This window comes from Haemaphysalis longicornis, unplaced genomic scaffold (assembly GCF_048455015.1).
Source record: "Haemaphysalis longicornis isolate Haplotype H1 unplaced genomic scaffold, Haemaphysalis longicornis Haplotype H1 scaffold_1, whole genome shotgun sequence".
Lineage (NCBI taxonomy): Eukaryota > Metazoa > Arthropoda > Arachnida > Ixodida > Ixodidae > Haemaphysalis > Haemaphysalis longicornis.
This window is the reverse complement of record NW_027526203.1, coordinates 38,067,560-38,201,796: the sequence shown is the minus strand read 5'-3', so window position 1 is coordinate 38,201,796 and position 134,237 is coordinate 38,067,560. Positions and strand designations below refer to the sequence as shown.

Genomic DNA, 134,237 nt, shown 5'->3' with positions numbered 1-134,237 from the left:
CATCAGTGATCATGTAAGGATTAGTCACTGGAAGGAAAATGACTTACTATTCGATATCGCTGTTGTGACTCCGGCCCCTGAATATACACTGCTCTGGGCAGCCGCCGTCCTGGGAAAAAGCGATTGTGGACGCAACGGAGGTGCTTTAGTTGTGATAGAGGTCGAATATGGCCATCTGATCGTTGTTACTGTCGCGACGCCGTCTGCCTGTGGCAGGGCTGGTGACCGTCGTGCCTTCACATTTAGGATAAAGGTCTGGAACTGGCTCGGGGAGCCGCAGCAGCCCTTTTTGTCGACCCGCTGTTTTGCAGTTTCCTAGGTTAGGGGAGAATACCGCCCAACAAATCTGCCTAATCGCGGGGGTGAAATTGACTGTCGCAACATCGCCATCGGAAGGGGACAACACTCAGTGCGCGCAATCTGAGCCCACTCCAACAAAACCCTCCGGGCCTCGACAGAAACGTGAAAAAGGAAGAATGAAGGGCTGACGCGAGGAAGAGGGGCGTACCTTGCGGTGTGTCTCAATCGCAAAGGCCCTCTGCCCGCGCACGGCATTCATTCAGCTAAACTGCACGTTTCACCATTACGTAGCCCATCGCATTCTTCAGTTACCTTGCACGAGTCTTGAATGTGTGCCCACGGCCACTTGATCTCCCCCTTTCTAGGAGAGGGAGCGGCCGTGATCAGCCACTGCGCTTGCACATTGTTCTGCTTAACATACAAGATCGTCTGTTCCCTTTCGGGCCTGCATTGTACCAGTCCTTCAACCATCAATGGCTGGCGGTCCCTCTTTTTTTCCGCCGCGAGTTAGTGCGGGACCGTGGTGCAGACCACTCATGCTTCCCCGGACGAGTCAATCTCCTCTGCTGAGAACAACTCAGTCTTGCCGCATGTCTCGCACAAAGGGATTACAACTCATGCCTTTGGCGTCTTGTGCGCTGAGCTTACCGAAGGCGCCGTCGCTTTTGGGGCTGCACCCCTCCGAAATCATCCCTCAGCGGTTCGCACCCCTCAGGCGCTTCGTTTTGTCACGGCCGGACTTGGCTCCCTTCCATGCGAAGGGTAGACATGCACTTTCGTGGCATTTTCGTAGCATTTCGTGGAAAGTGCCATTAGTGGCACTTTCGAAAAATATGCCGCTTTGTTCGCAGGCGACGTACCAGCATACAGGATACAGCAGCATGGCGATGGCCAGAAAAATTTGGGGGGGGGGGGGGGGCTGAAGCCCGGTCAGCCCCCCCCCCCCCCCCCCCCCCCCCACCCTGGCTATGCCACTGCATCAAGTAGCACGAGGGCTGCCACCTGCCTGTAGTCTGGGTGTGCTCTAGCTCTGTCATTACGTTGGCAATGGAGTTCATCGCAGCCTGGTGCTGCCGGAAGCCTGTGAGCTGCTCTGAGATGTACATGTACTCCTCCTTTGGTTCTGCAATTTCGTGTGCCTGCTGCCAAAAACTTTTGCCCTTGCAACAGCACTACGATTGGACTCTGCTTATCCACATCAAGTTGGTTTTTATCATTCTGAGTGCTTACCGGAGTAACTTCTTGCACAAGAAGTTATTTGCAGTAAATCCCACCTTGAAAGCTTTTTTATCGTATGGCTTTACGAGTGGTTGCTCATATTTTACTAGCTGTAGCATAGCCAACCGTAACATATCCAGAGGGGTGAGCTGGCGAGTTGGTATGTGTCATCTTAACAACAGCACGAAAAAGACTGGGACGAACGAAGCAGGACAAGTCGAGTGATGATTCGCACTAGTTTTTTTGTGGAATGTGCACTAAACATAAACATTGGCATCAACAGAAGAAAAGAGATGGAACACATTCCACTTGAACGTACATCCTTGCCCTTCTCCCCCCGCCCCCTCATATGACAAACACTGTAAAGCCTTTTACTTGACACACATGATACTTCAGCTATGGACCACTGCCGAACTGATAACAGAGTTTCATAAAGGAGGAACATCAAGTTCAATGCCGCACTTGTGTTTGGCGGCATGTTACTGGTTAAGAAGGCGACTCTGTCACAAAGTACTGGCGATGTAACACAATCGCCTCCCCAGTTTCAAATGTTACACGCTTCGATTATCTCTCGGCCTGTCTGCCTGGCACGTCTGGAAAGAAGTACACAAATGGATCCCACCGTTGGTGTGCATCGTATACACGACTACCGAGCTCTCTTACAGAAGGTGCTCTATGGGTCCACAATAGTACTGCATGAAACCTGCCCTGTTTCAGTGCCTTTTGTAGCAAAATGCCTTAGCAACCCATGCTGTTTCCTTGTCAGTGAATGATAAGCTTGTCATTACAGAACACTTGTGGGTACCCTGTATTTTGTTTCCTTTCAACATTACAGGTTTGCAGCATGACGGGAAGGAGTGCAGAGACGCCTATGCTGCGATTGCTGGCGTTGTGCAAACAAGGGTACAATGAACTGCCTGCAAGACTGCAAGAGGATGGCACTGCCTAAAGTTATTCTTTGTTAGAGTATAAATAAATTTCAAGGTCTGAACCCAATACTTATGTACCCTCAATAATAAAGTGTACCTCAATAATAAAGTGTGTCCACATCTTTTGACAGCTGTGTCTGTTTACTTTTCATGCAAACCTGCAACCACTGAATATGTAGCCATGCTGCAAGCAAAAAAGAAAACTACACTGAAAATGACTGTGACTGAAAGACGCATCCTGTTCCCATCAAGTGCAATTTTCAGTGCACTACCACTTCTAAACGTGCTGACTTCTGTTAATCATTTCAGTTTGCACCATGCTATAAATGGCTGGTGATACATGTGTTTAAGCGAAGTCCTGGGAACAAATAGAATTCTTTTATTCAATTTCCTGTTGGCCTGAGTGGGAAAAAAAATACAAACCAACTGATTGGTTGGCAAAAAACCTGCGGTGTCCTTGGACGTATCCAACTGAAGAATGGTGTGCCACAAATGGGAAACTTCAAACAGAATTTTTTGCTTTTGAACACTGTATAGCATTATTGACAAATGGATTAAGTGAAAGTAACTTAAAACCTTGGCAGCAAAAATACGAACCTATTTTAGGAAAGATCATCAACACATGGTCAGAAGTAGAGTTCATCGAAGAGTGCAATTTCCCAGCATCCACTATGGCATTCCCTGTAGCCATTTCTAGTTTCAGCGTGTAAAACTACCTTGGCTTTTTTATCCGAAGACGGCAATCACATTTTTGCAAACAATGGAAGATCAGTGCAGTTCATACTTGCATATGAAATGAGTGAGTATATATACTGTTCTCTTCATGCCTGACCAGAAGAAAAGTGCAATTTGCTTCACTTCAAAGTAGGGGCTTTAGTCTGAAATATCCTGATGAGTGGAAGCTGAATTGTCACACAATTATAGTTTTACTGCAGCATCACAGGAGAGTTTAGGTTGTCGAGAAAAATTGGAAGCTCATCACGGCTGACTGAGGGCCATCTTTCAGGGAAACTTACACAAATATTATGAGCTTCGTATCGTCTAAAGTCGCACTAGTGTTTTCCTATTTTCGCTATGCTTCTACATTCTTCAGAAATAACACTTCCCTGCAGAAACGTCTTACTGTCATTGAGAATACCCCCATGATGGTGGTTATGGCCATCCTAAAAGATTGTAAGAATTTTTAAAGGAAACTCTGCGGCATACCATTTTCTTAGGGACTTTACAAGGCAAATTATAAATTCTGCCTTCTATATCAAGCAAATGCATACTCGGAATATGTACAGATGCTGTGAGTAGCCGTACTATGAAATGTATGCAAATAAAATATAAGGCATATTTTATGACTGCAGTTTCATAGCACATTCACCATGACTGGCTTCATAGATCATGATCTCAATGTATATTTTACATCTGTGCAAAAGGAACGTAGTGCACTGATCAAAAATACTGTGTGAAGTAACACACTTAAAATCAATTCTAACTCAGTTAAAGTAACTCACTTAAAATCAACTCTACAGTTTACTTATAGGTTCAAGGCAGTCAACCCCTGAGTTTATGTTCGGTTGATTGATCAGTTAATGGACTAACTGAAAGAAACTGAAAGTAACTCAGCAAAAAAGTGCGAACCTATTTCAGCAAAAGCATAATGCATCATGGTCAACAGTACAGTTGTCATCCAATACTGCGATATCTCTAGCACTTTACTGTGGCATGCCTCATAGCCTGTACCTGGCTTCATCGCATAAAACTCCCTTAGTTTGATCCCAAGACTGCGGTCACATTTTCATACGCGTTACCTGATAGTGCATGTCATCATACGTGAACATGTATTCATGTATTACGTACCTCAAATAAATGGTGTCTAAATAAGTAAACCTCTAAATAAAAGCAAAATATTGCAATAACTGTAGCATTGTTTAAATGTAATCTGGTAGCTTTCGTGGCACAGAGCACCTGTATCAGTTCCCTGTGAAGAGGGAAGCAATTTATGTTATTACATGTCTTTTTTTTTTGTAACACAGGGGGTTTGGTGCCTCTCGGTTTGCCTCCCCCCTCTACACTTTTTTTACTCACATCCATAGGTGACAGTGATCGATTTGCTGTGGTGAGAGACCCAGGTGGTTCCCTCCATAGAGCAGCAGCATTTGCACATAGCTGTCCTTGTCTGTAAATTAGCAAATTGAATCGTGGTGCTTTTAATCAAACTTATCTTACAAGGATTATAATATAGTCCTCCTTGCTATAAATTGTTTGCATAGTTTTTCGTATGTATAGAGAATCGCATTTTGCTGACATCAGTGGGATAAACAGGATGAGGTAACAACCAAGTACACATCCACAAAGCACACAGATTGTGCCTTAAACTGAATTAGCTTATAAAATAGCTAGCGAGAAGCATATATAGCACACTTTTTAAGTTGAAACTTCCTAATTAATCCACTCATGTTCAAACATAACGCCGAATGCAAGTTATGCATCTTTAAGCTAGCTCTTACCGTTTAGCATTTACACTTTATTTTTATCTGAGTAGAAGATTTTGGAGCTTTCTTTTTGCTGCAATTGTATTTGGTGCACTTGAGCCCCACGATGTGCATCATGGGACGAACTCTCGTATCATGATTTCAAGGAATATATACGCAACCATGCATGTACGTTGGTAACTGAGGTGTTTTGAAATGCTGATGTTTTGCCATCTGGCCCTTTTATCACGTTTTAATAGCGGCCGGTAGTACGGCTCATCTTTCGCCCCAAAAATAGAAGAATTATGCAGAACTGGGGCTTATTTTGCGGAGGCAATCGAATAAAATACAAAGCAAACACGTGCGCGCTCCGTGCTTGTTAACGAAAAGTCGGAAATGCTGATGAAAAGTGTCGTGTCAGCTCATAGAAACCTCAAAACTTGGAAAGCGATGTGCAGAGCACGCTTGACGCTCATTTGGGGTGGGATGTATGCAGAAACGGAAATGTTATTACTCATTTTTTTGCGTTAGGCTTAAAACACGTGTGTTTACTCAGCGCCCCCAGTACCAGAGGCGATAGTTTATTTCTTCACCTAATAGCTAGGAATGAAGGCGGTATTCTGTACACTGTTTATATCTCTCGAAATTACGATGCACGGCGACCAATGAAGGTCATCAGCTTCAAAATGAGTCAAGGAAGTTTAAACTGAACAAAGCAAACTCGATCATCCTGTCCAGACGCTTTTTGAATTTATAAAAAGCTTGCATTGCACACCGCTAAGACGAGGGAGGACGGGGGGAGGCTAGGTTGGTGAGTTACAGTGTCATTATTAATACATTATAAGCGTCGCGAGCGATGAGCGAGCGATAGCTTCCGATCGATGCATTCGTGCACGAAGCGAAGCCGACTTTCTGGAAATCGGTGGGAGCGGTGGTTGTTGTATGCTACCAACTGTCCCTGTTCTCGGTTCATTCGATGTCCAAACTATTTAGGAGTCACCGGCTCTCCTTTCATCTAAAAATGGCTCCGTCTGGGAGTCCAGGCACCAGGTCAAACAAGCATCTGAACGACGTGGGTCCAAATTGGAACTAGTTTTGTTTTAAATGGTCCCAGCAGATAGATTTTGCTGGGGGATAACACCTGGCCCATTAATTTTACACATATTAGCTTTAGGAATTGTCATGCTCAGACAAAGCAGCCTAACTTTTTTACCAGCATTGTTAGCATATTTACATTTTTTATTTCCCATATTCATTAGAATTTCCAAACACTGATGTTACAATTAAGTTCCAGCCAGTTTGAGTTCAAACAGAAGGCACCGTTGCAGCACTTACACAATAGGCAATTAAACAGCATTTGCGCACCTTCATTGTACTGTTAAACTTGCTCCACTTTCGTCAGTTTTTTTTTTTTTATTGTGAATGATGCGGTTCCACAGCTGCAACCACTTGTGAAGGACCATGTCTTGGGCCATAACAATTGTATGATGAACTAGGTAGTAAAGATAAGAAATTGTAATATACAAAGGATAAAAAAAGGCAGGAAGTTAAGAAACATCTTTAGTCGGTCTGAGGTATACTACTACTACTCATTAACTTGGGGATCATAATTGAAGAGCAGGATCATGATGCTACCCTCATTTGGTGAACAGTGGTGTTTAACAATGATTTATCGTGTGATGAGTGGGATTCCCTTCTCAGCATCAAATAGGAAGAATCTGAGCCAGTTGTTACATGTTGAATTCTACGACAGTCAGCCTGAAGACTCAGACAAAAGGAGAAAAAACAGAGCCGTGCACAGTGTTGCATGGTGCATATCATCCCTTCATTTCCTTGCCTTGTGCTTGTTATTCGAGGCTGACCATTGAAGAGTTGAACTGCTCCTCATGATGGACTTTGCATTTTACCCAACTCCTTGCTAGTATGATCAAGGAAGGAATTGAGGAGCAGGATCTTGCTTTTTGTGGTAGACAATGGTGCTTCGTCTTGTTCCTCACTTATGTGAAGAGTGGAATTCTCTTGATATTGCTCATCGGTAGTGTGATGAACAGAATGAGCAGAGAGATCATGACCCTTCTCTTATGAGGCACAGAGATCATTCGGTGTGGAGTGCAATACTCATGTAAAGAATGGGATGATCCCCCTTCTGATTTGGTACCAAGAGATACATGCGGATGCAGAGGCATAAATTTAACCTTTTGATAAGTACGATACCCAGAAATGCTTCAGCATCACAAGAGAAAAGAAAAAAACAGCCTGAAGTTGTGCATGCTGCATTGAGACTAGGCATTTCAGCCTCTTCGACTGTTTCAGCTGTCGATAGCTGTGTGAGAAGACGTTGTTTTTTTAACCGGCAAACGATTCCACGGGGGAAGTTCCAGAATCAGCTTTATTGACTTGAAAGGATGTGAAAAACAGATGGGAAGATTCCTGTCTACGTGGCCAAAACTGGATTTCCTTTCACTTCTGTACTTGTTCATCCCTATACGGTGAAAGGGAGCCAAGCAAGAAAGCCATTCATTGATGGCTTAAGGGGTGCGTGACCCTTCTCGTAGACAGCAGTCATGGACAAAGTCTCCTCACAGTTCAAGATTCAGAAAGAAAAGAAATGCACATAAAATGCATGTTCAATGACTTGAGGAAGAAAGCATCACATACTTGTGACATGAACAAAAATTAGAAGTCAATGTGCCTTCTCGTAATTCCTGTTCCCTCACTTTCACTCCTATAAAATAAAGTTTTGATTTGATAATTGAACTCAAGAAGCTCTAGTCAAAGAGCGTATATAGGTGTTTTACAACGCATATGTTGTATGTTTTATTGTCTGAGCACACCTAGAAGCAAACATCCAGCTTCAGTACTGCTTTCATGCTTGAAGGCACAGTTGACTCCCAATAATACGAAGTCCACAGGGACCACAATTCAATTGAACAAAATGCACCTGAACAGCATTGTCATTAGTCCGCAACTCGTTCTCTTTTTCATTTCGTTCAGAATCTTGACTTTTGTTGTGAAGTCGAGCTTATATGTCATGGGTTGTCGTGATAGTGCAGACTTATCGCTAAAATCAAAGCCTCAAATGTTCACCTAACTGCTCACACAGTGCTGTGAGAAACAAAGAAGGTTGAGGGCCTCACAAGAGATGTGAACATTGGCGCGAGTCTGAACTAGCCTGCTGCTTTATCAACAGTGCACTACCTTAGTTGTGATGGCACCGACATCAGTAGAGAACAATTAGGGCGCTGTTTCGACACTTGAAAATGGTTTTTTATCGAGAAATGACAGTCACCTTGATGTTTCTATTCAATATAACTTCCAATTAACTAATATAATGGGTTCTAGCTTCAAATTATCAAGCAATTTCTTCCGTTGAATTGCATGTAAAATTGCCGGAACCAGCACATTACTTCCAATTAAGTGACTTCAAGTTATTGAGGGCCTACTGTACTGTCAGTGACAAGATATGTCAGCCTGGGCGTTCTGTATCACCCAAAACTCCTTTTACTTGTTCAATAATTACAGCAGAACTGGAGCATTGTGTTTCAGTATGCATCAACATTATCTTTGTTAAAAGTACCATCCAACAGCAGGCAGTGCTCAATCGTGAATGTTCAAGAAATCCAATTTGTGATACCGCAAAAAATTTTCATTGATTTGATTGATTGAAGGGTTTAATGCGCCGACGCAACACAGGCGATGAGGCATGCCGTAGTGAAGGGCTCCGGATTAATTTTGACCACCTGGGGATTTTGAACGTGCGCCGAAATATCGTGCACACGGGCATTTTTGCTTTTTGCCTCCATCAGAAAAGCGGCGGCGGCGGCCGGGAATCGAACCCATGACCTCGTGCTCAGCTGCGCAACGCCTTAGCCACTGCGGCGGGTAAATTTCCATTGATGCTTAGCATTCACTTCTTATCGCATTTGGACAGTGGAGCCAGTAAATGTGCCAGGTTGGCCTTTTTGGAGTGTGCAAGATAACATTAATCTGCCCTTGTTGGGGCACGGTGCCTGGCAATGTGCCAGCAGGAATGAAAACACAACCCATGAAGGAGGGTGTCTACTGCTCAGTGTTAAAAACTAATGACAACAAAAAAAGAGGTGTGAGGGTATAGGGGCAGATGCAAGCATTTTGGCTAGAAATGCTCCTTTGCAGTTATTAGCATATTCAGTCATGCATCTTTGTATCTGATGGCAGGCCATTTAATGGCAAGCTTCCCAAAGACTCGTTATAACACGAAGCTTGCAAATTCTATGTCAGTGCTATGAAACATTGCCAATTCTGCATTCATCACAGATGGCTAAATTAACTCCAACAATTTGTGTTTAAGTCGTCAATGTAACAACCACATGCTATGAGCTTGTGTGGCATGCGCTTTGCACGATCAGGTACGTGTTGCGACTGAAGTACCGCTAGGCTGTGCACCAAGATGATGTTTTAGGTTCGACATGTTCAATGAAAACCTCTTATTAAACAAGAAAAGAATTTAAATAAAGGGGGGGGGGCTTGCCAGCTACGTTTTCGTGCTCTGTTCGGGACACCACAGTGGTGAAGTTGCAAGCCACCAACTGATTGCATTATTGCAGTGGGGCATCTGGTTTCATTTGATAGCTCTGCCATAATGCTAGCATGAAGTTCACACAATAACAGCATGCCTGCCGCCACCCTTCTGTGCCAGAATAAAGTGCAGCTGGTATTATTTTTCCGACATGCTGGCCGGGGGCCATGGGATAGAAACGGAAGCGCAATAGCTCGTTTGTTGATAAAATTAAATTAGTAAAAAAAAAAAAAAGCATTGCAGCAGCCCACAAGTCCTTGCGGGGGTGAACTGCCTCTTGACGGTCATAATTATATGTGGAACATATAAACGCCCAGTGGGGCTCATCATACCACAAAGGAAAGACCACAGATAAGCACTTGACAGATTTATTGTTCTCAAGTACACCGAACAAGCAAACACAAAAATTCATTCCGACTGTTATTATGCTAATTCTCGTGATACGCAATTATTTTTACTTGACGGACAAAAACAAAGCAGATTTTTGCTCTGTGAACGCGTCAAAAGGAGATGCCACTTTACGTAAATCACCGGCTTTTAGCTGCCTGCTACCTAGCTTGAAATTGTTGCAGATTTTCTTCAGGTCCAAATTTTGCCACGCTGGACGACGACACGGCAGAATTTTCTGTGGCCACGCCAAACAAGAGTGCCACTTTGCCTAAATCGCCAGTTTTCAGCCTGCTTTCCAGAATTTTGCTGCGCGTAATACCAGTTGCTGGGGTGATAGCCGTACTCCAGGTGGCACCTTGAAAGGGAAGGAAAGCAATAAAACAAAAACAATATTGTGTACACACAGGACAGTTTCCAGCAGCGCGGGCTGCTGTGTGGCTTAACTTGGTTTGAGGTCCTTTGCTGGGGCTGCTCAGGGAACGCCACGTGCTATACCTTGAAAAGAAGAATTATCACCGCCACCAACTCCACGCAAAAAAAAAAAAAAAAAAAAAACTTCGTTCACAATGCCATGGTCAGTTTGCAGCAGCAGAGCGTGCCTTACCTTCGTTTTTAGATTCTTGCGGTCCCCTGCGGCCGCCGATGGAACGCCACGTGCTACATTTTGCAAAGAACAAGAGATCACCGCCACCAGGTCCACGCACAACGTCCATTTCTAAGCAGATCGTTGCTGCGCAGGCTTTACTTTACCTCCGCACTTGGTTTTTAGATTCTTGCGGTCCCCTGCGGCCGCCGATGGAACGCCACGTGCTACACCTTGCAAAGAAGAGATCACCGCCACCAGGTCCACGCACAACGTCCATTTTTAAGCAGATCGTTGCTGCGCAGGCTTTACTTTACCTCCGTCCTAGGTTTTTGGATTCTTGCGGTCCCCTGCGGCCGCCGATGGATCGCCACGTGCTGCACCTTGAAAAGAACAAAAGAAAACGGCCACCAGCTTCACGCGCAACGTCCATTTTTTAGCAGATCGCTGCGGCGCAGGCTTTACTTTACCTCCGTCCTTGCGGCTCAGGCTCAGCGCGCGAAAACCATCACGGCGTGCCATGGGGTGGCACGTTTTGCTGCAGCTGAAAAAAAAAAAAAAAAGGCAAAACACATGAAAGAAAAACCTTTCGACGGGAATATGTACTGCTTACCTTGAGATTGTTGTGCGTTTCCGGCAGAACCATAATTTCGTTCCGATGGGCTTTCGCGCCAAAAAAGGGGCACTGGCGAGCAGCACGTCGTGCACTTGGTGCAGCTGGAAAAAAAAAAAAAAATAAGAAAGGGGGCAAAACCCTTTTGCCGGGAATATGTACTGCTACCTTGAAATTGTAGCGCGTTTCCTGCAGAACCAGGATTTCGTTCCGACGGGCGATGACAAAGCAATTTTCGCGCCAAAAAAGTGGGCACCGGCGAGCAGCACGTCGTGCAACCGCCCGCCGCAAGCACCGGAGCCGAATGAATGAACCGGCAGGCTCGGCCGGTCGGCCGCGGCCGCGGCCGCAGCGCGGTGGCGCCGCCGTACGGCCAGGGACCTTTCTGGGGACCTTTTTTGGTTCCCTAGGCACCCTGCAACGTTTTTAGATTAGGTCAGTTGGCAAAGAGCGCTGCCTTCCAAGCACCGCGGCGCGGGCCGGTGCTGTCGCCGACCAGGCGGTGGAGCTGCGGTAGCGTTGAGATCGGTCTCGGCGCGTCGTCTGCTACTCCTTGCTTGGAAAGGCGCCGGCGGCGCCGGTGAACGACCACATGCGAAATAAAAATTCGCTCTACTCTAACGCTTAAGTGACTGAGGGTTTGCAATTTTACCGACATTATAACGAGAAACAAGCTGTACTTAAGGGAAAAAAAAAAAAAGACAAGGCAAACACTGCACAGTCCGCTTGTCTTCGGCTGCTTCCCGTTCCATTTATTTATTTTTTCATTTATTTTTCCCCAGTACGGGATCCCTTATAGCTCAATAATGTTTAAAGCATACCCGAACACGTCTTAGACTTCTGAAACTGCGGGAAAGCCTACAATAGTCAGCCGTCTACTTGGAATCAAGAAAAGACGCCTCGACATTTTTATTTATGCTGTGGAAGCAAATGCAGTAGGTACGTTTTCACAAGAACATATTTACAACCCCAACAAAACTGATCAAGTGAGCCGATTCAAGAACATATTTACAACCCCAACAAAACTGATCAAGTGAGCCGATTGGAAACCAAGTGCTGACGTGCGTGCTCACGTGCACGCGCTCAGCAAATTCTTGGTATTTTAACTGCGGACATGAAAAATTATGATTTGTTAAACAGCTTCGCTGTTAACAAAGAAAACTGAACCAATTATTAAACCAATGTTTTTTTTTTATTTCCCTGACAGGTATAAATGTGGTTTCTTAAAAGAAATAAACGTTTTTTCTCGGATGAGAATGTTTGTCGTACTGCTATTCTTTTTTGTTGGTTCGTAAATCTGATGGACTATCTGTTAGGGTCACAGACACTTTCATTTATCTTCTTGTAGTCCTGATATGCCGATATTTTAAAGCGTTAGCTTTCACTTATCTTCTTGTGGCCCTGCTTATGCCGATTTTTTAAAGCGTTTAGCCTGGTAGTTTTTCCGCTGAGCCATCGCTTATGCTGTCTTCTGCGTTGATTTTTCCTGCTCGTTTCTTTTTGCAATCTACAGATAGGCAACACTTCTCAGTTTTGACTAGTCAGATTAATTTATTTATAAGAGGTTTAACGCGCCGACGCTTCACAGGTGATGAGGCGTGCCGTAGTGGAAGGTTCCGGATTAATTTTGACCACGTAGGGGATCTTTAACATGCGCTGAAATCTCGAACGCACGGGTGTTTTCGCTTTCCGCCTCTATCAGAATAGCGGCCGCCGTGGCCGGGAATCGAACCCGAGTCCTTGCGCCCAGCAGCACGGCGCCTTAGCCACCGCGCCGGGTAGGGATCTGATCTGACAGCACCGTGAATATGTTGTGCCACACACACTGCATGCCCTTTCACGGCAGTTGTTGCGGATGAAACGTCTGGAAACAGGTAACATTTGTTCCAAGGGCTGATCTTTAAGGCAACAATGTAGCGAATAAATGTTGCTACATTCTCCTGCCTTGACAGCTGAGGGTGAATATTCCCATTTTTATCGCTGTAGCTACACGGCGGTACAAGTAAACCTCTTTAATTAACTTCATCCGACAAGTTTTGCCCGACTACTGCACCCTTCTCAATCAGCACAATTGCACCCAGAATGTTCGAGCTTGTAGAAGATAACCTGGCTAGACGAAGCCTTCACATTCTACGATTGAAATGTCGGACATTTGCTGAATTCCTGCATAACTGCGAACCACAACTCATGCAGTTCCCAACGTACGTGCTGACATCGGCGCTTTCTACACCACTCGCGCCACTTACGCCAGTTTCCTCGCGCAAAAGCCATCATTTTGGCAGGACGCAACATAGGTGGGAACAACTGTCATCCATTTGGATGGTTTTCGGCATGACTTTGACGTCTTTGGTGGCGAAAGATGCTCAGGTATGTCAGGGAAAATACGGGGCGCCGCGCGGTCTCTCAGAGTCCACCTGCCTTACGGTATCGATCCTTACAGTTTGACCGTTCACGACGTGTTCGTAACAGTTGACGACGTCTGAAGGCTCACAATGAATGTCACAAACGTATGTTTATGGCGTAACCTTGAAGTTTTTCCGCGGAATCGCGATTTCCCACGCCTTCAATCCGTCAGGACCCTTGGGCGCTTTGAAGAAATGCCGCTGCACGGACTTGGCCGCTTCCGAAGCATACCCCGAACGGCAGCCTGGCGCGCAGGACGTCAACAAACCGCACCGACACTTCAGAGATCCACTAAAATATGTATGCACGATGACAGCACAGAGCTAATACGTTAATACAGACGTGACGAGCAGGCGAGCGCCAACAGCACAGCGAAAACACATGGCCGGGGCGAGCCTCGCTCCTCAAACTAGATCTCAACGCAACGCCAGCGCCACCTGTCGGAATGGCGACAAAATGGTACCGCCTCTCGAGGCGCAGTTTGCAAACTGACCTAATCTAAAAACGTTGGCACCCTGGGTCGCATGGAGGAAAAAAAAGCTTAGGAGAGGCCCCCAGCTATCCCCGCGCATTGGCAAAAGTGTGGAGGAAGTCACGTGTTTTCGGCGGCCATTGTAAGTAGCGTTAGCAACGGCGTCCTAGCAACAGCCCGCCCGCCGTTCGCCAGTCATGGAGGAAAGGCAGCGCCTGCCTTGTCGTCCGATTGCGAAGATTGCTGCTTCGCTTTGCTGCGCTGTGGTCTTGCGGAACTCGAAAAGGATGCTGCGAGTTGCGACAGCTGCGCCGATGGGAATATGTCATTTAATTTCTACTTGCAAGTGCACCTTGTACCGCGTCAAGCTATTGCTCCGGTCGCGATCACGACGCGCCTATTGAAGTGCAGATATCGTGAACGCGCCGTCCCGTCGTACGCGCGGACACCCGTCTGGTAGATTTTCGGGAAGTGATACACGTGTGCAGTACGTAGGCGACTTGCAACCGAACGATTCGCAACTCAATTTTTTGGTTATCGCCGCCGCAATATATAGTTTGCTAGGCCGGCAATGCGCGGCAGTGCTTTTGCAACTGTTACAAGGTAGATTCCCAGTTGATATAATTCCATCGTCCTATTACCTTAGTAGGTGTCCGTCTGTTGACTGGAAGAGTGCTGGATCTGGAATCTGGATCTTTTTGTGGTCTCGCTCTGGATTTCGATTTTCAACGCTTCATACTGCGAGGTTAGTGTATGAACGTTTTCAACTGATATCACCTTGAATTTATTGACACAGAGACAAGTTGAAACTTGGCGAAAAAAAGTTTATTGACGCCACCCACCCTCTCATTTTTTTTTTACTCAATAAAATGTTTTGCCTCCTCCTCCTGCTCCTCCTCCTCCTCCTTCGCAAAAAATTCTATCGAAGGCACGCGAACAACGGTAAAAACATTCCACAATTTTTTAGCGTCAAATCTGCATGAAGTACTGCTTACCTATATATATAGAACGGCCGTTTAATTGACTAGTCATCTCTGGGATTGCCAGTGAAACTGCAACGCAAACTTGGGCACTTTCCAGTCCGGTAGCCGCACGGCGTTCGCCCACTGTTTGCGGCGTTCTCCATCGCTTGGGCACCTATAAACGGCGGCGATTGCAAACAAAGGATGAATGCACACCAATGTACAGCAATACTTGTCAGCGGAATGATGCACTAACCGGTGGAAAGTGACGCCCAATTCCTTGGGTACCGATCGCCACTTGCAGCCTGGCACCGAGCATTGCGGCATTGTTAGAGCGAGCCGCTTCGCAAACCTGCTGCGACCACACTGAAGACGTGTAACAGTGTAACCGCGCGTTTAGGTTCACGGTCACGCGCTGCAAAACGGCCTTCTACCTGCCTATCAGCTGATTTCCGCCGGCTCGGCGCTGGCAGATGCAGACGACAAGAGAGGCGATACAGGACGGAGGAGGCGGAGAAGGTGCACCGAGAGAGAGAGAGGCAAAAAGAGTCCGCCAATGGCATGGAGGGCCAATGGTCCGCCATTCGACTTACAGAAATGGCGTTTCCGGCTGCGCTGGGTGTGACGTCAGGGCCTCTCCTAAGCTTTTCTTTCCTCCATGCTGGGTCGCCTAGGGAGACGGATCGCCTTCTTGAGCGTTGATTTCTGTTAACCAATCAGCGTTTCCAGCCGTTCCTCCCCTTATACGCTACTCGACGGAGTGGGGGGGCTAGCGCCGCCCGGATTCTGAAGCGGAGTTTCGCAACTGTCTATATCCAGTAACTCTGTCCCGTAGAGCATAGAGTTAATACTACTGTGTTTAGACACATTTTTGAGCCAGCTTTACCCGCCTGCGCTCCGCACACTAGCCAGTATATTCTAGGCACTGTAACTCTATGCTCGAAGGCGTTTTGTTGGCACGCGGCGTGCGAACTAAAAGCAAAAATTGTTCCCACGTGACGTGCGAATAGGGACACATACTGTTCTAGCGGTTCTAGCTCCCTGTTTAGTGGTTCTAGGTCACTCTACCAGAACTCCAGCCAGCGAAGGAGACTGTGGTTTTGTGTTGGTTAGATAGAAGTTTTTCGCTTTGCTCGTGGACAGCGCATGTAACCTGGCGTAATGCGATGCGTCGCCGTAGGCTGCAAAACCGGGCGCAAGAGTGGCATACGAATCCATTCATTTCCTCGAGATGCCAAGCGCAGGTTGGAATGGGCCGTCAAAGTGAACATTGCAGAAAACGGCAAACTTTGGGTGCCTCCGAAAGACAGCAGCTACGGCATATGCGAGGTACGTTTCTCGGGGTATTTTTTTCTTTTACCAATGTTTGGCACACTGTGCTTGTTCGCATGAATAGAACGCGGACGGAATGATTTATCACCCGTCATTTATTCTAAGGACGTCGTGTATTGCTCGCTGTTCGGGGCCATCGTGTTTCCCGGTCGGGATCAAGTTGTCGAAACGCGATCAGATGTCAGAAGCAACAGATAAGACGCGCGGATCACAGCGGCGTGCGATACGGCGGTGAATGTTGCCGATACTACTACTCGAGCGGGCGTTTTCACGCCGTTCATAAAATAATGTAGGGCAACTGCGATTTTTGGTGTTTGGCTCACGCGTCTCCTCTTAAGCTTCGAAAGGAACTAGTGCTACTTTTTTTTTTTTTTTTTCAGTGGAAGCCAGTCATTTCGCGTGTAGGTCGCCTTTTGGAGAGTTTCCTTTGGGAAAGTTTCGGAGTCTCCTTTGGGAAAGCGGCGTTCCAAAACAGACGCTGAGGTGGTGTGTTTTGGAACGCCGCGCGCTGACGTCGCGGGAACGCCGCGCACTGAGGACCTGCTTCAGCTGTGTGTCGTTTTACATTGACCGCTTATACACGGCATATTTAGCGTTGCGAAACTTGTTCCTTTTACACGGGTCGAGGTGGATTGGATGTTACGGAACGCAGTACTGTCTTTTTGCCAGTGTTGCGTCGATGGGTGCAATCGTTGCTTCTCAGCGGCTAGTCGTTTAGCTGATTTGAGGGACACATCACGTGTGGGGGGTTTTGGGGGACGCCAGTGTCACAACAAGCACACTTGCTGATGTCAGGAGTCGTTTCTGTCACACGGCCACGCCCTTTTCCATTCCAAGCTGACTTTGTATCTCATGGTTCGGGTATAATGCCCCGATCTGGGACGCGAGGTTCCAACTTTTCTCGTATCCTGTTTCACGCAGCGCAAAGGCGTCGGGGTTGCTAGTAGTCTCTTCCTGCGGCAGTGGTTCCTCTGGGAATGGGCCTGTGGGTTTTGTGTATTCTTGAAGCGTGCCAGTGTACCGTGATGTTTGTTTACGGGCATTGTACAGTAAGCATCTGGGAACGAAATTGTTCAGGAAAGTGAGGAGAGGGTGGAGGCAAGAAGCGAAGACGCCCGCGTGTCGAGATTACGGCGCACGTTAAAGATCCCCAGGTGGTCAAAACTAACCCGGAGCACTCCACAACGGCATGCCTCATAAGCCAAGTCTGTAGCTTCGGCGCGTGAAGCCCCATAATCTGAGAGTGAGGAGAGGCTGATTCAGGTAGCATTGAAGGAGCTATTGGCAGCCTCACCAGGGGCGGTATTCTCGAGTTCTGTCCCTTTTGCGTCCCTTTCAAAAGTTTCCCTTTTGGCGAGCCCTGATTGGCTAAAACCAAACAACCGGAAGTGACGTAACGCAAGCGCAACAAACCTAGTGCCAACGCCCATTGCTTAACCAGAAGTACGTCACGATGAAAGGGACTCAAAAGGGACGTTTTCAAAAGGGACAGTTACGAGAATACCGCCCCAGTCCTGTTCTCCATGGTGCGCTGAATGGTCTGATGAGAACGTAGGCAAGCTTAGGGGCTATGGCACAAGGGCTTCATTCATCCGCCGCTCTCCTGCCACTGCTTGTGTTGGGGTTGCCCCCGGAACACAACCACCTTGGAAGGAGGTGCTAGCTTGGGAGGAGGAGCTTGTTAACGAAGCTGTGTCCTCTTGCACGTGAGGTGGCATTTGGTCTTGATTTTTGGAGGGCTGTGCGTATATGTGCACACGTATGTGACGGGGTTCCTAGAGAACACCACTGTTTAGCCATATTATTAGGGAGGATATTCGTTTGCACTGATCGGTCCACAATCTCAGAAAGAGTGTTAGAATCACGCAGTCTTGTCTAGAGTGGGTGGGGGCTGTTGCTGACTGAATTAGCCTGTGCACGTGGCTTTACCCCTTGGTGGCTGCTACCTAATAAAGCCTATTTCGATTGGCATTCTAACTAAGCTTTGCCCTCTCATGATTCTGTAGGCACGGTATACCACGTTTGATAATGTTTGCCTATGGAAACTGCGTGGAAGTATGCAGTTTTAGGAATTAGAAATAATTTCTGTGATTGCACACAGCTCCAAGGATCGAAGGAAAAACTCAAGGCCTTAACTGCTCCGTGTCCTTCCTTTCGCTCCTGTTCTTTGCACTGTGCAGTTGCAGTGCATCGTACCTTTACCCAAGCTCCCACCTTCTAATGTTTGCTGGTTTGTTTGCGGCACGCCGTTTTAAATGCTCAATTTTTTTATTTTTATTTTATTTTATTTTATTTTTATTTTATATTTTTAGGAATTGTCGCAGCTTTGCTGAAAGGCAAGCACCATTTTCTGGGTGCCTTTTTTTTCTTTTTTTTGTGGCATTTTGTGCTGTGTAGGAGCACCGCAAACAGGCCAAACATGAGTAAAATTCAAATGAAGCAACTGTTAGGAAAGGTAGATCAAATTCAGAATGTCTTTTGGGCGAATTCAAGCATCACCGAAGCAAATCAAGCCCAGGAGTTTGTGGAAACTCAACTGGTCCTGACTTCATTGTTTTGCCTGGCATACTTTTCTGATAGGTGGCACAACAGGTGTCAGGCAGAAAGGCATTGATGGGCATTCCCATTAGTGTTGTCCTTCCTTAAAGGGAGAGTGGGTGCTGTGCTTGCATTGAGGTACCTGGTCATCCTGGCAAAGCAGGAACCTTTTTTTGATTCCTTGAAAAATGGCAGCTCCATTGAGCACGGATGTGCAACAATGGTGTGGGAAGGATCCTCCTCTCAAGAATTTCTTTCTGTCGCTACATTCGCTGAGAAACGGAATTTGTCATGTGGGCACACTAAATGGAAAGTGTTCTTATTTTATGCGGCTTCCAGTCTGTCGTTGTATTTGTTGTAACGACATGGGCAGCGTGCGCAAAACATTTGACAAGGGCGGGCTCACAAAAAGCTGGCCCTTGTTGGCCCTTCTCGAAGGCCAACAGACATACGCTCCTCTAGCCCATGATCCAACAAGCAGGCTACAGTACAAGCTTCAAGAACTGCTAGCCAGGCTTTTCAAGCTAGTCCCTCCGCACCACGAGAGCCTCTCCTACAGATTGCTGTGTACCAGCGGTTCATCTCTGGCAATCTATGGCCTGCCTAAGCTGGCGTTCCTCTTCGGCCTATCATCTCGAGGTCACCGCTGTACCAACTATTATCAGGCTACCTTCTCCAGGTGTTGAGCCACCTAGCCAGTAAGACCCCCACACACGTAAAGGGACACTGAAGTGAACTTGTCAAGCTCCCGTTTTTGCTTGCACTGCGTAGACTGGCTCAAATTAGCACACTTTTCATTGTTTATCTGCTTGACAAGTCGGTAATTATTTTACAAAGTGTGAAACAAGAAAAACTACCATGCGCGGTTTGCGGCGGCCGCACCAACTAAAGGCTGTGACGACGGGTGGAGATGCACCGTGATTGGACGATGTCCAAGGTTAGCATTCAAACAAGTTTCAGTTTCAGTTCTGTAAAACAACATGCTTGACATCCGACGGCATCGTTGGATGGGCATTCTCGATATCTCAGTAATCGTCGTACCGCGCTTCTGCCATGTTGTCGGCTGTAAAATACATAAGATAAGCCTCCCAGGACGGCTTGGAATCGTAGCAATCACTAGCCGAGGCCTACGCAGTGGATGAACGCCCTCCACGTCCCCGCAGACGCTCAAATGCCATGCGCTTGTCCCCCATATTTGGAGCTTGCGTAACTCATGCCTGTATCGTAAAAAGCGTGTTCTCACCAGGCCAAGGGTCTGTTGATTCTGGCCTGTGCCCACTGTCCGCAAGCAGTCGGTGCTTATGGCAACAGCACCGGTGTCAGCCTGCGCGCGCTCTGTGAACTAGTTCGTGGAGCAGTGAATGTTGCGGCCCAAAAAAAGGTGAACTGAGTATAGAAAACATCGGCCAAAAACGAAAAAGTCAACTTATACTCGTGACTTGCAAAACACTTGCAATAACAAACGTAGCGCTCCAGACCACTCGGCCACGGGAAAGCGCTTCTGACTTTGGATATATAAGGTATGTAATGTATAACCAGTTTACACTTTTATTTAGTTTTAGCATTTCAAGCAGCTTAGGTGACTATTTGTTGTATTGCGCTCGTGCAGTAAGCGTCCCCCAAGTTTCCACAATATCTCGCGTCTAGCAATTGCAGTTCTTAGACGGAAAAGCGTTCGCAGATGCGTAGTCATACTGCTGACCGCTGTGCTTGTTTGCCTAGCGCAAAAAAAGTGCTTCCTGCACCCTAGTTTTATGCTGTACGGTAAAAGTATCAGTTCATTTTATTTCCTTAGCACCTGTATTGACTTCGCTGACTCTTCTCCGGCCTTCAAGTGGCCTTATATTTTCCTACTGGCGTATCAGTCAGCGAAGCGTCGCGTGTGCGCTTGTGCAGCGCTTGTGTAAAGCGACCTTGATTTGGAGCTAGATACCGTGTAAAAACTAACAAAGTAAAGAAAGGCACATTCTTCCATTCACAAACGTGTCCTGGCTTCATTTCAACTGAGCGAGCGAATTGCGACGACCAGTCGGCGGCCGGCGGACGAAACGCTGGGCCAACTGACTCTGTCTGAAGGCCGGCGAGCCCTGCAGTAGCACAGCCAATTGCCAGCTCATCTCCTTGTGACGTCACACGAAAACGCCACAGAAAATGGGTGAGGGTGCAGAGAGAAGGACAGCATTTCCGAATTGATTTTTCTACTAAATAAATTCGCGTAAACGCACTCAGAGTGGTTGAAACAGGGCCTAGGGACTCCGGATTACAATTTGCGTTCGTAATCCCGCAATGTTTACATATCACTTCAGTGTTCCTTTAAACAACTCATCTGCGTTTGTTGCGTAGCTAAAGAACATAACTCTAACTGAAGATGAAGTCATGGTTTTGTTCAACGTTGTCTCTTTTCACTAGTGTCCCAGTGGAGTTGGCAGTAGCCACCTGTGAAGAAGCCCTAATAGCTGACAGTGGTCTTCCCAACAAGCGCACTCACTTCGACGTCCCTGAGCTCTGCGAGTTGCTGATGTTTCGCCTAAGCAACACCTATTTTTCTTAGGGGGGCAGCCTCTATCAGCAGATGCATGGCACGGTGATGGAAGCATCGATATCAGTTGCTACGGCCAATCCAGTAATGGAAGCTTTAAAGGGAAAGGTATTGGCCACCTTCATAACGGCACCAAGGTTTTTCTACCACTATGTGGATGACTGTTTTTGTATTTTAAAAAAGCAAGATGTCCCATGCCTTCTGGACAGCCTCAATGCCCCGAATGCGCATATACAGTTCACCATGCAATTAGAGCATGACAACACGCTTCCTTTCTTGAATTTTCTGGTTCGCCAAAATGAGGGTGTTCTCACCTTCTCAGCATACAGAAAGTCCACACACACACGGGTCATATATTACCTCAATTTTGCATCTTGCCACCCACTCGGCCACAAAACATCTGTTTGTCGTCTTTGATAACGCACACCCCACGCGTCTGTTGAGATGGCAGCGCACTGAAACATGAATTGGGAACGATCCTCCGTGATCTTGTTGCCTATGGCTATCCTAAATGATTTATCAGCAAAACAGAATAATATACTGCAGCCAAGCATGCACAACAACAGGATATTCGGGGCACACGCTGCTATCTCCTATGTCCCAGGAAGGAGCGAAGCACTGTCACGCGTATTTTCAAAATACAACATATGCATTGCCCATGCACTGGCCAGCAATCTCCAGAACTGGCTTATGAATGTAAAATACCAACTGCCAAGGGATTCATTCCCAGGAGTTTCCCAAGAGTTTCCCATAGCTGGGGGGAAACTCTTTTCATTTGGTCAATGCCAGCCACAATGACACAATGAACCGGATGGAAGGGACTATGCCAGGCGACTAGGCATGCTCGTGCTGGCTGCATAACTGACGACGACTTCTTGTCTTACTCGGTGAACAAGGAACCCGTAGCGGTTCTTAAATGTCAAATATATTTTTGTTGTATGTGGTCAGTGTTCGCTTTTCTTTTGTTCATTCCCATGCCTGACCAGATGACATCTCGTCGAGCCCTCGATTAGTTTTGTGCAGTCGATTCGGGTCATCACAAATTGCGAATAGTGAAAAGAGATTGGGGGAGCTTGCCAAAGAATTTCTGTGAATAATGAGCAAGGTAGGGGCATCTAAATGTCCTTTTGAAAAAGCAACTTTTTCTCAGCACATGTTCTTTAACAGTCGCAAATCTCCACTAGTAAACGTCATGAAATGGATGGCCTTATTACACTTGGGATGTTTGTTTCGATTTTAGGGAAAGGTTTCGCCGTGGGGGGGGGGGGGGGGGGGGGGGGGGGGGGTGAGCATAGTCAAAAGGTGTATGCAGGTGAACCTACCTAACCTTACCCACTAGCAGTGTGTACATGCACAACAGCCAGCAGCAAAAGTTGGGTTATCAGCAATATCGGCGACACGGCCGATTCTGGCCGTCAGTTTTATTGATGGCCAACTATATGCAGGTGTTTTCTGCACCTTCTGCCAGTGCCGGCACCACACGTGATATCTGACCAGCCCAGGGGTCTTATTCTTCATTTTATCGAAGTGTTCTTATTCGCATTGACTGGCATCATGAAGGAGACTGAAAGAGAGGCAAAAAGGGCCTTTTGACACCGCCTTGGTATGGCAGCTTGCAGGCAAAGTTGAGGGCTTTGTGAAGAAGACGAGGCATCGTTGGCCATGGTGTGATCTTTCAGTTACAGCAAAGCTCTAACAGCTGGTGTGTTTTGTGGTCTTTCTGACGAGCGTCGCACACTTCCTCCCAGAGTATCTGTGGGGTCCTGGCAGTAAGTGCAAGACTCGCTTGCCCCTGCGTTCGGTGGACCAAGTGATTGAGGCCGCTTGTTCACAGGGGGAGGGGGTGGCGCGCAGGCTCACTTCGATGAAGACCAGTACGAGCCCCGACGGACGGACCGCAAGCTGAAGCCGTTTGCGGTGCCCACCCTGTTCAGCCACCGCAAGGCACCCAAGCGGCGGCGGAAGCTGGTGCGCGACGGCCCCCAGGCTGCGGCGGCTGGGGACCGGCCGGAGGGGCCCACCACGCCCACCGTGGCCGGCAGCGACACACCTGCCACCACCAGTCAGCAGCAGCAAGGTGACCTGCACCCCCCCCCCCCCTCCAGGGTGGCATGTGGGAATGCAAAAAAATTTGCCCTCTTGGTCAGTCTCTGGCTCAAATCAGCTGCGAAAAAACAGCTGGAGGAATGCTTGAACACCAAAGAACTGCCAAAACTGCTGCTATGGCTCATAGATGTGCCGATTATGCAGTGCAAAGGAAACCACAGGCATATATGAGGCAGGATATAAGTACATAACCAAGAGTACTTTACATTAGGAATGTACGTTAGACTGGTGTTTAAGGTAGCAAATAGGGGAGGGGTGGGGGCGTTGAGAGGTAAGATAAGTGCTGGCTCAAGCTGCTCCAAGCACTACAGAAACCAAAGGTCGCAGCAGGTGCATGGTAGTGCAGAGCAGAACTGAAGCAGATTTGAACAAGCTTCCATTGCATTCATCGAGGGATTAAGTGGCAGAAGTAGCAGAAAACTGTCATGCTTTGGTGGTGTTTGTAGCAAAGCAGGCGAGATGTAATGTGCACAGCATTTGTGTGAAAAAGAGGCAAGAAAAAACACCTCTTGCTTTAGCGATCACAGCAAAAACTGGCACGCATCTTCTCAAGCTTCGTTTGCAAGTTTTCTGACACCTTGCGTTCACTCGGGCATAAAGGCGGTCTTTGCCAGGTGTCTGTTCCAACACAAAGGTGGCATGGATTGTTTGGACTCCACACTGTTGCAGCTATCAGCCACTCTTGCGTACAGTGGGCAGGTTCTGGCCATCTGACCACGTTACGTGAGAAAGGGTCTTGTGCTTGTGACCAGGAACAGATTTCAAGGCACGTCAAAGATCCCCAGGGGGTCAAGATTAGTCTAGTCCTCCATTACGGCGCACGGCGTAGCCAAGGGGTAGCTTCAGCGCCTAGAACCTCCGAAGTTCGTAACCAGGAACAACTTTGTCCTATGTAAAGTTTTTTTTTTTCCTTTTTAGGCAAGAGAAGGTAAACAATGTATGCATAGGGTTGTTCATTTTTAGGTAAAACCCGATTTTACGTGGTTTTTGCACCCCGAACATGTTTCCGCTGAATCGGGCCAGACTTCTCTCCAAATGGACATTTTCAAAGTAGCGATTTATGCTGACGGTCTGCCATTCTTAGTACTTGCTGCAGGCATGCCCCACGAACACAGCTTTCGAATTCATAGAGTATCGGCATGGCTGTACCGCTCGTTACTGCAGGCTGGCAAATGTGGCACTAATGTTGTTGTGCCTACTAATGGAAGCTGCGATGTCGAGAGAACTTTCTGCCGGCTGAGATACGTTCGAGGATCGGACAGGTCTCGAGTGGAGACCGACATGTGGCGCATGGAGATGATAATGTATGTAAACAATGATGTGTAAAAAATCCATGACCGGCGTTTCGTGAATAAAATGTTTAATTTCTTGAAGGTTATCAATCCTCTTTACTGCCATCATTACTGATTCATTTCAAACAAACGTGAAATTTCAGAGAGTATTTGCTAGAAAACCCTGAGGTGCCCCGAGTATCAGTAGGAAGCAAACACCAATTTTAATGCCTTAAACTTGGGAAGCTCATGATACCTTCTGATGAAATAAACTGAATGTATTGCTTACTTAGTACCAGAGGTCGGCGGACTCACTCATGAGTCCACTCACTCGCACTCATTTGGACTCAAACTCACGCGTGAGTTTGAGTTTGAGTGAGCATGAGGCTACAGCATGGTGAGTTTGAGCTTGAGTGAGTTTGAGCCTGACTGAGTTTGGTACACCTGAGACCGAGTGAGTTCTGAGTCCATTTTGAGTTTTGAGTACATTTTGAGTTTGAGTACATTTTGAGTACTGAGTACATTTTGAGTATGGAGTATATTTTGAGTTTGAGTACATTTTGAGTACTGAGTACATTTGGAGTTTGAGTACATTTTGGGTACTGAGTACATTTTCAGTTTGAGTACTTTTTCAGTTTGAGTACTTTTTGAGTTTTCAGTACATTTTGAGTTTGAGTACATTTTGAGTATGGAGTACATTTTGAGTACTGAGTGCATTTTGAGTTTGAGTACATTTTGAGTTCTGAGTACGTATGAGTAGCCTAAGAGGCAGATATGGTTGGCGGTTAAGTTTCATGTGCCACTTTGGGCTCGCAATTGAGGTTAGCTGCGGGTACGGCAGCATCCGCGGTGCGCATGTTCGGTTGGGGGGGTGTCTGATTTAGCGGCTGGGCGTGTGAATAATAATCGTCTGGTGAGGTATCACACCTTTTCCTCTTGATGGATCCTCTAAGAAGGTGGGAGAGGGTGGTGGGAAAGCACACGGCAGCGCTTTCTTGCTGGTTGTTCGCCTGCTTCTGTTAACGATTTGATTTGCTAGGGTCAAAAAGGAAGAGGTGAGCGCCAGGCGTAAGGGGCGGCGGCTGTCCCCCCCGCTGTTTCAAATGAGTTGCCAACTGAACTGACTGGGCGACGCCCGTTTAGATAGAATAATGGTCGCATTATGAGATAGATTGTGTAAAAATTCAAACAGATGGCGCTAACGCGTGTAAGGTATTAAGTTAAAGGGACCCTGCAACAGTTATCATCAACTGCTAGGAATGTATTTGGGGGTAAAGTCTATTGTCTCAGCAATCTCCTTCCGCAAGAATTATGAAAATCCGTTCACTATCACCAAAACTACACGCGATGACAAATCGCGCATAATAATTTCCTCTCAACTCGACCGCGTGCAACGCGACGAAAGCTGCGCGCTCTCTCCCGGAGAGGGGGGCGGCTCGCGGCGTTCTCTTCGGCGGCCTTCGATATGTCGCAGGCCGGGAAGTTTTCTTCTTTTCTCCGCAACGTGTAGGCGGGTCTGGTGCCACAAAAAAAGCAGGCATGGGTGCCCGCTCGCAAGTGCGCGCTCGGGCTGGTAGGGCGTTTTTGAAGCAATAAACGTTTGTAGTCGAGTGGTCCCGTTGAAAGGGAAGTATTGAGCTCATCACTCAAACTCCGCGCGCACTCAAAACACAAAAGAAACGGCAAAACTGTGCCTAGAAGTTCAGGCATAGAAGAGGTTCGTACATAGCGATGACGACGGCAGAAATGGGAGAATCTAGCCGCGAAGTTGACCAGTGACAGCCGATCGGGCAGCCATGGCCTATGTGACGTCGCTTAGGCCATGCCAGGGGTGCATAATGAGGAGAACTGAAGAGAGCGTGGTTGGTTTTTCTGCGTCTTTCACAGCGATTTGCGCGCTCACCGCTTCACGTGCACGTGTAATATTTGGCTCAGGTATTCCTGGCAGTGTAATCTAAACGTTGCGCAGGTTTACTTGCACTGCTCAAAGAGTGTTGCAGGGTCCCTTTAAAGGTCCCGATTAACGGAATAACGCGAGGTAAATTAAAAATTCCCGCGCCTTCCCGCGAGGGGAACACGAGTAAATGCAGAGCATTGGGGCCTCAGTACTGGTTGAAGGCAGTGTTGCTTCCATCGCTTCTTCCGTGATGCTGGAGTAGCAGACACGAGTAAACGTGGGAGTGAGCGTCAACCAAGGAAGGAAGGGGCAACGCAGTGACTGAAGCACGAGCGACCGCTAGCCGCTTTATATTTGCAGCGCGCGCAGTAGAGGGAGAGCAGTACGGGGGGGAGAGCGCGCATGCGCAAGCAGCGCGCGCCCTTCCACGCCCCACCGCGCTGCTATCACGCACCTGTTACGCCGAGACCGCGACGGAGCAAACGGGCTGACTACGACGCATGCGCGCGCCAGCTGCTGTTGAGAGAGAGGAGGGAAGGAGGAGAGGCGCACCTGCTGCGGACGCGGAGCTGTTGACACCGTCCGACGCAGGAAGAGGCGAGGCTAAGAAATGCTCTGCATTTAAAAAAACGCTTCCTGTGTATAGTCATCAGACAGTCATAATAAGTCATAGTTGGGTTAAAATTCAAAATGATCCCACGAGGGCGTGTGGGGAATCATATTCGAGGTCTAGATGCGGAGAATCACGCAGGACAAAAATGCGTTATGGTTATATTATGGCCTGGTCGTGGCTAGTCATAGATTTGGTTAAAATTCAAATTCATAGCGCTAGGGCGTGTGGCGTATGGAATTAAAGGTCTCGATGAGGGGAATTACGTCGGACAAATGCAGAAATGCTTCCTGATTATTATCATATGACATAGTCATAATAGGTCATAAATTGGGTTAAAATTCAAAATGATGCCACTAGGGTGTCCAGGGCATCAAATTGAAGGTTGCGATGAGGGAAATCACATGGGAAAAAATGTGGTATGGCTATATCATGAGATAGTCGTGGTTAGTCACTGTTTGGGTTAACATTAAAATTGATGCCACTAGGATGTGTTGGGTATCAAATTAATGGTCTCAATGAGAAGAATCACGGAGGACAAATACAAAAATGCTTCCTGGTTATAGTCATGACACAGTCATGGCGAATCTTATATTGGGTTACAATTTGAAGTGACCCCGCTCGGCCGTGTAGGGTATCAAATTTGTGATCTTGATGAGGGGGATTACGTGGGGCAAATAAAAAAAGGCTTCGTGGTTCTAATCATGAGGTGGTCATGGTGAGTCATAGATTGGGTTAAAATTCAAGGTGAGGCCACTAAAGCAAATGAGGTATCAAATTAAAGGTTTCAATTAGGGGAATCATGTGGGGCATATAAATAATGCATCCTGCTTAGTCATGAGGGTCATGGTTAGTCAGATTTGATTAAAATTCCGAATGATCCTGCTAGGGTGTGTGGGGTATCAAATTAAATGTCTCGTTGAGGGAATCACATGGGACTCACATAAAATCACATAAAAATGCTTTCTGGTTATAGTTATGAGATAGTCATGGTGAGTCATAGATTGAGTGAAAATTTAGAGTGACGCCAATCAAGTTGTTGGGTACCAAGTTAAAGGTCTCGATGAGGGGAATCGCGTGTAATAAATAAATAAATGCGTCCTCTATATCATCATGATATATTCATGGCTAGTCAATGATTGGGTTAAAATTCAAATATTGTCTTGGTGAAGGAAGGTAGATCGGATGCAACCATCGGAAATCATGGCACTGAATAATGAACAGTTAAGTAAAAAAGTATTATTCAGTGCTGAATAGATATAATTGTACTCGTTAATTGTTGGAACGCCATCTTGAAAGCGCGGTTGGTTCGACACATAGCATCACTCAACATACGTCAACAAGCCTGCGTTCCCATGAAACAGCTTAGGAACTATTGGGCTAATATGCCTCCTACGTATACATTAAGAAGTAAGTGGGTTGGCGCAATCAACGAATGCCTTCGACCGCGCCCGTGATAGTGCAAATTTCCAAGCATGGCTTGTTGCTGTCGGTGCGCGAATGTGTTGACATTTAATACGCACTCCCATACCTCATACTGAGTTGGTTGTTAAACAAGGCCATGAAATACTTCTTTAACTGTGCAGGTCGTAGGCGTACATGCTCATAAAAGTAAAATATTTGCCGCCTCATAACACTATTTCCTGCTGCCAAACAGGGGCAACTTTTCTGATACACCAAGATTTCACGGCCGTTTGCTTGCTTAGAAGCACTTTAGCGTTTAAGCTGCGGGTGGGAACCACGAGCAAATATTTCCTGACTCGACCGGGCATTCTCCGCCACCGCGGTGCTGTTATTTCGCTTTCGGCTCAACTTTTTCGCATACCCGAGCTGCAACATAGGTGTCCGGATGATTTTTGTCGGCTTCTTGTTGATCAGATGAACAGAACATACCTCCAGAAAACAAAAACGTGCGATAGGGATTGAACATGAGGGTGAATAAACAGTGCTTCCGGAAGAGCGTACGACCGTACGTATTCTGGCAAATTTGCTTGGTTCGAAGTCTTTCCGATTCAGCACGGCGACCAATTCGCGGCAGCACTCAAGGGACACAGGAAATTTGTGCAGCGAATAGATTCCGCACAGGCAGACACTTCTTTTGTCGTGGTGCACTTCACACGTTTGTTGCTCGAGCCCTTTGCCCTAACGCTGATTGTTGGTGCAGCCAGCAATGGCGTAATCACGCCCGGATGAGTAGCTCCTGCACATCGCCAAGTATAGGCAATGACGGCAACCTGCCCCCAATTAAGAAAATAAACATCAATTTGGGATGAAAAGTCGGGCGTCCTGCTTGCACGGTTAAACGTAGCCTCACAGGCAACCCCTGTCAGGACAAAGTGCTTGTGAGGTGGCCCGCCGCCTTAGCGGGTTGGGGACAGAATTTCTGGGCAAATCTGACAGCCCTTGGACGCTTTGAACGTTCTCTTTAAAGCCCTGTTGAACTTGCTGCTGCTGACATACTGAATAAATGGCACTTACCGATTTTCGATGCCATCTGGACGTCTGATATCCACGCGCGGCACGGAGCAACAGCGTGGGACTGCGACATCATCTGCTCGCCCCACAGTCCCCAAGAAATGCCTGCCAGGTGGTGCCTCGATCGTTAGAAAATGGCCGACCCGGCAAAATTCTGGTCTATACCAGTTATAGAAGCAGGGTACAGTGAGCAGTGGTTGGCTGCGGATGTTGACCCATCTCGGCATTTAAAAAAGTTTCCCCGATTTCCATTTCCATCTTGCCCCTGTGGCTGTTCACCAGCGTTGTTTTGGTGGCTACACGGGCTTTTTTCCAGACATTGCGAGCCGGAGGGTGTCGACCAAGCCACGTTTTAAAGATGGCCTGGTCAAATGCCGCAAGCACGATTGATCCCTCTGAAGCACCAGATGAGGGTTTTTGAATATTGTAAGGGCCTTGGGTGCTTGGTGAAGTAGGGCATTTATTCTACGACACAGCCGTCTCTGAACACCGGTCCAGGAACCAACGATGATGATGATCAGACCAGAAGAAGACGAAGTGTTCCTCGAAGTGTTTGATGATGGGGATAATGTGGAAGTGAAATAAATGAATTTTCACGCTTCGGAGCTTCGCACTTACATTATTGCCGTCCTTCAAAACTGAAATTGCCATTACTAAGTAGCATGTGTTCGCTTTAGCTACACGCGAATCCCGACACGAAAACCAATAATTGTACAGTCCCGATGAGCTTACGACATAACTCCAAATTTTTACTTGTGAAGTGAGTGCACATAATGATGCGGTCATTGCCTGGTTTAAATTTTGTCCCTCAAACCCTTCCCTTTGACACCACAATTCCTTTTGCGCTACCGTTCTAGCTTCTGCGATGAATTTGCGCAGTTTACTCCTAACTAGTACTGATCAGCGGGATGCCCTTTTTATGTGCCCCACATGATTTTATTCACCGAAACCTTTATTTTGATACCCCACACACTCTGCCGGAATTTCTTTGAATTTTAACCTAATTTATGACTTACCATGACAATCGCATGAGGATAATGAGGAAGCATAAGCATCTCTTATTTGTCCCAAGTGATCCCCCTCATCAAGACTTTCAATTTGATACCCCATACCTCGCGGCGGCATCACCTTGATTTTTAAACCAATCGATGACTCACCATGACTATGTCATGATTATGACCAGGAGGAATTTTTATTTGTCTCACGTGATTTCCCTCATTGAGACCTTCAATTTGACACCCCACACACCCTAGCGCACATCACTTTGAATGTTAACCATATCTATGACTCACCATGACTGTGTCACGATTATAACCAAGAAGCATTTTTTTGTCCCACGCAAATCCCCTCACCGAGATCCTCAATTCGATACTCCACACACCCTAGCGACATCCCAATAAATTTTGAACCATTGTATGACTCACCGTGACTATGTCATTATTACTACCAGGTTGTATTTCTTATTTGTCCAATGTTATTTCCCTAATCGAAACATTTAATTTGAGACCCCATACGCCTACGGGTCATCATTACGAAGTCCAAACTTTTTATGACTCACGATAACTAAGTCATGATTATAACCAAGAAGCATTTTTTGTGTGTCCCACGTGAGTTCCCTCCTCGAGACCTTCAATTTGATACCCCACATGCCCTAGCGGCACATCACTTTGACTTCTAACCCAATCTGTGGTTATCCATGACTCCCGTGTTACACGGTTCGTCATTTTTTATATCTTTTCTTATTATTATTTTTTTACTTTTTTAAATTTCGCTTGATGAATTATCTACATTTACGTTTTTATGCTGATTACAGGTCGAACTTCCATGATATTTGCATTTTTGTGGAAATGCAGGGCGTTACACGATCCTGGTCGGGGGAGGGGGGTACTCGGCAAAGAATGCTACGCATTAAAAAAGCAAAGGCATATCCACGAACGCCTCGCGCTTCAGAGATTCGCGGGGACAGTTCACTTTGACACAAGGCGGTTTTTTTTTAGGATGCAGAGCAAGAATGCACGCGCCCGTAACCCCAAACAGCTTTGACGTAAATGAACTGAGCAGTGAGCGCACGTCCCCTCGCCCAATCTTGTTTGTTTCGCCCCAGGGCCCCGGCACACCATTGAGTCTGGACCGCCTCTGTCATGAACGCAAACACGCAGCCTACATCAAGAGTTTGGTATCCAATATATACGTACAATTGCTTGCAACCAGCGCTAATCATCATGGCCAGCAGGTATAGCTGTATTAAATCTGCAACGAAAATTGTTTCCGACCTCACAGGAGTTACGGTATCATGTCATACCGAGTGCAAGGGTTTGAGCTCACGAATTTGCACCCGTAATATTTTTATCACGCGTGAATATTAAAACTCTTAATGCTAATGCAATCAAAGTCCATCTTAGCCCGAGTGAATTCCTAGCACGAGAGTTGTGAGTCCATTTGAGTTCTAAATTCATTTTGAGTTTTCAGTCCATTTTGAGTTCTGAGTTCATTGTGAGTTTTGAGTACATTTTGAGTTTTGAGTCCATTTTGAGTTTGAGTACATTTTGAGTATGAGTACATTTTGAGTTCTGAGTTCATTTTGAATTTGAGTACATTTTGAGTTTTGAGTCCGAGTGAGTTCTGATTTTTGCACTTACTGTGAGTTTGAGTTTTTTGCTTAGCATTGAGTCTGAGTTTGACTGAGTGGTGATTCGAAAAAAAAATTGAGTGAGTTTGAGTGAGCCGCGCCAACTTTGCCGAGGTCTGCTTAATACATCCCTAGATTTAACCCCAAAAAATCAGAATTTTGGAATGTTTTTACCGAAACACTTGATTTCTCCCCGATTATCAGTTTAAAAAATAGCACCCGATTTTTATCCCGCGATTTTGAAAAAAAAAATTGGCTGCCATCCATGCTGTGAAGGTGATTTGAAGGCAAAGCTTTAACTCTTTCATTACGGCAGAAAAACGGCCGATTTTGAGTGCTTCCACAAAATGTTTTTTTCTCTTGAGCTACTGGACGCACTTAGCCTTGCTATGCATGAAATTGTAGCTCATAGATTGCTCTTCCAAACACAAAGCAGCAGTTTTGTTAGAGGTACGATTACTTACAGTTTATTCGTCAAGTAATCAGAAAAAAGGCCCCAAGAAAAGTACACGAAAAACACAAATCCGAAATTTTACCGAGACTAAAAATTATTTCAGGAATTTTAAGATATACAAATTGTTCCTGCGTTCCTTGGCTATGATTCCATATATAAATCAACAGTGTACACCAAGTTTTGGAGTTTTGAGGGCCCGTCAACCTAGCGGAACTGACGGCTGTGCCACACCGCGAAGGCACTGAAGGGTGAGTGAGTCTCTGTAAAATGTGCATCCAAGCATACTCTTTTGTATTCTCGCACAAAGTCCTTATCAGTTCAATGGTAAAAAAACAAGAAAAAAAAAAAATCCAGCGCTCTCGAGAAGCGTCGCGCATCGCCCTGCAGTGCAAATTTGGAACAAGCGCCAGGTTATCTTGAAGGTGATAGCGCGATACGGCGCGGTGCATTTGGCAAAATATTTTGGCCGTACATTGTCGAGACCCTAAACACAAAAGTAAAACCGCAGTCATCAGATAAGAAGCACGTTTTGTTTATAAATTCAGCGCGGAGTCACAACGAAATTACCTCCCAGCGCTTGTTGAAGTGCAAGGCACCTGAACCGGAGCATCGTTGTCCAAACTGAAATCTGAATGTATCCCACATCGTTGCTTGACCCATCACTGCTGCTGGAATCAGAAAAATGGACAGCAGGAGCTGCCAAAGTGCTTGCTACAGCAGTCCGACAGTGCGGAGCGCGGCGCGAACCTGACGCCATTTTCTTCCTAATCCCCTCTACCTTCGGTTCAAATTTCTCTTGCTACACCGCCACCACACGCTACACATAAACAAACGAAACCAAAACTGAAAAAGAAGTTGCCAATGAACACACCAGATGGCGGTAGTTGTCTGTGGAGCGCGGGTTTTAGATTTTGCGGGAGATTTGAAATCATTGGAAGCCGGCTTCCGATTACCTATGGTGCCGGAGTGAAAGAGTTAAGCGGCACTCACAATTGCCCATGCGACGTCACTTGAATTCACACACGTGGCTCTACAAAGAGTGAAACCAGAGATTCTGCCTGTCGTTACCTGGAATTTGCGGGGTAGGCGTCCCAAACGCAGCAGCAGCGTCGGCCACGGCCAGGCTCGGCCGTGAGTCTGGAGAAAGAAAATGGAGAGGAGCGTCTTTCAAAGGGCGAGGCAGTGGAATGTAGCCATCCTGATGTGCTAGCTCGGGGCTACACCACTGCGCGACAGAAGCATAGACGCTGAAACAATTTGGCAACAATTTGGCATGTGAGCTTAGTGATTCCCATTTTAAACTAGTTAGTTTAGTAAGTTTGAGAATTCTGAGAAAGCTGAATTAACTTGTATGATCTCTATTTATCAGAACTAGTTGCTACTTTCACCTTTTGTAATACCTTTTAAAACACAACTGAATTGGTATTCACCAATTTAGAAAATGTAGTCTTATTTGTGGCAAGCAGTGGACAAAAAGTACCGTTTTTCTAGCGGCCAGATGTCTGTATGTGGTCTCTACATTTTGTTTTCCTGCCCTGCCAACCAATCTATAACGTATTTTTGCCGTATGACCACATAATTTCGTCGGGTTTAGCTTACCCAGGATGTGCTGTTGAACAAGTTAACCAAGCCGTGCGAAGGAAGCGTGCAATGGACGCGAAGTGCACAAAAACAGGCCCAAAACGACCATTGCTAAAGCAGACGACGAAGCCGTCCCACCGACGTGCCGGCCCATGTGAGCAGGCACCTGTGTGCGAGGAACGCTGGGTAACCATTCGCCACACCATCTACACTGCGCTGCATGAGTGAAAACCGCCCTTGCCCTCCCCAGCCATGTTGGGAGTTTCTTGTCGCACACGCCACAAAGGAGCTGTTGGCTGGTAGAGGTAGAAAGGGTTTCTTTAAAAATATAAAAACCAAAAACGAACCTTATGTATGCATGGTGAACTCTGCCGTAACAACGATTTAACGTACTAATATGAGCGTTTCCTTTTTAGATTTTATTTTTATTTTTGAGAAACCTAACACAGTGCAGTTGTTTCAGTGGTTTGTCTCATGGGGAATTCTTATTGTATGGTGGGAAGCTTGTCATTATTGCTAAAATTTTAACTTCACTGTAATGTTTCGAGGCCCACAAGAAAAGATCACACACCCACCAGGAAGTGTGCTGCCAAAGAAGCAGGCTGTGCGCGTAAAACTTGTAGCATTTTGTGCTTACATTTTGCTACCTTTACTGCAGGGAAACGGAAACCTACTGGTGGAATATTCTCTGTGAAATGAGGACATGCACAACGAATGTATGGCTATGATAATCTTGACCTTAATCAGGGCCGCACTTGGAGGACACACATAAAGAATGTGCAAGCATTGCAACCTCGGTTAGAGTGAAAAGTGCTCAAAAAGGTGGTGAGGCAAAAAGACGTTATTTCTCTGAAATTATTTTCGGCCTCTTTAGAGGGGTGATTAGGAGGCCTAGTCGGGGTAGAAAGTAAGGAATATTTAAGCCACTTGACACTCGTGAACATCTCGTTGTTCAGAAAATAGTTCAGGAACTGCATTTAGAAAGCTGAACTGTAGGTTGAAAGAATTATGTGAACGTATGGTGGGTTCAGCCCACCAACTGTTTGGGATCGATAATGAAAGTGGCCAATAATTTCCTTGTACCTGTTGTTAATGCTGATCTTAACCACAAGAAAGAAATCATTAGTATGCAGAGGCAATTTCCAGTGAAGAACAGTAGGCTGCCCGTGTCACTGAAATGATCAGCGTATAAAAGTACGCACTGTAAAGGGAAACCTTCATTGGGTGTAGAACGGAAGGTGATACTTTAAAAATGGCAAACAGTCCTCGTGGGCTCAGGAACAAACTTGTGTAGAGTGCATCCTAGCACAGATTGACAGCAAAAGAAGTCGGGCCACAAAGGTCGTGAAGTGGCTGCAGAGGGGCAGGACTAGGAATAGAAGGCCACTACCTAAGTGGCAAGATGTGACAGGGAAATTTCAACAAAAAATGGATTCAGGTGATACGAGCGGTATCGGAGAGGCTTGGTCCTGCAGTGGACTTTGACGGGCTGGTTGTAGCGACAAATTAATTAGCTGCACTGTATCGTGTTGGTCAGCCCTTTTTCTTTTTTTTTTTTCTCTCGCCCCCGAGGAACAACATTGGCTGCCCTCAAGTGGCTAACATTAGTTCGTGGCTGGGCAAGTGGTTTTCGAGAAGATGAGCAAAGGAGCCCTTTGTTGACACTCACCCCCTCCCGGGTGGCTGAGGTTTTGCCGCTGACGCAGCTGCCAGTGCTCAAAGGTGTGTGTGATGGTGTTTGCAGGCACCAGCAGGCACCCTGGTGGTCCAGCTGGGGCCAGCCCATCGGCCTTCACAGTGGCCACCTCGGGTGGCAACGTGATTCTCGTGGCAACCCCGCCAGCTGCGAGCCAGGCCAGGAGCCTACTGGCCACACCTGCACCCATCGCAACGGGTATGCCGACTGCTCGCAGCGTCGTAACAAGGATTCTTGCACATCGCTGAGATATTGGCTCGGCCGGTGATGTGCTGCAGATCTGGTCCTTGGTCGAGTGATCTGGATGCCAATAATCAGTCTGCTTTTATTACCTTTTGCAATTAGAGGCTGGCACTGATATGACTAACTGATCGTCTTTTTTGAGCAGAGAGAAGATTACTGATCCTCCCGTTCTCTGCAGGGTTACAGAAGGAAAGAAATGGGGCATTCAGCCCACTCCATCTAAATTGCTGTTGCTCTACAAACATCCCTTGTTAAGGAAATGTGGGGGTGGTCTGAGAGGACAGTGGTATTCGCACTTTCCAGCGAATATAGGTGGCGCGACGGGGTATCCAAAATGACGGACGGGACGATGATTGGGACGTCGCGTAAGCGCGCGCGTCTGGAGGAAAAAGCCGATCCGGGCCCATTAAGTCTCCTCAGACCATCTTTTCCCTTGCCGATGAGACACGAAGGTGCTTTGTCGAAGGCGAAGCAACTTATGACGCCAGTCACAGTGTTTTGCGGCATCAGGGAGGCCACCGATGACATGCTGAGCATCGAGGGATTGTGCCTGCAACCGAATGGCGTCACCAGCCAACCGCACTGCGTGAACGTTTGTTGGCACTGCAGGTTCTATAAAGGGTGTTACAGTTCCGTCCATGCTCGTAAAATTGATCAAGCACACTTTACGAATATTTATTTGGCGCCAAGCAGGGCTCGGTAGACGCAACCGAGCACAGCGTTTCGTTATTGCCACTTGCGCAATTGTGTCGGGTTAAGTGCGAATAATGCGAGTAAATTATAATTTTGTGGGCTGGTTTTACAAGGAAAGATGCAACGGCGTTTATGCAGGTTACAGGTAATAATAAAATACCGAAACTAAATATCAAACGCAGACGCCTCTACGGCAGGGCCTGTTACATCAGCTGTGTTGTGCTTTCAGCGCGCTGTCGGAAACGACGATGCCGCAGTAACAAGTTTATTTATTTATTACAAATACCAACATCGCCTATTCCTGTGGTGGGTTTGAGAAAGAAAAAAGGAGCAAGTTCAAAACAGTAATCACACATAATGCTAAAAAGAGAACGAAGCACAAACAACCCTACAAAGCACAAAATGCAACTGGAATGTGCAGCATTTATTAAAAGAAACCAGCACGTTAACAAAAGAACAATGACATTGTCCTGTTTGTTCTTGGCTTCACTTTCTTCTCGGGCATGCGCATAGGAATGTTATGTGGCGGCACGGCGGCTTTCTACAACCGCGGTTTCAGTGGCTGCAGACCATCTATTTATAAACGCCACACTCAACTTGCATGAAAAACACACCATCAATAACGAGAGAGCGAACTAAACTTACGAATGTTGCTTTAGAAGAAGTCAGCTTTCGTGAAGCGACTACAGCAAACCCCATTGTGTTGCTGACACCTTTTCCAATGCGGAGCATAGTTATCCAAACCTTTCGGGCTTTTCTTTTTTATCTCTAGTAAAGGTATGAACGCTGGCCTTTCCCGGCACTGAGCGATTTCTATACTGCAGTACACAGCACATTCGATTGCTTTTTGGTTTTGCGTTCTCAATCCCGGCGTTTCCGAACGCTTCGGCTGTCTTCGCCCGGGACGCCGATCATCTACAAACAGCTTCGGAAAAAAGGCGCGCGGTGGCACCACCGCTGCTGGAAAGTGCGAATAACCGGGCAGGGGGTTATTCTGAGAAATAGATAAGGAGGTTGAGAGTTGACGTGGAAACCACCCGGTCTGCTCTTATTCAGCCGTATTCGCTCTGCAAGTGAATGCTCAATGAGCGGGGCTTCGTCTTTTGTGTGACAGTGGTTAAGGGAAAGTGTTGTGCAGATGTGACGTTTAATTGATCAACTTCACGTTTGCGAACAGAAGGAAAGCCGTTGCTGCCAGCATGCCAACCGTTGGGTGTCCACTGCAGTGAAGGTGTCGTCTGCAATTGCAGGGTGTGTCCTCCTTGCTGTAAAGGGGCCATGAAGACAGCACACAGCCTTCTTTTCCTCTAATGGTGTTTTTTCAGGTCTAGGGCTTGTCCAGCTGCAAATGATGCTCTGTTGGCTGAGGATATTATCCATTAAGGGGGAACATGGGTCTTAAAACAATTTCTTTTAATTTTTACGTAAACTTTGTGAAACTTGTCAGTCTTGCTGCTTTTTCTCCACTGATTTCAAATATGCCATTATTTTTTGAGTAAGTCAATTACAGTGGAACCCCACTGGTACGTCTCCCGGATTTACGACGACCCACTTCTTACGACGGATCACCGCGGTCCTAGGAAACTCCCCATATAAACAAATTCATAAAAAACCCCGATGATATGACCTCCGGGTGCATGGGGTCCGCTTCATACGACGGACCCTGGCGCGGATAAACCGGTGTTTTTCCCACATTTTATTTTACACCGCTTCGCCGCCTTGTCCCAACCTTCTTTATTCTTAACCACCCTTTGACGCTGCTTGATGTGCAGAGGTCCGCATGCAGGTGAGACAACCTGCTGAACAGACGCATTGCAAGCAGGCGGGTACTCGTGAGCGGGAGTTAACCTGCGACGGCTCCACGCGGCAGCAGGACACCAACGCGCCCACCGCGAGAAGTCCTAGTTCAGGGTTCAGGTGGCTCTCGGACTGTGAATTTGAAGCTCCCATCGAGCCGCCGACGAATGCGAAAACACTGCGACGCAGCCCCACGGCGGTGACTGAACACCCGCTTCCTCGCCCGCTCGCTCATTCCAAGTTTCTTCTTATGATGACGCTCTCTTCCCTCTCTCTGCTCTCTGCTTATCAGTGTCTTTCAAAGCGGCATTGTCACTCCGCTTCTTTCTTTGCTAGGGTGTCTACAAATACGCTCGTCCGCAGCAAGGCAGGAGACACCGCCATTTTGGGTCACTCACTGGCCACCGCAGCAAGTCACTGTAGCAAGACCGCGCTATAATTTTCACTGCAACACAGTTTACTCGCAAAGTTTGACCCATCTTGTCTATTTCACGTTGCTGGGTCTTGTGGGAGAGGAAAACACCTATGTGTTGAGCACTTTGACCCAATAGCGACGGCACAGTACCGTTCAAAGGGGGCCTCCAGCCTTAAATTCGTTTTTTTATCTTCGCCTTGTACTATCGTTTGTTCCGCTTAGCCTTGGGAGTTTCACACTCTCTTTTTCCCCCTCTCAATTCGCTCGACTCCGTCGGCCTTATCTATATAGTGCCGGATGGCACGGGTGTCACGTAGCAAGCGACGCTTGATTGTCGGGTTATCTAGGATGCCATCGAGGGGAGGAGGCACAACATAGGCGTTTCTTTTTTTTATTTTTTTATTTTTTTTACTTGATATTTCAGATAAATGTTCACAAATCATGCGAGAACGCGCTAAATATAGTAGTTTAAATAAGTTCTTAGCCTACCTATCGCGTGAGACCATCTACAAGGCTGGCATTTATCCGCACCCCGTCGTATGACGCTTTCTTGCGGTCCCTTGAAAGTTGTATTATCAGGGTTCCACTGTGGTTACCGAGATAATTATAGATAATTAGTCATTTTTGGAGGAACAATAGGCAAGACAGTGTAGGTCATAAAACTGTAATCTTTACATTTTTCTACTGCTACAAACCCTGGTGAGTGCAATAAGAGAATTGGTTTTTTGATGCACCGCTTGGAACTAATTTTACAGCTCATTAAACCTTGGTGTGTGAAATGGGCATTTGAAATGGTTCCTTGCCACTGGTGCCACCAAGGTTTAATTAATGAGCTCTAAAATTAGTTCCAAGCGGTGCATCAAAAAAGCAATTCTCTTATTGCGCTCCCCAGGGTTCGTAGTGGTGGAAAATGTTGTCATGGGACACATAGGCGGGCAATGTCCCATACTGCCTGTTTCAGTCAGCAGATGATGAAGACGAGGAAGAAGTGGCTGGGGCCTGGAGAGCGCTGTCTTGTGGCAGCCGTGTAAATACTGTAAATAGATCGTTCACCCCATTGCATCGTTCGTCTCATCTTCGTCCTGCCGTCACGTAATGTGATGTCACGGGACAATATAAAGGTTACAGTTTTATGACGAACACTGTTTTGTCTATTGTTCCTCCAAAAATGACTAATTATCTCTAATCATCTGGGTAACTAATTTGACTTACTCAAAAAATAATGGCATATTTGAAATCAGTGGAGAAAAAAGCAGCAAGTCTGACAAGTTTCACAGAGTTTACTCAACAATTAAAGGAAGCTGTTTTAAGAGCAGTGTCCCCCCTTAAATCTAAAGTTTCACCTATCCTGCTGAATTAAACATTTCGCGACCTCACCAGTGAGGGTAGTTGCCCAAAACGAATAGTTAGTATGTAGACTCCTTGTAGCATCCAGATGCTGCAATCCAACAGAAACCGGAACTGAAACTGACAAGAGGGCACCCAAGATGCGGTTAGTTACTGTCAGCCTTCCTAGGCAGTGTAGCAGTGCCACTTGGCGACTGCTCCATGCTCAGTTCACTTCTGATGAGACCTGCCATATTTTGTAATGGTTCAAAACAGCCGTTTCAGGAAACATTGGGCATGACTTTGCAAACAGGGCCACATTAGTGGCAGTGTCTCCCATGCCAGTTAGCTGGTGTCATAAAGACTTGCCCAGTGCACCCGAAAATCCTCAAATCATCGGCACAGCGCTGGGTAGGGCAGTGTCAGCCAGTCGTAAGTTAGTGTCGGGGCAACAGCATACATTTTTACGTGTTCATTTGTAACTTTCATCATTTCTCTTTTTTTGATTTATTTATTTCTATCAATTTCTATTTATTTATTTCTGTCAATTTCTATCACTAACGTTTGCTGCAAGGTAATGGAACACGTTTTATACTCGCACATCGCTACATTTCCAACATCTGTGGATTTCTTTCACGCAAACCAGCACGGCTTTCGTAAAGGTCATTCGTGTGATGCAACTCGCTCTTTTTCTGCACGATATCCACTCAAGTCTAGATCGCAATATACGTACTGACGCAATTTTTATCGATTTAAGAAAGCCTTTGATAAAGTTCCCCATGCTCGCCTGGTACTAAAATTGTCATCCCTAAACCTTCACCCGTGTGTTGTTAACTGGATCCACGGTTTTCTAACATGCCGACAGCCGTTCGTCTATGTTAATTATCATTCATCATCATCAACACCAGTACTCTCAGGCGTACCACAAGGTACAGTCCTGGGACCTCTTCTGTTTTTAATATATATCAATGATTTGGCTTCTAATATTTCCTCTGGCATTCGTCTCTTCGCAGACGATTGTGTAATTTATCGTCCGATAACTAACAGCTCTTACAACTCTGCTCTTCAAGACGACCTTAATTGCATCCAACGTTGGTGTAACACTTGGCTTATGTCTCTAAACGTCTCCAAAACGAAGCTAATATCCTTTCAGCGTCGCCGCAATCACGTCTTATCAAATTATAGCCTTAACAATCAATGTATCCAAACTTCTGATTCGTTAAAATACCTTGGTGTGCATATTTCATCTGATTTAACTTGGTCCACTCACATCAACAGCGTTGCCAATTCTGCTAACCGGCTGCTTGGGTATCTTCGCCGTAATCTTGCCCTCACATCTCCTGCTGTTAAACTTCTTGCCTACAAAACTTTTGACCGACCCAAGCTTGAATATGCTAATGCCATTTTCGACCCTTACCAAATTAACCGCATTAATGTTCTGGAATCCGTCCAAAATCGCGCAACAAGATTTATACTTTCCGAGTACTCCCGTGGTTCAAGTATCTCCGCCCTGAAAACCCAACTTAATCTTTCCACACTTGTATCCTGCCGCAAAATTGCACGACTTTGTCTTTATCACAAATTTTTCCATTCTTTGCTCATCGATGATGAGCACATCAGAAGAGCGAACCGCATTTCACGCACCACCCATCGTAACGCAGTGTATCCCGAGTATGCCCGCACCACTACTTTTCAGCAATCTTTTTTTCTGCGCACTGCGCGAGACTGGAATGACCTGCCTGCCGAAACCGCCCTTATCATCGATTCCCAGTGTTTTAGGCGAACCATTAAAACACGCCCATAATGTTTTGCGATGTCACCCTATGCCGTGTGTACGCCCACACCTCATGTAATGCCCCAAGCTGGGGCCCTTGAGAAACCAATAAATAAATTTCCCTTACCATGCTTACCACTATAAGAATGAGCTGTAAATTTCCAGCGCAAATAGCTTGTTATGAAAGCTGATAATTCCTGTTTGATTTTGTTGACCTTGCCCAACCGCAACAAGCGGGTCATAATGCATCATAACTCTGGTGTGGAAAAGTAAACCAGTCAGTCGCCTGCTTCTTCTGTTTTCCTCATTGTATAAGTTTATTTGAGTGAAGTTCGCCTTAAATGTGGCATGAGTGCTGCTCCAGTGAGGCAGTCTTTCGAATGAACCAAACTTTTATTCTGTCTTCATGGCCCGTTTATGAACCTTTCGGTCTGTAGTATTTCAGTTTTGGTTTCTCTTTGCCCTTACATGCCACTAGTGGCGCCAGTGTTGCTACCATGCAGGCTATCTGATTTGATAGGAAGAGGGTATCACCTGTTGTCACTAGAAGGGAATGTTTGTCATTGATCGCCAACGTTCTAAATCTGATTCGATGATTCTCGAAGCATTAACGCTGAAAGGTAAATGCTTACAAGGCAAGCACCGTGTTATTACGTCACATTGTTGTCTGTGTCGTCGTCGCATGTGCATTCCTGGAGTTCTTAGACTCCCATAAAGTTTTCTTCCCTGGAGAAACTTGTGTCATCCTTGGCCACGTGACAATATGCATGCCTCCAAATAAAGAATGTTTTTTTTTTGTCTGTGGCTGCATTTTAAATGCAATCGCTACCAATTAGTTCCAGTGCATTTTTGGGGCCTGCTGTGTGTGCAGTAGGTCTCCTCTAGGAGGTGTATGCATTCATTGCATGTTGCCACCGGCTGGTGTTGGCGCTAGCTGCTGGGCTGTTTGAAAGCAGGCTTTTCTGCCGTGGAGTGTCAGCTGTGGAATCGTCGCTCTTTCTCGTAGGCACCCAGAGGACGCCGCTTGGGCCCCTGACGCCAGTCCAGTCGCAGAACATAGGTACTGTTCAGTCATGGCTGCTCACTGTTATGGTCTGCAACCTAGCTTCAATGCCTCCTTGTCGAGAAAGCTTTATCCCTGTGTCTAGGAGCGCAAAGTTCAGCATTTTTCCTGCATCCCATGTAGAGACAAAAGGAAGAATATAGGTTTTAAGAAAGAATCAACTCTGCACACCATTTGCTGGGAGAACCAGGGGCCCTAGGATGATGTCAGGACGTAGCTGGGCTTTTTTAGCTAGAGGGTGTTCATTAGGACAGCATGAGCACCGCCATGTCATCACAGTGTGCAAACAGAAGCACGAGGGTGAAGTTCACCCAATGCCCGGGAAGTAGGAGGCCCTCACTGAAAGCCTTCCTCAGTACCCTCTGTCGTCGCTAGCAGAGAACACCACAAGTGCATGTGAGCGGCGATTGGTTGCAAGCGCGCAAAGTGTGATACCACATCTGGTGTCCGACTAGTTCTAAGTCATTGCAAAGAATACACTTTGCAAGTTGCTTATTGGGGAATTTTTGATTTTCAACAAGGCGTGGTTTCATGTATCTCAGTTCATTATTTGTGAAAACAAATGTCCTCCTCCAATTTTTAACTCCAAAATACCTTGAAAACTTATTTCAAAGTTTTGAATATTTGCGCATCCCTAGTTTTTCTGATAGCAAGTGCAAAAGAAAACGTTTGTTAAATAAAAACAGTGTCAAAGAGAGGCGAGACGAAACCACCAAACATAGAGCTGTTTCAAGCACAACAGCAGCAGCAAAAGGTCCCAACAGATGGCGCGCGGGGCGTCGCAGGGCAGCAGGTGCAGCCGAAGATTATGCCCTTTTGTTTGCCGCCCGTTTTTCTTTCCAATTCAAAGGCTGTCTGAGTCAGATAGCTACACCTTTTGCGCACTGCTGAGATTTTCTCAGTTGTTTGATGCTAGTAGTGTTGCATCATCAGTCTGTCTTTACTGGGCTGTCCTGCGCAGATGCATGTGGTGCCAAAGCTCTACAGAGCAGTTTTTTACGCCACTGGTCACTGTAGTTTGTCTTGTACTCATTGAGGCTGAGCAAACTAACTGTAATCGACCCAGAACTGTGGCACTACAACTCCCTGTTGGGCTGCCTCTCCTGTGCTAGCTTGTTGGCTCGTACCTGTCTAGGGTAGCAGTGGGAGCTGTTTGAAGGGCATAAACTGATATTCTTCCTTGCTGGTGATGCTAAGGAAATTTTAGCAAAAGAATTGTTAAAATGATTGCTTTTCGAAGCAACTGTTCGACTCGCCTGCATTTGAGACAGAATTTGAGAATTTCTGTCCAAATTGATAACTGGAAAAGTTTGTCAAATGTAAATACTGCCGCGAACCATACATTGGGGTTGTTTATTTGTGTTTTGCTTTTACCGCCCGGCTGCGCCGGTCTGTGTTATCTCTGCGCCAAGGGAAGCGCGTGTTCCATTCTTTCTTTCTGTGCCGCATGTGTTATCTGTCGTGATAGGGAGAGCATTCCGATCTAACGTGAACAGCCCAGAATAATCTTCTTGGATCGACTGTGTTCTCGATGTGAATCGATGTTTCGAGAACCACGCGCGCCGAAAGATAAAAAGCCTGCAGTGCGGACGCCGGGGCATTCGATTCGACGACACTCGCCGACGCAAGTCACTTTGTTGACCGCTGCTTCGCCGCCTCTGTATTCTTTTGAGTTGTTAGGGGAGCACAAGTTCGCTCCAATAAACGTGTTTCTCATTCAAGACAACTGCATCCTCCTTGTCTTCGCGACATCTGGTGGAGGTGCGGGGTACTAAGCCTTTATGCCCTCTACGACATCTCGAAGCCGCCAAGCCAGTCCAACCAGAGAAAGCCCCCGACTGCAAGGATTGCTACCCGAGTTCGGTCTTCTGCCAGAAGGGCCCAAGAGAAGGAACGCTGCAACCAACACCATGGTGCAAGAAACAACGTCGCCAATCATCCTGCAGCAGCCCCGAGAACCGCCATCGTTCCGGGGAGCCCCCGCTGAAGACCCCGAAGAATGGTTGGAGAAGTTGGAGCGCGTCCGCATCTTCAACAGGTGGGACGACGAAGAAACTTTCCGGCATGTCTTCTTTTACTTAGAAGATGCTGCTCGAACTTGGTTCGAGAACCATGAGAGCTCTTTGACCGACTGGACTCAATTCAAGAGGGAGTTCCTTAAGACCTTCACTACCGTGGTGAGAAAAGAGCGAGCTGCGCTTTTGCTTGAAACTCGAACGCAGCACCCCAACGAAGGAGTCGTGATTTTCGTTGAGGAGATGAAGCGACTTTTTCGTCGTGCGGACCCTGAAATGACCGAGGAAAAGAAGCTCAGGTTTCTAATGCGAGGAGTGAAGCAAGAGCTTTTTGCTTGTCTAGTCCGTAACCCTCCGAAGACAGTGGCCGAATTCGCGTCTGAGGCGGCCGCGATGGAGAAGACGCTAGAAATTCGAACGAGGCAGTACGACCGCCCTGTCAACGCGCTGTTCTCGGAGACCATCGGTGCTGCAAATGGAAGCTCCGATACATTGCGAGAGACCATCCGAGCAGTGGTCAGGGAGGAGCTTCGGAAGCTTTTTCCAACGACGCCGCAACCTCAAGTGGCTTCCCTGACCGACGTAATCCGAGAAGAAGTCCAAAACGCACTGGGAACTTCTACGCCGTCGGAAGCACCCTGCGAACCACAAGCCATGACCTACTCCTCGGCTGTTCGTCAACCCCGCACTGCTCCAACCCGTCGTCAAGAGGCCGAGCCATACCGCCGTCCAACGCCGCCCGCCCGACGCCCTGTAGACCAATACCAGACGCCAAGGAAGACCGACGTGTGGCGAACGCCCGATAATCGCCCGCTGTGCTACCACTGCGGAGAGGCCGACCACATCTACCGTCGCTGTCCCTACAAGAGGCTCGGTTTGCGAGGGTTCTCCGTCGACGCCCCACGCCCCCGATACGGCCAGCGCCCTGCTGAGATCGAAGAATACCTCTCCAACACCAACCGAGGACCAGCCCGCTTCAGCCGTTCACCGTCGCCCTACCCGTCTCAGTCACCGAACCGCCGCAGCACTGCTGACTTCTCACGTGGAAGGTCCCCCAGCCCACGCGGGGGAAACTAAAAGCAGCAACTTCGGGAGGTAAAGTTGCACAACGGCGGAAAAATGAAAACCCTCCAACGACGCAGCGACTCGCGGAAGACCATCATTCACGACATGCCCTCATCCCGACGACCCGACCTAGCCCTAACGAGACTCCTGAACACGACGACAGCTACACGGCGCGACGCGTACCCGACCTGACCGAGACGTTCGCTGAGAAGACGACGACAACGACGACGCACACTGCCCGACCGTCAACACGTACAAGCAGAGATACGACGCCCCGACGAACCCGGAACTCGAGGAAGACTGCATCTGACGTCAAGGTGTCCATCGACGGCTTTGACGTAGTCGCCCTCGTAGACACGGGAGCTGACTATTCGGTAATGAGCGAACCATTTGCGTCTAAACTGAAGAAAGTTATGACCAGATGGGACGGTCCGCACATACGCACAGCAGGAGGCCACCTCGTGACGCCAAGTGGAACGTGCACATCGCGCGTCACCATAGACGGCACAACGTACCCTGCGGCGTTCGTCATTCTGCCTAACTGCTCCCGCGACGTAATTCTTGGAATGGACTTTTTGATGGACAACGGTGCAATAATCGATCTGCAGACCAAGTCAATAACTTTTTCCCCCAATCACTCCATGACGCCGGAACCGAACCCCGAACGACGGGCTGCTGTAAGGATTGCCGATGATCATGTCACCCTGCCACCCCGCGCAAGCTTGATGGTCGCAGTCTACTGTGAAGATGCTGCTCCTGACGTCGACGCTATCGTAGACACTGATCAAAGGGTGCTTCTCGACCGTGGTGTGTCGGTCGCAAGAGGCATTGCGCGCTTCAAGGAACACCAATCCCACATTCTGGTTACTAATTTCACCGAGGAGTACCAGCATTTAAACAAGGGCGCGGCAATTGCATTCCTCGAAGAAGCGCAAGAAGCAAGTGACGTGATCGCGGTCGCCGACTTTGAACGCACACCCGTAGAAACCTTCAAGCTCCCGCAGCCCTTCGACGTGAATCCGGCGCTACCGCAAGAACAACGGAACAAATTATTGGCTTTGCTGCGTTGCTATAGCGAATGTTTTTCGTCGAGCGCAAAACTACGTCAGACCCCTCTAGCGAAGCACCGAATAATAACCGAAGATGGAGCCCGACCTACCCGACAGTCACCGTACCGCGTCTCTTCACGCGAACGGCAAGCCATCCGGACTCAAGTCGACGACATGCTCAGCGACGACATTATTACTTTGTGTTACTTTGGTAGCTTTATGTTTGGTAGCTTTGTGTTACTTTGGTAGCTTTATTCCAGCCTTTCCTATATGAAATGTGTGGGCAATACGTGGGGGAAAGTTTTTTTATTCGTAGACTGAAAGTGTGGCACAGGCTATATGCAGGGGCGGGTTATCCTTGTGAAAATATGGCACGACGCGCTGTGGGGGCCTAACAACTAAGGCATTGTGCTACTGAGCCCAAGGCCATTGTAAGTTCGATCCCAGCCGTGGTGGCTGCTTTTCTGGTGGAGGCAAAAAGCAGAAACACCCGTGTGTTTGAGATTTTGGCGCACAGTAAGGATGCCCTGGTGGTGAAAATTAATTTGGAGCCCTTCACTACGGCACGCCTCATAGCCCAGGTGTGGCCCCAAAATTTTCAAATTTCAATTTTTGCAAACATATGTACATGGACGATCCCCTTGAAAGGATGCTGGTGCACTATTCGAAAATTCCCACTTGAAAGTTTCTGCAAGCTCTCTCTCTCGGTTTCTCTCTCTCTCTTTCTCTCACTCTCAAAAGAGTTGTTAGTTTGATTTATGGAAAACTGCCGGAATGGAAGTGTATACAATAGGTAAAGGACAATGGGATAAACTCTAAAACTCCAACAAAAGCAAGGCAATGTGGTGAAGCAGTGCAGGTGCACGCAGATAAACAACTTTAAAGAACAAAGAAACAGGAGAAAGCAACCAAAAGGTTGTAGCCTGTAGGCAATATCTCCGTCGTGGCCAAGGGGTCATGCAGACAAAATGCAAGTTTGGTTCATGCAGAAGATTGCCTCGTTACAATAACACTGACACTGCTTGTAACGCAAACTTTGCTCATATAAGCTGTATAATTAGGAAAAAAGAGAGTGGCCATGCGACCCACTAGCTCGTTTCTCGCACTAGAACCTGTGACGTATTATGGGCAACTGTGCCCATAGATTGGCTCAGCCAGCAACATTCAATGCTAATTAACCTGGTTATAAGCTTGCAGAACGAGCTATGTGTGCTTAAATTTAATTCATATTCCTTTTATATCAATAAGAATGGTGGGGTAAACAATGGAAATTACAGACGCACACATAGACATAGAAGCACCAGTGCGTACTGCGTGCACTATGCCGGTTATAGCTGCATAGCCATTCGGCGCATTTAGCTTACACTGGCAAAATGGCATAAGTGAGTGACATTGTCTTCTGTCACTCTGTTTATTGAGCGTACCCATGTTTCACGAAACGAGAACTATCAAACATTATCCAGGCACAAATCCGGTTAAAACAGAGTGAGGGTGGACAGCAATCCAAAGCTGTATGGTGTTGCCATCTAGGAGGACTGACAGTAAACAAGGCTTTCTGCAATTTGCTGCAGCCCTAGTCCGCATAGTTATGTTCGCTTCATTACTTATCCTGGATACATCATTGCAGACGTCACGAAACACATGATTCAGCAGGAGAGTCAAAATTGTGGTTTAAATTGGTTAATTTTTTAGTGAATAAAGCATCGTTTGGTGCCAGACAAGTGCTAGGGGCACTATGAAACACCAAATACCCTCAAAAATGAAGCAAAGGCAGAAAACGGCTTGCTGCGGTATGGTGGCACCATCTAGGTTGACTAACGGTAAACAAGTCTCCGCTTCACACCAAGTTAGCTTGAAGACCCATTCTTATGATGTCATTGCAGACTTCAAAAAACACGATTTGTCGGGAGAATCAGAATTTTAACTTAGATTAATTTCGCATTGAATAAAGCATCGTTTCCTTCCGGAGAAGTGCTGGAGGCACTATAAAAGACGAAACCTTTCGAATAAAACAAACTTGTATTTTGTCTGCATGGCCTCTTTAAGATGTAAGATGCCATAGTGTTACGTATTTGTTTATCGGGGCAGCATTTGGGAACGTGGCTGCTGCATTCACCATCCATGCTGTCAAAGCACTGAAGGTCAGCGGAGCAAATGAGACCAGCAGCTACGATCTTAAAGGGGCCATGCAGACAAAATACAAGTTTGTTTTATTTGAAAGATTTTGTGTGTTATAGAGTCGCCAGCGCTTGCACGGCAGCAAATGGTGCCGTATTCACAGAGAAATGAATCAATTTAGGTTGAAATTTTGATTCTCCCGCCAAATCGTGTGTTTTTGTGACGTGTGCCATAAGTCACACGGGCAGCTATTCAAACGAACTTCCAGTGCGTCATTAGGCTCTGCAGCCTTGCTTACTGTCTGTCCTCAAGACGGCACTACCAAAGTGAGCCGCGGACTGCTGTCTGCCGTTGCTTTGTTTTTGACCGTATTTGCATTTGGCTTGTTTTTGTCCTAATATGGGGTCGAGCATACCCCATGGGGTAAACATGGGGTATGCTCGACAAACAGGGTCACGTAAGATAATGTCGCTTACGCCAATCGGCCAGTGTTGTGTAAGACAACTCCGAAGCGGCGGACTGCTGTGCAGCTAAAACAAGCATAGTGTACCCAGTACCAACAGCACTGCGCATCAGTACTTCTATGTTTATGTGTATTTTGGTAACTTTCAATGTTTTCCCTACCATTGTTACTGCTGTAAAATGAATATGCATTACATTTAAGCGCAAATAGCTTGTTTGGCAAGCTTATAAGCCCTGCCTAATTTGCGCTTGCTTTTGCCGGCCTCCGCCAATCGCAGAGCTGGCTGGTATGACATCATAGGATCTGGTGCGGGAAATGAACTAGTGGTTTGCATAGCCATTCCCTTTCTTCCTAACTGTGAAGCTTATTTGAGCGAAGTTTACGTTAAACAAGATGTCAGTATGATTCTAACGAGGCAATCTTTCGAATGAAACAAACTTGTGTTTTGTCTTCATGGCCCCTTTAAAGGTGCCCTCTACTGTACACAGGTCGCTGAGAGCCAACGTTTCTTATTCAACCTGCCTGCAGAACAAGCACACTAGGGCTTTGATAAATGAGTGGCAATTTCTTGATCAGTTAATCCAGTTATCACTCCTGGCACAACGTGTCAATGTTTTATGGGCCCCGCACGGCGACACCGCGGACTCCGAGCCCCCATACTCGCGCTGTATCCTACTGTGGCTAGGAGTTGTAAGGTGAAGGGCAGAAACCACAAACGGTGGCCGGCGGAGCCCAGGTCAAGCTCTGGAGGATGGGCTTTAAGTCTTTTTACCAGGCAGGGAGCTCCAGGACCTCCTCAGCGATTAGGGTAAGGCTGCGGAAGAAAGTACCCCCCGTTCCCTGCTTTATACTATAGGTTATGGTATTGTCAAAACCCCTTCCCAAACGTGGCTGGTCCCTAAAAAGGGGCCGCACCGAAGTATCTTATCCACCTCTATCAACAACCGTTTTTGCAACAAACGTGAACAACTATTCTCGTTTTCTTGTAATTGAGTTAACTGACACAGCAAGATCTGTCACTTCATTGTCCATCTTCTTAGTATCAAAGTTCCTGGAAAGTATTATTGGTGAGGCGTACAAGGCCAAGAAACAAAGAGCTGGGGAATTGCTGGTGGACGTCACCACGCAGCAGCTGGCAGAAAAAATCTTGACGTAGACCTGAATCGCTGATCTTGACATTGTGGTCACGCCCCACCGCAGCCTAAACAGCTCCCAGGGCGTGATTTCCAATCCCGATCTACTGAACGAAATTGAAGCCGACCTGCTGGAGGGTCTTAGAGGTCAGGGCGTAACTGGGGTCAGGCGCATAAACATACGTAGAGAAAACAAAGAAATTCCGACGAAGCATCTCATGCTTACCTTTGACAGGTCAACACTCCCTGAATTTATAAATGCGGGTTTCATCTGATGCCCAATCCGGCCTTACATTCCTAACCCGCGGCGCTGTTTTAAGTGCCAACTGTTTGGGCATGGCACTAACTCTGGCCGCGGCCATTTTACCTGTGCAGAATGCGGCCAACATGACCACCCGTCCAAAAACTGCAACACCCAGAATTTCACCTGTGCCAACTGCCAGGGGCCTCATGCGGCATGGTCCCGCACTTGTGAGAAATTCAAACAGGAAAAACAAATCATCAATGTGAAGGTCACGGAAAACATTACCTTCCGAGAGGCGCAAAAGAGGTTCGCCTCTTTCCCCCTGGGAAAATACACCGACGCAGCTCGCCGGGGGGCGGAGTGGCGTCTGGTTTCAGTAGGGACTCAGTACCGGGAGTCAGACTTTGTCCATCTGCTGCCCCCCCCCTCCTTGGGTTGCCTCAGGCAGCCCAAACAGTCAACACACCGCCTGCCCAGTCAGCAACGGTTGTGGTGGCAACAGTCATTCGGGGTGCCGCTGCATACACCATTTCCTCTCCACCTGCCCAAAGCTCACGTGAGGGTACGGAGGAGATGGAGATTGAGGAGCCCGCGGCCGCCCCCGCCCCCCCCTTGCACCGCCTGTGCCACCTCTGGAACTGCCATCGGTGGTTGCAGGAAAGAGCACCCACAAGGGTGCCAGGTCCAAGGAGCCCGATCCGTTGGGTACTCTGAGGATGTCCGACGAAGACATGGACGTTGGACCCTACCTGTCTGCATCACAGCGGAAGAAACGGGTACCATTGTCCAAACCTCCCTACAAGCCAAAAAAAACAAGAGTCACAGCCCCGAAAGACAATACATAAACACTCATTCACACATTTTCAGTTGCTACTGCAAATAATGGGAAGAAAAAATATAGTACAATGGAACTGTAGGGGCCTCATCAAAAATCTTGACGATGTATATGAGTTACTGCACACCAAGCAACCAAGTATAATGTGCCTGCAGCAAACTCATCTGAGCAGCAAAAACACGAACTTCCTCAATAATTATATGATATTTAGAAAAGACAGAGATGGATGCACGCACTCCTCAGGCAGTGTGGCTATTGTCGCTCGAAAATGCATTCCATGTAATACCATCTCCTTAAACACCGTCCTTGAAGCTGTTGCGATTCGTTCATTAATATTTAATAGATTAATAACGGTATGCTCCCTTTACATCCCTCCTGACTTCCAGCTCTCGAGCTCAGATTTCGAAGGGCTGGTAGATCAGTTGCCTGAACCTTACATCTTGATAGGCGATCTGAATGCACATAATTCTCTTTGGGGCTCTTCCTGCACCGATGCCCGGGGCCGCCTCATTGAGAAATTCTTAACATCGTCGAGAGCATGCCTTTTCAACAAGAAACAGCCTACATACCATAATATAGGGCTCAACACTTACTCGCACATCGACCTTGCTATTGGATCGGCAGTACTCTTTCCATCTCTTGAGTGGGACGTGGACACGAATCCATACAGTAGTGACCACTTCCCTACTTCTTTAACATGCATAGACAAAGGCCCTACCAGTTCACCTTCTCATTATAGGTTCAATGAAGCAAGAGCGATCTGGAATACATTTACAGAAACATCCAAACTACACCACACAACCATTACACACCTACACATTGAAGAAGCTACCCAACTACTCACGGCACACATCCTCCACGCCGCCGAAAAGTCCATTCCCCAGGTCTGCGGGGCTCCGCGTAACCCAAGGAGGCCATGGTGGACTGAGGACTGCTGGCGAGCGCGACAAGCCCAGAAGAAGGCGTGGAGTGTCCTTCGCAGGTACCCCACGTCGGTTAACTTAATTTCTTTAAAAGTGCAAAGGTTTTGGGAAAGCGCGTGCGCCGTGATGCAAAACGAGGTAGTTGGCGCTCCTTCATAACATCCATTAATCCATACACAGGCACACGCAAGGTATGGAGATGAATACGTAAACTCAGAGGACAACAGACACACAGCCTGCCCCTGGTTATTACAACAGGGGACACACTAGAGGACCAGGCTAACACACTCGCACAACACTGCCAACACATGTCCAGCTCAGCACACTACACGAACACTTTCCTGAAGCATAAGACCTCTTGTGAAAAGAAACCCCTATGCGACAATAACAAATCACAGACTTCTTACAACTCCCTGTTTTCACTACGTGAGCTGAGGGCTGCTCTGAGCTTGTGTAAACCCTCAGCTCCAGGCCCAGACAACATTACATATACAATGATTCAGCACCTACATGCAGACACACTTGAAACACTTCTTCATCTGTACAACAAAATATGGCTTTCGGGGCACATTCGACACTCTTGGAGGGAGGCCATAGTAGTGGCTTTCTTGAAGGAGGAAAAGGACCCGTCGTCTCCCTCAAGTTACCGCCCCATTGCCTTGACAAGCTGCCTGTGCAAGCTTTTCGAGAAGATGATTACCCGGAGGCTTGTGTACTTCCTGGAGTACAATGGTCTTCTCGAGAGCTGCCAGGCAGGCTTCAGGGCAGGGCGCTCCACCAACGATCAACTTGTTGCATTGGAATCCTACATAAAAGATGCCTTCATTCACAAACAGTTCTGCATTACAATCTTCTTTGATATGGAAAAGGCCTACAACACGGCATGGCGATACGGCATCTTGAGCGACTTCAATATTCGGTGTTTCGGGCAACATATGCTTAACACCTTTTCTAGCTACATGTCTGAATGGACTTTCCATGTAAGAATTGGTAGTGCACTTTCTAATGTACAGGTCCGCGCAGAAGTAAACGGAGCACGGGAGCGGTGGTCAAACTGCATCACTGCGCCGCGTGCCGGCGCCGACGGAAACCAAGGGGCGCCGGTCTAAGAGAGTGTTTGCACTGCCCCCGCCGCCATTTCTGACATGTTTAATCGCCCCTCTGCTGGCGTGTCATACTGGGCGTGACGGTCTTCAAAAGGCAGCGCTGGGCTATGGAGGGGTGCTGGTTGCATTGCCGCTCGCAGGCATCAGCGGCGACCGAATCCGCCGCTGTTCAGCTGGACGAAGCTGCGGGAGCTCGGAAACGTGCCTTCTGGCGCGCTGTAAAGGGCGCCGTAAAATTGTAGGCCGCTGCGGTATTCCATAGCACGTCTTTGCGATATAATTTATTGTAAGCCGACAACAAAATTGCCTTGGACAATATAGAAAGCACATTCACAGAACCTTTTGTGATTCGGAAGAAAAATCTCGCTTTCAACGTTGTTTTTGTTTTTAATTTTGGGTTTCTCCCAAGCTACTGCTGCCACTCAGTTCCGGTCTGTTCTGAAGAAAGGAAAACACCAAATGCCCATGCGATGGAAATTTTCTGGGTTAAAGAACACTGTATAAAGAATAGATACAATCATTGTCTTCTATTACAGTGGCCCTTGGTACAAGAGCAGTCGACCACGGGCCAACCGAGCACAGTGGTAGGGCGCCTTAAGTGGTAGGGCGCTTCATCATGTGGCCTTAATTAAATATCCAAACAAGTGTTATGCAGAACCGTCAACACTTCTGACGTTGTCTATTTCTGTTGAGGCACCCTCACAAATACGGGTCTAATTGAAATAAGTTTCACGCTGCTACTGAGCAAGGCAAGGTGTTTTTCACAGCGGAGCTGTTCTAGGGCTGGGCTTTACGACTGTCGTATGTGGTATCGCGTCACGCTGCTTCCGGAGCACGTTTTTCCCCCCGGAAAAAAACAGTTCCTTGTGTGAAAAAAACTTCTTAAAAACAAAAAAGTGGTCCTACGGCCTTCATATATAAAAAAAGACAGCTGATAGTTCCCATAAAAGAAAATGTCTCCTAACAATGCATTTGTGCTTTGAGGTGAATCGACTTTCAAAGGATATGTGTAAGTTTGGTTTTTTGTAGGATGGCCTTTCCACATTATTTTTTGTGCCGTGAAGCATGGCCAGAGGGAAATAACCTTATTTGCTGAGCTAATTGGCTTAGAAACACGCGGTGGCCGCCGGCAGAAGGCTGGCGGCGATGCTGGCAGCTCAGTCAACCGTTTGTAGCTGCATTCCCGGTTGCGAGCTGCCCAGCGCATCCTCCCACCGCTCGTTGCTGCAGATTGGGGAGATGGGTTGAGAGGACTGGCCACAGGGTGTGAGTGATTGTCAAAGGAGTCACATAGCAGTGATGTGATTGGGTTGAATCATTTTGGAGCAGCTTATGGAGCAGCCAAAAGTAGGTTTTGGAGCAGCAGAATCGGCTTTTGGAGCAGCCAGAACAAGCATTAGGTTTTGAGAAATATTGATACAAGGGAAGCAAAACAACTGAGAGGAGCCCCAAAAGCAGCGTCCTGGGCACACAGAAATGTTTAAACAAGTAAAATGCCTTCGGTGCAGACGAGTTTCTGCCACACAGATATCTTTTAGCAGTGACTATGAAATGCCTCAAGACAAGCACCGAAAGAGTTTGTGTGAGTATGCACATGCATTCACTGCCTGAGCCAACAGATCAGGAAAGAACTTCAAGGTTTATTTTAAAAATGACTATTGTGAGGAGCGTGAATTCATCCATCAAAGTAAAGACACCGCAGGGTTTGATTACTTGCGGCAGCCTAGTAGCTAGTACCCTAAAATGAGCGCAAAAAGACTTCTCTTCCCTCAACTATGAGCCAAGAAGCACAGGCTCTGCAAAATGACATTGTCGAAACAGCCACGACAGAATGTACTGAGTACATTTTATGTAAAAGCTTCTAGTGCCCAACCTCTAGCGCAGGGGTTCTCAAGCATATTGGTCCCAGGGAACCCTGCTAAGTTCGGTTAAGTGCCAAGAAACCCCCCCCCCCTTGCCATTTTTCATTCCGTTCATGCTACATTAACGTGCAATAAATTCAAAAGCAAGCAAGGTTCGGCGCACGATAAAGATCCCCAGGTGGTCAAAATTAATCCGGAGCCCTCCACTACGGCGCGCCTCATCGTCTGCGTTGCGTCGGCGCATTAAACCCCCACAATCAAATCAATCAATCAAAAAAGCAAGCAAGGGTATCGTTTTTTTTCCCGTCGACTTTATGCGAATGCGTACGCTAGCGGCACTTATATCCAAACAGGAGAAATGCGCATGGGGGTAATATAAGGCCGAGATTCAAGTGCAATAGTTTAACCACGTGGCCCGTTTTCGGAGTCTGGCTGGCTACAAGCTGCTGGCGAGATTTATTGCGCAGCTCGCGCGTTTCTGTTATGCGCCGAGATGTGCTTAGTGACACTCAGGCGTGAGTAATAGAGGTTCCTTAGATCGATCGCACCTCAAGTTTACCATACAAGACTTTGCGACTGCAGAACCAGGGAAAATTTATCAGTGGCTCGTGGAACCCTGAGGAGGGGCCTGCGGAACCCCTAGGTTCCACGGAACCCACTTTGAGAAACCATGCTCTAGCGCTTAACCTTCAGGTTCCCAAGACAAAATTGAATGCTACATGTCCCCTCCGACCTCTCACTCGCTTTCCAGTTTGCAGCGGACTAGGTTTGCAACAACGCCAACTCTCTGGCTTTCTTTGAGCGGTAAGACTGTCTTCATGAAGCACCCACCCAGCTTGTGAAAGAGGGTCACCCATGATGATCAATGAGTAGGTGGACCAACGGCTAACTTATTTGAAACGAAGACAAAAAAATCAGTGAAAACGTCGACCACGTTCTTCACAAAGAGTAGCTTTGCAAAGAAAGTTTTACCAGAAAATGCTTTCCTGAAGCGCTCCTGTAGCGTTCCTCCATCTCGACATGTTGAGTCAAGCAAGATCCCTTTCTTCGAAGCTCAAAACTGTTCAATGAACCGGCTTACAGGCAGACCCAAATTAAGCCATCATGAACTTTCATCTTTTTCCCTTTCCCGCTAGCTACCCTTGCAATGCCCCCTCCATCTCGACCCCTCGGAGCTAGTCACGTGAACTCCTGCCAAACTTTATTGCAAAACAGATATGGAGGCGCGTGCCTAATGGCAAAGTTTTGAAGCGCTCGATACAGCCAGCTGGCTCAGACAGAGATGTTTAGGCCCATTACCCCGGCAGATATGGCATGGGCACTTTCACTAGCGGCGCAGATGGTACCGTTTTCGCCCACATTATCAGCTCCTTCACCGCACAAGCAACTTCGTGTGAACCTTGAGCAGCATTTTAGAGAGCGGTTGGAAGCAGTTGCTCGAGATCCCCACACCACTTCGCGGCCGAAACCGCCGCCATGTTGCCGCCGCCGGCCGCACACAGCGTGCGGGTGTTCCGCGGCAGCGCCAGCACGCCTGTAGCGTTCGCGATGCATTTTCGCGTAAAGAAAACACTCCAAGACTCCCTTCTTCAATGCTCGTGGCGTAAAGAGCACGCCACATCGAGGAAACCCGGAGAAACGAAGCTTCGGCACAAGATTGGTGCAGATTGCTTGAAATCAGAGTCCTTGTAGCAGGATATAGCAGGATTTACCTCTCGGCGCAGTTAGGCACAATTGGCGCAGCTATGACATCACTGACAGAGGGGACAGTTAGGGGAAGGGAACTGAGAGGGGTGGATTTTGTGGAGGAGGGAACAACTGACGCGCGGGAGTTGCTCTGTTGGGGTCCCCATAGGCGCTCCTAAGCGTTGGTAAGGGATGTGTGGTCAAGGGAAATAGCGGCGGCAATGCTCCATGGCTTTCGCTCCCGTGGACAAGTATAGTCGTTATAAGATTTTGTACCAAAATGACCGATGACGAGCATGGTCGTCATCGGTCATTTTGGAGACCTGACGGCGTTTTCTTGCAAGACACTCCGGCCATGCAGTGAAGCCATCTTTAAGAAATCATTTTTACATCTTTAAAGATATAAAGGAGCGTTATTTCATCGAAATATTAGCGCCATGTGAAGCCATCTTAGGGCAATCTTTTTTACACAGTTAGAGAAATAAAGGAACGTTATTTCATCGAAATAATATTGCCACTTTATTCAATACAAAGAGCTCTACATATTGAGAGAAAAGCATTTTTTTTGGTAAATTTGGTACATTTTTGTTTCTTTTTCACTGTACGGAAAGGGTTGAAACCGACGTTATTATTTTTAACGAGCACCTTGTATTCTTTAAGAAGATGTCGCACCGTTTAAACCCTATGGCGCGGTTATTTCGATGGTAATTAGAAAATATTAATTACCTGATTCTTCGACATGCACCTTTAGGAAAATTCCGTGCCCTTCCACTTTGTGAAAAAGGATGGCCAGCGGAGCTGTGGTGCGTAATGTTAGAGTCCTCTTAGCGGATAATTTAATATAATTTATTTCCCGATAGTTCCTGCATAATAACAGTTACCGTTGTTTTCTGTAAACGCACTCCCTGCGTAGATGGCCATTTATTGACAGCAGACAGTAAGTCTGTATCGTTTGCAACTTCACTGTTCACTCAAGAACACCAAATTTGGAGCCGTTTTCAGTAATCATACTCCCCCGAGGCGCCCTACCACTGTGCTCGGTCGGCCCGTGGTCGACTGCTCTTGTACCAAGGGCCACTGTAATAGAAGACAATGATTGTATCTATTCTTTATACAGTGTTCTTTAACCCAGAAAATTTCCATCGCATGGGCATTTGGTGTTTTCCTTTCTTCAGAACAGACCGGAACTGAGTGGCAGCAGTAGCTTGGGAGAAACCCAAAATTAAAAACAAAAACAACGTTGAAAGCGAGATTTTTCTTCCGAATCACAAAAGGTTCTGTGAATGTGCTTTCTATATTGTCCAAGGCAATTTTGTTGTCGGCTTACAATAAATTATATCGCAAAGACGTGCTATGGAATACCGCAGCGGCCTAAAATTTTACGGCGCCCTTTACAGCGCGCCAGAAGGCACGTTTCCGAGCTCCCGCAGCTTCGTCCAGCTGAACAGCGGCGGATTCGGTCGCCGCTGATGCCTGCGAGCGGCAATGCAACCAGCACCCCTCCATAGCCCAGCGCTGCCTTTTGAAGACCGTCACGCCCAGTATGACACGCCAGCAGAGGGGCGATTAAACATGTCAGAAATGGCGGCGGGGGCAGTGCAAACACTCTCTTAGACCGGCGCCCCTTGGTTTCCGTCGGCGCCGGCACGCGGCGCAGTGATGCAGTTTGGCCACCGCTCCCGTGCTCCGTTTACTTCTGCGCGGACGTGTACGTGTTCAGGAAAATGGCGTGCCTCAAGGCGGTGTTTTGAGCTGCACACTCTTCATAGTGAAGGTGAACTCGATCCATAAGGCATTGCCGCCAACCATTTCTGGTTCAGTTTATGTAGATGATGTCCAAATATCTTTTAAATCATATAACATGTCAATCTGTGAACGTCAAGTCCAGCTCGGCGTGAACATACGGTACTTGCTGGCTGGGCGGATACAAACGGTTTTAAGCTGAACCCTGGAAAAAGTACTTGTGTTGTGTTCACCCGTGTACGCGGGATCCATGTGGACCCTGACATTACTATAAACGGCGTGTCGATTCCTGTTAAAAGGGAGCACAAGTTTTTAGGCCTAATATTCGACAACAAAATAACATTTCTTCCGCATCTGAAAATGCATAAGCAAAAATGCCTAAAAACTAGGAATATCCTTGAAGTCATCTCACACCAATCGTAAGACAAGCAGCTCCTCCTGCGTCTTTATACTGCACTGGTAGGATCTCGCTTGGACTACGGCAGCTTCGTGTATGGGTCGGCGACGAAAACGGCACTTAAAATGCTTGACCCAGTTCTGCATTTGGGGCTTCGCCTTGCTTTTGGTGCCTTTTGCACCAGCCCTGTTGAAAGCCTGTATGCAGAGTGTCACAAATGGTCCCTGTATCGCCAGAGGATATACACTGACTTGTTGTATGCCTCTAAAATAATGTCTATGACAAATCATCCTTTTAACTCAACCATTCATGATGCATCCTCACAGCAGCTTTTTTTAGACCGCCCATCTATTCCTATTGCGTTCCGTCTCAGAGTGAGAGCAGAAGCTGCTGAGCTAGCAGTGTCATTTTTCATTTTCACACATCCACAAGACACCCATCATCGATTTGATTGAACCATGGCAACTCAGGGCTGTTTCTTGTGACCTGTCCTTTGTGCAATTCGACAAAAACAGGGCACCAAGGGCAGCTACTATGCCGCATTTCCTCTTCCTGCAGGAGAAGCACCAGTGTGCAGAGTTTTACCGCGACGCATCAAAGACAGATGATGCTGTGTCTTGTGCTGCACACGGACCGAATTTTAACGTCGGAAAAAGAATGAACTCCCACAACAGCATTTTTACGGCTGAAGCACACGGTATTTTACTTGTTTTACATCACATTGTCCAACATCAAATTTTAAAGTGCACAGTGTACACGGATTCTCTTAGCGTTGCACTTTTGTCCAGAAAACGCTCAAGAAATTATGTAATCAATCTTGTTTTTAGGGCCCTTATGTCGGCATATGCCTCAAGTCTTGAAATAACAATATGTTGGGTTCCTGGCCACTGTGGAATAGCCGGGAATGAAACCGCAGATCAAATGGCCACTGCTGCTACACTCTTGAATGCAGTGGACATAGCAACATTTCCGTACACAGACATGAAGCCACACATCAGACACCAACTTCGCAACACATGGCAAACACACTACCCGCCGTGGCGGCTCAGTGGCTAAGGCATTGCGCTGCTGAGTACGAGGTCGCGGGTTCGATTCCAAGCCGCGGCGGCCGCTTTTCTGATGGAGGCGAAAAGCAAAAACGCCCGTGTGTACGAGATTTCGGCGCACGTTAAAGATCCCCAGGTGGTCAAAATTAATCCGGAGCCCTCCACTACGGCTTGCCTCATCGCCTGCGTTGCGTCGGCGCATTAAACCCTACAATCAATCAATCAAGGCAAAAACACTGGAGTGACCAGACAGATAACACGTTATAAAACCACGCTTGGGACCAGACACCACTGACTTACACAACAGACACATTGAAGTTACCTTAGCTAGGTTGCGGATAGGCCATACACATGTAACACACTTACACCTGCTCACTAGCTCTCCAAGACCTGGGTGTAGCAGGTGTGGGGAGGGCCTATCCGTAGTCCACATCTTAATCAGATGCAAAGCACTCGACACAACAAGACACAGGCACTTCAGACAACTGTACAACTGTACAGACAACACATTCCGCTACATGCTTACTTGTTTTTGGGTGACAATGCCATGGTTTCTGTGCAACGCGTTTTTAAATATTTGTCTGATGTTAACTTTTTAAACCTTTTTTCCTATCATGCGTAATTAAAACTGGCCCTATACATCAGCCATCACTATTCCTTTTAAAATTTTAATTGATTTTACTGTTATTCTGGCTTGCACATTTTAGTAGCCACTGTTTCTTTTATATACTTTTGTTTGGTGCTCTTTGCCCCAGCTGGCCTTGCGCCAAAAAAATCCAAACCATCATCATCATCATCGCCAATGTTTTATGGGGCTTGCAATAAAGTGTGCCACCATGATGGGTGAAACAGCGCTGCTGCTCGGGCATCAAACATCAGTGCAGCATGCCCATGCACCGCTGCACTCGTAGAGAACGGCTTATCATCGTGAGCACCAACGAGAAAGAAACGTCGGTGCACACTAGACCCTTTGCAAAATGGCCCGAGCGCTAGCGGGGGAGCAGTAAGTCATGCCGGCAACACTGTGCACCGGCATTATGAAGGAAGTGAAAACAGTGAAAATGTAGCAAACGCAGAGCAGCTAACGTCCGCCGCGACGTAATGATAGCATGCGCTTCTCGTAAAGTGGTTTTAAGTGCGAATGCACTTCTTAAGCGAGCCTGAATCGTCCGCCGCCGTAGTCCGCATAGCAACAGCTGCGGGTGCGCGCGCTCCTCGTCTTCCCTAGCAACGGGGGGAGATGGGCGCGCGCTGCCTGGCCGCTGACATGGCACATACCCACGTGGGGGATTGGCCAGGAATCGGGCGTGAGAAGGGCTAATGCACCCGCTTAAAGGAGTACTGACACAAAATTTCAAAGCTGAGATCCGCTCTAGCAATCAAGTACAACGACAACACAAATAGGTGTCTGAATAAATGCATCTTTCTTTCTTTGTAGTTGTGTGTGTGTGTGTGATCTCTCTTTCGCGAACATTACCGAACCGCGCAAATTCAACTCGTGCATTCGCACTTTCACATTCTTCCCCTCGGGGAAATGCGGGGAATTTTTTTCGTATAACTAGGTGGGAAAATAATCTTGCTGCTCTTTCTTTGTTTGAAGAGCAGCATATTCTGGACTTTTATTCGAGGAGCTCGTTGACTGAGAGACCCTACAACACCCTACAATTTCAGCGTGGACTACCGTCGTCAGACGAACAGCAGCAAACGAATGCAGGATTTGTTACTAAGATCGAGTAGCCTTATTGCTGCCTACTTGTTTAATCATCAAGTTCTAATTGTGTTTATTGGATGCGCCCTTTGTAGTGGCGGCTGGCCGCTATGAACGGACTACGAGGGGCCTGTTCTTTGCTGAGCACTCACTTTGCGACTATTCAAACTTTTAAAACTTTTCGCAGAAAGGACGAAAAGATACATAGAGACACTGCTCTTTTCTCCACGAAATACTCCAAACAAACTTTCGTTGCCCTGCAGACAGTTAAATATGGTCTCTCATCTCTCTTGATTGCTGTGCCCAATCTTTTTTTCGTGTGTATGTCAGTTAGAAACTCGTGATAGGACACATGCAAATAAGTTATGCAAGAGTTAAACATTTCATGTACTTTCCACCTGTATCACATAAGCAGTACAATTCGTGCTATGTGTCAGGGGGTTCGTACTTGCATCGACATTTATAGAAAAGCAGGATTCTAATTCAGTTCGAGTACGCCGCGGTCGCTGCACGGTGTGCACCGTTAACACCCTGAGAGAACGGAATTCGCATAATGGAAAGACAAGAATAAAGTCCTAGACAGCATTCACGATTTACTGCCGTTGAAATGCTAAAACAAGCATAGCGAAACATGCCTGCAGGCTTGAATTTTTGTGGTTGCACTGACACCCCTCTCCTGCCTGAATGTTCACGTTAGAACTTCGGCAGTCATGATCCGCACGTTAAACTGTACACTCAAACCTCGTTATAACGTAGCGGGATATAGCGAAATAGTGGATATAATGAAGTAAATGAAATTACCCTTGAAGAAATCTCCATAGAGAACCATGCATTTGAAACCTCGTTGTAACGAAGTAAAACTGACCTGTCAGTGGATATAACAAACCAATATTACTCTCCCCTCCCCAAAAAAACCGACCACGGTGCCGTGCATGAAGTATTCCATGGAGTTCAACACTCGTTCGGCGTGGCTGTTTTAAAATTTTTGCGTCGACCTCACGTCCAACCGACGATGCTATTTTTGGTGATGTCACCAGACAAACCGACACAAGTGATGATGGAGACGCCATGGTCTCCACGCAAACACGTTCGACGTGTCAACGTCGTCGGAGGCACTCGATACGGTTGACTTTCTATGTAGTTTACTCGGTGCCCATGACAACGGTGAAAACGGCATCATCGCAGTGGCCACCGCTGAAATGGGAGTCTTTCGCTTGCGATGTCCGAAACAAAGGGGCATCACAGACTTCTCTCCAGCTATGTCTAGCGGTCAATAAAACAGGAAGTGTGCATTGAGCAAGCAAGGTATTTGTCTTCTATTCAATTTTTATAGCATGTGTGGTTGCATAGTGGTACAGTGTTGCGCAAGGTGGTCTACTTCATTGCATGCTTATCGTTGTGCACCCCACTGAGCATATACTGTGGTAAACTGTTATAATTGATATAACAATATAATTACGGGTCCCCTTCAACTTCGTTATAATGAGGTTTGAGTGTACCACAAAACACTTCTCAAAAAAAAAAAAAAAAAAGGAAGACGAGTGCATTTATGGTTCACAATGCCGAGACATTTCAAAATCGCCCTTCACCGAAACAACTCTCTTTCCTACATGTCGTGGCTGGCACGTGACTTGGAGCTTTCAAGATAGTGTATTAAAAAGAAGCACTGCCCTGGAGATTGCCAAATTAAAACGGGGGGTGCTAAAGGAGCGCGTTGTACGTACCTTTAGCCCAGCATCACTGCACGTAAACGTACCACTTGCAAAGAGGTACGCAGCAGTGCATGGGCATCGTGCCTTATAATGCTACAAGAGCACTAGCAGCGTATACAAAATAACCTAACAAATCTCTTTACGAAGGTGCAGAATGGTGAAGCGATGGGCCAAGATGCGTAAGTGCAACGGGGTTCCTGCGCGACACTTGCTTTATCATGGCATCATCGTGTTAACCACCAGTGTTGCCACCGCTGAGCGTTCAGTGTGGCCTACCTTTTTGCAAAGGGTCTATTGTGGTGCTTGCTGAATCCGTTCTTTCTTCTCCGCCCTCCGCCCTTCTCCACCCTCCATCATTCTCGGTGAGCCCACTGGCGTGCCTTTTCCTCTGCACACTCCCATTGTTGCTGCACGCGATTCCAGATTCAGGCTGGTGCACGCTTCTAGCCGCAGTCGGCGCTTCCGGTTGGCGGTGAGGATGTCTTTCCGCGGATGTTCTGTAGTGCAGCTGATAACACGGCAGTTGCGGGTGCCCAGGAAAACCGCTCAGTGAGCCTACTATTGCTGTCACGTAATAAAGTGAGCACAGGCAAGTGTTGTGGTACCATCACCAAGTGCCTGCATTGTCGATGGCCTCTGACGTCCCCGTGTCTTCACGGCAAGTCCAGGCTTGAGCTACCAATAATTTCCCCTCGGACACGGCATTCTGAATGGGCAAATGTTCTCCGATGTTCATTTATTGAAATTTTACTGCCAAGCGGTTTTTGCTGCATAAAAGTAACAAAAAAAAAATCAATGTTGTTTCTCTACATTGAGACGGAACACGCTGATGTTTCAGTGGCCCAGTTTGTCCTGCTGTTGTCACGTCCAGGCTTTTAAGGATGCCCGTTGTGCAGTGCTGCCGCCGGTGAACTGCCTGCCCAACACGGCACCGCCCCCCATCTTCCTGGTGCCCGTGAGCAGGCCAGACCCCAGGGCCCTGGTGCCCAGCACGCCGATGCCAGTCATCCTGTCAGTGGAGTCGCTCTCCGTACCCTCCAAGGCCACACCCCAGTCAGGGGTGGCGGGGGCGACGCCCCTCCTAGCCAAGTGAGTGCTGCCGCCAGTCGTTGCTTCCAGCCGTCTGCTCGAGAAGTGTGGTGGTTTGTGAAGTTGCGAAGCTGCGCAGTTTGACTTCAGTTGATTTCAGCTTAATTCGGCCTGCTTAGATGGGGTCGGTGTACTAGGTGGATGGCAGCTATTACAGGGCGAGCCGTATGAGCTGGACCCATTCCATCGAGGTAGCGTCGTTGGCAAGCGGCTGCAGGAGAGTTGCCCCCGTTCCGATGACGAAGAGCCAAAGGCCAAACTTAACTTTGTGATACACGGCGAGTAGAGAAAAAATGATGATACATCAGCACACTGATTTGCAAAAACATGACAACTCAACCGCACAGAGTAGCGTTCTCGAGCTGTGTCCAAAACGCACTGACTGGCTTGCCCAAAGACAAGTGCTTTTATAACAAACTCAATTGGCATCAAGCAAGATCCCACACAAGGAGCAGAGCAGTGCAAACAAGCAAAAGCACCGAGTCAGAGATACGATGCGCCAGGCACTGTGGACAGTTGCCGCGCTGAGCCGATACATGCACTGGAGGGTTTTTGTATGGCACCGCCATCTCGAGGCTGCCTGCGCAGCTTTCAGTGAGGGGGCTTTACTGCAGACCACTGAGCCTCCGCATGAAAGTCTGGCGGCAGCCCGCGTGGTGCAGTTGAAGCGTGGGCACACACACACACCACAATTGTCAGTGCTCGGAGGCCACACTGAGGAGGCCCACTGGCGGGCTACTAGTGCGCCAGCAGGCATGCAGCTCATGTGCTCGGCACTTTTTTCTGCATACGGAAAATGCTGGGGGCAGTTGGCCATTCGGGCACTGAGAGGCTGGCACTGTTGATGTGCAGCGAGAAATGCATGCGCGTATTTTTCTGGACAAATGTAGCTTTTTTCCGGGGCCGATGCTGTACAGCATTCTCACTTGGGGCAAAGCTTCTTGTTCGAGTTGTTGTAGGAGGTCCCACTACAGTCTCTGACCTTGAGACCTCCCTCTGTATATAACCCCCATGTTTAATTTTCAGATATTAATAAATTGATTGATTGATTTATTGATTGATTGATTGATTGGCCCTTTGTGCGTCTCAGAAAGGTGCTGGTCACACGCTCCTGGAGAGCAAGTGGGCTGACGGGAAACACTGTGTGAGCATGTGGAACACAAAATCCCAGCTCTGTCCACAATGTTTGGTTGTGTTCACCCCGAAGAGCAGTGAGTTGCGCTGTAACTTCTGTTCACTAACATTCACTGTTTCACACACGATGGTGCATTTTAAAGTAAAGGAGCAAGTCATTAATGCACCTGCGAACGTCCAAACCGCAATGCAGATGTTTATAATTCTCATCACAGTTCGCACCAAATGAAACTCTTCTGTTCTCCATTAATACTAAGGTTTGCACTTGAGCTAGTTGGTTCTGTTGCAATTAGTGAAAAAAGTTTGCCTTAAGGGGGCATGTGGCTTTTGAAATCGCGAAAAAAAATAGATTTTTGGAAAACCACATATTTGGGTTGCATATGTCACAAACTACTTTTTCTGAAACTATCAGCTCCTAATTCATAGCAAAAATATCAAAAATTATATTAAAAAAATCAAACGTGCCGCAACGTCCCCCCAGCGGTCAACAAGTGTGAAAATGGCCCCAACTTTGTGCGAACGCTGCTTCAGTGCCGCTTTCTATAGTGCCGCCATTTTAGTCTTGGTTTGTTTGTGAACTCTAGCACTTTTTTTTTTTCCACCATTAGTGCTAGCGGCTGTGAGATGGCTGAGGTGTGGTTCGCTTGTGATTTGGGGGCTCACTGGGCTTTCCAGTTTCCTTCCTGCTTGTCTGCGAAGCTACGATTAGACCTTGCACGCGCTTCCCCAGCAGGACTCTAGAGCCCCATGCTGCCATCTGCATTCCACCACTCTTTTTTTTTTCTTCCTGTTTCTTCAACCTCGCTGTACAGCATCTTTTCGTTCGTTTGTCTGCTCATTTTAGTTAATTTTTGGCCGTCTTTACAATCGCTCACGTACTTCAGCATGCCTGCATAATATATAAGAAAGAGAGCAAGTGATTCGACCAAATTTAGGGAAAATCCCCTAGGTGGAGAAAGTTTCTGTGAAGAAATGTTTGACATCCACCTCAATGCAGCCGCAGAAACTTGCTCCACCTTGGGGATTTCCCCTAAATCTGGACGATTAACACCTGTCCATCACTTCGAGTTGTTGATCAGTTTGCTCTCGTGCTACAAACGGCTAGCCTCCTGGTTAGCTCAGTTGATAGAGTGAATGGTCCGGTTAAGTGGTGGTCCTGGGTTTAAATCCTGGACCAGGATGAATTTTTCTTCAACTGCGAGGTTTCTGAGAAAGCTGTTAGCTTTCCTTTGTAGCCGTATGGCTGCATTTAGGTGGATGTCAAACTTTCCTTCACAAGCCTGTATGTAGAGTGCACAACAAATGCATACCTGCCAGGTTTCCCGAATTTCCCAGGAGACTCCTGATTTTTCATGGTTTTGTACGATTGTACGACCGAAACAAAAATCTCCCGAAAACGCACCCGTCTTTGGCCAAATCTTTTTCCCAGTGTGGCCACAATGTGAGGGAGGTAGTGTCAGACGCCAGCTCCGCCGCGCGGCAAAAGAGTGCACCATGACGGGCATCCAACTACAATGGCCGACCAGGCAAGCTGCCGGGCACCTTTTTAAAAAGGCCATGCAGACAAAACACAAGCTTGGTTCATTCGAAAGATTGCCTTGTTACAATGCTACTGACACCACTTTTAACGTAAGCTTCACTCAAATAAGCTACTATACGATTAGGATAAAAAGGAATGGCCATGCGACCTCTAGCTCATTTCCTGCAACAGAACCTATGATGTCATATGTGGCAGCTCTGCGATTGGCTGAGACCGGCAAAAGTAAACGCAAATTAGCAGGGCTTATAAGCTTCCCGAATGAGCTATTTGTGCTTAAATTTAGGGCACATTCTTCTTATATCAGTAAGAATGGTGGGACAAACAGTGGAAGTTACAAAAGTACACGTAAACGTAGAAGTACCGATGCACACTGTGCTGTTGGCACTGCGCGCACTATGCTTGTTTTAGCTGCACAGCACTGCGGCACTTTGGCATTGTCTCAGACGACACTGGCTGATTGGCAAAAGCGACGGTGGTGTCTCAGGTGACCATATTTGTTGAGCGAACACTGTGTTTGACGAAACGATTATTTTCTGCCGTTAATGAAAACGAGCCAGGTACAAATACGGTCAAAAACAAAGCAAAGGCAGAAAACTCCAGTTGATTAATTTCTCAGTGAAAAAAGCATCGTTTGCTTCTGGACAAGTTCTGGGGGCACTATGAATCTTTTGAATAAAACCAACTTGTATTTGGCTGTGAACATCTCTTTCGTTATCATCTGTGTGTGTTACTATCCTTTCTTGCCCTCTCGATTTCTACAGGAATACAAGCAAATGTGTAGTGCAATAAAGTAGTTGGAAGTTAATGCCTGTTCTGTCTACTCTGTGCTCACCGTCTGTGTTTTTTCGTTGCACTTCAAACCATGGGAGCTACTCACCAAATAGCCCAGCAGGAAGTTCTACTCATACTTCAGTAGTTTCGTGTAGCCATGCAGATCACTGCGTGATCTGATATGATGCATGGAGTGAAGTTTAGGACGCTACACGCATTTGGTGTGCAGAAGCGCTCCATGAAACTTGTCCTCATGGCCACCCGCCACGGTGGCTCAGTGGTCAAGGCGTTGTGCTGCTGAGCACGAGGACGTGGGTTTGACTCCCGGCGGCGGTGGCCGCTTTTCTGGTGGAGGTGAAAAGCAAAAACTCCGATGTGTACGAGATTTCGACGCACGTTAAATATCCCCAGGTGGTCAAAATTAAAACCCGGAGCCCTCCACTATGGTGCGCCTCATCGCCTGCTCGCGGGTTCGATTCCCGACCGCGGCGGCCGCTTTTCTGATGGAGGCGAAAAGCAAAAACGCCCGTGTGTACGAGATTTCGGCGCACGTTAAAGATCCCCAGGTGTTCAAAATTAATCCGGAGCCCTCCACTACGGCGCGCCTCATCGCCTGCGTTGCGTCGGCGCGTTAAACCCCACAATCAATCATCATCATCGCCTGCGTTACGTCGGTGTGTTAAGGGGACATGCTCCTCGAAACAACTTTTTTTTTAATAATAACGTTACGAGGCTGAAATTTTCGCAGCTTGTAAAGATTGAGCTCCTCTGGTCATATATGCAATCAGATTTCGAATAGCTGCTCCGGATAAAATGTTACGCAGCATGGCTTGCATGAAAATGGCTTTTTTGTGCACTTTATTTATAGTAACAAATTTTTCTGGAACTTTTAAAATAGCCTAGGTGGTTCCTTATGAACTGCAGAGTGCACACAAATCTACCTGAAGAAGCCGTATATTCAGTTTCCTCACCACAAAAAAAAAAAAAAATCACTGGTAGTGTGCCTTTTCTTGTTCTGTATATTTTTGTTTTATGACTGTCAGAAATGTCTAAGGACACAAATTGCATAATGAACAAGATTTGTGCACTCTACGTGTTATAATGAACATCTGTGCAAAATTTCATCGTGATACAACAACTTTTAAGTGGGAATAAGTGTGCACAAACTCAGAAAACGGAAAAAAACAACAAACTGAGAAAAACGCAATTGAAAGTTTATTTATTTGGCAGATTCAGAAATTCTTGCTCAAACAACATGAAACTTGGTGGGGATATAGCCTGAAATGTCCACATTGAGGTACTAAAACTAGAACGCTCCTGCTGCATAAGTTGCACCCTCACGGCTCTTGCGGGTGGAGTCCTCGGTACAGGCCCGTTTCACCATGCTGTAGCGATGGGACCCAGCCTCAGCAGTCAGCCTGGCAGACATCTGCCTGATCCTCCGCTGGTCACTTGCACTGCTTCGTCTAACCAGTTGTTCTGAAGGGAAGATTCCCAGTTCTTGGAGAACTTGCTCAAAGCTAGTGTAGCCCCTGTTGAGCCACAACACCATGAGAGCAGTGGACGTCTCCACTACAGTGAACTACAGGTTGTACGATACCGTCCTGTGCCAGATGCGCAGTGCTGCTTCTGTCTCCATGGATGAGTAGTCGACATTTTTTTCACACACAGGGGCATGAAAGGCTTGCCACGCTTCCTCCTCTAGCTAATCAAGCTTTTGGGGGTGGCTGCAATCTTGATAGTAGTTTGACAGCACCTCAAAATCCAGGCAGAGACCAGTGTCGAGAGAAATGGCAGTGCCAACACAGTTGTGACTTTTGTGTCCTCGTTTCTGCCAAGTAAAAACATCACACTGACGTCAGTCTAACCAGTTTGCAACACAGTTACTTGCCTTGCTTTAGCATGGCTGCCAGAGACGACTTTTGTGGCCGCGGCATGAACTTTCTTGACAATGTTGTGGAACGTCTTTTGGTGCAGTGGTTTTGGTAGACCAAGAATGGCACAAAATCTGCACAGCTGATCGTGTCCGATGCCAATTGCGGGTGCAGCGAGTACCGCTTTCACATTGATGGCGAAACTGTCACGGGGACTTCCCCTGCAGAGTTCCGGGTTGCGGCCTCCGCGGCCCATGGTGGCAGCGCGCTGCGACGAGTAGATAGAAGAAACCACTCCTGCAGGGCACTCCATGTTTTTGCAATTGAGTTCCAGTACCGATGCGAGGCCCTTCCGCTTGTTTGCGACCTCAACTACGACGAGTTCGTACTTCCCACACATCGCGCACATGGCGCCGCTCACAAGGTCACTCAGACTTCAGAGATAACTGCGCTTGCACCACTCCCGTTGCCGACTGTGTCCCCGCCTTGGAAGGCTGAAACTTCTTCTCCGATGCGCTTACAAAGCTTATAGCGTCACTGATAAAACCAGCCTCGCCTGGTTGAGCCGCGCTCGCAGCGCTTGAAGGCGCGTCACCGTTAGGCCTCACCGTGCCGGTCGTGCCGGCGTTGGCCGTAATCGTCGCAATGCCGCGACGCTTCCGCGTTCCCTGTACGGGCGTGAAGTCCGGGACTTGCGGCGATGAAAGTCATGCTTCTTCTCACCGTTCATGGTTAACGACACACGATAACGAAATAGAAAAGATAGCGCGAAGTAGCGAACGGAACGACGCAGGCGATGGCGGCGAGAGCCAATGGAGGTCCCGATTTCGCATCACGTGATTTAAATATCCAGTGGGAGCTCTCAAAACAAGTGGGAAGAAATATTTTAGATGCGACTGCATCTCATTCATTCGCCTTGTCCCTCCACACGGCGTTGTCCGTCCACACCCCCCCCCCCCCCCACACTATAAAAAAAAAATAATAGCTAGCGGCGCCCGGTTTCGATCCCACGACCCTGTGGGCGGAACGCGAGGTACATGGTGCTCTTCTCACTGCGCCACAAAACCGAGAAAAAATCAAATGCTACGAACGCGCCTTATATCCTTGACTCATTCAAACTACGTCAAGATGCTACTGATACAACGCATGATGGGGCAATGATTAACACTTGCAATAAAAGAAAAGAAGCTCCCACTTACAGCAACAATGATGGAGCAAAGGTTGTTGCGACAGCAAAGCCCCAAGCAACCACTTAGAGAGATTGACCAGGGGCGGTATTCTCGTAACTGTCCCTTTTGAAAACGCCCCTTTTGCGTCCCTTTCATCGTGACGTACTTCCGGTTAAGCAGTGGGGGTTGGCAGTATGTCTGCCGCGCTTGCGTTACGTCACTTCCGATTGTTTGCTTTTAGCCAATCAGGGCTTGCCAAAAGGGACACTTTTGAAAGGGACGCAAAAGGGACAAAACTCGAGAATACCGCCCCAGGATTGGCCAATAAAACATAATAATAATCATAAAACATAATAATCATACGCGTTCCCGACACGTTTCACGCTATTTCAGAATCGATCCAACGGAAACACCAAGTGAACCCCACGATGCGTCGCATCTACACAGGGTTCCCTTCGCGGGGAGGTGGGCGCAATTTTTTTTATTATTATTTTTTACGCGGAGATACGAAGCTGGCGACCGGTTTAATTGAGAGAAGAAGGCTTTGTCTCTCAAGTGACTGAAATGGCAGCCAGCCGCGCTGCCGTGCAGCAAAAACTCTCAAAGACTGCTGAAAATCGGCTGGATTGCGTGATTTCTAGGCTCACCGCGTGTCATTCAGATGCGATTTTCACTAAGTTCTCGTTCGTATTTCGTTTTCATTTTTCCTCCATGGAAGAGGGATAGTCAAAGATGATAATGCAAGTGAAAACAAAAAAAAAACGACATATTTCGAAAAAATGGCGATTTTTCTACCCGCGTGTCCCCTACCCTACAATCAATCAATCAATGTCCGCATGGCCAGACTGAAGTTGGCACAGCATGTCACTAACAATGATTTCATCGGCGCTTCTGGCAACGTATCTGCTGCCCCGTGTGTACAAAACGACAATGCTGCGAGTACACCTGATGTTGCGAGCGCATTGGCCTCGGTGACCGTGGCCTCCGGCTCCGGTATGGCATTTCCCTGGACGAGGGAGGAAGTGTTGTCCGTGGTTTACTTGGCAACGCATTTCCTGATGCGTGAGGAAGTTGATGCGGTGAACAATGTGCTTCTGGTCAAAACGACGCAAGAGAAGACAGGAAAGCGATATAAGAAGAAAGTGCACACAGACTCCTCCAGCTATTCTGGGGGGTGCGTTTCGACCTGAAAATGTGTGCACAACCTTGGAAGCCTGTTTTCTGTAAATGAATTTTTTTCTCTTCTGTGACTACTAATCACAGCAATATCTCATGAACTTCTTGCCAGATTCACATTGTTTTCTTTTTTTCTTTTTTTATTCTGTTCCTGAATAAATTTCCGAAGGCAAGGCAAGCCCTTCTTTTTTTCAAAATTTTGTGTGCGGAATTTATAGTAAAAATATAAAAAACCATATTTGCATGTCTGATCAGCAACAAATTTTTCTGCTGAAAAATTTAGAAAGAGGGTTCTGTCTTGCCTCATGCCCTCAGGACAGCACTAGGGGAAGAATCATCACGACGAATTTCATAGTGCCGGCACACTTGGCTAATTCTCCAGGCCTGGGATAAGGAACCCATGTATGAAACATTTTGATATACCTACTCTTGTAACTTGAGAACTAACCTGCACAGCTCAATGAAACTTGGCACTTTTTCTAATGATCATGGTGTAACACAACCCTGAAAATTTCATTCAGATATCTCAAGGAACAAGCAACTTAGTGTTCAAGGATAGTCTCCCCCCTTAAAACCGTGCAAATATGGTGATTCAAGCTTATGACGTCTTTTCTCGCAGGCAACAAAATACAGCAACGCAAATCATAATCCCAATTTTTCTTCAGGACGTCCAACCAGAGCGTAGCTTCCCCACATAGTGGTGCACTTTTGCCGTGCCCTTTCTTGTCTACATTCCAGTGGCTTCGCATGTACTAATGCAATAGCCATGCAGGGGTGGAGGCGCTGTGCCATTTGCACCATGCTGCGCCAATCCGCTTTCCTGTGTATCTTTTGTGTATCTTCTTCGGTTTAAATAAATAAAGACTTCAGCTTCAATTTCAACCAAGTGGATGGTTACTGGCTGGCATCACAATTCCTTGCTTGAAGAGCATCTGTAAAGCTGAAACGGAGCATAGTGTCTGTGCTCCGTTTACACTATGCTCCATGCATAGTGTCTATGCATAATGTCTATGCGCGTGCCATCCAGGGTAGCTGTTTAGATCAGGGATTCTCAGACATGTTGGTCCTAGGGAACCCTGCTAAGCTCCGTTAAGTGCCAAGGAACCCGCCATCACCATTTTTCATTCCGTTCACGCTACATTCATGTGTAATAAATTCAAAAGGAAGCAAGCTTGCTTGCTTTTGAATTTATTGCACGTGAATGTCGACTTTACGTGAGCGTGTAAGCTGTGGCACCAATTTCCAAACAGGAGAAATGCGCATGCGGTAATATAGTGCCGAGATTCAAGTGCAATAGCTTAACCACGTGGCCCGTTTTCGGAGTGTGGCTGGCTACAAGCTGCTGCCGGGATTTATTGCGCAGCTCGCGCCTTTGTGTTATGCACTGAGATGTGCTTACTGACACTCGAGCATGAGTAATGGAGGTTCCTTAGATTGATCGCACCTTGGGTTCGCCATCTAAGTTACTTAAGTTACTTGGCGAGTCCGGAACAAGGGAAAATTTATCAGTGGCTCGCAGAACCCCGAGGAGTGGCCTGCAGAAACCCTAGGTTCCGCGGAACCCACTTTGAGAAACCATAGTTTAGATGCTTTTTTATTCTGTCTCATTAGCAAGCAACTGGTACGTTCTGAACAGAAAATTCTGTGGTTCCCCTACGTGCACCCTTTCAAGGAGGTCGTAAAATGGGGAAATGTCTCCATTGTTGCATTTTACGGGCACTTTTAACTTTTAATATGTGAAGAGGACGTGTTGGCGTCTTTTGCGACAATTTTCCTAATGCAGCAGACTTGCATATTTTAGGGTCAGTAAATGCAGCTGGAGAGACTGAACCTTTTTTTTTCTACATGTACGGGAGCTGCGCTTTGGACAATGCATGACATCTTGTGGGATGGCTGATAGTGTTCTCCTGATAGGCATGAAAGGGGCAGTGGCGCCTGGTGAGCTTTGTTGTGACAGGAGCACAGCTGCAACCAGGGGTTCTTCAGTACGCACCAGCTGCAAAATGCTACTTTGGAGTCCGTCCGAGCCATCTGCTTTGTTGAATTGTTGCAGCACTGGGGGTGTGAAACAGTGTTTTGCCAAACGTTTACTTTTGATAGTGCAACTTGCTTTTCAAGCGATTCACGGTTTTTATTTTGTGACAGACAGCCGGCTATTGAGCTTTCCCCCGTGGGTAGACTCAGCAACCTCTCCCCCCACCTTGCAGGCCCCAGAGCTATGAGCAGCTGCAGCAGGAGGCGGACAATCTGCGCCAGCAGGCGGACGACCTGCGGCGGGAGCAGGCAGAGATGCAGCGCCAGTGCGTGCGGATCAAGACGGCCCTGGCGCGCCAGTCGGAGCGGCTGGGCCGCTTCCTCCGACTGGACCAGGTGGAGAGCCTGCAGCGCGAGGAGGGTTCCTCCTCCGTGCGCTGGAGTGAGCCTACGCTGCGCTTCGCCCTGGGCCTGTACTGCTGCTCGGCCGAGGCATACGGCCGCCTGCTGGCCGCCCACTGGCCGCTGCCCCCCGAGCGGGACCTGCGGACGTTCTGCCGCGAGCGTGGCGTGCGCGAGGGCGTGCCCCCGCAGCTGCTCCAGGCACCCTCCAGCGAGCAACAGGGCAACATTGTGTGGCTGTGATTGTGGTCATTAAAGGAACGGGGCAGGGGGGACGCCCCTCTCCGTCTATTCTTGGGCCCGCCCTTGTAGTGCGTAGGCAGGCAGGCAGCATGGGCATCAGGAGTTGTGCAGAAGCCTGCTTGCGATTCAATCGGAGCTCTGCAAGAAACCTAGAAAAAACAGGGTTGCCTCTACCACGAGTGCCCCACATATTCTGAAAAGTTTAGGCTTCAAGCCTGATTGCCGAAATGGGAAAAGTTCTGTAATCAAGCTTGTTCCTGCTCACCATCATCACAGTAAGCCAAGAAGCATGCAGTAATTTACACTTCTACAGGAAATTCACAGCGAAGCTTGCTAGGGTTGCACCTTTAAGCGCAACGGAACATGCCAGTGGCAGGGGCACAACAGCTGTGCCAATTGCGTCTTTTTGACACAATTTCATATTTTTAAGCCAAGTTGTGCCAAAACCATGAAATTCGCCTAAATTGCTCCATGTTGCACCAAAACGCCCGTATAGGTGCAAATTTTCCCAAATTGGCTAATTTTCACGAAGAATAAAAATGTGTTGGCAACCTGAGGTTTGTACATCATCCAATCCAATCCAATCCAGTTGCTTAAACAGACAGACAGCCAGCCCACGCCTGCATGCACAGTTCATAGGTTATGCCTCTTGTAGTACACTGTACCTATGGCGAAACTAAACTCTAAAAAGTGGAGCAACTTTAGTTTCAGCATAGGTACCTGTGTAGTGTTAAGCATGGGAAAAGGGCAGAGGCGCAATAATGGGCACCAACAAGCGCACCAATGAGGCTTATCGCCGAATCCCTAATTTTGATCAGCATCTTCAGCTATCTGCTCAGAAGCACGTGTGGCATAGCGCTGTTGGTCTGCTGAAAACATACTGCAGGCGGATAATAGGTGACAACCGAAACGTGCATTTCGCTGCCGCCTCCTTGTGCATGACGTCAAGTGCATCACGAAGACATGGAGCGCGTGTTGCTTGCAGTAACGAAAGCAGGTTACGTATCTGTGTACATGGTCGCAAGCAGATCGGGTGCGAGCATAATTCTCACACGGCAAATGTAGGGTACGTTATACAGCAAGCGCCCCGGCGTTGATTTGTAGACTACACGCTGCGTGAAACCAGCAAGCGATTTTGAAGCTTTGAGCAGACTCTTCAATAGCTTGGTGAACTAGAAAATATTCAAGAGAAACTGACAGCGATGGTCGAGTGGTAGAACGCTCGTCTCGCAAGCGGGAAGTACCAGGTTCAAGTCTGGGGTTGCTGGATACCCACCCGGTTTCTTAATGGGTACAAGCCCCCCCCCTACACTGCCTCGGTGGAGTATAAAGGGTTTGGAACGCTCTACCACTGCGGCAGACGTGGAAGGCTCCTGCTCCTCGACTTGAGGCCACTGGTCACCAGCCAGCACAGCCACCTGAGCGCTCGTCTGGGCTGCAGCTTTGATGCCCTTCCACGGACAGGCAGAGCTCCCACACGCCTGCACCTCCGTCACCGTCACTCGGTGATCATATCTGGCATCGAGAGTTCCCTTTCTGCCCCCTGACCCTGCGGATTCCACTTCCCCAAGACTGAACCGAGTCGGCACTCGTAGTGCGTGCCAGCGTGTGTATCACCCGTCGCCTGCAGTGGCATAGTGTGAGTGTGTGCGTGTGAAAAAAAAAAACATTTGCTCCAACATCACCCACCCTGGGTGGCAGGCTAACACGTGCACAGAGTAAGGGCCACAGCCTTTCGGTCTATCCGTGCGTGCCATCCAGGGTAACCTTTCAACGAATAGATTATTACTAGTATTATTGCTATTATTTATTATTATCAATGACATCTGTGTTAGTCATATATCTGCTGTTTTTTTTTCTTTTCAATACATATATCACTAGTCATCTATTGAAACATTTTTTTCTTATTTGTATCTAGCATAGCCAGATACTGCTCCGGTGGAAGACCTATTTGTAATGCAATTCGGTTAGGGCTGGTCATTTATAAGAGCACATACTTTAGAGTACAAATAAAAGTCGTTGGCAGTTTATAACATTCTCTTGTTTTTTATTCTTTTGTTGCTTGATCTTGATGAACCTGTTACGCAGATTGCCACAAATACACCACGGCTTGTGACTTTCTGCAGAATTAGTTGGTCACATTTGCAGGACGAGACGTAACTAAGCAAATAAGGCGGTTACTTTGCCTTTATGCTCAGCCCGGCCTTACACAAATAAATGTTTGCCTCTGCTACCTTGGGCAGAAATTAAGGGCTTGAGTATTTGAAATTTTCTTCGGTACGGGAGGAGAGTGTACGTATGCTTAACGGGTATGTGGTCTTACCAGTTATCCACTACACCTGTTCACTCACAAAAACAACAAGCGAAGGAAGAAAAAAAATTTCGAGCAGGAAAAAAAAACTTAAATTAGAATGGACTCCGGCACTGCGGGCCGAGTAATCCTCCGTACATTTTGCGTGCTGGGTTAATGGGGTTAGTACAACATCAGATAAACAAGAAATAAAGTTTTGTAACGCTTTCTCATTAATTACAAAATTATTCTGCAGCACGCAACAGCCGGTTATGCTTCTTCCCTTCAGGCGGGTATGCATCTATAAAAAGCATTAAGCTATTGTTAAGAACCGAGAACACGGACTGCAATCAACGTTTTTGAACGGCAAGAGTGCAGGTTGTGTTTGTAATTCCATTGGAATTCATCAAGAAGCCGCAAGAAAGCAGCCGGACTCGTGCCGCGCTTGTACATCACGCTCTGCACTCTTCACCTCGTATTCACTCGTGTGAGGCTTCTACCGAATGCACATCCGCGCTTTTTACGCACAGTATTAAAGTGTACAGCATTACAAGCCGGCCCAGTCGTTTGCGGTAATACGTGCGGTGTTTCCCTGTGAGCCTACGCGACTACGTACGTACAAGCTCGTTTGTGGCGTCCCTACCGTGGTTACGACAGCAGCGCCACCGCAAGCGGCCGCCGTTATCGACAGCGGCGGCTTCACTCCGGCCGCGCCTCTGAGCACACTACCCCTATTCTAGTTCACTATACTCCCGCGGAGGGGAGAGTGCATCACTGCCCTCGCCCGGCAAACTTCAGCTTGGCCGCCATTTTCCATAAGCATCCGGGAAAGGAGGAAAATACTCTCAAACCGGTTCTCTCGGCGGCCGACCAGCGTTGCCTGTGCGCGCTGGGCTGCTAACATCGCTCGGCGCGGTGTGCTCCGCTGCGTAGTTCAGGAGTATTTCGCACCGTGTCCTTAGTTTTTGCGGAACTTTCAACTGTTTTAGCCAATGCTGCGATGCCGTTCAAGGCGCAAACGTCGCTTGGTCAGCACTGAGCGGTGGTGGATTATTGAACAACCAGAGAAACCGAGAAACAGACGCTGACATCACGCATGTGCACGACACTGCCTGGAGAAAATGCAGTGCGGTTGCGGCGTGCTTTTGCTGCATCGCTTCCCAACGCACACCGAGTTGAGATATGGATGCCGTTGATAAATCGCAACGGCTTTGTACCAACGACCAACTCCAGGGTTTCGTGGGTGCACTTGGACGGCAAGCAGATGGAGCAAAATCCATTTATCACACGCAAAGCTGTGTCAGGGAACGGAACCCCCTGAAATGTTAGAAGCAACTTTATCCTTTACAATACAGCATTGATTGGTTGGTTGATTGATTGATTCATTATGGTGTTTAACGCCCCGACGCTTCATGGGTGATGAGGCGCGCCGTAGTGGGGGGCTCCGGGTTAATTTTGACCGCCTGGGGATCTTTCACGAGCGCCGATACAATACATTACCATAACTTCTGGTTCCTTGTAGTCAATTTAAAATACCATATACTGTTTGGTCATTACAGCCGGCATTAAACAATCCCCTTTTCATCTAATGTAACCTTTAAAATCACGGCGTTTTGTTTACTTTTTTTCACGCCAACGCATTACATTACACTGCCAAACGATATGAAGGGAAAACTTTCTCCATCGCACACTGCTGGTCGATAGCAGGATAAGCAGGCAGCCCAATGTGGAAACGCAGCTCGGGATACGCGTGAACGCTGCATTTGGAAAATAGCTCAACCTGTTCACAACGCGGTCAAAGGAAAAGCTTCTAATCCTTTTGCGTTGTCACGGAATCTAAAGTATTACACTTACACAACAGTTACTGCTGGGCGCGTAAAGCATTTGTGGTGCAAGCAGCGGTTTCACAAAGGTGGGCTCCGAGCGACAGGCCACATGCGCTGCGCAGAGTTAGGTCAATAATAATCACGATCATGATCAACCAATATTAACTCGCCCGAACGTCGACCCTTCTGCTCAACCTTCGAATAGTAATTTGACTGGTTGTGCGGTCATGTTATTTTTCCGCCCAGGTAATTTCGTTTCGTCAGTAACCGTCATAAGTCTAGTTAAGAAAGATTATATTGCATTGCAATGTCAACAGCGTAGCAATAGACCCTATGCGAAATTGCTTGGTGATCTAGCAACACTGATGTAAACAAGACCGTCCGCCATATTGGTAGAGTGAACTAGAATACTTGGGTAGTGGAAAAAGCGGCCGCCGCCGAGTGAGGCACTTCGTGTCAACCCCGCGCGGTGGCGCTCGCGTGCCCCGCCCGAGCGCTTTTTCGCCTCGGGTAGCGGCGGATAGGCGTGCGTTGGGGCATTCTCCGAGGGGCTACAGTTCTTTTTTCGTGTAAAAACCGTTGATAATGCTATTAATGTACCAGGTTTTTTTTTTTATGGGAAAGGTAGCTACGTCGTGTATTTACTGTTTGCTCATTTCTTCATCCCATTTAGCCAACCGAGCAGACCGCGCCGTGCTTTAGCGATCGAGCTCGTTATCATGCCGATATTTTTTTCTTCGTTGTTTGATGATTTTGCTACCGTATTGTGTCAACTGAGGAATAAGTGGCGTGCTTTAGGCTGGCCAGCATACGTCACTTCTGATTTTTTTCTTTATTTTCTTGCTGATTTTTCCATGAAGATCTGCATACCGAGCAAACTGCGTCGTGCGTACGCAAACGTTTCCCGTTTTATTTTTTCAAATTTGACCCATATGCAGCACACATGACAGATGTCTTAAGAGCGCAAATACAGGATTCGCAACCGCAATTCTCGGAAAAGCACCAAGTCACACGGTATAATATTATTGCGTGATCATTTTATTTATTAGATAAACATAATTTTATTGCGCGTGCGTGTGCGCGCGCGTGTGTGCGTGCATGCGTGCGTGTATGTGTGTTCGCGTGTGTGTGTGTGTGTGCGCGCGTGTGTATGCATGCGTGTGTGTGTGCGCGCGCGTGTGTATGCATGCGTGTGTGTGTGTGCGTGTGTGTTCGCATGTGCGTGCCTGCGTGTGTGTTTGCAAGTGTGCCTGCACACACACACACACACACACATATATATATATATATATATATATATATATATATATATATATAGAAAATAAGGGTTGGCAGTCAAGAAAACCTCGGAAAGCAAAGGGGAGGTTGTGGTGGGTCATAGAAACAGTTGAAGAATTTTTTTAGTCAGAAGAAAGTGGTGAAAAAATGCCCGGCGGGCATTTTTAGGGGCGAAGCTCCTTAAGTCATGGGTATGTCCATCCCTTGTGTCTCGTGGTACGTGACCGCCGCATGCTTTCGGAGATGTCGCAAAGTGGGCCGCGTTGCACGCGCAAGAACCGGCTAGAACGCGCAAGCTTGTCTGTGTTCGCCAACGGAGGCGCGAGCGCACGTGCACTGCGAGGGGGAGATCACGCAAGAGATCACGCCACGAACGCAGGCAGTCGTTCTCGGAGATCGAACGAGACGCAAGGACCTTTGCTCGTTTCCTCTCGTCTTGTTCGGGCACAAGTTCGCCCTAAATAAAAGTTCTTTCTTTACCGTTGTGTCCCATCCTACGTGACAAATTGTGGTTGAGGTGCGGCGTAGTCCTCGATGGCGCGGGGTCTTTCACCAGGTCTGGGCCTGGGAGCATTGACTCCGAAAATAAAAGTTGATTTGTACAATGTACGCACACAGTCTTACGTCTTTCTTAATGATGTAATGGGCGAACTTTCACGGGAGAGTTACGGTTACCGATGATCTCCCCCTCTCGAGCTTCACCCCACTTATCATCATTCATTCCGTGGATATGGCGTGATTTTTTTTTCACCACTTTCGCACCAGACCGGTATTCTGGAGGTCGAGGGTTCGGATCCCACCCGGCGGGCATTTTATCACCACTTTCTTTCTGACTCAAAAAATTCTTCATCTGTTTCTATGTTTCTATGACCCACCACAACCTCCCTTTTGCTTTCCGAGGTTTTCTTGACTGCCAACCCTTATTTTCTGTCTTATTTCACAGAGCCCCTCATTGCCCATTTTCTGATTCGCTATATATATATATATATATATATATATATATATATATATATATATATATATATATATATATATATATATATATATATATATATCCTGACATAAATATTTTTTGAGTATAGTATCAGCGAAAGATATTTTTAACGGCGCCGCAGTGACCTCGCACTTTGATTTTTTTGTTTTTCATTTAAGCTAAATGATCAATGCGGAAACTTTTTGGCATCAACCATCACGAAGACACTGCATGCATGCGCTCGGGCAAGCACGTCTAAAAATATTTTTGTTGAAGCCCGAGCCTGGCCCGGGCCCTAGAAAATGCGTGCTACCTGGCCCGGGCCCTTGCAGTGCACTAATTCACGCAACACACACGATACGTTTTAAAAACTTCACTCAAGTCAGCGAAAAGCATCAACATTCGCAACCATACGTAGTTCTAAGAAAAGCACCACATGACACACTTTATCGCGCGATCATTTTAAAAGTGCACAGTTCATTGGAGCGCTGGTTACCATTAACATAAAATAACTAGCGCTTTATAAATGCACAAGTTCATGAAATGTACTGCCCACGTCTTGCAGACGTAAGATAATTATGAACAGTTACGAACTCAACAAATAAAAGCAGGGTAAAACAAATCGCAAATATAAAATATTTCTAGCAATCACAAATTTATTAGGGGTGCAGTCCCACCCCACAATGCTGCACAATCCTTTCAAACTGCATGAGCCATGGCCCTTCTGCAATTAGAGACCGTCGCACGCATAACACCCTGTCCGTATTACCAATAAAAGACAGAATCAAGAACACTTAAGTATCAGTGCAGTGCCTGCAAGGCTCCCGTTGTAATTACACACAAAAAAGACCATGTGCAGCGGTTAAAAAACGTCAAAACAGCGTGAATCGCCGAACAGCAGCATAGCGGCACGTCGATCAACGCGCGCCGCTTCGGGATCTCCTCAGGCGGGGCACACCAGTGTCACGCGCGGCGGTTAACACGTTTGGCTTCAAGGGCGCCGTGGGGAGCAGCCGCCGCTTTTTCCACTACCCAAGTATTCTAGTTCACTCTAATATTGGTACGGGCGCCGATCGGGAGGTCTCGTATTGTTTACTGTGGAAGAGTAGGTGACGGTAACGAGGCATGGCTCGAACTGGACGGCGTTTTCCGGCTCCCGACCGCGGATTGTGGACGAAGAATTTGTCTGTGCTGCCGACTGTGTCTGAAGACTCATACCACTCGGGGTGCCGCGCCAAAGACCCATCCCAGCGGTAGCGGAGCAGGGCATGCCGAATAGCCACCGGGGCGCATTGCTCGCCTTCGTCGGTGCGGACAAACACGTGCGACTCGCAGTAAGTAAATCCTTCTTCGTTTTTTTCCTTGACGCGAGTTAACCGGTATGAGCATTTGTACAGCACTTTGTTCACCGTTGTTTACCATGCAAATGTGTAGCGGGGACCCTGTTGCAGTAACCCTGAAAGAGGAAAGCGACAATCGCCAGACCGTGCCGCTAGTGGGTGGATTATTTATTTTCAAATGCTGTAAGGGCCGTCCACGCTAGGTGCGAACACGGCGCAGCGTGGCCGTGCTCCGCGGGGCGCCAGCGCACAAGCCGCGGCCGCGCATTGAAGTTCAGCGGTGCAGGCGCACAGGGGCTTGGAGGCGGGACTTTGTGTCGTCTGCTAGCGCGGGAGCGCGCCGTGCTTGCTTTGCTCTGAAGCTCGCCCAACTCTCGGCGTGCTTGTCGCGTCTTTGCGCGGCGCAACGCGTTGCGGGAAAGCGCACTTCGCTCACTGCGGCGCGTTTGTAGTTTCTGCGTAAGACAACTGAGCGCTTCCTTTTTTCCGTGCCACCATCCCAGTTCAATGCATATATTGTTACAAACATTTCTGGACTGGTTTGGTTGGGATTATGGGGTTTAATGCCGCAAAATGACTCTGGCTATGAGACGCTGTAGAGCACTCCGGATAACCACCCGAAGCTCAGCAGTCATATAGCTCAGCAAACACGCGTTCTGGCATTTCGCCTGTGTTGAAATGCTGCACCTGCTACCGGGATTGAACATGGATCTCCCCGCTCAGTACAGCCAAGCACCATAACCAGTGAACCGCGGCTGTGGGGCATTCTCGGGTCTTGACGACATTCTGGAACTAAAGAGGGTCACGAAGCAAAGCTTTATTTTCTTCATGTGTTCTCTAAAGCATATGGCCATATTTACCTGTTTATCCCTTTACGGCCCAGCCCACACAAACGTGTGGGTGAACAAATCGTTTACTAAGTGGCACCTGTTTCGGTTTCAGTTTCACAGCCCTTGGTAGTTGCTGCGAACGCTTCCGAGACTTTATTGGTTTCCTTAGTTCACTCATTTCGCCACCAGGGGGCGGGAAATCGCACATTAAAAAAGGCGAAAAAAGGTGCTCAAGCCAGCGCGATCACGCATGCCGCCTTCAAGATGAAAACTGATATTTCCTCTTGCTATTCTCGTATTTTCTGAATAACAAGTGTAAGACACGACTTGCAGGACTTGGAAAAACGCGATTGGCTAAAAAATACACCCGTTCCCTTCGTCTTCGTTCCGTCATCACGCTTTAAAAATGCATCCACACATACAGGGTGTTGCGACGATAACTGGAACACTTTAAAAAATTTTCCTGAGCGATCCGCCGCTGTGTTCGCGCTCAAACTTCACACAAAGGTCGCATTTTGTGGTCCATTTTGTTTGACCCCGGGAACAACAACGGTACTTACCTGTTTATTCTGAAAATAAATAAAAACGATTTTCGCCTATGGGAAAATGGCCGCTGATTTGGACGTGCGAGCCAGCGCAAGTTGATGTTGGAACGACGGAACCACCTGCAGAGTGAAACGCATGTTTGGGATTCACGTACGGAGCGAAATGGTGCAGCAGACGATCAGAAAATGCACCTAGAAATGAGCTAACAGACGATCAGAAAACCCGGTTTTCGGCCTCGTACGTCCAAATCGCCGCCATTTTCCCATAGGCGAAAATCGTTCTTATTTATTTTCAGAATAAACAGGTAACTACCGTTGTTGTTCCCGGTGTCAAACAAAATAGACCACAAAATGCGACATTTGTGTGAAGTTTGAGCGTGAACAGAGCGGCGGATCGCTCAGGAAAATTTTTTAAGGTGTTCCAGTTATCGTCGCAACACACTATATGTGTGGGCTGGGCTTTTGTCGTCACGAAAATTTTGCTGGGCACTACAGGGTGGCGGGTTCGTGCACTGCAGCGCTAGCGATAAAAATTTTTTCTTCCTTTCTTCGTGTCTCATTTATCCGCGGTTTTGTGCTGGCTCGTTGGTAATGTTTTCTCGCGCCTTAACCTTGAACTAGTTCCGTAATTACTTGTGAAAAAATATTAATTATAATTAATAATTATACTAATTAAAACTTCACTATTATTAATTTTCCAAAAATCCCAGTTATAATATTAGTACTCCTGAAAACAATGTAAAACTCGTAAATAAAACGTAAAAATGCAGGTTTTCTGTGCCTGGTGCCATTTTTAAGGTATTCTTACTACCCGCAGATCATACGACTAGAAGCCCAGCCCACACATATGTGTGGGTTTGTTTTCTGTGTGAAATAATCTGCGCTTTCTATTTTCACTTGTCGAAGCATGATTAGGAAGGGGTAAATACACAAAATTTATTTACTTGTGGCCTTTTTTTCTAAAATCTTTTTGTTGGGCAGGAAAGGGATATGGCGTCTGGCTCACTTTTTTGTCGGAGTGTTTACATGCACTGTGCAGCTCGGAAGCGCTCGTGGGTGGCTCGAAGAGACTTCGAATGAATTCACAGCAGAAATTTCAAGCATAGCAGCTAAGGTAGAGCCTAGGTTGAGCACAAAGAAGGATTGATTTAAAGCAGTCGTTTCGTGCCGTGCAGTGCCGGAATGGAAAGGGGATGAACTACAGTAAGCTGTCACAATCCTTGCGATTGGGTTGAAGGTATATTGAACATACTGGTCATTTTTCTGTTCGTGGCGTCGATAGGCCATGCATTTTGGGATGGTAAGGAGAAGGACGCAGAAGTGATGAACCGCAAGAACGGAGAAGCTGTTACACAACGGTGGGGCATGGAACTAGTGACCAGAGCTTCATTACTGACATAAGCCTATTGCGGGGAAGTACGAATCAGAACAGAAAAAAGGATACGTAGCAGGTTGCAAGAAAGGGTAGGTAGGGCCCCTGTGTTTCAAAAATTAGCCACGTATATGCTTCGCAACTAATGATATATGAACTATAACGCAGCAGGCCACAGTGGGACCAGCCCAAGACTCTGCCGGAGAGATCGTGCTGGATGCGTGAGATCCGCTTACTGGGCGGCTGCTTGAACTGTCTCGACAATGGGCGATGATCTTGTAAGAAAATTGAGAAAGCTTGCCCAAGGTTACACAAGGCTTGATCCATAGCGAAGCTGAAGGATTTCTTTCTATGTAAGCACTGAAAGACACACCACCAAACATTGCATTAGCTTTGAAATCTCTGATTTCATGGCTTGTCGCCGCTTTCCACTTCGGTAGTAGCAGTCATCGTCATATCCATCTTCTTCCTCATGCATGACTGGCGGGCACGGTACGTTTTGTCGGCAGGTTTGCACATTTCGCCCAAAGTGGAATGCGTCAGGACGCGCTAAAACCGGCGGCAACCGCATTCGCGAACTGGGCGTCTGTAGAGCAAGCTGTATTGTCCCCCTCTCCACCCCCCCCCCCCCCCCTCCGTTGAGGTGCAGACGCACGTGAACTGTTTCCTTGGTATTTATTTTGCGAGCGCCACGCGCAAGCCTGGGCTTCTCCAAGCGCTCGTCGTGAGGCGCGGGCTCACATGAGCGGTAAACTGCGGGAGTAACCATGACCCGAGGTTTGCTGATGACGCCGCACACCGCACACATTTACGGCCTGCAACAGCACCGCTGTTAAACAAGCCGACAGATATCGAGACCAATGTCGCGGGATCAAAACCCAGCCGCATGTTGCCAAAATTCCATGGACTCGAAATGCACGGACCCTCATGTGCTGCATAATGCCAGTGCACATTAAATAAATCCTGGTTGTCAAAATTATCCGCAGCTCTCCTCTTCATTAAATAAACCAAACCAGTCCAGAAATGTTTGTAACGATATATGCATTGAACTGGGATGGTGGCTGGAAAAAAATCGCGCCAATCCACCCCGTGAATGTGGTTGGAAAGTAAAGCTGTAAACGGCATCTATAACGATTACCCATGCGACGTCACTTACATTCACCCACATCGCTCTACAAATAGTAAAACCAGAGAGAAGTGAAATTCACTTAACCACACCATTTATTACTTCAAAGAGATATTCTTGGTAAGGTTAAATCAATGCATGATGCATGACGGTGTTTGGTTGAGTTGTATTGGTGTAGCACAAGAGTTGAAACTTTTTTTATCAAATTTAAGTAAGCTCCAACCCGGTGTTAGACGATCTGACTTCTCCGTCTCTGCGCCGCGGACGGAGGCGACGAGATTTGCGGCAGAGAAGGAGGAGGCGGAGGAGGAAATACTTCTATTCAGATTTCTGAACGGCCCAGTGTACAGACCTGGGGAGTGATTCATTCTCCTGAGGGGCCCATATGCAGTACGCGCGGCCTGTGTTCTGTCCACCCGCTGAAGCTGGGTAGGTTGAGAGGGCCTGGACAGCAGCATCTCCCATTGCTCATGTTGGGTAGTTGACGGAAAGAGAGGAGCGTGCTCGGGGCTAAAGTCGCACATCCCGATTACGGGGTGGAGTGTTCCTACTTCTGAGCAAAATTTACATTCAGCGTCGTAGCGATTCGGATGCATTAAGTGAAGACACGTAGGCTGTGCGAAGGAGCCCGGATTGCATGAGCCGTAGGGTAGTTTGTTGTTCTCTGGAAACGTCAGGGTAAGGAAAAGGTACGGTCCGTCTCAGAAGGCCATAATGCTGGGTTATCTCCCTGAACGTGACAAGCGGGTGACTGTCCTCGTGCAGCTCCATAGCACGGGAGGTGAAAGCACAGGCTTGTTGGGTGGGCCTATTTGTTGCCCTCCATTGAAGCGTGAGGGGGGGGGGTCCAGATGAGCTGAATGGAACCGTTTGGGGAGTGGTTTTTTTAGCACGCGCAGTGCAGGTGAGGACACCCAACCCAACAGTTAATTCCAGTAGGCTGGCTGGGAATCGGTGACTACCCTCCGAACCCCTGGTTGAGTGAGAGCCAGGGTGATGGCTGCCTCTTCTGCTGCCGTCATTTCTGGGGTCCTAAGGGAGGTAGACGCAAGTAGGTTGGTTCTGGAGGTAGCCACGATGATGGCGTATTGCTGCCCTCGGATGTTTGGAGGCGTCTGTGTAGATAACTGCATGATCCCCACCGAGGGTGGTGTTTAGCGCTTGAGCCCGTGCTTTTCGGTGACTCTCGTCATGTGAGGGGTTCATATTTCTAAGCAAAGGGAGCATCTTTAGTTTTAGTCGCCAAGAGTCTGGAAGTACGTCAATCGGAGTGACATTCTGGGCTGCCCAGCCAATCTGGTGAAGCATGCGGTTACCCACCGCAGTTCAATTCAATTCAATTTTATTCAGCATTCTCAACAGAGAACAACAAGAATGCTAGGGCAAGAACAAGTGAGTCGGATTTTCTGGTTAGAAAGATAGCTTTCTATCAGCTCTTCCACCGTGTTGTGGAGCCCCGTGCTAAGCAGCCTCAGTGTGGACGCACTCATGAGAAGACCAATGGCCTGCGCGACCGCCTTTCTACTCATTATATAAAGCATCTCTATGTCTTTCTTGTTGAGAAGAAGACAAGGGGTTGATGTAAGTGACTCTCGAGAGGACAAAACCTTCAATTAATCGAAAGGTACAGGATTCTTTTAGGCCTCACTTCTTGGTGGCAACTCGCCTGATCATGTGTATGATTTGATTAATGCTGTTTTTGAGGCGCTGCAAGGAGACGTCACTCTTGGTGTTAGCCTCGAGATGTAGGGCCAGGATGTTGACGCTGGTGCTTGGAGTGATGGTCTGGCCATCAAGGAGTATTTGAATGTATTCCTTGATTTGGCGTGAGGGCGGACGACAAGGACCTGTGATTTTTTTACGTGAACACTGGAGGCCACAGGCTTTAGCACAGTGGCGCACTAGAAGTGAGATGCTATGCACTGGTGTGAGCTTGCTTTAATTTTTGTAACTTTTGTTTTAATTTTTGTGGCGGCCTGATGCAACGCTGGCCGTTGTCTTTCTTGTTTTTTTTTTGAGTAAAACTTGAAAATTGTCTCAGCTACCTACATCAATGGCCACTATCATTACGTCGGAGGCATGAATGCAGCATGTGACAAACTAGAGGATTGAGTGTGTATTTTTGTAACATATGAGCAAGGTGCGCACAGGGCCGCTAGATGGGCGTGACTGGTCGCGTGACGCTTTCACGTGGCATTCAGCGAGAACGCAGGGGGTAAACCCGTAGATGTGCTTGGTGAGTACACCAACTGTCTTCCCCGCCTTCGCGTGGGCTCGTAGCTAAATTGGTAAGACAACGGGCTCTCGCCTTGTTAGTCTGTTAGTTCCAGGTTCGATTCCCGGCGGTGCCAGTAAATTCTTTTATTTGTTCGCTGGAGTTTTCTGGTGACACCAACGGTCGCGAAAGAACCCTTGGGGGGTAGAGGTAAAAAGATTTGCTTTAAAAAGGAAGCGCTCAGTTGTCTTACGCAGAAACTACAAACGCGCCGCAGTGAGCAAAGTGCGCTTTCCCGCAACGCGTCGCGGCGCGCAAAGACGCCACAAGCATGCCGAGAGTTGGGCGAGCTTCACAGCAAAGCAAGCACGGTGCGCTCCCGCGCTAGCAGACGACACGAAGCCCCGCCTCCAAGCCCCTGGCCTGCACCGCTGAGCTTCGATGCGCGGCCGGGGCTTGTGCGCTGGCGCCCCGCGGAGCACGGCCACGCTGCGCCGTGTTCGCACCTAGCGTGGACGGCCCTGTACGGGATGAGTTTTGGCGAAGATGTTTACGGAAAGGTTGCGGCCGTTTTCCGTGATGGTCGTTCGCCCGCGCGTTTGCTGCAAAGCAATCGCGCTTTGCGGCGAAGTCAACTACAAAAGTTCACATACGCCTGGAATTTTCTGTTTTTGAGTGTTTTCATTATTTATTGAGCATGTTCTGCCGCAAAAATCTGTTTGTGTGTCTTTCTTCTCCTTTTTTGGCGGTGGGGTGGTTGTGTTTGTTTTTAAAGCGCATATTTTTGGTGTGTCCGAACAGATAATACAGTAAAACCTCGTTAGCTTGAACTCACTGAACTAAAAGATTTTTTTTTAATTCGATAGGTCATCGGTATAGCCCCAATTTTTACCTGTTTATCTCAAAAGTTTTCGGAAGTGAGTTCCAGATAATCATAATATTGCTTGCTTAAGTTATGACGAACACGATTATGCGGGTACTGGTATCATTACCCACGGTGAGGTTTATAAATGCTAAACTTCCTTCTTTTGAAAATACATTAGCAACGCATGCAGTGATACTTGCACGCTCGAACTTGAAAAACAATTTTGACATCATTGCTGTTTGAGGTGTAGATTATTGCCCTTGCAACAGTGTTAAGTAAGGCACAAAATCTGGTCATTTTGAGTCTGTTCCTTGCGGCCACTGCTTTCTGCTCTGTCCCTTTACTATAAACTGTAGCGGACTAGTCCTGTTCTTCCCTGAGTACTATTTACTGTTACTCTCTCTGTTCTTGCAGGTTGCGCCTCATTCATGTGCTCAGCATCTACTTTCGCTCCCAGAAGAAAAGTGGCCGGCCCTATGTTGTGTGCCTCACCTTTGAGACGGACAGTGGGGCGATTGTGGAGGCAGCGTGCGAGTGCCCGGCGGGTTGCAGTGGAGCATGGAGGCACATCCTGGCTGCTGTGCACCTACTCGCCCTCTTGCAAGCCGAAGGTTTTAAGAGGCGCCAATGGAGCTTGCGTGCACTGAGCTGATCCCAACAGTGGGGACGTCCGAGACAGCGGGGCATCAAGCCAGCGAGTGTCCAAAACATTGACTGGAGAAGCCCGCGAGAAAATGGCCCCTCCTTTCCCTGGCCAATGCGTCTGTTCGATGCACGTCGAGTACAGGAGCAATGCGAGCAGCAACAAAGTGCCGCGCAGGCGCTTGGGAGAAAACTTGGTAGCCTTGGGAATGGGTTTTTTGCCTCAGTTTTGCTGGCCTCACCCCCCACAGTGACAGAAACAAGGACTGGCATGGCACCTGAAGGGTCACCTATGAGCTACCAGCAAGCATTCATGCCACATTACGCCGTGATCACCTCGGGAGCACGCAGAGGCTGGGCAACGTCGTGTTTACTAGACCGCGGCATGCAGGGGTGCGCGAATGCTTCCCTTTGTTCCATTTATATCCACAGTTTGCTGTACTGCACACGCTATAAATCAGCGCAGTAGTTTTACTGGGATTTTCACTGTGGATAGAAAAAAAAAGCAAAATTGCTATCAAGCTGATCCGCGGCGGCCTGATGCAACGCTGGCCGTTGTCTTTCTTTTTTTTTGAGTAAAACTTGAAAATTGTCTCAGCTACCTACATCAATGGCCACTATCATTACGTCGGAGGCATGCATGCAGCATGTGACAAACTAGAGGAGTGAGTGTGTATTTTAGTCGCAAAATATTCGACAGTAAATACATCGTGGCTGAAATGACAATGGGCAACAAGTCTGACGTAACAACAAACAACTTGACGTAACAACTAACCTTTCAGCCTGGCAAATCGGGAACCAAGTGCAAAAGCTGAAATTTTCCACCGTTAGATCATCATAAAACAATGTACGCCACTTGTGCAACCACACGCGGCTAAATTCAACGTAAAAGAAACCAACAACATACTCCATACCGGGCGCGCCAGCCACAGAGGAAATTTTCAACCGCGCCGTGACGGCGTAGTGCGGCAAGAAAAGTTTGTTTACAGCCCTAGATAAAATAAAGGCTGGTGTATGGGCTAAGCGGTACTATTTAACAATGAAATGAAGCGGGCGCAGAGCCAAGGGACGAGTGGAGAAACAGCCTAATTTTGGCTACGTGTGGTACTGTTTTCCCGGTGGAGCGCCGCTGCCAGTCGCATGAATAGGTGGCGCACGCTCAGGCTTCATTTAGAAAACAAAGGCAGGACCACAGAACTCCAACGCAGCTGTATTTTTCATCCGGACAGCGTCTACGGAATCCCGCGCTTAGCAAACCAACGACAAGTATTCGCTCCCAGCGCACCGCGCCCAGCGTGTCACAAAGGTTGCTCGCGCCGGCATAGTTCGCGTCAGAAAGTTCGTTCAAGAGCGTGGAACATCACATATTTTTTCTCAATTTGTACCGGTATTTCCGCATTGCGTGCACTGCGACACGGAGCAATGCTCCGGCATTGCAGTCCATCACCAAGAGCGGTAAATACCCGCCTTCTATGTTTTGCTAATTGGTTTCGGTTTCAAACGACCGCATCAAAATGGCGGACCTAGTTACCGGAGTCGACGTGAGATGGCGGGGCGCATTTTGCATAGGTAGGGTGCCTGAATGTTCCTCCTCGCCGCCCCTCCGTGACGGGTGGAGACAACTGCGTCGTCTGCTACGGAAGCCGCCATGTTGTTCCCCGCCGCTGGGACAGCGCGCTGCAAGCACGGGGATGTCCTATCGGATTCTTATATGCACACGCATTCCGTGGCCACAAACCGCTTCCAGAGGGAAGGAGAACTTATTTGTGGGCTTGTTTGTACGTCTTAACAGTGAAAACACTGCGCTAGCTAAGTCGACAAGACGAAATAGCGGGAGAAACACGGCACACAGAGGCGCATCCGTGCCCACCGCCTATACGTGCGTCTCCTACTTTTTTGTTTGTAAACTTAAGTCAGAGCAATGTCTCTACACTTTTAAATGTAACACGCATAATAAAGCATCAATGAGGCTCGCTTCTTGATCGTTAGTTTTGGTGTTAAATCTCATCTGCGAAAAAAGTTGCGTCTTATATAAGTGCGTTCGACCGGCAATGTATTGTGAAAAGAATTCGCGGGAGAGGTATGTTACATGAATCGCCCTGTTCTTCCACTAAGTCTGTCTGATTTCGCAGTTAACTGATATTAATCATGAGCCTTCTTTGCCGAAAATCATAGCCGCAAAAAGCATACCTTGTATATGCAAGATAATGCGCAAATGGCGAAGCGAGGACTCAGTTGTTGTAGTAGTGTATGTAGTTATTTCTCCAAGGGGTAAACGAAAGCTAAAAGTGAATGGACGAAATAGCAGAGGCTTATCTAAAGCACCGCGGTTAACACATAAAGAAAAAAAAAAGAAAAATCTGCCAAGAAGCAGATGTAAACGCTTTGTAAATGAACAAAAATGCCTAATCGGCGAAGCCATTTAATAGGTACAGTAAATAGTGGCGCAGAATGCACAAGTTAATTTTGGGTGAGGGGGTGGACCTTAGAGCTGTGCATGGGCCGAAATTTCTAGGCCCGGCCCGACCCGCCCCGATAGAGACACGGCCCGGGCCCGGCCCGAGCCCGCCAGAGTGTTGTTAAATATCATCCCTAGTCCGACAGGATATTAACATGAACTTGAAGATGTTTGTTGTTAACCTAAAAACCGTAAGCACAAAGCGAATACGACTGTCTAAGATTTAAATTTCCTTTAAACTTGGATCGAACTTTGTACAACTTATCCTCACTTAGAAGCTTTTTTTTTTTTTCGGTAGCCGTGTAATTGCCAGCCTTCGAAATCAAGGCACACCCGAGGATACCTTAAATGATTCCGAGTAAGGGGATTTTTTTTATTATTGTAATTCTTCAACAGATATTGCACCTTGCGTTCTTCCATTCCTTGCTGAAATTTGATCAGACGATGCGTCCGGTTTCACCGTTTAATTTTTGTGTCTTTCCCTCTAGTTACGTTGGCAGCATGATTTTATCTGCGCTTCAGTTCTTTCTTGCCTTTAGTCATGGCTCTAAAGAAATTCTTACGCGAAATAATTATGGGCTCTGCTTAGAAAATTGGTTCTTCAAACTCTGCACACACTGCGAAATCCAGGCCACGTTTGTTCTGTTTGTTTTCGAAAAGGAGAGAGCAACTACAATCATGTTGTAGTCGGTGGCTGGAGTGTCCTCGTTTCCTGGCCCCTTCTCTCCCAATAAGCTGATGATTGATTGTAGGGTTTAACGCGCCGACGCAACGCAGGCGATGAGGCGCGCCGTTGTGGAGGGCTCCGGATTAATTTTGACCACCTGGGGATCTAACGCGCGCCGAAATCTCGTACACGCGGGCGTTTCTGCTTTTCGCTTCTATCAGAAAAGCGGCCGCCGCGGCCGGGAATCGAACCCGCGACCTCGTGCTCAGCAGCACGAACTAAGCTGGTGGGACCCACACGTTTCTTTTATTGATGTGAAGGCTTTCTAAGTGCAATCGTTTTTTTATCATGTCTTTTAACGGCGCGGTAGTGAATCAGCACTTCCTTTTTTTTTTGTTTTCACGTTACCTGAAATATCAACAAAAAAACTTTCTCTTGCCAACAATTTAGAATTTGCTGCACAGGATAGCCGTGCCTCAGGAACTGCCCTGGCCGGATCGGACCGGCCCGGCCCGACAAAATTTTCGGTTCAAGCCCGAGTCCGGCCCGGGCCCGAAATATTGCGTGCTACCCGGCCCGAGCCCGGCCCGCGGGTCGGGCCGAGCTCGGGCTTTCGGGCCGGCCCGGGCCCGTGCACAGCTCTAGTGGACCTACCTCCAAAAATGGAGGAGGGGAACTTGTAAGAAAACTATCAGAAAAAAGAAAAATCGATTCACAATCGATTAATAATTAAAAGTAAAAGAATTGGGTATCAATTGGTAAAAAGTTAAAAACAAAAAAACACAACCAAACAAAGCGAGAAGTCATGAAAGGGGAACTGATTACAACAGCAAGTCTCCCAGTTTGCTACACACAGCCACATCTCGTTATAATACTCAAAATGATGCAATGAAATCCCAAAAGTACGTGTCTGGTTCAGCACTTTCACTTGATCAATTAAAAATATTGCACAAGATACCACCACAGAAACATTCGCCAACCATTCCTGCAGTGGTTTGTGCACAGAGGCACGCAGCAACCAGGAATTTTGAGCCGCTAATCGCGGCCACACAGTGACAGCACGTCGGCCGCTGCACAATTCGGCGGTTCCGCCGCAGTAGCGGGGTGGTAATGGCGGTCGGCGGCTTCGAAAACCGGTCGAGGCGGCGAGGGACCCTGCAAAGAATGTCTCCACCCTTCACGGAGGGGCGGGCGAGGAGGAACATCCAGGCACCCTATGCATAGGTAAGATCCCTGAAAGAACTAAGGTAGCGCCAACTGCTCCCTCCTTCTCCGCTGCCCTCCTCTTTTTTCTCTCCCCTCACCCGCGGCGCCGCCGTCCCTTTAACTCCGCGGCGGGGCCGCCATATTTGTTGGCCACTTGAGAGCAGACGACCTCGCTACGCTTCAGGGCGCTCGCTGCAGTTTGCTCTTGTTTTCGCGCCGAAATCGCTCTTTGGTAGCATTTATAGGATTTCTAGAGCCCCGTTTTACCAACAGGCACTGAGTGATAGTGTTTTGTTTTATATTTTTGTCTACAAGGGGATATTTGCGGGGCGGATGCCGCTGGCGCATACGCACAGCGCGGTTTTTGTTTACGTGTGCGGCATTCTGTAACACCTCAGGATAGCTCGTGAATGCGAAAGGATCGAGCGTGGACATTTCAAACTGCTCTGTTACGGTAGTTCCGTTCTTGCATTCGCGTGACTGTGGTCGTGCAATCACTGCACAGAGGTCTTGCGCACGGTTCGCGACAGTATACAGTGCGCTTCATTCGCAAATGCCGTAGTTCGAGCGCTGCGCTGGCGTCCTTGCACTCGCCTTTCTTGCGATAATTGTGTATCCTCAGCGGCGTTCACTCTGCGCCCGCTTTTACTAACGACCTACAGCCTACCTTAATTACGCGCAGTTTAGAGTGCTTTGCCGTTTTTGTAGAAATGTTTCCTTCACCTTCATGTCGTTATAGGCTGCTGTGAGTAGACTAAAAACATACACATGCTGTTGTGCGTGTGTGCACGTACAGCGACGTGAAAAGCCCCTGCTTCCCCGACTTCGCAGCCGGATACACTAAACTACACTCGCGGCCGTACGTTCATGTGCGAACCTAGTGAAAAACGCAGACTTGTAATTCTGGGAATACGCGCCAGAGAAGACTGCGATCAATCGATCGGGTAAACTGAAATTACAGTCCCTCTAAGTACAAATTATGTAACTAGTTACTGCAGTTAATTAATCATGCAATACGTTTTTTCACCGGGCGCGGTTGTTTACAGCCGTTATTAATGGAGGCGCCTGGACAGAATTGTTTTGTGCTGGGATATATTCTGGCAGATTTGTACATTGCAGTAACACAGGGATACACCCGAAAGAAATTCGAAAGAGGACCAATGTCACGATGATTATCAAGAGAAAACAATAAATCACAAAAATGAATTGGTGCCACCAAATAGATATTTTATTGGAACAAACGTCCGTAATGACGTCGTGCAGGTGGCTTGTGCTGCTGACGTGGCTTCCCGTGAGAAAAAAACTGTTGGGAGTGGCATTTTGGTTTAGTTTTTTTAACGCCAAGCTTCTCCAATATCCGTTGCTCAAATTGATCCGTGAAATAATCCTATTGAGAAGGGAAAAGAAATGTCGCCACCGAGTTTGAGATGCGCCACAAACACTCCGCAAATATAGGCAATAATGCATTGCAGAAGGGAGTTAGTGACTGTTCTACCGTAGCAGGGTCAAATTCGTGTTCGCGCATCTGCTCAGTGCCGCGTCCGCTCAACTCGCTACACTAAACCCGTTTAGCAAGCGCTTTGCTGGACAAAAATACGTCTGCTGAAAATAATATAGTCGCCCAGTGTGTTTTGGTTCAAATCGCAATGACTGCATACGCTGCGCCATTGACTACTAAGATGAAGTAAGCGCGCACACTGCAAATGTACGGCATCACGTGTAATGCAAACGTAAGTCGTAATTAACGTTCCTCTGTGCATACACGGAAGAAAGGGCGTACAGCCGTTACGGTGCGAATATGCATTTGAAGTGCTCATTCAAACGTGCGCGAATTTAATAAAGCGATAACAGAAATTGCGCATCAAACGTACGTCAACGGCGCGGTCACTATATTAGCTGACCTTAAATTGTTTTACCTAGCCGCAATTTTTTAAAGCAAAGCTTTCTACCTCTACCCCCCAAGGGTTCTTTCGCGACCGTTGGTGTCACCAGAAAACTCCAGCGAACAAGTAAAAGAATTTACTGGAACCGCCGGGAATCGAACCTGGAACTAATAGACTAACAAAGCGAGAGCCCGTTGTCTTACCGATTCAGCTACGAGCCCAAGCGAACACGGGAAGACAAATGGTGTACTCACCAAGCACATCTACGGGTTTACCCCCTGCCTTCTCGCTGAATGCCACGCGAAAGCGTCCCACGACCACTCACGCCCGTCTAGCGGCCCTGTGCGCACGTTGCTGATGTGCTAAGAGTTACAAAAATTAAAGGAAGCTCACACCAATCCATGGCATCTCACTTTTAGTGCGCCAATTTGCTAAAGCCTGTGGCCTCCAGTGTTCACGTAAAAAATCACAGCTCCTTGTCGTCCGCCTCACGCCAAATCAAGGAATACATTCAAATACTCCTTGATTGTCAGGCCATCTCTCCAAGCCCCAGTATCAAGATCCTGGGCCTACGTCTCCAGACTAACACCAAGAGTGACGTCTCCTTGCAGCGCCTCAAAAACAGCATTAATCAAATCATACACATGATCAGGCGAGTTGCCACCAAGAAGCGAGGCCTAAAAGAATCCGGTACCTTTCGATTAATTGAAGCTTTTGTTCTCTCGAGAGTTACTTACGACAAACCCCTATCTTCTTCTCGACGAGGAAGACATAGATATGCTTTATATAATGATTAGAAAGGCGGTTGAGCAGGCCATTGGTCTTCTCATGAGTGCGTCCACACTGAGGCTGCTTAGCACGGGCTCCACAACACGGTGGAAGAGCTGATAGAAGGCCATCTTTCTAACCAGAAGGTCCGACTCAGAACTGCGGTGGGTAACCGCATGCTTCACCAGATTGGCTGGGCCGCCCAGAATGTCACTCCGCTTGACGTACTCCCAGACTCTTGGCGACTAAAACTGAAGATGCTCCCTTTGCTTAGAAATATGAACCCCTCACATGACGAGGGTCGACGAAAAGCACGGGCTCAAGCGCTAAACACCACCCTCGGTGGGGCTCATGCAGTTATCTACACAGACCTCCTAACATCGAGGGCAGCAACACGCCATCATCGTGGCTACCTCCAGAACCTCCTTGCGTGTACCTCGCTTAGGACCCAACAAATGACGGCAGCAGAAGAGGCAGCCATCACCTTGGCTCTCACTCAACCAGGGGTTCGGAGGATAGTCACCGATTCCCAGCAAGCCTACTGGAATTACCAGTCGGGTTGGGTGTTCTGACCTGCACTGTGCGTACTAAAAAACCACTCCCCAAACGGTTCCATTCAGCTCATCTGGACACCGCCTCACGCTTCAATGGAGGGCAACAAATACGCCCACCCAACAAGCCTGCGCTTTTACCTCCCGTGCTATGGAGCTGCACGAGGACAGTCACCCGCTTGTCACGTCCAGGGAGATAATCCAGCATTATCGCCTTCTGAGACAGACCGTACCTTCGCCTTGCCCTGACCTTTCCACAGAACAACAAACTACCCTACGGCTCATACAATCGGGGCTCCTTCCCACAGCCTACGTGTCTTCACGTAATGCATCCGAATTGCTACGACACTGAATGTAAATTTTTCTCAGAAGTAGGAATACTCCGCCCCGTAATCGGGGTGTGCGACTTTAGCCCTGAGCACCCTCCTCTCTTTCCGTCAACTACGCAACAAAAGCAATGGGAGATGCTGCTGTCCAGGCCCTCTCTACCTGCCCAGCTTCAGCGGGTGGACAGAACACAGGCTGCGCGGACTGCATATGGGCCCCACAGAAGAAGGAACCACTCCCCAAGGCTGCACTCTGGGCCGTTCAGAAATCTGAACAGAAGTATTTCTTCCTCCTCCTTCTCAGCCGCAAGTCTCGTCACCTCCATCCGCGACGCAGAGACGGAGAAGAAGGGCTTGCGTTCGGGCTAGTTGGTGTTCCATAACTACTTCTTAAGCGCCAAAAACTACAGGGACATAGAATGAGACAGGGACCCGCGCTATCTCGTGTCCCTATCTCATTCTATGTCACTGTAGTTTTTGGCGCTTAAGAAGTAGTTAGAGACGGAGAAGTCAGATCGTCTAACACAGGGTTGGAGCTTACTTTGATTTTATAAAAAAAAAGTTTCCACTCTTGCTGCACCAATACAACTCAACCAAACACCGGTCATGCATCATGCATTGATTTAACCTTACCAAGAATATCTCTTTGAAGTAATAAATGGTGTGGTTAAGTGCATTTCACTTCTCTCTGGTTTTACTATTTGTAGAGCGATGTGAGATTTTAAGTGACGTTGCATGAGTAATCGTTATGGGTGCCGTTTACAGCTTTGCTTTCCAACCACATTCACGGGGTGGATTGGCGCGATTTTTTTTTCTCGCAACAGCCTCAATTTGCGCCGCACCGACCAAGCCCATATTACGCAGCAAATCACTCCGATGTCATAACAACGGGATTATAATACCACCCGGGTAGCTAACACACAAAACATGACTTCACGCCAAAAAGAGCGTACACGCACTCGGAACGCACACGATACATGGTCAGACGCAAGCTGCCGTCGGCCAAAACAAGCATGAATTCAGGTGAACAATTCTCGCGTCACGAAACCCTTACGACAACTGACTGAACATGCTACGCCGCTGATATTGATGCTGGAAGTTAAACGTGCACATGACAAATACACGGCCTCTTATCCAAACCAAAGCTTACGACGGGACGAACTCGGCGCTGCGCGCAATGCCTACTCAGAACAAAGCGTGGACGACGGTCGCGAAGGGAATACGCATTTCTTCGTAAGTGACCGCTCAAGCTCGCGCAGAATTTAACAGAGCAAGAACAAGCATTCAGAAACTTACCTCGCAAAAGAGTGATGGTAGCGTCGGCCGGAAGTATGCCCGTTCAAATCTATGCAACCAAACTTTTCTCCTTTCTGCGTCGCGTTTCCCGGACGGAATAACGAAGTCTTGTGCCCTGCCTGACGATAGTCGCGCTGCCTAAGGCACAACACATCGACACCGATAAGCAACCTAAAACGACACCGGTGCGACATTTTTTCGAAGCGAGCAGCTAATTCCGGTACTGAAGCACGGCGGCGACGGTGGCTCGGAAGCCAGCAATGGCGTCGCAGCGGCGGCGTTGCGCAATGTCCCAGCCGGCGAGGCATCGGCGAGGCGACCCGGCGGCGGAGCAAAAAAAACAAAACCACGTGACTTTTCCCTTGGCCAATGGCGCGCGGCGTTCGCCGGCGAAAAAGAAAATGCCAAAAAACGAAGTAAGAGAGGAGCGCGGGCGAGGGCGAAAGGCGGCGAGATCTAAAGATGGCGCTACCTTAGTATGCATAGGTTAGGGTGCCTCGATGCGCACCGAGGCACCCTATGCATAGGTAAGGTCCCTGAAATTACTGAGGTAGCGCCATCTTTAGATCTCACCGCCTTTCGCCCTCGCCCGCGCTCCTTTCCTACTTCGTTTTTTGGCATTTTATTTATCGCCGGCGAACGCCGCGCGCCATTGGCCAAGGGAAAAGTCACGTGGTTTTTTTTTTTTTTTTTTGCTCCGCCGCCGGGTCGTCTCGCCGCCTGGGATAGGGTGCCTCGATGCGCGCCCGCTCCGCTGAGGGTGAGGACAACCGCGTCGTCTGCTAGCGCGACCGCCATTTTCTTGCATCCACTAGGCGCGGGGCGCGCGTTTGCTGCGTGACGCGCCTTGATAGTGCTGGTCTCGCTAACAGTGTGGGCTTGGTTTGGCTTTACTTTTGATATACATTCTTTTTCTAGCGTAGATGAACAGAAGAGTAAGGTTTTGGTGAAGGATTCTCTATTTTGAGGTGATAAGCGAAGGTATGGTGAATGCCTTTCTTTTTTTACGATAGGTGACACGGCGGAAAACTTCACGCCGTCGTGTCATACCGGCGCCGTGAACTTGCTGTCGTTGCGTTTATATATAAACATAGCAGAAAGTAGGCGGAGTACACGAAGGAAGGGAACTGCTGCACATTCAAGTGCGAATTTCCGGCACGCTTACAGCCACTGAAACTATTATTCGGTACTTACATATATAGGATTGCCTGGCGGCAAATTGTGTCATGCATGCACTGTGCAATCTGAACGTGATTGATTGATTGGTGAGGTTTAAAGCGCCTACGCTACATGGTGATGAGGCGCCGTAGTGGAGGGCTACGGATTAATTTTGACCACCTAGGAATCTTTAACATGCGCCGAAATCTCGAACAAACGGGCGTTTTGTATTTACGTCTCCATCAGAAAAGCGGCCGCCGCGGTCGAGAATCGAACCAGCGTCCTTGGGCTGCAATCTAAACATAAAGGCTTACACGGATGTAGGAAAATCATTTAATACCTTGAAGCAAAAATACACTATGCACAAAGTTATGAACGACATCCTCCACTGCTGATACATAATACATTATGTACAAAATGATACGAACACACTTCACTGCAGTTATAATACAGGTAATGATGATTACGCTCGAATGTTTTCGAACTTGCTGTTTGAGGTTTTGAATTGCGTTCTCAGCATGTGTGTGATGTTCTTGAAGTGCGGTGTATCTTCTTTCCAGGTCTGCCAACTGCTTTTTCAACTCAGCTCAATCCCTTTGTGTCTCACTAGCTGTGAGAGTTTTATTTGTCGAGTTTGGAATTTCGACATTCAAAGCTTCGACACCTGGGCTGTTGAGTTGGAGGTTTTCCGATGACGTCTCTTGAGATACCGATGGCGTCTCTTGTGAGTTGACTCGGGGAGGATTTCCGCTGTCTGATGATGCGTGAAGTTTTTCAGCGGGGTTGTCCACCTCTTCATTGTTGGATGTGGGCTCAGGCTGCGTTCTGTCTCCGGGTGGCTTTCGCTGCTTTGGACCGATTTTTAAAGTAATGTACGCACTTATGCGAAAACACGCAGTGAATGAAATGGTAAATGCCGACCTCTGATTGGGAAAGGCGTTAGCACAGCATTTGACTTCAGCTCCTTCCATCCATCTGCACGGATTTGTTCAAAACAGGATCCTTCAAAGTGAGCCTGCACGCTAAATTGTCAATATAGGTGTCTTTTTCTCCCGAGAAATAAGAATAAATGACGTGAAATCAAGCCAATCAAACAAACCGGCATCCACGCGTATCGGTTCACATCCCCACATGATTCACATAATAGAGGTGTAATTAACACATTTCTTTTCACCTCCATGCGCTACTTTTATGGCATGATAAGCGACAATAAATGTCTTAAATATTATAATTTTTGCGCACAATAAATGTCTTGAATATTATAATTTTTGCGCACAACAAGATTTATAACAGACCTTAAGTTGAGACAACACGGAGAAACACGAGCATAACGCGTCGCATGCAGTTTTACGCTTTGGGATATATCATTCACACTGCCAAAAAATGGGCTTTTGGGGAAGTAAGCGTGATGCGCCGGGGTGACGCTTCGGGACTGAGAAAGGTCGCACACCTTTTTACAACGAGCGCCTTATTTCGTGATACAAAGTGAAATGACTAAAGATGCAAAGCGCCACACGTTTTATATCGGCCCCCCGCTTTAAGAGGCCATGTCCGTTTGCATCGATCAAAATATAAAAAGGCCGCAAAAGCATGATGAAACCTCCAACATAAACACGTAAAACCGTGCGTCTGGTATCGAGAAACAGCCACACAGACAAGCTTACTATAGCCCCAAATAGATTTTGCACTGCTTGGAAGCCGGGTACTGGCACTGCATATGCAGGAGTGCTTCGTCGGCTGCCACTTGTCCCGCTTGATCTTCACCGTCCACAGAAGCCGCCTTTTTGGGTCTCTAGGAAACGAAACATGCTTAAGAGATGTTTAGCGCTGCTAGAACACAAGAGAACGCAGCACCCAGACATTCTGCAAAGAGATTTTGTCAAGAGCGCCGCTTTTCGCGCGCCTAGCGCGGGAGTCGGCGGGGGCGGGATGCAAGAAAATGGCGGCGGCGCCTCCCAAGAACCGGTCTTGGCGGCGGCGACCCCTTCAAAGAGTGGCGCCACCCTCAGCGGAGCGGGCGCGCATCGAGGCACCCTAGCCTGGGACATTGCGCAACGCCGCCGCTGCGGCGCCATTGCTGGCTTCCGAGCCACCGAGCTTCAGTACCGGCTTTATCGTAGGCGCCAGCTAATAGCAAAGTGAGAATTAGCTGCTCGTTTCGAAAAAACGTCGCACCGGTGTCGTTTTATGTTGCTTCTCGGTGCCGATGTGTTGTGCCTTAGGCAGCGCGAATATCGTCAGGCAGGGCACAAGACTTCGTTATTCCGTCCGGGAAACGCGACGCAGAAAGGAGAAAAGTTTTATTGCATAGATTTGAACAGGCCTACTTCAGGCCGACGCTGCCATCACTCTTTAGCGAGGTAAGCTTCTGAATGTTTGTTCTTTCTCTGTTAAATTCTGCGGGAGCTTGAGCGGTCACTTACGAAGAAATGCGTATTCCCTTGGCGACCGTCGTCCACGCTTTGTTCTGAGTAGGCATTGCGCGCGCGCCGAGTTCGTCCCGTCATAAGCTTTGCTTTGGATAAGAGGCCGTGTATTTGTCCAGCATCAATATCAGCGGCGTAGCATGTTCAGTCAGTTGTCGTAAGGTTTCCGTGACGCGAGAATTGTTCACCTGAATTCATGCTTGTTTTTGCCGACGGCAGCTTGCGTCTGACCATGTATCGTGTGAGTTCCGAGTGCGTGTACGCTCTTTTTGGCGTGAAGTCATGTTTTGTGTGTTAGCGACCCGGGTGGTCCCGTTGTTATGACATTGGAGTGATTTGCTGCGTAATATAGGCTTGGTCAGTGCGGCGCAAATTGAGGCTGTTGCGAGAAAACAAAATTGCGGCTAGGTAAAACAATTTAAGGCCAGCTAATATAGTGACCGCGCCGTTGACGTACGTTTTATTCGCAATTTCTGTTATCGCTTTATTAAATTCGCGCACGTTTGAATGAGCACTTCAAATGCATATTCGCACCGTAACGGCTGTGCGCCCTTTCTTCCGTGTATGCACAGAGGAACGTTAATTACAATTTGCGTTTGCATTACACGTGATGCTGTACATTTGCAGTGTGCGCGCTTACTTCATCTTAGTAGTCAATGGCGCAGCGTATCCAGTCATTGCGATTTGAACCAAAACACACTGGGCGACTATATTATTTTCAGCAGACGTATTTTTGTCCAGCAAAGCGCTTGCTAAACGGGTTTATTGTAGCGAGTTGAGCGGACGCGGCACTGAGCAGATGCGCGAACACGAATTTGACCATGCTACGGTAGAACGGTCACTAACTCCCTTCTGCAATGCATTATTGCCTATATTTGCGGAGTGTTTGTGGCGCATTTCAAACTCGGTGGCGACATTTTTTTCCCTTCTCAATAGGATTATTTCACGGATCAATTTGAGCAACGGATATTGGAGAGGCTTGGCGTTAAAAAAACTAAACCAAAATGCCACTCCCAACAGTTTTTTTCTCACGGGAAGCCACGTCAGCAGCACAAGCCACCTGCACGACGTCATTACGGACGTTTGTTCCAATAAAATCTATTTGGTGGCACCAATTCATTTTTGTGATTTATTGTTTTCTCTTGATAATCATCGTGACATTGGTCCTCTTCTGAATTTCTTTCGGGTGTATCCCTGTGTTAGTGCAATGTACAGTCGGGGACTTAATTTTGCAGACCACGCGAGCGCGTGGCAAAAGCCATCGATGCGCGCTCTGGAGGCCCGGCGCCTGTTGTCGAGCATGCGGGTCCTGTTTTACTCGCAGGCACGCCGATTTTCTCGCTTCCAGCAGCGGTGCTGCAACGATCATTCAAGCACCGCATAGCGACGCCTTCGTAGCATTTCTTTCTTCCAGATGGCACATTTGGGGCCTGACGTGACGATTGCGAGGGCTTTGGCGCAAGTGCGGCTCGCGTCCTGATAAATACTTGCGCCTGATGTTTTATTTGTTTGTTTTGTGCTTTATCGTTTATAGACGATGAGACTGGCGGCTTGCGAACGGAGTCCCCGAATAAAGCTCGTACGAAGCACAGTCTCACGGTACCGCGGTACCGACGACGAAATGCCAGCTATGTGAATAGCGAACCTTTATTCACCTAATTGTTTATTGTGTAATTTGGCCACTGAACATATATTCCAGCTCGATCTCCGCTGCCCATAAAGTAGGCGATTTGCAAGTTTGATAAAAGAAATCCTCTGTTTTATTATAATGTCCACTTCCTTACTTAAAAATGATTGTAAGACATACCCATATGAATTGTCTGTTCGTTCGGCGCGTCGGCATTATTCAAAACGGCACCTGGGGTTTCCGTCGAAGAAGGCCATAACCTTATTCGCTACTTTTCGCCGTAATATTAATTGCTACTTACTGCCTTTCGAATGCTTTGTCACTAATGAACGGGTGTTTAACCACTGAAAAACAATCAGCTTGTCCTCCTGTTTTCTTGCTGACGTTGTCCTTCCGCTCCGCTGGGCATCTGCAAGGTGGCCCTTTTCTGATGGAGGCGAAAAGCGAAAATGCTCAAGTGTGTTCGGGATTTCGGCGCATGTTACACATTCCAGGTAATCAAAATTAATCCAGAGCTTTCAACTACGATGCGCCTTATCGGCTGTGTAGCATCGGCGCGTTAGAACCTCATAATCAATCAATGCAAGCCGACCTCGAAGAATTGCTCCGGCCTTGAAGCAAATCATCCCCGTAGGAATGAATTCCTCGGCTAACAGCATCTCTTGGCCTATTAGTAAGCCGGCAAATGTCCCTTTGAAAAACAGCTTCTCAAACGTAGCGAATAATTTTACGGCATTCAATGGGAGCCCGAGGTGCCATTTTTACAGATGCGACGGGCAGAGCGAACAGACAATTTATGTGAGTACGTTGTCACAGAATTGAGCGAGGTAATTTAGGGGCCGATGCCTCGGACGGGAGGAGCGACAAACAACTCCCCCTTACGTGGGAATTCGAGAATGTGGTTCGGACCTACTAACCGGCGATAGGTCCACGCCTGATTGGCCGCTGGCGTGAGGCACGAAACGGGGCACGGGAAAACAGTTTCAAAACAACGGGCATTTACTTCACATTCACAGGAAATTCAAAACAGACAGACAGGAGGTTTGACGAGTTAATAAAACAATGCAGTTGACACCCCGTTAGGGTCAGAGCTGCCAAGACACCGACACGAAGTACATTAAACACAATGAAAGGAAACGGTACACGCCGTTACGAGCCCGAGGAGGAGGCGACAGTAAATGAAGGGGACAGTAGAGTGTACAATAGGCGGGGTTGGGGGCTTCCCCCAACTACTAACAATAGGCCCGCTAGAAACGCATACAGCGTGGTGCACTGAAGGAGGCGGATAAGAAGCCCGTGCAGTCCGCATAGGGAAATACAACACAGAAGATAAATAGGAAGAGTCCGAGGAAAGGTGGAGAAGGGGAGAACATCTTAGCTGCGGTCCGGCTGATGGTCTCGCCGGGGTGACGGAGGCTGTCGGTCGTCTGTGGTGGGGCGCCGCTGATCAGCGACGCAATTTGGGTGAACTCCGGCCGCGCACTGTCGCCTCCTTGAGGAATCTTCGGGGGCCCGAAGTTCACCGCCGTCGTCGCTCGGCCTCCCCAGCACAGCCCTCAAGGCCGACGCCGCGTCCCGGCCGTACGTCCGGCCACCACCAGTTCTCAGCCCATTCTCCCCGGAAACCCCGCGCTGCACCACGCACACCGTCCACCGGGCCGCGCGTCTTCCGAGAATTCACGGGGCGCAGCCTTCAGTAGGCCGCGGCACTCTCGCCCACCTCTCTCCCCGAAACACATGGCCAGCCGACCCGGGTGCGACAATGGCGGCGAGAACATTCCTTCGCTTCGCGGTACGGCTCCTCTCGGCGAACGGCAAGAAATGACGAGCGGCAAAAAAAACCCGTCAAGGAGGGACATGAATTTCGCGACATACGTATATCTATCATTTTTAAGTAATGAAGTAGGCAGCAAAAACATCGAAATAATTTCTTTTATCAAACTTGCAAATCGCCTACTTTATGGGCAGCGGAGAGCGAGCTGCAATATATGTTCAGTGGCCAAATAACACAATAGACAAGGTGAATAAAGGTTCGCTATTCATATAGCTGGCATTTCGTCGTGGGTAGCGCGGTACCGTGAGACTGTGCTTCGTACGAGCTTCATTCGTGGACGCCGTTCGCAAGCCGCTAGTCTCATCGTCTATAAACGATAAAGCACAAAACAAACAAATAAAACATGACGCGCAAGTGTTAATCATGACGCGAGCAGCACTTGCGCCAAAGCCCTCGCAATCGTCACGTTAGGCCCCAAATGTGCCATCGGGAAGAAAGGAATGCTACAAAGGCGTCGCTATGCGGTGCTTGAGTGACCGTTGCAGCACCGCTGCAGGAAGCGAGAAAATCGGCGTGCCTGCAAGTAAAACAGGACGCGCATGCGCGTCGCATCGGTCTCGACAACAGGCGCCGGGCCTCCAGAGCGCGCATCGATGGCTTTTGCCACGCGCTCGCGTGGTCTGCAAAATTAAGTCCCCGACTGTACAAATATGCCAGAATATATCCCAGCACAAAACAATTCTAGGCGCCTCCATTAATAACGGCTGTAAACGACCGCGCCCGGTGAAAAAACGTATTGCGTGATTAATTAACTGCAGTAACTAGTTACATAATTTGTACCTAGAGGGACTCGATCTCTGGTTCGTATTAGAAATAAGAGGCCACAAATCTGTAATTTCAGTTTACCCGATCGATTGATCGCAGTCTTATCTGGCGCGTATTCCCAGAATTACAAGTCTGCGTTTTTCACTCGGTTCGCACATGAACGTACGGCCGCGAGTGCAGTTTAGTGTATCCGGCTGCGAAGTCGGGGAAGCAGGGGCTTTTCACGTCGCTGTACGTGCACACACGCACAACAGCATGTGTATCTTTTTAATCTACTCACAGGAGCCTATAACGACACGAAGGTGAAGGAAACATTTCTACAAAAACGGCAAAGCACTCTAAACTGCGCGGAATTAAGGTGGATGTAGGTCGTTAGTAAAAGCGGGCGCAGAGTGAACGCCGCTGAGGATTCACAATTATCGCAAGAAAGGCGAGTGCAAGGACGCCAGCGCAGCGCTCGAACTACGGCATTTGCGAATGAAGCGCTCTGTATACTGCCGCGAACCGTGCGCAAGACCTCTGTGCAGTGATTGCACGACCACAGTCACGCGAATGCAAGAACGGAACTACAGTAACAGAGCAGTTTGAAATGTCCACGCTCGATCCTTTCGCATTCGCGAGCTATCCTGAGGTGTTACAGAATTCCGCACACGTAAACAAAAACCGCGCTGTGCGTATGCGCCAGCGGCATCAGCCCCGCAAATATCCCCTTGTAGACAAAAATATAAAACAAAACACTATTACTCAGTGCGTGTTGGTAAAACGGGGCTCTATAAATGCTATAAATGCTACCAAAGAGCGATTTCGGCGCGAAAACAAGAGCAAACTGCAGCGAGCGCCCTGAAGCGTAGCGAGGGCGTCTGCTCTCAAGTGGCCAACAAATATGGCAGCACCGGCGCGGCGCCGCGGGTGAGGGGAAACAAAAAAGAGGAGGGCAGCGAGAAGGAGGGAGCAGTTGGCGCTACCTTAGTAATTTTATGGACCCTCATCGAAAGTCCATCGCGAGCACGGATCACCGTGACCCACATATATGCTGTGCGCGCTCCGCATTCGACGTCCGCGCTTCCGTAAACATGACTAATCGGTGAACATAACAAGCACGGTGGCATTGAAAACACGTATTTACTCCCCGATATCGATTTCTATGTCAGTCGGTGCCATACCGGTTCGTTTGCATCGCGGAACTGCGGAGCAGCACCGGCACCGCCACCACACTGCTACTGCTGCCCGCAACAGCCGGGGTCGGAATTTCCCGCTCTGGCAGCAAATTAGGACCTAAAATCCGTCCGGAGATGATGAAAACAAAACAGAACACACACACACAAGCACTGTAACCGCTAACTTAACGCCAAACCACTACGGTTCACTCGGTAATGCACGGATACCGAGCAGACGCACGGAAAGAACGGAGCACTTGACAGCCCAGCGCGGAGGTTTCGGCGGCCGCTTCATAGACGGCGCTAGCGTCTAGGCGTCTTTCAAGCGCTGTGAATGCCGCTAAAACACGTGTACTCTCTCATTTCGCGTATGCATGTGCATGAAAATGTAGAATTGCCTCCATCGTCCCGTGTATGAGAACATCCGTATGTGATGGAAGGCATCCTACGCGTTCGTTTCACGCGATTTAGAGAATCAACCCAATGGAAACGCTAATTGAACCCCCAGATGCGCCGCATCACACCAGGGTTCCCTCGCGGGGAGATGGAGGCAATTTTATTCTATTACATGTGATTCGGTGCGGGCATATCGTCATTCTTGCTTGCCTTTGTGTAAAAAGCCTTTTATTAAGCGGCATGAAGGGAGGCGAGGGTGTAAGAGTGGTCCGTTTTCCTGCGGCTGTTGATTTTCCTCGCTAGGGAGTCGGCTCTCGCGTTTCCTTGAAAGCCTTCGTGTGCTGGGCTCCATAATATTCTATGACATGTGATCCGGTGCGGGCATATGGTCATTCTCGCTTGCCTTTGTGTAAAAAGCCTTTCATTAAGCGATGAGCAATGCTATGACGTCGTGCGCTCTAACCGGATATGGCTCTACGCACGACTTTGTTCCCTCCCGCCATCTGCCGGGGTAAGCTGTAGCTTGCGTGCTATGTGTTGTGGGAACGCGGGAAATTTGACGCAACGGGCGTTATTTGTGTTTGACCGCCTAATTTGTGGCTGTCTGAACACTCCACCGTGCCGGCGGGGCGCTAGCCCTAATGGCAGCCGCCGCGCCGCCGAACCTGCCAGCCTCCGGGCCTGCCGCTGCTCTGCCTTCAGGCACCGACCCGCCCCCTCTACCCTGGACACAACCACTCAGAGCATGGACTTCGACGAACTAAGCGGTCGCACGATTCATCCCAACGGGCCTTGGACGAAAGTTCTCCAAGCTCGCAAGAATAACAAATCAAAGCCGAAAGCTGCATCTCGTACGCATGTCGCTACACCACCCGACGGCGCCGAACGCCGCTTCTCCAACAACCCCTGCCGCCACGCCACCCCATTCGCCTCTGCAGGGTCCGCGTCAGCTGCCGGCACCTCGACCGCACTCCCCGCCAGCCCCGCGCTCGCAAGCCCGTCACACCAAGCCTCCCAGATTCTGAGTACGTTATCGTTTACCGTCCCCGCACTGCAGGCACCCTCGCGCGCTGCTCAACCAAAGACATTGTGACCGCACTCGCTGCAGCAAGCACTTAAGCTTCCTCCAGAACAGTTTTACGTGTCCATAACACTGCAAATACAACCCGCATAAAATCTGCTGGTTGCCTCAACTGCAAATGAAGACCACGCCCTTCTGCTGAGCACCATCGATCAACTTGCCCTCACGACCGGCACTCTAAAACTGTCGCCCTACCTGAAACCCCCGCCCGGCACGGTTCGCGGCATCATACACGGCCTCGATGGAGGCATAGACCTAAACGACCTCCTGGCAGCCAATGTACCCAGCCTACTTCCAGCCAGACTGGACGAACATCATCAGCCCTCCTGACGTTCCAGGGACCCCATTTCACGTCAAGGTGGGCTGTCTACTGACCAGGTGCCGCCCCTACCGACGAGCAGTGCAGCTTTGCCGCATTTGCGGTGACGTGGGCTATAGACAGGACATTTGCCCGCAGCCGGACGAGCCGAAGTGTATCGCTTGCGGCTCCCCGACCCCCTCCTCTGACCACAACTGCCAACCCAGCTGCAAGCTGTGTTTCCTTCCACACATCACAGCGGGTAAAGACTGTCACAAGCGATTTCTTCCCCGAACAACATCGAAACCCAAGACTTCGGCCGGCCTCGCCACACAGAAGTTCAACGCTCCACCAGCCAAGCTCTCCCACCACGTCACCCAGGCCAAGGATCAAGCCAAAGCACAGAACAGTCAGGTGAGCAGAGACTGGCCTCCCTTACCCCCACTCTCTGTACACACAGAAATACGAACACTCCAGACCGAAAACCAATCGCAAAAGGCAGAAATCAGAGCGCTGCGAGCAGAACTCTATCAAAATCCCAACCACTCCGCAAGCAGTCACCACCTAGAGAACTCGTTGCCCCTGCGTCAACTCCTAGCCACCTCCCTAATACCGCACAATCCCCTCTTCTGGGAGACGTGTACCAACTTGTCTTACAGGATGTTCGAGGCTTTCAAAGAGGAAGCCAAGCAATATCAAGAAGAGGTGCAAACTCAACTCTGACAGATGAGCGAGCAAATTGGAGGTAACCGGCGCTACACTGAAACAGCAATAACGGCACTTCGACGTGATATGAAGGAAAAACGCAGGAAGCGCATGGCGATGCGAGGACCGACAGAGGATCAATGGTCAGATACGGACTCGACATGCCATTCAGCCGCGAACTGAGAATTTGGCAGTGGAACTGCCGGGGGTACTGTCGGAAGCAGTCGTCCCTCCAACTATATGTAGAAAAGGCTGTACATTCTCCGGCAGTCATGCTGATACAGGAAGCGCACAAAATGCCCATCAAGCTTAAGGGATAGAGCACTTTTCAAACGAACAGAAATACCACCATTCTCGTGCAAAAGTAACTAGCTGTGTGATATCATGATGCATTTGACTCGGATACCCCTCACGAATATGTGGAGATACACCCATTGCCAAACGGGGAGGGCGTAGTTTTCACATCCTGAACGTATACAGCAACCCTAGCAACCGCAACCCCAATTTGGACTATCTAATCAAATCCTTCCTTCCTTCGGCCGGCCGTGGTGCCCGTGTGATGGTGGCGGGGGACTTCAATGCTCACAATGTGGCGTGGGGTTACAAGCGAACGGACGCAAAAGGCAGAAAGCTGGAAGAACTGGCAGCCCGGGAGCATCTCACATTACTCACCGACCCACTACAACCTACTAAAGGCCGAACCGCATGGAGCGTTTCACGCGATTCGCGCGCGTCGGCGTTGCGCGTGCGTTTTTTCGACGTCCGCGTCGACGATTCCGCTAATTCCGCGCCCGCGTCAGCATCTGCCTTGGATAGATTTTGACGCGCGTCGCGCGCGGCAGTGGGAGCAGCCTGGCGACTTGCACCAATGGGGAGGCGCGCGGCTCATGGCGGCGGTTTCGAACAGCTCGACTAGAGTGAACTAGAATAATTCTAGTTCACTCTAGCTCGACACAACCGGCTGGCTCCGCCGGGGATCTTTAGGCTTACCACCACAGCAGATATTGAATGGGCGCTTTCACTAGCGGTGCGGATGATGTTTTATGGTACCGTTTTCACCCACATTATAAGCTCTTTTACCGCACAAGCGACTTAATTCGTTCGTGCCTTGAGCGGCATTTTAGAGAGCGCTTAGAAGCGGTCGCTCGAGCTCCCGACACCACTTCGCTGACGAAGCCGCCGAAAACGCGCCGCGCACGCCACAGGCGCGCTGACGCTGCCGCGTAACCACCCACACGCTGCGCGCGCCGCGGCCGGCGGCAGCAACATGGCGGCGGCTTCGGCAGCGAAGTGGTGTCGGGAGCTCGAGCGACTCAGTGACACAGTACCACAGCCTTTTCAGGTTATCTCTGTTGAATCCAGCACAAGACGTGTAAAATGTATAAAAGCAAACAGTGCACAGACATAAAGTTGTATTTCAAGCAAACAGACGAGAAAATAACTGCTAGCTGCGGCTATATTTTTGTTGTATGCTTAGGGTACCAGTGCCTTACTGTGCAGTCATACTTTTTACAATTAAGCTTTTGCTTAGCACTCTGCAAAGATTGTTAAACTACTCCCGGTGACCATAATTTCCCACTGATGCCATAAAACATTAGCAGAGAGGGGGCTGTTGAGGCTGGGAAAGCTCAAGGGGTCTTGGACTGGGGACTCCTCCCCATTGCTTTTTGCAATAAACACGTTTATCATTCTCTCTCTCTCCCTCATTCATTCGCGTTAATCTAAATTAAGGACATTACTCTTATCTGTCTCACATAAACTGGAATGGATCGACAGACTGCTACTTCAGGAGCCATTTCGAAATTTAATTTACAGGTGTTTTACGTGCCAAAGCCTGCCAAGGTGCCCACCATGGGTTCGAGCGAGCCAAGCCGTAAACGGCCGCGGCGGCCCTCGCCACGCGTGCACAGTCACTTCGCGAAGACGAAGTAGCTCCTCAGAACGTGGTTTTATTCCGGGTAATCCACGGTACAGCAACCAGGCCTGTTTTTTTTTTTCGCTTCGTCCCCACGGGAGGTACTACAAACGTATGGGGCCCGTAAAGGCCGCGGATCTGTCAGCCCGCTCTGGTTACAAACCACTGCTCGCTCGCGCCGTGGGCTCGGGCTCGAGCCTGTTTTTTTTTTTTTCGCTTCGTCCCCACGGGGGGTACTACAAACGTATGGGGCCCGTAAAGGCAGTCCGTAAAGGGGAGGGCAGTCTGACAACCATGGGGACGAAGCGAAAAAAAAAAAAAAAACCCGGGGGCGCGAGTGCGCAGGGGTTTGTATACCCAGAGCGGGCTGACAGACCTGCGGCCTTTACGGATTATGCGAGCTAATCAACAGAGGGCAGTCCTGATCTGGCAACCATGGTAGCCCCGCGAAAAAATGGCGGGAAAATTTGCGGGTACGCCAGCCGAAATGCTACCGTAGAGGGCCCATGATTGATTTCGTATGTTGAGATTTTGCCAAAATCTCCAGTTTTTTCCCTTCATCAGAAACTACGGCCACTTCTACACAGCTTGAACTTGAGTGAACCAACTCAGGAGCACAGTTGTCTAAGCACTGTACGGTAGAACAGCAAAGTAGTTTACAACATCTTGAAGGAAACACGCAACGCTGTCTTATACGAAATAACTTCCTTCTGGTAGCTTGCTCTACTCCATTATGTTCCAGGAATATGGCGATATAAAAATATGGGTGAGCACAATTGAAAAAAACTTTAACTTTCGTTCTCGACATCAGTACGTAATGATGTCGACGTAATAAGGGGAGTACTAAGCACAGCAAGGCTAAAACGGGGGCTAGTTGGTGATACATGTTCCTAAACCACGCTGTTTTAAAACTTAGACAAGGGAAGAGCACACAAAGACGGGAACTAAAAACACGGTGTGTTATTAATAAAATCATATATAGCATACAAGTTGCATAATCAAACCGAAGTAGAGGCATCACATTTGCGCAGTCACGTATCTTGGCAGTGGCTTTTGTCGGAAGCTGGCAATCACACAAATAAGTTCCTTTTAGGTCCCAGTGGCTTGGCGAGACAGCGGCAAAAAGGGTTGCCACGGCTTCCTTTCATCTAGCGTAGTTGAAGAATGTTTGTATTAAACTTTACAGCATTTCTTTTGAGGCGAAGGAACGTTGAATAAACATTTCCTTTTCCTCTTTCAGAAACCATAACCACGGAACCACCACCACCAAACTTGACTTCTTTTATGAACTGAAACTTTATTTCTGTTCTCATGGTCAAGCATACCACGCTCCTTATGCCAATTCAGATATGAGATTGCGATGAAAAATTCGCAAAAAACAATATTCTATGGAACGTGCTAAAACGTCTCCAGAAGGTAAAAAAAAAAAAAAAACCCGCGCTTCCTTCTATAACGCATTCACGGCTACGGCTCAATATGTGCTTTGCGGGGAAGCAATGCAGCGTTTTTGGACCATATATGTTAGACATTTTTTACAGCTGGTACAACTCGCTGACTGAGACCGTGGTGGCCGCTCAATATCAAAATTATTTTCTCGCCCAAAACAAAAAGCGCTGAGATTAAACTTTCAGAAATATATGCACTTTCTACACTCTTTCAAATGAGCCTAAGTTCGTATTTTACATCGACCGCCACGCAGAGGGATAACCGCCTGAACATGAGCAATATTGCAATGTTTCCGAAGTTATAACTATAGTGTTTAGTGCTCCGAAACTGCTAGCTTTACGACTATACCTTGTTTTTTTTTTTTTGCGCACTTACCGTCAACAATATAAATGCTGCTTCATTAAGCAGCATGAAGGGAGGCGAGGGTGTAAGAGTGGTCCGTTTTCCTGCGGCTGTTGATTTTCCTCGCTAGGGAGTCGGCTCTCTCGTTTCCTTGAAGGCCTTTGTGTGCTGGGCTCCATAATATTCTATGTTGGCCTTTTGGTTCGGCTGGTAGGATCTTCTTGGTTTTCGTGGGAATAAGGCCGCAATTTAGATTTCTGATTGCTCTTATAGAGTCCGTGATGATGATGAGGTTTTTGTTGTTATATTCTCCCCAACTTACAACAAGTAGTATGGCTGTGGTTTCAGCTTCTTGAGGTGTTTGTTTTCTGGTCATGGAAAAAGTCCATAAGTTTGCCCCGTGCATCCACAACTACGGCTGATGATATCCCGTGGTGGTTGTTGCGGCCTCCGTGTATACTACTGCATCTGAATTTTTCCCGTATGTGCTCCTTATAGAGTTAATTCTTGCTAGTGTTTTACCTTTGTTGTAGAGGGGTTTTTCTTAGGAATGGGTGAAATTTTTAAAGCATTGCGTTTTTCTGGTTGCAGCTCCGTTGTTCTTTGTACGAACTAGGTGTGAATGGTGTGTCCCGTTCTTCTCAAGATTTCTTTGCCGGTTTTTGTTTTCAATAGCCTCTCTTTTTTGTGCTTTGAGGGTGCCTTCTTGTACTTGGAATGTATTGCAGATTCTCAGGTTGTAAAACTTTTCGTTGGAGATGTAGATGGGTAACCCGAAGGAGATCTTGTAAGCCGTTCTTATAGCGTTTACTCCATCTTGTCTTCGGTCCAGGAATTGGGACGGTAGACTATGTGCGATCCTGCTCTTTATGAGTGACTGTATGAGTTTGATTGTGTCCTCTTCTCTCATACCTTCTGTGGTCCGTGTGATGCGTCTGATGACCCTCGCTAGTTGTTGCGTTGTTCTTTTTAGGTTGCTCAGCGTGGTGGCTGCTTTTCTGTCTTCTTGTACGTACATGCCCAGTATTATGACCGTCGGTTTGAATTGGTCATTTTTGCCGTCGTTTAGATGCTTCTTGTGGGAATTGGTTCCTTGGATGGGCTGATTCTCATTAATTCGGAATTTTCTGGAGCGCATTTTAAGCCGTTGTCTTGTATTGGACCCATGCTGTCTTTGACTTTTTGTAGAGTATGTAGCTTTTCGGTTAGAGTGCGCCTTCTTTGGTCCACATTGTTATATCATCTGCGTAGACGGACTTTCCAATCTGGGTGTTTTCTGCTAGTGTTCTTCCTAATTCTAGCATGGTCAGGTTGAAGAGCAATGGGGAAATAACAGAGCCCTGGGGTGTTCCTCTGTTAGGCATCTCGAAGGGTCCGGATCTAGTATCCCCAATTCCTATGGTAGCTGTCCTGTTAGAAAGGAAGTTGGCAATGTAGTCGTAGTATTTCTTGCCGCATCCTGTTTTCTCCGCCTCCTTAGGCATTGCCTCATGTGACACGTTGTAGAAGGCTCCTTTCAGGTATATTGCTAGGATGATTTGATCTCTTTGGAGTTAGTGTTCCCTAGCATGTCGTGTTTTAGCTGCAGGAAGGCATCTTGGGTGGAGAGTTCGCTTCTGAAGCCTATCATGCAGTCTCGGAACATGTTATTTTCTTCTACGTGTCTCGTTAGCCTAGTCGTGATAGGCAGGATGCGAGAGATATTTGCCTAGATTTTCTGTGCCTAGGGGCTTCCCGGGTTTCGGTAGTGTTATTATGGAGTGTTTCCACTGGGGTGGTAGGGTTTCCACATCTTATTGTTGATATGTCCCGCAAGCGCTTCCGTTTCTTAGAATCATGTTGCTGATGCCGTCTTCTCCTGGTGTACTTTTCTTTTTTTCCCTCTAGTATAGCTTGGTATAGTTCCTCTTTTGAGATGTCTCGGTCTAGCTTTTAGTTTTCTGTCCCCTCATATGGTCTTGTGATGGGGGAATCTTCGTGTTTCGCTCGAATCTTTCTTTCAGTGCTTCTATGAAATCCTCGTTTGTCCCCTCAACGCCATGGGCTACTCTGTTTCGGCTATGCCTAATTTCCGTCCTGGTGTTTTCTGGGCTAAGCATTCCTTTGATTATGGCCAAGGTTCTCGATGTGCTTAAGGTGTTCTTTAGTGTGTCGCAGAAGTCTTGCCAGTTTTGTTTAGCTAATTGGGTAGCGTATTCTCTGGCTTGCTTCGTTAGGTTTTTTATCCTGGCTTTTCGGCTTTTGTTGCGTCTTTTCTTTTTCCACCTTTAAGTGAGTTTCTGCTTTTTTGTTCTATAGAAGTGGCCAGCCGCTCTAGCGTCCGTGCAGCAGAGAGAGAGAGAGAGAGGAGAGGAGGCCAGAAACAAAATGGCTGCACCCATATGTAAACAAATATCACGTGGTGCCGACCGAACGATGAAAATACTGGCGGTACATAACAATGAGAGAAAAGAGTGCCGATACTCTCAAAGCCTTTATTTAGTGACGCTAGCTGCCTCTTTTGGATGCGCGCGTTTTCTAACCAGAGTTTTGAAATGGTGCCGATCCTTGCTATACCCGTGCTACACGAGCATTTCGAAGGCCTTCAAGTCGAATGTCATTTGACTAAAATGACACGTTTGAGCTGTTACACGACCTTTTTCAAAGGCCTTAAATTCCATTTGAGTCAAAGGAGCACTACCAACGACATTTGAGGGTTCTCAAAGCCTTTGAAACACAAACAATCGTACTCTCGGGAGCAGCTTCTGCATGCCGTAATTACAAAAGTTATTTACGAGTGGAAATTGCGGTTTAAAGTGCACAATCTTCATAACTTCTCACTTGTTTTCGTTTTCAGTCACTCGCTCTACGATCAAGGTAACTTGGTACGCTTAACACCAGCGCTACGAAAAAAAGAAAAAAAAAAGCTGGCTATCAGCGCATGTTTTGTGCGCGTTCGTAGATTGTTATCAATTCGATCGCTAAATGTGTTTTTGCTCATTTTAACTCGAAAATTATTTTTTTGTAAATAACAAAACAGCGCCGCAGTGGCGACACCGAAAGATATGGCAGCTGAACGCGGAAACTTTCAACTGCCTCGAATGGCATTTGAAATTTCGAAGGTCATTCGACTGAAATGTCAATTCAAACGTTCGTTCGATTGATGTCCTTACCCTTTGCGGTCTGTTAGTGTTTATATTGTGTGTTAATTGTCTTGTCTGAGTTTTTCGAAAATTTGAAGCAGTCGGTTAGACGCCGGCTTCGTACTGCGAGGGACCCAGGTTCGATTCCCCCGCGGGAAGGGTTTTTTTAAAGACGATAGTCTTTCTTGGGCTACCTGAACGCAGAAATTTTGGTCAGTCTACGTCTGTCTGTCTGTATGTCTGTATGTCTGTCTGTGACTCGATTCAGCCACCCGGCCAAAGTAAAATGTAAATGGCGCAATAGTCTTATATACTCACAGCCAAATGTGAGCGTCTAAGCCCGGTTTATATGTTGATTGATTCTGGGGTTTATCGCGCCGATCTCGTACACACGGGCGTTTGCTTTTCGCCTCCATCAGAAAAGCGGCCGCCGCGGCCGGGAATCGAACCCGCGACCTCGTGCTCAGCAGCGCAACCCCTTAGCCACTGAGCCACCGCGGCGGGTCCGGTTTATATGTTCATACTTGTCAACTTTGTTGAACATGAACAAGGCATTACGCAAATATAAGATCGATAATTGATACTTAAGGGATATTTACAGTGCTCCTTTATTACAAAAAAAAAATTCATGGATGCTTGGTTTTTCGGTAGCAAATGATATTCTACATCCACTGCAGAAAACTAACCGCCACCCACGCCACCTACTGGCGGCATATGAAAAATCACACGGCAACAGCAACGAAAGGTTCCACTAGCTATGTTCCACGCTATGCTTGGAACGCATGTGAAGCACGGCCACGCGGTTCTATAAACCCTCAAGCGCGACGGATGAGCGCGACGGAACAGGAACATCATGAGAGGTGAGCGGGAAAGTGAAGGGGGGCATTTAATTGGCAAATGTCTACAAAGACTATCGTCTTTTGACGCCATTTGTAACGAAAGGAGCAGATACGCGGCAAATTTTTTTTCTTTCACTTCACCTATCACCCATCATCAACTTCAGAGAAAGTTGGCAATGCCTGCGGGCGTATTGACGTACAACGGCATCAGTGAGAACAATAAAGCTTTGCTTTAACGAAAGCTGTGCTTCGCAAAGTCCCAGCACCTCTAGCCACAGTTAAACCTCGTTATAACGAAATAATGGGCGTCGTGCTTTGCTCGTTATAACCAATGATCGTTATAGCAGTAGCGGGAATTTACTGCAACTATTGTGCGCTGTTATTACCTGCCCAAAACAAACTAGCGGGCTAAATTGGATCTTGCCGCATGGCTACACAACAAAAAAACCGCACCCCGGACATAAAAAAAAAGGTCACGCACCTAGCTACTTTATTGCAGTTCAAAATACGTAATTCGTAAATTCAAACAGACGTCGTTGCAAATGTCGAGAAAAGACGATAGTCTTTATGGACTTTTGTTAACTAAGTTCCTCCCTTCGCTTTCCCGCTCACCTCATGTTGTTCCTCTTGCGTCGCGCTCCTCCCAAGGCACGGAACAAGAATATTAGGAGAGGAAACGCCCATTGCGGCCGGCGCGATCGAGCGGCCAGATAATGTCACTATGATAACCACGGTGATTTACGGAGCTCCGCAGCTGCGGCGGCGAACAATTTGACAGCGGCACCTGGTTGAATGTATTAAAAGCAATACTGTTGTTTGCAGCATTCGCCACAAGGCGTGAATCGCTATGCGCTCAAGCTGCTGCGCGACGCGGGCACGGAACGCGCGTTTATCTCTCTGGGACGTAGCGCGCGCGCGTCATCGTCCCGCAACGTCGGTGATGCTGGCACTTTTCAGTGCACTGTCGCATAACCATTAAATTGGCCGGTGCACTAAACTCGCTTCGAGCGCATCGCATGCGAGATAACGCTGTGCGTTTACCGGTTTTACTTTTTTTTTTTGCATTTACGGGTTTGTATTTTGGGCTTGCTGTTCGCGCAAGATTGTTTACGCATTTAAAAAAATGCCCCTTTTATTCGCTCGTACCAGCCGGTTTAAATTTGACAGAAAATTAATCGCGAAGGCGGGCTCTTCAGGCAACGGAAGCGCAGAAGAGCGCACACACCCTTGCTTTGGCCACGGAATGTTTCGGTGGCCCGGCCGGGTTTGACTGGGCGAGCGCGAACAGAACGCGCGCCGGCCGTGGCGATGACCGCGCACTTCCTTCGCTTGCCGCCAGATGCCGGAAACTTGACGTTCGCCAAGTGCCTGTGACGTTATCAGGCTGCCCCAGGAAGCTCAGTTTCCTCTCCTATTTTATTCTTGCTCCGTGTCCCAAGGTAAAGACGCGAAAGGTTTGCTTAAATCATTTCAAATTTACCGCGTTCTACTTCTTCAAGCCGGGTGTCTCGATGCCAACGCTACCGTACGGCGAAGACGCGCTTGAATCGAGGCGCCCTACTTCAACGTTTATGAACCGCGTTTCCATACTCCACGTGCGTTGCGAGCAGAACGTGGAACCTATCTACTGGAACCTTTTGTAACTGTTGCAAGTTGATTTCTTAAAATGGCGCCGGAATAGTGGCGCGGGCGGCAGCAGGCGACGGCGGAGTGAATTTTTTTCTGCAGTTTATGAAGTATTTAATTTCGCAAAAATCAAGCATGTATGATTTTTTGTGAAAGAAAACTGCAAATATCATTTCTGTTTTAATTTGCTGTCTTATATTTGTGCAATGTCTTGTTCATCTTCACGTTCCCACTGGCGATTCGCCTCGTCGCGCGACGGCGCGCGTCGCGCGATGAGGCCATGAGGCGGTGTTCGCACTTGCGATCAGCGATGATGCGACTGCGTTCAGCGCAGCTGCTTCCCGACTTGTACGACCTCCTTGGTGCGTCAACCATTCGCTGTCAAAGAAAATTATGTTACACGAGCGTGACAAAAGCAGGTAGAAAGCAAACTAACACATGCTACTAACCTGGAACAATGCCGAAAGCATTGCGGGTTGCGGGAGTAGCAGAAAATAACAAACTCAAGAAGGCTCTTTTCAACATATTATTGCACGAAGAAATGCACACGCTTGCTTTCACGCCACAACACCCGCATCACGGCCCACAAATTTCACTTCTTTTCACAGGCGCAAAGTTCTGACTGACGCCTCCGAACTCTACGCGTGTTTACCAGTGGCCGATAGAAGTACGAAGAGGCTGCAAGTCAACCTACCGTCTCGCTATCCACCTGTATACGATGACTACTTGCTTTTACAACCCATACACGTTTCTCCACACTGATGAGTTCCACGCTATTCGTTGATTAGTGCACGCGTACGCTGATGCCACTGACAAAATAACCGAAGCCCACGGGAAGTTGCTTGCCGGCCCGACCCGGCGTAGAGCGATAGCGGGCCAAGCGCTGGCCGAGCATGCCGAGCGAGCCCAGCCGGCCCAGCGGCTGTGGCGGCGGCGGCTCGCCCACGCCCGCCCGCAGCCGTTTGCATTACCGGATGTAAAGAAACGTTTCGTTTCCGGCTACGTCAGCCTACTCCGCGTCCATGATTGGCTATTCGGTGTTGCGGGGCCGTCGCGACCGAGAGCGATCTGCTCCGCCGTCGCAAAGCGACAAAAAGCGACGGCCAGCTCGTCGATTTGCGACGTCGCTTTTTGTCGCGCGACGAGGCGAATCGCCAGTGGGAATGTGCCTTAAGACGGGTAGATTTAGCTGTGACTATATAAGACTATTCCGCAGGCATTGTTTTATTTGGCCGGGTGGCTGAATCGAGTCACAGACGGACAGACCGACAGACCAAAATTTCTGAGTTTAAGTAGCCGAAGAAAGAGTATCGTCTTTAAAAAAAGGTCACGCACACAACTCCAGCAACGCGGCTCCCTTCATGCCCACGGTGGACGTCGGCGAGTGATGTGATACCCGGCGCACATTGCAGAGCGTTGTGACTTGTAAACCGACCTGGTAGGCATCTACCGGGAATACGGCGCGAACCTGTCGACCAACTGTGTAATGACGCCGATGCTCTGCGCTTGCCTGCCGCCCCTTATTGACCATGAGATGGAGTAAAATCGAAACCAAGGCAGCAAAGAAAAAATTGTGGGTGAGGACCCCGCGTGTCTGGCACCCGTCATAAACGCAAGAGGCGAGCTTCGGATGTCCACGCTCTGCTACGGTAATGGGCAGCTGGGATGTATGATTACATTATATATTATATAAGATGATGCAGAAGACACAGATGCCGTTTGTTCCTATAACAGTCCCGGCTCCAGCAGCGCCTTTGTTTGCAAGGGCTTTGACAGCTCTCAGCAGTGCAACACCGTACTTGTTCCTGGTTTGGTTGCTGTGTTTCTGTTCACATGGCCTTTGCGCTTGATTATTGAAGCCTTAGTCGTCAGCTTGATAGCTGGGGCATCGCCACTGTTCAACTAAGAAGGCTTCATTTCAAAATTTTGACAAGGTACTGATGCAGATAGGTTGCTCGTTCGTGGAAAGAAACTGCATGCCTGACCACACTTCTTTATTTTAAACGTTATGGCGCGTAATTAGGTGATCTTTAAAAAAGCCGAGCCAAGTGCTTTAGGCGTAACAAATATTGCAGCCCCATGCTTAATATCAGCAAACCCAATTATGCATTTGTTCAATTTGCTACGTTATGTGAAAAAAAAAAAAAAAAAAACCCAAGCGCTTAAGTCGGGTCCGAAAACGTCCACCAAATGCTCCGGGAAAATATTCACACGCAGGAAAATGAGGGGGTCATAAATAATGTCCTGTATTGAACGGACTGGGCTGCGGTATCGCCAGGGCAATAATAATAAAAACAAAATGGAGGTGAACGTAGAAGTGACGGCGACTTTCTTACGCGTTAAGTGTTTCGTGACGCTTCCCTGCCGTCTCTCGCCGCGGTACAGAGCATTACCTGTCAATGCTCTTTAAATCAGTCAAGTAAGCATTTCAAGCGCGTGTAGATTTGAGCGAGGTACGCGCGACATGCCTATGATTTATCCACAGCATTCTAATGGCGCTGGTCTGACGGTACGCGAAGGAGATAGCAAGATAGCATGCAACAGGTGCAACGAAATAGAGAAATCAGACAAAAACGCAATACCTGCTTCATCTGGCGTCGCGCAAGAATAAACCATTAGAACAAGCTAACATGCAAAAACTACAATAAGTAGCGGGACTCCCGCTACTTATCATGCACAAAGGAGCAGTGTGATGTTGCCCCTTTATGCATTAGAAGGGCGGTCGTTCTGCACGAGATATGTACCTAGCAGGGACGTAGCCAGGGGAGGGGCACACCGGGCTCGTACCTCCCCCTAAATGTTTCGTGCTAGGCGGGGTGCGGTTCAAGTAGCCTGAAGCACCATCTGAAGTCGCCTGCAGGCGCGGAACCTGCAGTTTTAAGGATATTCTTGTTCTTATAAAGCTGAAAACAAGGGCTACGTCAACGCCTGATCCCTGCGCCCGCTCCAGATGCTGCACTTGTCAACATATACAGCTAGGCTGCATTTCGCACCGGATACACCGAGCTGCCCCGGGAACCTGCCGCGAGCCGATGGAGGCAGTCCCGCTGTTTCGCTGGCGAGACATCACGGCCGGGAAATGGCGGAACAGCAGGAAACGCCTCGTATATGCATACATGTGGTCTGGACTTTAGCGTGTCATTCCTTGTCTTTACACTGGTACAAAGTGTAATAACATGACAGAGCATCTCACTGTATTTTGTTCAGGCAACTTAAATCCTTGATATGTTTATTTTTCTACCGACATCGCATTTCATTGACTATTGAAGTTCTATAATTTCTGCTACATGAAAAGCATTGGTCTGCCCGTCTCGTATTTTCTCCACATCAACAAAACTGTTCAATTCTATTTATTGCAGGGCTTTTATTTTTTGGCACTATTCCATTGTTTCCTTGACCTCCCTCTTAGTTAGAGTCCGCATTCTGTATTTGCTTAACCGGAATTTTACTGAATGTCTGTTCGATTTAACGGGTAGAAATAGAATGAAACATTCAGCAGCAGTGAAATAAGGTGTTCCGCTAAGCGTAAGTTTAAATTTCGCGCTACTAGCACAAAAGATAACAAAAAGGCGATTACTTAAGGACGAAGACGCACGTTTGCTAGCTTCACCGCCGTAATATACGAATGTTCCGCAGTGCGATTCGAAGGTTATCGCGGGAAAGCTACTCTTTCAAACTAAGCAGACAGAACACCAGCTTTAGCAAATCTTCTATGCCAGTTTTGTTATCGTCGGCGTAGATAAATCGCAACAAGTCTGTGCTTGATAACAACGAATGTAAAGCTTGAAACCCAAAGGGGGGCAAGTCAGTCGTGCGGGCCATTGTTGCAGCATGGAACTGCCACCGGCCTACAAGGCCGTGACATGCTTGGACGCTCGATGCTGGCGCGATAGCTTCAAATCGTGCTCGGCTGTGTTTCATAGCTAACCAGAAAACTTATTAGTCCCTTTCCTAAAGGAAAATCTCAAACACGCGAATATGGATAGTAAACACCCAGTGGTGGCCTCCCCTTCCGCCTAACGAACTTCGGGGACCGCCCGCCACTCACGAGCACACTCATGATCACGCTCACGAGCGTGTGCCCGCATAACCGCCTGCTCTACGGACGAACGAATCACCAGTGGCCTACCGGCGAAGGGGAGTTTAGGTCATCATCATCATCATCATCTAACCTCCTTAAGGTGTGCTTTACTGTCAGCGTTCAGCATACACAAAGCGCAATATGAAGTCAGTTATTTCAAGCTTCGTTTGAAAAACAACGCGGAAGAAGCCTCTCCTAATATTTCCCCCTCCCACCTTTTGGTCGACCGCGCCCCCACCCCCGAAAAAAATTCCTGGCTACGCCGCTGGTACCAAGCTGCTACCACCTCCATACTTCGATGAAAAGTGACCCAGTTTGCATACTTTTGTAATATAATGATAACGTGAGATTCATGTTGCGTTTCTAGATAACTCGATATAGCACCGCCAGGCAGTTTTAAACAGCGAAGCTGTTTAGCAAATTGTTGTTTCGCGTCTCCGCAGTTAAAAATAGCAAGAAAATGCCGAGCGCGTGCCTCGCGGCGACCGCCCAGCGTCCCCGGCGCACGTTTGTCGAGCCAAGCACACCCACTTAGAGAGATTAGCCCCCCCCCCCCCCCCCAAAAAAAAAAAAAAAAATCTCGAGAGTTCGCCGTAATCGTGGCAACGCTTGCCTCGGAACGAGAATGACTCCAGCGTTCGCTGTAATCATGGCGACACTTGCTCGGAACGAGAAAGACACGTCATACTGTACGCCCATCCAAGGTAATGTCTAATGTTTCCCACTTCCAAAAAAATGAAGGAAGCTCGCACTTATAGCAGCAATGATGGAGTAGATGTCGTTGCGTCAGCGAAGAAGAAGCAAACCGGCTGCAATCGTGTACTTACACCGTCGTGATGGTCTTGAAGGTTACGTACAGCTTCGCTATTTTCAAGTCTTACGCGTTAGTGTGAGCTTCCTTCATTTTTACGTTGAGGAATTTAACGAATGGAATTGAACTGCCCGTCCATTCCAGGAGTGGGAATGGGCTAAGTTCTGTCACTCCGAGGAACTGAAAGGGATGAAATTGCGATAAGTTTTAACTCCTCGGAGTGGAATTGGAATGGAATGGGAATGCGCATTCCGCAACACTGGTGAAAACTTCAGCTGACAGCGGATTTTTACATTTAGGCTGCTGATTCAGTTGCCTACACCTCCATCCCAAATTTCGACGTCTCACTTTCAGTGCGTGCATGACGTTGCAAGGCGACATGCAACACAAGGAAGGCGAGCATATGTTTGTTTGTTTTATTGACAAGTGCAAATAATTCTGGAAAGGAAAAACAGAAGAACATCTTTCCTACACGGGGGACAGATTACTGACTTAACCAGGTGGAGCTAGGTCTCATATGAAATTTACAAATGAAAACAACAAACCGTCAATCTCTAAGTCATGTCACACACGTACTTTTAAGTCCGGCGTTTTATGCTGTTGTTAATGCATTCAGTGCAAAAGTGAAAGAACGTATAAGTACCGCATTGAGGGCCAACGACAGTTTCCCACGTGAAAGTCTCACTTCAGAGCCGCTTATTATGTGGATATGTGAAACTCTAATGTACATTTGGACTCGACGCGGTGCTCACAGACAGCCAAGGAGTCCATCAAAGGTTTAATCCCCATATTTTGTTCACACTTCTTGCCAAGTTCACCCATGGGAGCGGCGAACAGGGATGCCTTGGGAGCGATGGGACTCTGTACTTCTTTTCGTCATCGCGGCTACCCGACCTGCCTATATGAGCCGCTTCTAGTCTACAACGCATGCAGGGACGATTTTTGTAAGCATCCCTCAACTCTTGCTGCTGGGGGAAGAGCACAGAAACGTCGAACACTCAGAAAAATCAAAGCCCCTAGTAAGAGAAAAATGGCTAACATGCAAAATTTTCTCCCGTGCAACTTGAGTCAACTCCAAAATCCAAACTGCTTCGGCCGTGTCAGAATAGTGCGATTGGATAGGTGACCGGTAAAAAGCGCAAAGGCTCATGGTTACGTCGTCCGCTATCGCCACTTCCGGTTCGAGATTTCTCCTTCCCTCCCGTGCACCGGCGGCTTTCACGCGTGTGTACGTGTTATTTGTCACAGAGTGCGTACCTTTCACAGAAGCCCCTAATAAGATTCATTGTTGTTATTCATGTAATGCGCGATGCATGAGCGTTTTTTTTCCCGTGGAAACAGATAAGCAACACGTACACACGCGCCTGCAAGCCGACGGCGTACGGGAGGTCCGGAGAGCTCTCGAACCGGAAGTGGAGGGGCTCCGCGGGGGCAGTGTACCCATGAGGCTTTGCGCTTTTTACCAGTCAGGGCTTTGGGCCACGCGGTGGCGCTACCTGCGCGGCGGCGACGACGCCATATTTGAGGTTGCACTCCGCCGCGCGGGCAGAACGTTCTTACCAGCGTGCTGCTGGCAAGAACGTTCGTGTGGACGGTGTTTTTTCTGCGTGATTCGTGGGTTCGCGAATGCCTCGTCCTATGAGTAGCTAGCATTGTTCTCACTTCGAAAATCCGGACTGCGCTGGTCTCCAACCGCAGACCCGAAGCAGGCCGCACGACAAAATAAAAAAAGCGCGCCGTGTATTTTTTTTTCCTTTCGCTGTTTCGGAGCGACGGTTAGGGCTCTGTCTTCATTCGATGAATTCCCAAAGAAGTTATTGATAATATGGCTAATCAGTAACGAATCTGTTGGAACCCGTTTCATCCAGGTGGGTCCCGGCACGATGGGCGTCGGAGCTTTCACCTCGCACCTCGTCACATGTTTGAAACATTCGCACGCTTAAAATGTTCACAAATTAAGGTAACCGCCGTACTTTATGGATGAGACGAACCATACTGGCCTCCCAGCCTCAACATGGGCTACTTCGAGTGTTGAGGTGAACGCACACGTACATGCAATATCACTTCCCAGGTAATTGCGGGCATCCAAACTGATCCAATTCTTCATGGTGAAAAACAGCGCATCCAAGACGAAGACAAAGAAGGGAAAACACAAACACGGCGCTTATCTGTCTTCGTCTTGGATGCGCTGTTTTTCACCATGAACATTCACTAACTTGCCCAGTTCGCCGCACTGATAGATCCAATTCTTCTTCGTCGCCTTCGACTGTTCTCTAATTACCAAGAGTGTTATGTGATCAGACACTAAAGCTTGACGCTGGGTACACAGTTTGACTACTTCAAAAGCAGCGCAGAGGCTAAAACGTTAACGCTTGCAGGCACAAACAGAGCAGCCTTTGTAACTTGTCTCTGCGCTGCTTTCGAAGTAGCCAATGCATACGTGTTCCATAATCTTGTTCTGCTTATAATTTACGCTTCGTCTTTACCGAAAGGAAAAGACTTGAAAATCATCGGTGGGATCTTTGTCGTCGCCACCATACCTAATTTTATCACGTACTTACCTCGAGATGGTTTCCATCCAGACCATGTGCGTAATTTTTCCGCTTCATTAGGAGCTCAAATGGACGACCTTCTTGCGTTCAACGCACAGAACACTGTCGCCAGAGAACCCCACGGTGTCTCATACTCCTCAAGAAGCGCGGAACATGCCTGGGTGGCACGGTAAAACCAGCTCCTCTCTCACACGCCACCACCACATCAAATATCCTCGCAGTCTTGGGTGAAGAAATTTTCTCAATTCGCGCCACGGTCGCTTCAAGCAACGGAGGAAATAATGAAACCGGCGCACGGGCATGACACCGAGATAGCGCAAAATCGCCAAGACGGACTTGATTATGCACGCCGCTGGCCGCGCCTGTCAAACCATCGGACAGTTGCATTCGTCGCGCGAAATCATACCGACTTCAAGCACTGCCCTGGCCTTCGTTTGGAAACAACAACAACAACAACAACAACAACAACAACAACAACAACAACAACAACAACAACAACAACAACAACAACAACAACAACAACAACAACAACAACAACAACAACAACAACAACAACAACAACAACAACAACAACAACAACAACAACAACAACAACAACAACAACAACAACAACAACAACAACAACAACAACAACAACAACAACAACAACAACAACAACAACAACAACAACAACAACAACAACAACAACAACAACAACAACAACAACAACAACAACAACAACAACAACAACAACAACAACAACAACAACAACAACAACAACAACAACAACAACAACAACAACAACAACAACAACAACAACAACAACAACAACAACAACAACAACAACAACAACAACAACAACAACAACAACAACAACAACAACAACAACAACAACAACAACAACAACAACAACAACAACAACAACAACAACAACAACAACAACAACAACAACAACAACAACAACAACAACAACAACAACAACAACAACAACAACAACAACAACAACAACAACAACAAAACGGAGTACAGTTTAGGAGGGAGCGTAACGTGACTATCGTGAAGCCTAGTCATAAAAAAATAAAAAGGAAAAACTGATGGGAGATGCCCCACCTTACGTGACAGGCAAGCGGTAGTTCTTTGCGCCTCATGCGGCCGCCCGCCTGCCCGCGCTATGGTGCGTCGTTCCGTTCGGTTGCCAGGCCGTCCGGGTATTCGGGTTTCGGCGACGAGTCCCCGTCCGGGCGTTGCGCGCAGCGCTGCAACCCTGAACGAGCAGCGGGCTGATCGTGCAGGCAAAGTGTTCGGACGGGAGAGAGAGAAAACATCTTTATTCATTGAGCTCTGGGATCCGTCGAAGTTCGCGCCGCAGTCGAAGTGTCGTGTTCCGCCGCCGTGCAAAAATGGAGATGTCAGAGTACGACATCCGTGCCTTCCATTTTATTTCACACAACACACCTCACTTCCTTGGTTCTGATCATTTCATCTTTTCACCTCCCAGGCGTAATTTAGCGTTCGTTACCCATATACCTATCGCACAGATTGAGCAGTACTCGGACAACCAGCCCGCGTTCTGCCTGCGACGCGAGGCAGAAACAGATTTGTTCTCCCGCGCCCGCACCCAACATCAGTGGTTCTGCACCTTTTGTTTTCTAATGCACTGAAGGAGACAGCAACGCAAAACAGACGTCGTCACGACAATTGTGGCACGTACAACGTGCCACCATGCCAGAGCGCCGATAAGGCGAATGTATGCAAATGCGCACGCGAACAAAACCAATGCTTTTTGCACCACCTCTCAGGTGATGGGACACTCGTTACAGCGCTATGATGTAAGGGAGGGTGGCGCGATAACTCCCAGCAAAATTCGAAACGCAATCGTCAAAGCACACTTGGCAAACACCACGCCCCCGTAGGCCGCTGAATGTTTACAGCGGCGCGTTCGAGCAAAGCCGGTCGTGGTTCCAGCGGTAAGCGTCAAATTCGGCTTGCAGCTCGTGAGGGTGCTTCGTAAGAATGCGATCGAAGTCTCGCCTTGCTTTGAACAGCGACAGCGGCAGTACTTCACGATACGAAGCTTGGAGCGCAACGCTGGCGAACAATCTTGTACGGCGCCTTCGGCGACGGCACAGAACAGGGAGGATTGCGACGGCGCTCGCCTCCACCTCGACCGGCAGCCAGCCGAAGTCACTAAATGCTACCGCGGGCCTGAGCGTGGTGGATTTTTCATAATGCATTGCACGGGAGGAGCCCGAGGAGAGGAGAATGCGGCGTCAGAGGAGGTTGGCTTGCCAAGGCTGGGCCTCGTGACGTCATGCTCCCTCCTAACATTTTTCTTCCTCCATGCGAATACCCTTGCTTCCGTCGTTCGGCCTGCTTCGGGTCTGCGGTTGTAGACGGGAACAGCGCACCCGGAATTTCGCAGCGAAAACAATGCTGGCTACTCGTTACGACCAGGCATGCTCAAACACACGAATCACGCAGAGAAAAACACCGTCCACACAAACGTTCTTGCCAGCACTACGCCGCAAACAACGTTTCGCGTCGGGAAACGCGCTACCCGCGCGGCGGAGTGCAACCTCAAATGTGGCGTCGCCGCCGCCGCGCAGGTAGCGCCGCCGCGCGGTCCAAGGCCCTGTGAATACACCCTATAGAGATCGGCTTGATAGTGTGGGGGACCCAGGTTTGATTCCGACCACGGGAAGCGTTCTTTTATTCACGCGCTTCGCGTTTCATCATCATCGTCATGTGCCCATTGTAAAGCCCAATGTGTAAAGTTGGCTTTTCTGCAGTGGGTTTTGGTGTTACGATCTACGGCGCAAGTGCGGCACAGAAAGCTTCACTTTAAAATTAAAGTTTTCAACCGCGGCGTCTGCACTGCAGGGTTTTATCTTTCGGCGCGAGTGTTTCTCGAACCGTCGCTTTACATCCGGAACATCGTAGATCAAAGAAGATTATTTCAGCCCAGTTGACGCTAGGGCGAAACGCTCTCCTTATCCGAATGAGATAACCCGTGCGGCATAGAAATAAAGAATGGAACATGCACATTGCTTGGGACACAGATAACACAGCCGTGCGCAGCCGGGCAGTAAAAACAAACCATAAATAAACAAACCCATTGCATGGTTCGCCGAATTACCATCCTCTAAGACTGCATCGACCCGATACTAAAATAAAACGACAATCCGAAGAAACAACAACAACAAAAAAAGTCCATCATCTTGCGCAGTAAAGTTTGAGGCGAACCACGTGGGCGACTTCGGGCTGCGTGCGTCGTCGTGATGGGCCGGAATCACCATCGGGGACCACCTCGTAAGCAAGCTAGCCAACACGTCGTAGAATCCGGTTGGGTCCGAAATACCGTCGCAGAAGCTTCTCACTAAGTCCGCGTCGTCGGATGGGAGTCCAAACCCACACACGATCCCCAGCCTTGGCGGCTTGTGCCGCCGATGAATGAACGACTAGACCACTTGAGTGCACATCGGAACAAAAGCCCCTTTATTCCAACTTGCGCATGCTTATATACCTAAACAACAATGGCGCCACCTGCGGCAGTGATCGGGGAACCGAAACCAAATAGACAAATATACAACACATTCTCTTCCTTAACAACAGCTATATGGATTAGTAATGCAGTAGGTTAGTATGTTAGTACATATTGTGAGCACAGGAGTCATCGTTCTCTCGAAACTGTTAGTCGACTGGCCAATCCAACCTAGCAACTCATCATCAGTGTGGCGCACACGAGCACCACTCCATCTTCTTCATCTTTCATCCTCGCGCCTTATTGACCATCGCTTTTCGCAACGGCCTCTCGGCGAGGTTGCGTCGTCATTAAACGCGTCCTTCGAGTCGCCCGTGTCCGAGTCTTGCAATATGCAAAATTACTATTAAAAATACAAACTGTACAATGAACATAGCTATATAGTACTACAAAATCACATCATTTACAAAAGAAATCCACCACACTGGATATGTACAGTGCTCAGCGATTGAAACGCCATACTAGGAGCGCGTGGCTTCCGGTGCTTGTTGCGCCAGAGGTGAGCGCTTGTGAAAGCGAGCTGACGCATTGTGGTATACGGTGAGGGCGAGAGCGTTCGTGACGCATGCTTAGTGCGTCCGGGAGGCAGCCCTTTAGTATGTGGTTCTTGGTGGCGCCATAGGGGTGCTACATGACATGGCTTCAAAACGCTGCGCCGGCGTGCTGCGCCGCACCTCGCGAAGCTGGGCGAGCTGGCACCGCGCGCGTTATGAAGAATTTGAATGCGCATTTATCGCAATGTGCCATCGTGGCGCGCACGGCATGCAGGCGCAGCGTTTTGAAGCTATGGCATGTAGCACCCCCATGGCGCCGCCAAGAACCACACACTAAAAGGCTGTCTCCCGGATGCACTAATCATGCGTCACGAACGCTCTCACCCTCACCGCATACCACAATGCGTCAGCTCACTTTCACAAGCGCTCACCTGTGGCGCAACAAGCACCGGCAGCCACGCGCTCCGAGTATCGTCGCTGAGCACTGTGTGGTACGTTCCATTCGCGTTAGCACAACTTCGCTCGCTACACGTTGTAGCCATAACGCTCTGGTGGTAGTCTCTTTCTTGGTGGTTGCACCCTGCGTTGCTGTGTGACTGCTCCTGGGCCGACTGCGTCGCAGCAGGCGACCTGTGCGCCTGCGCAGCCGACGGAGACGTGGGTGCCTGCGCAGCCGACGGAGACGTGGGTGCCTGCGCAGCCGAAGGAGACGTGGGTGCCTGCGCAGCCGAAGGAGACGTGGGTGCCTGCGCAGCCGAAGGAGACGTGGGTGCCTGCGCAGCCGAAGGAGACGTGGGCGCCTGCGCAGCCGAAGGAGCAGCAGCTGAAGTCGTAGTTATCTCTGGGGTGGGGCCCTCACATGTGGGCAGAGATCCTCCTACCCTAGCTGTACCTTTTCCTCCCCACGTATAAGGGGCGGCAGAGGCTCGTGGCCTCTTTGAGAACTTCGATGCATTCCACGTTTTGCCGTCAGCCAGGCGGAAAGAGGATGGTCCATTCCTGCTGTGACGGTCGGACATCGCCACTGACTGCCGCGTACAACCCATGCGCACGCAGAAACGTGTTCCCATGTAGAAGCGGGCGGCAGACACTTCGCGTGGCACGAAGAAAGGCCAAGCACGCGCGGAATGTGCGGAAGCACGCGCGGAAGAATGTTAATCTGCAGAAGAATGTTAATCCCCGACGGCTTGCGGGGTGACGCGCCCACGCGCAGAGCGATGACCGGCTGGTTCTCCAACGAGCTCGTCCTTACCCCCCCTGTGCGTAACCCAAGGAGGGTATAAGAAGGCGAGCGAACGAGGCCCGAGGGCTCTTTTCCCGACTGGACATCATCTGGCCGGGCCGAACGAGGAAGCCGCCCGTAGGATTAATCCGATCGCGCGCTCCCCCCTTCAACCCGGGACCAGCCAGCCAGCGGTCACATCTCGGGTCCGCGTCCACGATCTGCCAGGAGCACGGACCGCCTACGCCGACTGGCGAACGAGATTCCGGTCTGTAGAGCAGAGAACAAGCCTAGTGGGCATCACGGGCGACCGTTTGGAAATCGTAACATGCTGTGAAGTGCCCTTGAAATTAGGGGAACGCATTGTTACGGCGACGTTCTTCGTCTGCACAGAGAGCCAGGCTGCCGGTGGCTGGTCTAATCGGACAGAACATCCTTTCGGAAGAAAAGGTAGACTTGCTCCTAAGCAGAGGCGCCATCAACGAGGCATCGACATTCCCATTCTAAACTGGGCGGGGGGAAACAAGAAGGCAGGCGGACGCGACGACTGGCATTCT

General features: G+C 48.2%; 1 protein-coding gene and 1 long non-coding RNA gene across 2 annotated transcripts; one reads left to right on the top strand and one right to left on the bottom strand.

The window, feature by feature from the left end:
* Positions 1-9,821: 9,821 nt before the first annotated feature.
* On the bottom strand, positions 9,822-11,374 carry LOC144175915 (uncharacterized). The gene is made up of 5 exons (XR_013323713.1): positions 11,054-11,374; positions 10,911-10,984; positions 10,608-10,823; positions 10,462-10,514; positions 9,822-10,352 (listed from the first exon to the last, which is right to left on the bottom strand). It is a non-coding gene; the product is annotated as an uncharacterized LOC144175915 (long non-coding RNA).
* A 4,532-nt stretch (positions 11,375-15,906) lies between these two features.
* LOC144175909 (uncharacterized) lies at positions 15,907-75,854 on the top strand. The gene is made up of 6 exons (XM_077704979.1): positions 15,907-16,219; positions 23,154-23,376; positions 36,067-36,216; positions 43,273-43,326; positions 65,331-65,523; positions 75,395-75,854. Exons 1-6 carry the CDS (start codon positions 16,052-16,054, stop codon positions 75,804-75,806), a joined length of 1,200 nt encoding a protein of 399 aa, XP_077561105.1. The 5' UTR covers positions 15,907-16,051; the 3' UTR covers positions 75,807-75,854.
* The last annotated feature ends 58,383 nt before the right edge of the window (positions 75,855-134,237 follow it).

Excerpts from the sequence above, each read along its gene's own strand:
- LOC144175909 (XM_077704979.1), top strand. The coding sequence starts at position 16,052 with ATGCGATGCGTCGCCGTAGGCTGCAAAACCGGGCGCAAGAGTGGCATA. Across the intron at positions 16,220-23,153 it reads GCAGCTACGGCATATGCGAG|GCTCACTTCGATGAAGACCA; the intron begins GTACGTTTCTCG and ends GGTGGCGCGCAG. Across the intron at positions 43,327-65,330 it reads AGTCCAGTCGCAGAACATAG|TGCTGCCGCCGGTGAACTGC; the intron begins GTACTGTTCAGT and ends CCCGTTGTGCAG.